The 144,179-nt window shown below is 44.5% G+C and overlaps 2 protein-coding genes across 2 annotated transcripts; both read right to left on the reverse strand.

Moving 5' to 3' along the window:
- Nucleotides 1-40,438: 40,438 nt before the first annotated feature.
- On the reverse strand, nucleotides 40,439-75,223 carry LOC140065770 (nicotinamide N-methyltransferase-like). The gene is made up of 3 exons (XM_072113343.1): nucleotides 75,059-75,223; nucleotides 51,764-51,971; nucleotides 40,439-43,587 (listed from the first exon to the last, which is right to left on the reverse strand). Exons 1-3 carry the CDS (start codon nucleotides 75,207-75,209, stop codon nucleotides 43,158-43,160), a joined length of 789 nt encoding a protein of 262 aa, XP_071969444.1. The 5' UTR covers nucleotides 75,210-75,223; the 3' UTR covers nucleotides 40,439-43,157.
- Nucleotides 75,224-84,928: 9,705 nt separating this feature from the next.
- LOC140065771 (nicotinamide N-methyltransferase-like) lies at nucleotides 84,929-110,754 on the reverse strand. The gene is made up of 3 exons (XM_072113344.1): nucleotides 110,604-110,754; nucleotides 98,148-98,355; nucleotides 84,929-85,827 (listed from the first exon to the last, which is right to left on the reverse strand). The coding sequence occupies exons 1-3, from the start codon at nucleotides 110,752-110,754 to the stop codon at nucleotides 85,398-85,400; spliced, it is 789 nt and encodes a 262-aa protein (XP_071969445.1). The 3' UTR covers nucleotides 84,929-85,397.
- Between the last annotated feature and the right edge of the window lie 33,425 nt (nucleotides 110,755-144,179).

Genomic DNA, 144,179 nt, shown 5'->3' on the forward strand with positions numbered 1-144,179 from the left:
TTGCGTTTTTGATGCTAAGGTTACATTGCATTTTAGCAAATGCAGTGGAAACGTGATGTAACCTTAGCATGTAATCAAGGCTGAAGCCAGTGGAATGCATCAAAAACGCAACACACAACACGACGCAATGCATCGTGTGAATGCGCCCTAAAGCCCCTTCCACACTTGCGTTGCAGATCAGAATCTGATCAGGGTGCGTTCAGAGTTTGGTCAGTGAAAAACTGAAATTTTTCATCAGAGCTCAATCAGTTTTCAGTCAGAGTTTGTTCAGTGTCTCAGTTTTTCAATCGTGGTTTCAATGCATTTTCTATGCATTTTCAATGCGGTTTTGACAAGCAGATAATACGTGTGAAAAGGACTCAGGACTGAGCTCTATCTTTTCTATGACAATTGCTGCGTGAAAAACGCATTGCACTTGCATGTTTCTTGCATGTTTCAGAGAGCAATGCATTTTTGATGCGTCTCCATAGACTTGTATGGTTTGTTTTTCACGCGCCTCACTTGCAAAAGTAGAGCAAGGTGAGATTTAAACGCGTGTTAAAACAATGCGTTTGTGTGCATGAAAAAAAATGCAAGTCTGGTGGATTCCTTGCGGTACATTTAAGTGTATGTGATTTGGAAATTCTAATTTTGGCCCATAGCCAAATGCCACTATACTGTTACCAAATAAAACTACCATAAAACCAATATTCCAACTACAATATTCAAATGATACCAATGAAATGAACAAAAGACCTTATATAAAGACCAGTTCTACCAATAACTTCCTATAATATTTACTGCCATATCGTTACTACACAAAAGCCACCATATGATACAATAGTACTTTATTGATCCCCTAGGAGAGAAATTGTTTTGTGTATAGCATCCCAGCAATTGTTACACACATTTACAGAAAGGCTTAACTTCACAGTTACATAAATACACTATGTGGTTGCTCAACTCCTGGGTTCCCCAACAAGTTTAGTGCCGGAAACAGGAAGCCTGGATAGTACATGTGCAGTGGCTGACAAGTACGCTCCAAACCAATTATAGAAAAAGGGGAAATGGTATAGAAGGAGACAGAAAAACAGGGAAAATGCTGGAGCTGCTGTAAATGCAGCCGCCTATCGAGGTGCCATCTTGACGGGATAAAAAGGACATTATCACTAAAGATACGTCTGTCCAAGGCCCAATTATTTACACTACATTTTGTCCATTATCTTTACATAATGACTAAATGAAACTGACCAGTATTTACCACCATTTAGTGACCATATAGTAGCAGATACCGGTCCCGCACAAACCCTGCAGTGTAATCCAATGAGTTAAAGATGATATTTATGTTGTCTCTTCACTTTGGTCTAATCTTCTAGCTAACTTTTTTCAGCCATGACACTTCTCCTATCTAATCCTTACACCTGACTACCACATGTATCATATACATCCCTCACACCACAACTGACCACAGGGCCCCCTTAATATTTTATTAAACAGGGCCCCCCTTAGCAGTTTATTAGGCAGAGTCTCCCCTTACTAAATTAATAGGCAGTGCCCCTCTTATTAATTGATTTTGCAGGGACCCCCCTTGGTAATATTTCTTTCCTATTGGCCCCAGGCTGCATACAAAACAAAAATTAGTTCTCACCTCCAGATCTGGTTCCCTACTCATTTTCGGCTTCAAATGGATGATGCAGGGGCGCAGTGACGTCACCATATTCCTGCCTCTGAAAGAGGCCACACAGCAAGTGCATGTATTATACTCCTGAAACAATTCAAATTGCGGGGCCCGGTGCTGTTTTTCCAATAGCCCCAATGATAATGTGGCCCTAAGTGCTTGTTGTCACATCATATACAATAAGAGAATGGTGAAAAACTGTTAAAAAGTACAATAAGAGTGCAATGAAAACCCAATTATGCTACACATCGCATAAAACAAATAAGCAAGACGAATAGACACCCAGGAGTTAATATTACTGTTGATATAAAATCTGTTGATGGTTTAAACCACTGACGGTTTAAGAACAAACAACCCATAGGCCTCCCTGGAGAGGAGTTTGGAGCAATAGCTGCTGACTGTCACAGGTGGATTAACCTTTAAATTATTTAAACCCTGCAGGAGGCAGGTGTCATTATTATGCTGTTGAGAAAAGTACAGAGATGCTGCAGAAATGTGTTTGAAGTTGCTACCTGTATAAGGATGTGCAACATCCCCCACCGGGGCCTAGCCTTTTCTCGGGGCCTGGAGTCAGCTGGGGCCCGCAGTACCTGAGTGGCTGGCGGTTGCGGCCTAGGCACGTTAGTGTCACGGTGCTTGGTATGGGGAACCGGAGGGCTGTCCTACAGCCTGGCAGGTCTCCAGCAGGGTGGTGTTGGCAAGAAATGATGAGGGAGAGGCTGCTATAGCGGATCTCCCTGGGGCAACCCTTTGGTGTCTAGAGGATGAGTCTCTGTGTAGTGGACAGGGTGCCTGTGGTGAGGGCAGCTGTAGTAGCAGGGACCAGACAGAGGCAGAGGTTGAACAGAAACAACTTACAGTTCTTTATTGGAACCGACAGGAACCGCAGCAACGTGCCTTTAACAGAATGGTGGATCGCTGAGTTGTACTTGGAGGTAGCCACAGGAGGTAGATCGCCAGCCTGGATGCAGAGGGCAGGCTGGGAGGTAGCTGTGTCCTAATAGGAAGCTTCAGCTTGTCCTGGAGTGGTTCAGGTATCACCCTTGAAGGTAGGATGATACCCCTTTCCTCTCTCTGTCTAACTCACTGCTTGGTCTCACTGAACTGACTGAACTGACTGTTGGAAATCTCCAACCATCACTTTTTCTCAGCTCTTGGTCATGTGGTGGTTACTCCTCCAATTACATCCCAGCTTACAATACATTAGGATAATACTTGTGATTGGATGACACATTTTACATCACATAAAGCAATTAACTCCTGCCTTACCAGGCAGGATCTACCACTGCAGAGTTCATCTGTGTTATCTAGTGTGATGTAGTGACATGCTGTGAGGCTAATCAGACCCTACACAGGCACCAAGCTACATGGTGGGACGTATTTGCAAACACAGCTTCTGCCTTGCATCGTAGACGGTGTTGCATACCCCCGGGGCAATTGAAAGAGCCGCCCTTGGCTCGACTACAGACTGATTGGGGCGCAGAGGTAGATAGGGGCACTTCTGTGAAGTGCAGGCTACATGATCTGTAGGGACAAACCGCCCATGGTCCTGGAGACAGGCACCTGGGTTGGTGTCGGACTAAGACAAGGACATGTGTGACAGTTGGTTGCTGACGCCATTAAACCAAACTGTACAGTAGGAAAGGTGTGGTGTCATGTACTGTAATCCACTCCTTGCACCGGGGCCTGTATATTTGTTATATAAACACTTCTTCCCTGGCGACAAATATATAGTGTGTATATGCATTACATCGGCATATGTGACACAATGAAACATTATACAAATGTATAAGTACCTGCCGACTGACATTCTTACCCTTGTATGAGTGGCATAAGATAGCGGTCAGGGTTTACATATTAGACGGTCCGACACAGCCACACTACAATCTGAAAAGCCTATAAAAGGTTAGTGCAAACTACTGACATATATTGACAGTGTGCAAACATGTTGTAAACTCACATTGGCTTAGGAGCCCAATGGGTACACATCTTATAACATTACCAACGTTACAGATAGTTAGGCTACTCAGGGTAGCAGCATAGAATGTCTCTTTACCTGAAAAGGAAAGGCATAAAAGTACATTTAGAATGTCCGTACCTAAAAGGAAGGCATTAAGTGCAATATAAAAATAAATAAAGTAGCAACTTTTCCTTGAGGTTGGCAAAAGTCTCTCAGAAGGTCTTTAATAGCAAAGTCCATCTTCTGGGTACAGCCCTTGAAGTGGGAAAAGTGCAATAAAGATGCAAAGGGTCTCCTCTATGTGTAGAGGGACAGAGTCCTTTGTAGGGGTGCTATCATAGCACATGACAGTGGGTAGTTCAAGGTATGTCTCTTGACTGAAATAAATTAATAGGGGTGAGAGTCCCAGGAAAGTCTCTGGCTCATGTGGAATAGCGGGCGCTCAGCCCAAATGGGATAGCAGTAATAATATTTACAATATGTACAATATACACAGTACCTGGTAAGGCTTTCAGCCTATCAGGGGTTACTCAGTATCTTCTTCGGTGGTAAGTACTTCGGTGTCAGAAAAGCGTACCTGCCTCCTCCGTCTGTGTGACACCAGTTGGTACTCCTGCAGGTACGCAGGAGCTTTACCTTTTGTCTCCCTTTGAGACCTCCGAAGTTCCGGCTGGGAGAAGATAACAACCTCCTCATCATCCTCCTCTGAGTCAGGCGCTGGAGTCGGAGTCTCAGCTGTCTCTGATGCTTCAGGGGTTGCAGACACTGGAGCCGGATCATCCTCCACAGGCAGCAGTATTGGAGACTGCGGTGGGGATGATGGTCTCTCTGGGGTACCTCTTACTGGAGTGGAAACAACAAAACAGAGTTGAGGCACAGTCACAAGTTCCAAGAAACTGGGGGTAGGTGAACACAAGGAGGTCTGTAAGTTGGGGGTCGAGGTGAGAGGTGTGGACATAGGGGCAAAAGGACGAAGACATCTCTTCAGCCGGTTCCTATGTACCCGGAGTAGTGGACAGTCTCCTCTTGAAATCTCGTAGACTTCAGGGGAGAGACTGTCCCTAACTAGGTATGGCTCACGCTCCCAACGCCCATCTAGCTTACTGGTGGGATGGTTGTTGCGCAGCCACACTCGATCTCCTGGGGCAAGAGGCTCAGCACAGGCATTACGATCGAAGTCCCTTTTTTGTTTCTCTCGGGCCTCTTCCAACCGCAGATCCACAACTTCTCTGGCATCCGCCAAGCGCCTCTGGTGTTCGTGAACCCAGTCAGTCTGGGGGAGTAAAGACTGGGAATCAGGGGACTCCATGTCCCAGGTCATATCCGCAGGGAGATGGCCGTGCCTCCCGAACATCAGATAATACGGGGTGTATCCTGTGGAGCAATGAGTGGTATTGTTGTACAGGTACACTAATTCGGGCAACAGTTTTGGCCAGTCAGCCCTTTTTGCAGGGGTCAGAGTCCTCAGCATATTGATTAGAGTCTGATTCATCTTTTCACGAAGCCCGTTGCCTTGGGGATGATAGGCTGTGGTCCTCAGCTTTTTGCAGCCATATAGAGTGCACAGCTCCTGGAAGACTTGGGACTCAAATGCTGTTCCTTGGTCCGTAAGGATCTGGTCCGGACAGCCATAGGGGAGGATGAAGCTCTTCCACAGGGCCGCTGCGGTGGTCCTTGCAGACAGATCTCTGACAGGTACTGCAACCACAAATTTGGTATAGTGGTCGATGATCGTGAGAGCATAACTGTGACCGGATCTGCTGGGCTCCAACTTCACATGATCCAATGCCAGGATCTCTAAGGGCTGTTGGCTCACAATGGGATGTAGAGGGGCCCTTTGATTGTGTCACTCTCCTCGAGCGATGGCGCAGGCTGGGCATTCCCGACACCAGGCTTCGATGTCGGGCTTCATGTTAACCCAGTAGAAGCGCTTTCGGAGGGTGGCTTCAGTCTTCTGAGCGCCAAAGTGTCCGGACTGGTCATGGTACATATCCAATACTATCTTGGCGTCCCTCCTGGGAATCACAATCTGGTACAGCCGGTCATAAGTGGTAGGGTCCAGAGTTCTTCTCTTTAGCAGACCCTGATGCATGTTCAGAGACTTTCTCTGACGCCACAATTGAGACAGTTCTCCATCAGCTCTTCTGTGGCGGATTCTTTCAGGCACTCGCCCACTAGAGAGATAATCCATTACTTCTCCTATGGCGTGGCTATCCGCCTGAAGACTTATCCAGAGGTCCTTCTCCGCAGGGGGCTCTGACTCTTCTTGGGGAGTAGCTGGCTCTGCCTCTGACGGTAAGGAGTAAACTCTCTGGGCATCTTGACGCACAAACCGGGCATAGAACGCTGGCATCTCCACATCTTCCCACTGAGCATCCGTGGAGGGTCCCTCCCACTGGTCTGGGAGACGGGACAGAGCGTCGACGTTGTCATTGGTCTTACCAGCCCGGTACTTGATGGTAAAGTTGAAGTTGGCAAGCCTGGAGGCCCACCGTTGTTCCAGTGCTCCAAGACGAGCGGTGTTCAGATGCGCCAAGGGATTATTGTCTGTGAAGACAGTGAAGAATGATGCAGCCAGGTATCATAGTATCATAGTATCATAGTATATAAGGCTGGAAGGAGACGCAAGTCCATCAAGTCCAACCTTCAAGAATTAAATAAATGTTTTATCCCCATAACCCGTGATATTTTTTCTCTCCAGAAAGTCATCCAGGCCTCTCTTGAACATGTACATAGAGTCGGCCATAACAACCTCCTGCGGCAGAGAGTTCCATAGTCTCACTGCTCTTACAGTAAAGAACCTTTGTCTATGGTGATGGTAGAATCGCCTCTCCTCTAGGCGTAGAGGATGCCCCCTTGTCCTGGTCACAGGCCTAGGTATAAAAAGATCTTTGGAGAGATCCTTGTACTGTCCGTTCAGGTATTTGTACATTGTAATGAGGTCTCCCCTCAGTCGTCTTTTTTCTAAACTGAATAATCCCAAATTTTGTAATCTGTCAGTGTACTCTAATCCCCCCATTCCCCTAATAATCCTGGTTGCTCTCCTCTGCACCCGTTCCAGCTCTATTATATCCTTTTTATACACTGGTGCCCAAACTGTACACAATATTCCATGTGTGGTCTGACCAGGGATTTGTATAAGGGCAAAACTATGTCTTTATCATGAGAATCTATTCCTCTCTTGATACATCGCATTACTTTATTTGCTTTAGCAGCAGCCGCCTGGCTCTGGTCACTAAAATTAAGTTTACCATCCACCAATACGCCCAAGTCCTTTTCAGCTTCAGTAATTGACCGTTTAGAACATAATTATACTTTTTGTTTCCATGGCCCAAGTGCATAACTTTACATTTATCTACATTAAACCTCATCAACCATTTCTCTGCCCATCCCTCAAGCTTCCACAAATCCCTCTGTAATGCTAAACTATCGACCTCAGTATTTATTACTTTACACAGCTTAGTATCATCTGCAAATATTGAAACTTGACTGTGTAAACCCACTACAAGGTCATTAATAAAAATATTAAAAAGAAGTGGCCCCAATACTGACCCCTGTGGCACTCCACTGGTAACATCAACCCAATCTGAGAATGTGCCATTAATGACCACCCTCTGTTTTCTATCACTAAGCCAATTACTTACCCAGATACACAGATTTTCTCCTATTCCCAGCAGTCTCATTTTATATACCAACCTTTTATGTGGCACGGTGTCAAATGCCTTTGAGAAGTCCAGATATACAACATCCACAGCGTCCCCCAGATCCAGTCTTGAACTTACCTCCTCGTAGAAACCAATCAGATTAGTCTGACAGGACCGATCTCTCATAAACCCATGCTGACGCTGGGTTATAAGGTTGTGCACAGTGAGATACTCCAGGATAGCATCTCTAATAAACCCCTCAAATATTTTCCCCACCACAGCAGTTAGACTTACGGGTCTGTAGTTTCCAGGATCGCTATTTGATCCTTTTTTGTATATTGGTACCACATTTGCTATGCGCCATTCCTGTGGAACATAACCAGTCCTCAGTGAATCTTCAAATATTAAAAATAACGGTCTGTCTATCACCGTACATAATTCATGCAGAACCCGGGGGTGTATGCCATCTGGCCCCGGTGATTTATCTATCTTAGTGGTTGCGAGGCGGCGCCGTACCTCTACCTGGGTTAAACTGTTGACATTCCAACGAGAATTTACATTATTCCTCATTGTGTCTTCCACCAGGGGATTTTCCTGGGTAAAGACAGTTGAGAAGGCGACATTCAGTAGATTGGCCCTTTCCTCATCTCCTTCCACCATGACCCCCATGTTATTTCTAAGGGGACCCACACTCTCTGTTTTTAGTTTCTTATCATTTATATACTTGAAAAATAATTTGGGATTATTTTTGCTCTCCCTGGCAATATTTCTCTCAGTCTCTATTTTTGCGGCCTTTATCTGCTTTTTACAGGATTTATTTTTCTCTCTATAATCCTGTAATGCCTCATCGCTACCTTCACGTTTTAGCACCCTAAACGCTTTATCTTTCTCGCTTATTGCTTTCCTTACAAGACTAGTTAGCCACATAGGGTTTTTCTTGTTCCTTTTATGCTTTTTCCCATAAGGTATGTGTTTCTCACAGGACTTTTTCAGAATATATGAGAAAAAGTCCCATTTTTGGGGGGGGCTTTTGTCCTTGAGAGCATTATCCCAGTCTATGCCTTTAAGGTCTTCCCTTAGTTGCTGAAAATTTGCCCTCCTGAAGTTTAGAGTGTTGGTTGCCCCTTCACTAACGCTCTTAGTAAAGCGTAATACAAAATCAATGATATTATGATCACTATTCCCCAGGTTCCCCCCAACCTGTAGTTTTGATATCCTATCAGGTCTGTTGGTAAGGATAAGGTCCAGCAGTGCCCCCCCTCTTGTTGGATCCAGGACTAGTTGCGACAGGTAATTGTCTTTTGTTGTTGACAAGAACCTGCTGCCTTTGAAGGACCTGCATGTTTCTGCCCCCCAGTCAATATCTGGGTAATTGAAGTCCCCCATGATAAGTACTTCACCATGCTTTGAAGCCGCATCCATTTCACTTATCAGCATTTCCTCTGCTGCCTCCATTATATTTGGAGCCTTATAACAAACCCCTAGTAATATTTTATTATTCTTTTTCCCTCCCCTTATCTCCACCCATAGGGACTCCACATTTGCGTTACTGATGTCATCTCGCAAGACGGGCTTGAGGCAAGAATTCACATATAAACAAACCCCTCCCCCTTTTTTATTTATACGATCCTTTCTAAAAAGACTATAACCATCTATAGTAACAGCCCAGTCGTAGCTACTGTCCAGCCATGTCTCGCTGATACTCACTATATCGTATTTCCGTTCCAACATCAAGAGTTCCAGTTCCTCCATTTTGTTTGTGAGGCTTCTGGCATTTGTGTACATACACTTTATATGGTTTTCCCTGTCCCTATTCCTTTTGTCCTTATTCCCCAATCTCATTCCAGCCCCCCTTCCTCCCCCATGGACTATGACTCTTCCCAGCTCTCTATGTACACCGTCTATTTGCCCTGCACAATTGTAATTGCCCTCCCCCCAGGTCTCTAGTTTAAACACTCCTCCAACCTTCTAGCCATTTTTTCCCCTAAAACAGCGGCCCCCTCCCCATTGAGGTGCAGCCCATCCCTACTGTAGAGCCTGTAACCCACAGAAAAGTCATCCCAGTTCTCCATGAACCCAAACCCCTCCTTCCTACACCAACTTTTGAGCCACTTATTTACCTCCTTGATCACCCGCTGCCTTTCTGGTGTGGCACGTGGTACAGGCTGTATTTCTGAGAAAATTACCTTTGAGGTCCTTGCCCTGAGCTTATGGCCTAAATCTCTGAAATCATTTTTAAGGACCTTCCACCTACCTGTTACTTTGTCATTAGTGCCAATGTGGACCATGACCGCTGGTTCCTCACCAGCCCCTCCCAGTAATCCGTCAACCCGATCCGCAACATGCCGAACCCGAGCACCCGGCAAACAACACACTGTTCGGTATGCACGGTCTTTGTGACAGATTGCCCTGTGTGTTCCCCTAATAATGGAATCTCCCACTACCAGCACCTGTCTGACCTTGCCTGTGCTCCCATTACCCTTCTTACTGGAGCAGACAGTCCCCTGGTTGCTAGCGGCCACGTCTTTCTGCAGCATTGCTACCCCAGAGCTGATATCCCCCTCATCCGCCAGCCTGGCAAACTAATTGGGGTGCACCAGATCAGGACTAGACTCTCTACAACTCTTCCCTCTACCCCGCCTTCTACATGTTACCCAACTAGCTGCCCCCTCATTCTGCACCTCCATACTTCCCTCCCCACAACCATCTTCCCCAGAGAGTTTGTGCTCCAGGAGCAGCAAACTTCGTTCCATATTATCAATTGCCCGCAGCCTTGAAACTTGCTCATTTAGATCCAGAATATGGGCTTCCAGATGAGCAATTTTCACACACCCCACACAGCAGTATTCCCCCTCGAACGGCTGTTCAAGGAAAGCATACATGGCACAGGATGTACACCGTGTAGCAATGCCACTTATGGAGTCCATTATTCTAATGGGGATTACAATATAAATATGCACAGAAAGAATTTACAGTCAAAGTAACACAAAACACAGAAGTTACCTACTAAAGCCCCTCAAACTTAAGTCCCTTAAACCTAAGTCACACTTAAGACACTGTACACACTTCGCATCAATGCACACTCGCCGCCAAGCTCATACACTCGCTTTGCTAATGCTTTTTTTTAAAGTTATCGGCCACAAAAATCTGCAGAGCTCACTGCACAAGATCTGGCTGCAAAACCCAAGGTAGTCCTTGAACTTTTCGGTCACAGCCCAGACTAACGCCAGAAACTCCAACTTGAAGGAACTGTAGTTCTGGTCGTTTTTTTCCGGTTCTCGGAGGGAACGGCTGGCGTAGGCTATGACCCTTTCAGTTCCGTTTTGGAGCTGGGATAGTACAGCCCCTAGGCCTTGCTTGCTGGCATCAGTGTATAGGGTGAAAGGCAGACTGTAGTCTGGATATCCCAACACCGGAGGCTCAGTCAACCGTTGCTTGAGCATCTGGAAGGCAGCTTCTCGTTCGGCCGTCCACTCAATGGATACTCGGGAACGTTGGCTCTCTTTTGGCAGGCCCCTTAGAAGCTCTTGCAGGGGAGCCGCCAGCTGGGCAAACTTCGGGATGAAACGCCTGTAATAACTGGCAAATCCCAGGAAGCTTTTGATGTCCCGTACGGTTGATGGGGTAGGCCAGTCGTGGACAGCTGCAATCTTCTCTGGATCTGGCTCAATTCCATGAGCGCTCACCACATGTCCCAGGTACTTGACGCTAGGTTGTAGCAGGTGGCACTTGGATGGCTTGACCTTCAACCCATGTTGGGTCAGGATTTGGAAGACTTCAGCCAGATGGTGGAGGTGGTCTTCATAAGTCTTGGAGTAGATGATGATGTCGTCCAAGTATAGTAGGACGGTCTCGAAGTATCGATGACCCAAACATCTCTCCATCAGCCGTTGAAATGTGCCCGGGGCGTTGCATAGCCCGAACGGCATGTTGTTGAACTCGAACAGGCCCATTGGGGTGGTGAAAGCCGTCTTCTCTCTGTCTTCCGGCGCCATGGCCACTTGCCAGTAGCCACTGGTCAGGTCCAGGGTAGAGAAGTAGGCAGCTGACCCTAGGGCTGCGAGGGATTCCTCGATTCGAGGCAGAGGATAGGCATCCTTGTGGGTGATATTGTTGATCTTCCTATAGTCAACACAGAATCGAAGGGTTCCATCCTTCTTTTTCACAAGGACCAGCGGGGCAGCCCATGGGCTGTGACTCTCCCGGATAACGTTGGCTGTCTTCATCTCTTGTACCAGCTTTTTCACCTCTTGGTAGCGGACTGGAGGTATGGGCCGGTATCGTTCCTTGAGGAGGATGAGAGCCAGTAGGGATGGTATGTTGGATCAGGGTAGTCTGCCCAAAATCCAGTGGGTGTTTGCTGAAGGCCTGGTGGTGCTTCATAACGACATCCAGGACACCTTGTACTTGGTCTGCAGGAGTAAAATCGTCGTCTCCAATATTGAGCTCAAGCCACCAGGATTGCTCGGCAGGCTCACCTTCAGCACTTTGCTTCAGTTCCAACTGTTGGGAGGCAGACAGAGAGGTTTCCACCAAGTCTTCAGGATGCACGCTGAAGAGAGTGGCTACGGCTTGGTACTTTCTCAGATCCACTGGGGAGTCTCCCACATTTAGTAGTCGAATGGGTACTTGTCCTCGGGACACAGTGACTAGGCTCCTGGCGGCTAGAATGGGCAGGTCTTCATCAGCTGGTAGAGGTTCTACTATCACCTGGTAGTCTTGACCTTGGACGCCCATGCAGGCTCGACACCATACTAACGTCTCAGTCCCAGGTTGAAGGCGGACAGGTTGGGGATCCTTGATCCGGGCTCTGCAGATTTCACCATTAGGGCCAGCAAACTTTTGTTGGGCCGCTAGAACCTGCATAGTCTCCTGAATTACCTTCCGGGAACCGTTGGGCACTGTTGGCAGGGAGTCGTGGAGAGCCTTCAGCACTTCAGGGTAGCAGTTGCGGAGGACATTGGTACCCAGTACCAGTGGGAAGTTACCGTTTTCAGGCACTCGTGTCACCACTACGCCCTGTCTGGTTAACTCAGTGTCTCCAATGGTTAGCGTGGGCTCCCAGTAGCCACGGATGGGTATGGGCTTTCCGTTCGTAGCAATAATGTTCAAGTAAGCCTTGGGAGGCTGGACTAAGGATGCTCTTCCTCGGCATTTCTCAAAGGCAGCACTCCGGAGGGTGGTCACTTGAGAGCCGGTATCAATTAAGGCCGGTTAGGTAACTCCGTTGATGGTTACATGAACCATGGGGCGAGTCCCCACGAACCTGGGCATCCAGTTGGCATCTCGGGGACTTACAGGTCCTTCCCTTGGAGGTCGTCCCTTAGCTCCAAGGGTTTGTCGTTTAACTGACGACATCCATCCTCTTCATGCCCATATTTATGGCAGTAGCTGCACCGCTGGCGGGGTTCCTTCTGACTCCAGGTGCTTAACGACTTCGCTTCTCTTGGGCGCTGTTTGGCCGGGGAGTCACGAGGGGTAGTTGACCGTACAGAGTTCTCTGAAGGTTTCTTCCTCATAGCGGAGACAGTCACTTCCAACTGGGTCAACCGATCGAGTATTTTATGCAGGGTGTCCGCCAGATTAGGGATCTGTCCTGTTAAGCCAGCAACTTCCGTAGCCGCAGGAGTAGGTGATGTCGACTGCAATGGATGGCAAGCTAGAGCAGAGTCCTCCATTTCCACGGATTCAGGCTCTTTCTGCGGTCCAGTAGGCGGTCGGTCCCCTAATATGTCAATGGCAATTTCCTTCAACTCAAGAAAGGAGGCCTGGGCATGTTGAGAAGAGATGATCTTTAGTTGACACCTTTGATTTCTATCAACAAGTCCATTATTGAATTGTTCCCTCAGGGTTTGATCAGAGGTTTTAGTGTCTTTGGGATCAAGATGGGTTATGGCCTTCCATGTCTCCTGTAGGGAGAGGGCAAAGTCTCGGGGGGACTCTTGGGGCTTCTGTCTTTTCCTGAAGAATTGCTGCTTCAACTCTGAGGCAGTACACTTGTCAAAGGTGTTGCGCAGCCTATCAAGAATTTGGCCCACATTCTGACACTGTTCTTGGGGCCAAGACTTGACTTCCCGGAGAGCGGGTCCTTTCAACTGCCCGGTTAGGATGCTCACTTTCTGTTCCTCTGTGAACGGGTACAGGGCGAAGGTGGCTAACAACTTGTCCCTGAATTCAGGGAGAGTGTGTGATTCTCCCTCGTAGTGGGGTAACCAGGGGGCCCCTGGATAGTATGGCATAGTCAGAGGCATCATGGTGGGGGTCCCAGGGACCCTGACTGTAGCAGGGGTGAAAGGACTCTCTGGAGGGCTTAACATACTCCGGTACCCTGAGGAGGGACCAGGGGACGGGACCTGCTCCAGTCCCGTATCTTCGTCCTGGGCGGACATGACTGGCCTAGCTGAGGGAAGTCTGTAAGGTTACACAATGTCCGTTGCTATGGGCGATGGCTAGAATGGGACGTGGGCACTTTAAGACACAGTCACTATTCCCTGGGAGGTGAGCCAATAACCTAGCGTCGGAAACAATCTCTACCCCCCTTTAACTTCCCCAGCGGTACTCACTCAGGATCAGCCGCGGTGACAGGACAGCTCCGGTGCATGAAGGACTCCATTCCCGATGTCCGGCAGGCAGCAGGGGCTCGGTGATGCTCAGCGGTGTTCTCCTCCAGTCGCAGGACACGTGCGCCGGAACTCCGGATGAGGCGCACGCTGCTGGCAGGCTTCACGGGCGGCCTGCGCCGAAATCCAAGATGGCCGATTAACCCTCTTCGTTGCCGGCCGCACACGCTCCAGCTCCTCCTCCACGGTGCTTCGCGCCACTCGCGCAGGGGGCGGAGCCTAGTGACGACTCTGGAGTTCCCGCCAATGAGGATTTGGAGGGCTGGAAAAACTTGCTGCGCCACAGCCTTGTGAGGTAAATGCTTCAACCGCTCTGCACCAACTGTAGTTGAGCTAACAGAGTCCGTTGGCAGGGATTAACCCCCTGATTGCTGGAGCGATGCTTGACAGCGCTTGGCAGCAGTAATAAAGTCAATGTGAAATATAGCACAAAATCACTTGGGCCTATACCCGAATGGTAGCAGGGTTAGGCAGCACAGTAGTTTTTCAATAAAGGATAGTCTCTAGTGCCAGAATAAGGCACAGAAGTAATGATCCTGTGTTCGTGACGCCACTTGCAACATCCCCCACCGGGGCCTAGCCTTTTCTCGGGGCCTGGAGTCAGCCGGGGCCCGCAGTACCTGAGTGGCTGGCGGTTGCGGCCTAGGCACGCTAGTGTCACGGTGCTTGGTATGGGGAACCGGAGGGCTGTCCTACAGCCTGGCAGGTCTCCAGCAGGGTGGTGTTGGCAAGAAATGATGAGGGACAGGCTGCTATAGCGGATCTCCCTGGGGCAACCCTTTGGTGTCTAGAGGATGAGTCTCTGTGTAGTGGACAGGGTGCCTATGGTGAGGGCAGCTGTAGTAGCAGGGACCAGACGGAGGCAGAGGTTGAACAGAAACAACTTACAGTTCTTTATTGGAACCGACAGGAACCGCAGCAACGTGCCTTTAACAGAATGGTGGATCGCTGAGTTGTACTTGGAGGTAGCCACAGGAGGTAGATCGCCAGCCTGGATGCAGAGGGCAGGCTGGGAGGTAGCTGTGTTCTAATAGGAAGCTTCAGCTTGTCCTGGAGTGGTTCAGGTATCACCCTTGAAGGTAGGATGATACCCCTTTCCTCTCTCTGTCTAACTCACTGCTTGGTCTCACTGAATTGACTGAACTGACTGTTGGAAATCTCCAACCATCACTTTTTCTCAGCTCTTGGTCATGTGGTGGTTACTCCTCCAATTACATCCCAGCTTACAATACATTAGGATAATACTTGTGATTGGATGACACATTTTACATCACATAAAGCAATTAACTCCTGCCTTACCAGGCAGGATCTACCACTGCAGAGTTCATCTGTGTTATCTAGTGTGATGTAGTGACATGCTGTGAGGCTAATCAGACCCTACACAGGCACCAAGCTACATGGTGGGACGTATTTGCAAACACAGCTTCTGCCTTGCATCGGAGACGGTGTTGCAGATGCATATTGTAATTTCCAGTTTAATTGTGGTACAAACATTTACATAAATGGTACTTCTATAACTAAAAACATAAATGTGCAGATCACAATTTTTGGTATCTATCTGGCACATAATATTAAAGGAAATCTATCACTTAAATTAACATCTAGAAAGCACCACCATTTATGGGTAGAGTCTATCATCCTTAATGCAGCCTAATCTTTATTATCCAGATTTATAGGCTTCTTTGTTTTAAAACTCAATTTTATATGCAGCACTTCTACCAAGCATCCTTCCTCCTCCAACACCTCTTACTGCTATCTGCAGCTTACTTTGTGCAGCCACGGAGAGTAATCGACTACAGTGAATTGTAGAGCATTGCATGTGCTCAATAAGATCAAAGACCTAGAAAGCTGGGGAAAAAATCATCATAGTGGCCCGTTTTCTAAACACTAGAGATGAGCAGGTTGGTTGAAATATGGGTTTGTCTGAATTTTGACACAAAATTTGGTTTAGGACCCCGACTTCACACTGAACTTTGAAGTCAATGGGGATGTGGATTTTAAAACCCAAATTGGCTGTGAGATTGGGCTAGTAAAGACCTAGAGGGCAGAAAAAGGGTGGGAATAACAGGGAAGTTGCCCTGCCCTTAATGGGCAAGGGTAAGTACTTGAAACGAAATGACCTAAAAAAATAAACAAAAAATATAATTAAAAAATTAAGTCACAGCTAGAGATGGGTGAATTTGCTAAAATTTGGCTTGTCCCGAGTCGCCGAATTTTTCAAAAAAATTCGACCTGAATCGAATCATGACTAATCACGTTAAAAAACAGAAATATCCTGGCTGCAGAGAGCCTGTAGGGTGGTGTAGAATGTTGTGCCATGCTTAAATATGCATAGGGAGAGTGGTTTGGTCTTCAAACAATGCTATGGGGCAGATTTACTTACCCGGTCCATTCACGATCCAGCGGCGCATTCTCTGCACTGGATTCGGGTCCGGCCGGGATTTAATAGGGTAGTTCCTCCGCCGTCCACTAGGTGGCGCTGCTGCGCTGAAAAGCATCTTAACGCGCCGGAATTCACCGAGGCCGTCTGAGTGAAGGTAAGCGCGTCCCGAGCGACACATTTGCGGTTTTTAAATGCGGCGGTTTTTCCGAATACGTCGGGTTTTCGTTCGGCCACGCCCCCCGATTTCTGTCGCGCGCATGCCGGCGCCGATGCGCCACAATCAGATCGCGTGCGCCAAAATCCCGGGGCAATTCAGGTACAATCGGCGCAAATTGGAAATATTCGGGTAACACGTCGGGAAAACGCGAATCGGGCCCTTAGTAAATGACCCCCTATGTTTTAGTATAACATGCACATGACAACCGCCGTTCTTAGAATCGCTTCACTCTTCAATTCCATGTGCACTTACAGAGGCCAACTTCACCAAATAAGCCTGCTCAAAAGGACTGAGCTAAGGGGCCAAGATCCCACTATAACATCAAAGAGTATACTCTTTTTACACTGACATCAGATGATTCCATAGATTATGACAGATCTGTTCTGTTCTGTTAAACCCGGATTCATGTAGAAACCCCCCAAAAGAGTGGAGAGGGTGTTGGCAGTAATTCGCAATTGATGTCACTGATCATTTTTCCCTTCATTTCGTCCGTTAGTGTCCGCTTTCAATAATGCGGCCAATAATCCATCATCAGTATTGCTAAAGCCATAAACAAACAGGAGTGGATCCAAAACAGAGGTGACCAGTAAATGGGATATTTGCATGTCCTCTGTGTTCTATATCCACTCCTGCTTTTGGCTATCAATCCTGAGGCTTTTAATTCCTTCTGATAGATGAAATGAAGAGGGAAACTAAACATAGTGGCAATGTCATAGAGCGATGGAGGGTGAAAACAGGATTATGAAAATCACAGGGTGTTCCAAGGTGACAGTGGTCAGTTGGTAGGAGCATGAGTAGGCCTCAGAGTGGCACAATGACAGAGCGTGGAGGTGGCGGCAGCATCAGCAGGATGCCACAAAGTGGTACAATGATAAGAGTATGGAGGAGTCGGCAGCAGCAGCAGGAGGCCACAAAGTGGCACAATGATAAGAGTGTGGAGGAAGTGGCAAAAACAGCAGCAGGAGGCCACAAAGTGGTAAATTATAAGAGTGTGGAGGTGGCATCAGCAGAAACAGCAGCAGGAGCCCACAGGTGGCAGCAACATGGTGGCAGCAACATGGAAAGCCACAGAGGGGCACAATGATAGAGCTTGCAGGTGGCGGCAGCAGCAGTAGGAGCCCACAGAGTGGCACAATGATATAGTGTGGAGGTGGCATCAGCAGCAGCAGGAGCCCACAGAGTGGCACAATGGTATAGTGTGGAGGTGGCATCAGCAGCAGCAGGAGCCCACAGAGTGCCACAATGACAGAGTGTGGAGTTGGAGTCAGCAGCAGCAGGAGCCCACAGAGTGGCACAATGATTTAGGGCAGAGGTGGTGTCAGCAGCAGCAGGAGCAGGAGCCCACAGAGTGGCACAATGATATGGAGGTGGAGGTGGCAGACAATTCCTGTCCCTGGTAAAGATGGTAGGAGGCAGATAGAGCAACTGGCATCAGATGTGTGGCATCAGGTGGGTGGCAGCATCAGAATAGTGGCTGAGGCAGGTAGTAAGAACCCAGACTCATTTCTCAACGTTTGGGGGAGGCGTCATGGCTTGTCTAATCTGATGCATAAGGCATTGGTGAGTTGAAATCCTGGCCGATCCAAGCCTGATTCATCTTGACAAAGGTCAGTCTCTCCACATTACAGGTGGAGAAGTGGGTTCTCCTTGGGTTAACGATGGCCCCCGCTGCACTGAACACCCACTCTGATGCCACAATACTGGCTGGGCAGGTCAGGCTCTCTATGGCGAACTCTGCAATATTGCGGCCACACATCAAGTTTGGCTGCCCAGTAGTCCATGGGATCCTTTACCTGAGGTGTTAAAGTGCTGTCTAAGTAGGTCACCACCTGCTGGTGCAGTGTCTGCTCCATGGCCTGATGCTGGTGGCAGCTACCCACCTCACTAGGTGGGTGAAGGAAGTTACTCAATAAGGATTCCAGACTTAAGCTGCTGCTGATGGAGCTGCTGCTGCTCCTATCTCCCCACCTCCCCGCAGCAGGCGTGGTAGTAGTACGTGAGTGATGACTGCCAGGAATCCCCCGTTCAGACCTGACAGAGGGTGGACAATGGCGCACATAGGCAGAGGCCAACTATGTGCACAGTATTTCTCTATAGTATGCCAGTTGTTCCTCCCTTTCAGCAGCTGGAAAATAGTTACCCATTTTTGACCGGTAGCGAGGGTCCAAGAGGGTGGAGAGCCAAAAGTCATATGCCTATGCCTGAGGTTGACTATTCGGCTGTCACTAGTTAGACAAAGCAGGATGCTGCGGGCCATCTGGGCAAGTGACTCTGAAGGACTCCCAGCCTCCATCTCCACTGTATACTTCCACGGTGCTTCTGGGTCATCTGCCTCATCTTCTACCTCGTCCTCTGGATGCTCCTGCTCTTCCATTCTTGTCACCTGAGTGGAAAAACCACTGATTTCCTCAGAATCTGCTTGTGCACCAACGTCCTCCTCCTTCTGCTCCAGTTCAGCCCCCACCGGACTCATGTGGCCATGAGATGTAGTCTCCACTTCTCCAGTGCCCTGACCAGACAGATTTTGCACCATGAGTTCCAGGACATGAAGCAGCGGTATTCATTCTGCAATCCTGGCGACTGACAAATAATGTGGCCTCTCCAAAGGGCCTGAGCAAATGGCAGGTGTCACACATGAGCTGCCAGTGGCTAACATCAAAGTTACACCGGGGAGTAATTTGTTCCGCATGTATCATCAAAAAATCATTAATGGCTTTTCTCTTTTCATACAGGCGGTCTAACATATGGAGGCTAGAATTCCAACGGGTGGAAACATCGCATATCAGACTATGTTGACGCTGCAACTCGAGGAGGGTGTGCTTGGCTTTGTAAGAATGGCTGAAGTGCATGTACAGTTTCCTGGCATTTTTTAGAATGTCTTGCAGATAGGTGGAAGACTTGAGGAATCTGTTGACAACCAGATTAAACAAGTGCACCATGCAGTGCGGACACCATGTTCCTCCCATTGTCAGTCACCATGGTTCCGATTTTTAGTTGTTGCGGAGAAAGCCACACATTGATTTCTTGTTGCATGACGCGGAGCAGTTCCTCCCCTGTGTGACTTTGTTCGCCCCTGAAAAACAAGTGTAGAACACCACTGTGTCCTGCACATGTGGTATGATGGAGCAGCACTTGTGGAGGCTGAGGTGGTGGTGGAGAAGGACGAGGAGGAGGCGAACACAGGCACAGTAGTAGCAGTTTAACAACGTGGAGGAGAAAGTGGCGTCTCTTGTGGATGTTGTTGGTGGGGCTGGGCGGGAAGCACATTCACTTAGTGGGCTGTAAAGGACATGTACTGGCCCTGACCGTAGTTACAGCTCCACACGTCCGCACTGCCGTGCACCTTGGAAGAAACTGATAAGCTCATGGAGTGGCCCACTTTCTGTTGTACATAATGGTAAAGGGCTGGCAGTGCCTCTTTGGAAAAAAAATATTGGCTTGGAACTCTCTAACCTCGGTTTGGCACAAACCATTAGTTCTCTGAAGGATGCAGAGTCGACGACTTGGAAAGGGAGAGACAAGAGCACAGTCAGCTTCTGCACCTTAGGATGGCTGGACGCATATAGTTTTCTCTTTGTAATCACCTCTCTCAACGACTGCTGGCGCCATGCGTAGCAAGGAGCAGGAGCATCTGGATCGGGAAATGATGTCAAAGACAAACAGCTCCCTTCGGCTTCCACTCTTCACTGAGCGAATACTAGCGCCGGTGCCTCGCTGAGCCCCTGTACCACTGCTTACTTGGACTTCCGACGCGGGGTTTGTACCCCATGGCCATTTGGCTTCCGTGCTCACACTGCTGCCACCCTGCTGATTTATGGCCACAGTAGCAACTTGCTGCCTGCTCCGCTGCCTGACCTGCAAGCTGACACTCTCTTCGCCCGGCGATGATGAATCCCTTGATACACCTGGCTACCAAGTGCGATTGGTTACATCATCGTCAATTTGCGTTTCACAACAAAAAAAGAACTGCTATTTGGGGTATACAGAAGCACAAGAACTGATACCCTGGGATTGAAGCAGAAATCAGTACAGATTACACAATGATTTCTTTCTATTCACTTCAGCAACAAAAAAGAACTGCTAATTGGGGTATACACAACAGTACAGTACAGTAGAAGCAGCTGGATGCTACTGGCAGCACATGCAGTGGGAAGTGCCGAGATTAGAAAATGGCTACCTCTTTTTTAGTCTGTGTGACATCACATAAGCCTGCCGGTTGCCGCACATCTGATCGAGGGTGTTCCCTCATTCCCGGAGTTCTCTGCCCCATGTAACACTTTGTACTCGTGCCCATTTAGGTAATAAAGGAGGGGAAAAAAACTTTTTCCCACAAATGACCGTAAACCTCGGCTTTATCCTGAAATTCTAACCGAAGTTAGAATTGTTAGAATCGATTTGATTCGCCCATCCTTAGTCACAGCAGTTAAAGGGGTTCTGAGTGTTAAGACCTATTATTCACACAGAAGATTAAAGAAGTAATTGAAAAAGGCACACACCCTTACTCTCACATGGAGTTAAAGGGGTTCTTTCAGAAAGAGTACCACACCTGACCATGGGTAGTATGTGGTATTACAACTAAGCTCTTTCATTTCTATACAGCTGAGCTGAAATACCTACAAAAAATATGATCAGGTGTGGTGCTGTTTTTGGAAACAAAACAGCCATGTTTTTCAACCATGGGAAAACCCTATTAACGGTGCACAAACAATGTGATCCACGTATTACTGTGCGCTATTCTCTAACAACACCAACATGTATTACTACGAGGTGTCCACTGAAAAAGAGCACTTTTATGATCCATGTATTACTGCACAATATTCACCGAGAAGAGCAAATTTATGATCCATGTAATACTGCACGCTATTCACTGACAGGAGCATGTTTATGAACCAGGAATTACTGTGCCTATACATGGAGAAGAACACTCATGTCTATAGATCAAGATCATGGCGAAAGCCAAATTGCCTAGATCGCTATTATGTTTTTATCAGATGTTTGGTCTTATATGAATTCTCATTAAAGCCTTAAACAATTCTGGAGAGGAATAGTGTGCTGGACATTTCTTTGGACATAAATACATTTATGATCCACCTATTGCTGCATGCCAACACTTTTATGACCCATGTATTACTGTGCACTATTCACCAACAACAACATCTTTATGATCTATTTTTTGCTACACGGTATTCACTGAGACTTCTATGATCCATGTATTACTGCAAGCACAGTTATGATCCACTACATTACTGCATTGTCTTCTCTAAGAAGAGAACTTTTATGATCCTTGTATTATGGGGCACTATTCACTAACAACAATACCTTTATGATTTATGTGTTAATATGAGTGAATCACTGAGAAGCACACTTTTATGAACCATGTATTACTTCACGCTATTCACTGACAGGAGTGCTTTTATGATTCACATATTACTGCCCTCTATTTAATGAGAAGAGCAGATTTATGATCCACCTATTACTGCAAATTATTTTTTGAAAGAGGCACTTTTATGATCCAAGTATTACTGTGCGCTGTTTACTGACAGGAGCATATTTATGATTTGTGTATTACTATGTGCAGAGATGAGCGAACATACTCGTCCGAGCTTGATGCTCGTTCGAGCATTAGCGTACTCGAAACAGCTCGTTGCTCGGACGAATACTTCGCCCGCTCGAGAAAATGGCATCTCCTGCCGTTTTGCTTTTTGGCGGCCAGAAACAGAGCCAATCACAAGCCAGGAGACTTTGCACTCCATCCAGCATGACGTGGTACCGTTACACGTCGATAGCAGTGGTTGGCTGGCCAGATCAGGTGACCCTGGAATAGACTAGCCCCTGCCCGCGCTGCTCGGATCATTCTGTGTCTGGATGCCGCTAGGGAGAGAGCTGCTGCTGGTCAGGGAAAGCGTTAGGCTGTTCTATTAGAATAGTGTTAGGCAGGAGTGATTCTACAAGAACCCAACAGCCCTTCTTAGGGCTACAATAACGTTATAAATGTTTTTTTTTTATTTGCTTGTGGCTGGGCTTGCTGGCACTAGTAGTGCAGCTAGTACCATACTGTGAGGAATTTGCAGGGGGACTTGCTAGGAGTCTGCTGATTTATATTTTTTTTAACTTTATTTCATTTTATAGCTCAAACTCATCTTGCAAAGCAGTGTGCTTTCATTGTAGGCTACAAAATAGCCATAGGAGAACCCCAACGGCTTACTTAGGCCTACAATAGCGTTATATTTTCCTTTTTTTTGTTTGCTTGTGGCTGGGCTTGCTGGCATTAGTAGTGCAGCTAGTAACATATTGTGAGGAATTTGCTGGGAGACCTGCGACCGTTGTGTTTAGCTCTTAGTGACACGCATATCCACCTCAAACACCAAAGTGGGACAATTTATTAGGGGTTTGATTAGAATTAGGCAGAGTCTGCTGATTTATTTTCTTTTTACCTTTATTTCATTTTATAGCTCAAACTCATCAGGCACAGCACAAAATCCAGTTGTGTGCTGTCAGTGTAGGTTAGAAACTAGCCATAGCAATAGAATAGCATCGTTTTGTTAAAAAAAATAAAAAAATAAAAAAAATAAACACAAAAAAAAAAAAATTAAAAGTTTACACTTTAATTTGGAAAATGTTTAACACGAGGGCTAGGGGTAGAGGACGAGGGCATGGACGTGGGCATCCAACTACTGCAGGGGTCAGAGGCCGTGGTCCTGGGCGGGGTGAGACACCACCTGCTGATGAGGGAGCAGGGGGACGCCGCAGAGCCACACTCCCTAGGTTCATCATGTCTCAAGTTACTGGGACTCGTGGTAGAGCACTGTTGAGGCCAGAACAGTGCGAAGAGGTGATGTCGTGGATTGCGGACAATGCTTCTAGCCATTTGTGCACCAGTCAGTCTTCCATGCAGTCCACCCATGTCACCGAAATCAGCACTCCTCCGGCTCCTCCACCTCAGCCTCCTTCCCCCCAGTCTGCCCCCTCCCAGCAAAATTTGGCATTTGAACTGGCATACTCTGAGGAAATGTTTTCTGGACCCTTCCCACAGTCACAAACCAATTGTGCGGTTGCTGCTGAGCAATTTTCCGATGCCCAGGTTTTCCACCAGTCGCAGTCTGTGGGTTATGATGACATTATTCACGTAGTGGAAGAAGTGTGTAAAGAGGTGTCAGACGATGAGGAGACACGGTTGTCAGACAGTGGTGAAGTTGTTGTCAGGGCAGGAAGTCCGAGGGGGGAGCAGACTGAGGGATCGGAGGATGATGAGGTGACAGACCCAAGCTGGGATGATAGGCCGGGTGAACACAGTGCTTCTGAGACGGAGGCGAGTCCTATAGCAGAACTGGTTGGAAGAGGCAGTGGTGGGGCCAGACGGAGAGGCAGGGACAGAGCTGGTGCAACAGCGCCAAATGTTGCCCGTAGTCAAGCTCCCGTGGCGAGGGCTAGATTTTAAGAAGTCTGGAGGTTCTTTAAAGAAACACCGGATGACCGACGGACTGTGGTGTGCAACCTTTGCCAAACCAGGATCAGCAGGGGTTCCACCACTACTAGCTTAACTACCACCAGTATGCGCAGGCATATGAATGCTAAACACCCTACTCAATGGCACCAAGCCCGTTCACCTCCGGCCGGGCACACCACTGCTCCTTCCCCTGTGTCATATGCTAGTCAGCCCCCTGCCCAGGACCACGGCCCAAACACCTCCCGTGCGAAAACCCCATCTTTGCCTCCACGATCCTCCACAGCATCCACCAGCGTTCAGCTCTCCATACCCCAGACGCCGGAGCGCAAAAGGAAGTATAGCGCAACCCACCCACACGCCCAAGCCCTCAACGTCCACATCTCCAAGTTGCTTAGCCTGGAGATGCTGCCCTATAGGTTGGTAGAGACTGAGGCCTTTAGAAACCTCATGGCGGCGGCCGCCCCTCGGTATTCGGTCCCCAGCCGCCACTACTTTTCCCGATGTGCCGTCCCAGCCCTGCACAAGCACGTGTCAGAGAACATCATCCGTGCCCTGACTAACGCCGTTTCTGACAAGGTCCACCTGACCACGGACACGTGGACGAGTGCTGCCGGGCAGGGCCACTATATATCGCTGACGGCACATTGGGTTAACTTGGTGGAGGCTGGGACCGAGTCTGACCCTGGGGCTGCTCATATACTGCCGACGCCGAGGATTGCGGGGCCTACCTCGGTCCAGGTCTCAAAGGCCTACTATGCCTTCTCCTCCTCCCACCCCTCCTCCACCTCCTCCTCCTCCGAATTACCATCCGTGGGCATGGCGCCATCAGTCGGTAGCTCTAGGCACAGCAGCAGTGCCATCGCTAAGCGACAGCAGGCGGTGCTCAAACTGCTGAGCCTAGGCGATAAAAGGCACAATGCCCAAGAGCTATTACAGGGCATCACGGCGCAGACTGATCTGTGGCTGGCACCGCTGAACCTGAAGCCAGGCAAGGTTGTGTGTGACAACGGCCGTAACCTGGTGGCGGCTCTGCAACTCGGCAGACTGACACATGTGCCATGCCTGGCCCATGTGTTAAATCTCATAGTTTAGCGTTTCCTCAAGACATACCCCAATCTGTCTGATTTGCTCACAAACGTGCACCGCATCTGCGTGCAATTCAGGAAGTCCAGCACAGATGCTGCCACTCTCAGGGCAGCGCAGCGCCGCCTCCAACTGCCCGCTCACCGACTGTTGTGCGACGTGCCCACGAGGTGGAATTCAACATTAACCATGTTATCCAGAGTTTACCAGCAGCGCAGAGCGATTGTAGACTGCCAGATGTCAACTTCCACCAGAACTGGTAGTCAGGTCAGTCAGCTTCCTCAAGTCTACAATGAGGAGTGGACGTGGATGTCTGATATCTGTCAGGTGCTGAGTAACTTTGAGGAGTCAACACAGATGGTGAGTGGCGATGCCGCCATCATCAGCCTCACCATCCCGCTGCTTGGCCTGTTGAAAAACTCTCTGGTCAGCATGAAGTCGGAAGCTTTGCGCTCCTCACAAGAGATGGGGGAAGAAGATTCTCTTGTTGATAGCCAAAGCACCCTTAGGTCTGTTTCTCAGCGCATATCGGAGGAGGTGGAGGTGGAGGAGGATGAGGAGGAAGAGGAGGAGAATGTTGGCGAGACACAAGAGGGGACCATTGTTGAGTCCTTCACTGTTGAGCGTGTATGGGCAGAAGAAGAGGAGTTGGAGGAGTTGGAGGAGGAGGAAATGGACAGTCAGGCCAGTGAGGGGAGTGAATTCTTGCGCGTTGGTACTCTGGCGCATATGGCAGATTTCATGCTAGGCTGCCTATCCCGTGACCCTCGCGTTCAAAGAATTTATTCCAGCACCGATTACTGGGTGTTCACTCTCCTCGACCCACGGTACAAGCAAAATCTTTCCACTCTCATCCCTGGAGAGGAAAGGAGTGTGAGAATGCATGAATACCAGCAGGCCCTGGTGCACAAGCTGAAACAGTATTTCCCTTCTGACAGCGCTAGCGGCAGAGTGCGTAGTTCTGCGGGACAAGTAGCGAGGGAGAGTAGGCGAGCAGGCAGCTTGTCCAGCACTGGCAAGGGTACGCTTTACAAGGCTTTTGCCAGCTTTATGTCACCCCAGCAAGACACTGTCACCTGTCCCCAGTCTCGGCAGAGTAGGGCTGATCTTTACAGAAAGATGGTGAGGGAGTACGTAGCTGACCATACCATCGTCCTAAATGATCACACAGCTCCCTACAACTACTGGGTTTCAAAGCTGGACATGTGGCACGAACTGGAAGTACGCCTTGGAGGTTCTTGCCTGCCCTGCCGCTAGCGTCTTGTCCGAGCGGGTTTTCAGTGCAGCTGGTGGCATCATCACCGATAAGCGTACACGCCTGTCGACTGACAGCGCTGACAGGCTGACGCTTATCAAAATGAATAAAGCCTGGATTTCTCCTAATTTCCAATCTCCACCAGGTGAAGGAAGCTCAACCTGAATAATTTATCCACTCCTCCTCCTCCTCATTTTCCTCCTTCTCCTCCTCTTTGTACAGTAAAGCAGAGGAAACTGGCTATTTTTTGACAGGGCCCACTGGCTCTAGCTATAGTACTTTATGCATTTAATTTTTCTGGAGGGCCACCGACCCGGTCCTCTGTTTTAAACAATTTTTGGGAGTGCCACATACAGGCACTCAATCTATTCAATTTTTCTGGAGGGCCACCTACCTGCTCCTCTGGTTTGAAAACTTTTTTGGACTGCCACATACAGGCACTCAATCTATTCAATTTTTCTGGAGGGCCACCTACCTGCTCCTCTGGTTTGAAAACTTTTTTGGACTGCCACATACAGGCACTCAATCTATTAAATTTTTCTGGAGGGCCACCTACCTGCTCCTCTGGTTTGAAAACTTTTTTGGACTGCCACATACAGGCACTCAATCTATTCCATTTTTCTGGAGGGCCACCTACCTGCTCCTCTGGTTTGAAAACTTTTTTGGACTGCCACATACAGGCACTCAATCTTTTCAATTTTTCTGGAGGGCCACCTACCTGCTCCTCTGGTTTCATAGTATCATAGTATCATAGTATATAAGGCTGGAAGGAGACGCAAGTCCATCAAGTCCAACCTTCAAGAATTAAATAAATGTTTTATCCCCATAACCCGTGATATTTTTTCTCTCCAGAAAGTCATCCAGGCCTCTCTTGAACATGTACATAGAGTCCGCCATAACAACCTCCTGCGGCAGAGAGTTCCATAGTCTCACTGCTCTTACAGTAAAGAACCTTTGTCTATGGTGATGGTAGAATCGCCTCTCCTCTAGGCGTAGAGGATGCCCCCTTGTCCTGGTCACAGGCCTAGGTATAAAAAGATCTTTGGAGAGATCCTTGTACTGTCCGTTCAGGTATTTGTACATTGTAATGAGGTCTCCCCTCAGTCGTCTTTTTTCTAAACTGAATAATCCCAAATTTTGTAATCTGTCATTGTATTCTAGTCCCCCCATTCCCCTAATAATCCTGGTTGCTCTCCTCTGCACCCGTTCCAGCTCTACTATATCCTTTTTATATACTGGTGCCCAAAACTGTACACAATATTCCATGTGTGGTCTGACCAGGGATTTGTATAAGGGCAGAACTATGTCTTTATCATGAGAATCTATTCCTCTCTTGATACATCCCATAATTTTATTTGCTTTAGCAGCAGCCGCCTGGCTCTGGTCACTAAAATTAAGTTTACCATCCACCAATACGCCCAAGTCCTTTTCAGCTTCAGTTTTACTAAGTAATTGACCGTTTAGAACATAATTATACTTTTTGTTTCCATGGCCCAAGTGCATAACTTTACATTTATCTACATTAAACCTCATCAACCATTTCTCTGCCCATCCCTCAAGCTTCCACAAATCCCTCTGTAATGCTAAACTATCGACCTCAGTATTTATTACTTTACACAGCTTAGTATCATCTGCAAATATTGAAACTTGACTGTGTAAACCCACTACAAGGTCATTAATAAAAATATTAAAAAGAAGTGGCCCCAATACTGACCCCTGTGGCACTCCACTGGTAACATCAACCCAATCTGAGAATGTGCCATTAATGACCACCCTCTGTTTTCTATCACTAAGCCAATTACTTACCCAGATACACAGATTTTCTCCTATTCCCAGCAGTCTCATTTTATATACCAACCTTTTATGTGGCACGGTGTCAAATGCCTTTGAAAAGTCCAGATATACAACATCCACAGCGTCCCCCAGATCCAGTCTTGAACTTACCTCCTCGTAGAAACCAATCAGATTAGTCTGACAGGACCGATCTCTCATAAGCCCATGCTGACGCTGGGTTATAAGGTTGTGCCCAGTGAGATACTCCAGGATAGCATCTCTAATAAACCCCTCAAATATTTTCCCCACCACAGCAGTTAGACTTACGGGTCTGTAGTTTCCAGGATCGCTATTTGATCCTTTTGGTTTGAAAACTTTTTTGGACTGCCACATACAGGCACTATCCAAATTGAATTGTCTCCATAGCAGCCTCCCCACGTTGTCTCCATTGCTACCTCCAAAAGTCGTCCATATAGCTGCCTCCATACATCGTCCCTTTATCAAACGAGGTGTGTCAGGCCGAAATTTGGGTTGTTTTCATGGATTCCACATCAAAGTTGTTAACTTTGTCGCCACCCTGCTGTGTTATCCACAAAATACACTGGCAAACTTTTACCATTTACGGATATTATTTCAGCGCTTCTTGCGCATCTGTTTACATTCTCCTCACCCGCCATATCCTAAACTTATAAGAACGCTACTACACTTAACTTGGTGCAGGCTGGGACCGAGTCTGACCCTGGGGCTGGTCATATACTGCCGACGCAGAGGATTGCGGGGCCTACCTCGGTCCAGGTGTTTCAGGCCTACTATGCCTCCTCCTCCCACCCCTCCTCCACCTCCTCCTCCTCCGAATTACCATCCGTGGGCATGGCGCCATCAGTCGGTAGCTCTAGGCACAGCAGCAGTGCCGTCGCTAAGCGACAGCAGGCGGTGCTCAAACTGGTGATAAAAGGCACACCGCCCAAGAGCTATTACAGGGCATTCCACATCAAACTTGTTAACTTTGTCGCCACCGTGCTGTGTAAGCCACAAAATATACTGGAAAACTTTTTTCATTTACGGATATTATTTCAGCGCTTCTTGCGCAGATGTTTACATTCCCCTCACCCGCCATATCCTAAACTTATAAGAATGCTACTACACTTGATCTTATACAAAAGGTTCTTAGAAGTGCTGTTTGGGGAGTAGCCTAGAGACAGGGGCCTGGATTGGCGAAAGCTCGCCTGGCTGCGGAGCGCCAGCTCCATCTCAAGATCCAACTAACATAGTTTTAACTGCAGCACCTTTAATCTACTACTAGATTAAAAATAGAACCACTATGCTATTCCATTATTCCTAGGTGAAATATTCAAACGACCCGGCCTGCTTTGAAAATTATAATTTTTTCAAAGTAAACGCTTGTGGCCCCCAGGCCCATTTTTGGTGGGGAGGAGCCGAGAGACAGGGGCTTGGACAGGCGAAATCTCGCCTGGCAGTGGACCGCCAGCTCCATCCCAAGATTAGGCAGCCTCAGAGGCATCCATGCATGCTGCCCCTGCTGTTTCCTGTCCATTTTGCCTCCACGATCCTCCACAGCGTCCACCAATGTCACCAATTTCAACTCTCTATACCCCAGACGCTGGAGCACGAGAGGATATGCAGCACATCATCCCCTTATCAAACGAGCTGTGTCAGGCAGAATTTTCAGGTGTTTCACCAGATACATAGTGGAACTCGGCCCATCTGTCGCCGCCATGCTGGAGACCTGAAGTTGCAATCATAGCAGCGCAATATGAATGCCCAATACTGTCGCTCTTAATCATGGAAGTCATCTCCATGGCTGCCACCACATGTCGTCCCCTTATCAAAAGAGCTGTGTCAGGCTCATTTTTCGGGTGTTTCACCAGATACGTTATGGAACTTGGTCACTATGTCGCCACCATGCTGTGTTATCGACTAAATATACTGTTAACCTTTTGTTCACATAGGAAATCATTTCACCTCATTTGGTGAAACCTGAGTCCATTTAGGGTATATCGCCATGAGACTCTCTAGCCTGCCACTGCTGCCGCTGCCTCTGCATGCCGTCCCCTATAGTGTCAGGGTCAATTATTGCATGTTTTAGATGCTATCTAGCCTCATTCGGTCACTCTGTCATGGCCATGCTGTTGCCCATCATTTTGGCATAATGGTGCGATTAAGCAGCCTCAGAGGCATCCATGCATGCTGCCCCTGCTGTTTCCTGTCCATTTCTGTGGTGTTTCCATCCTTTTCTGAGGTTCCCAGGTGTTTGGCCAAGCTTCCCTGTGCAGAGCCTTGGTCCCCTTGAAAAATGCTCGAGTCTCCCATTGACTTCAATGGGGCTCGTTATTCGAGACGAGCACTCGAGCATCGGGAAAAGTTCGTCTCGAATAACGAGTACCCGAGCATTTTAGTGCTCGCTCATCTCTAGTTGTGACCAATGCATTTCCCACCTTAGTCTTATAATCCAATCAATAGGTTTTTCCAATTTTTTGTGTTTAAATATTTAGGTGGGTCTATACATGAGTAAATATATGGTAATAAGTGTAGCTTCCAACCACTTTTTTGTATAAGGTAAACTTATACTTCAGGAAAGCAACCGACGTATACGCTTAGCGTATACATTGACAAATAGCTGCAGATGGAGGCATGCAATAAGGAAGAGGCATAAAGTGCATATAAATTTTATTCATTGAAAAGTTTTTTAACAAATACCATGCATCAAAAATATGTTTAAAAACAATTAAAAGGTATGAGAACACACATAAGGAAACAACAAGTGGACCAAAACAGTATAAGTTGATCCACATTCAGCCACAAATGTTCAAAAGGTACACAATCAATTCCCACAAATCAAAATAAACAATACATGAATGTCCTGGATGAAAAAGGGACTCCTGCAGTAGTCCCTATATTAGTCACCAAAAGGTCCTTAAGAATGGAAAACTAGCCAATAGTGGGATTAACCCATACATCTGGACAACATCCTGGATATACAAGTCAAAAAAGAGATCACAGAGTCAAAAGAAGTGGGAAGAGCTGGTCACAGTATTACTAGTGGCTGGAGCCACCCTAGTTATACTGTGACTGGCTCTTCGCACTTCTTTTGACTCTGTGATCTCCTTTTTGACTTGTAAACTCACCGGCCACTTTATAAGGTACACCATGCTAGTAACGGGTTGGACCCCCTTTTGCCTTAAGAACTGCCTCAATTCTTCGTGACATAGAATCAAGAAGGTGCTGGAAGCATTCCTCAGAGATTTTGGTCCATATTGACATGATGGCATCACACAATTGCCGCAGATTTGTCGGCTGCACATCCATGATGCGAATCTCCCATTCCACCACATCCCAAAGATGCTCTATTGGATTGAGATCTGGTGACTGTGGAGGCCATTTGAGTACAGTGAACTCATTGTCATGTTCAAGAAACCAGTCTGAGATGATTCCAGCTTTATGACATGGCGCATTATCCTGCTGAAAGTAGCCATCAGATGTTGGGTACATTGTGGTCATAAAGGGATGGACATGGTCAGCAACAATACTCAGGTAGGCTGTGGCGTTGCAACGATGCTCAATTGGTACCAAGGGCCCAAAGAGTGCCAAAAAAATATTCCCCACACCATGACACCACCACCACCAGCCTGAACCGTTGATACAAGGCAGGATGGATCCATGCTTTCATGTTGTTGACGCCAAATTCTGACCCTACCATCCGAATGTGGCAGCAGAAATCGAGACTCATCAGACCAGGCAACGTTTTTCCAATCTTCTACTGTCCAATTTCAATGAGCTTGTGCAAATTGTAGCCACAGTTTCCTGTTCTTAGCTGAAAGGAGTGGCACCCGATGTGGTCCTCTGCTGCTGTAGCCCATCTGCCTCAAAGTTCGACGTACTGTGCGTTCAGAGATGCTCTTCTGCCTACCTTGGTTGTAACGGGTGGCAATTTGAGTCACTGTTGCCTTTCTATCTGCTCAAACCAGTCTGCCCATTCTCCTCTGACCTTTGGCATCAACAAGGCATTTCCGCCCACAGAACTGCCGCTCACTGGATGTTTTCTCTTTTTCGGACCATTCTCTGTAAACCCTAGAGATGGTTGTGCGTGAAAATCCCAGTAGATCAGCAGTTTCTGAAATACTCAGACCAGCCCTTCTGGCACCAACAACCATGCCACGTTCAAAGGCACTCAAATCACCTTTCTTCCCCATACTGATGCTCGGTTTGAACTGCAGGAGATTGTCTTGACCATGTCTACATGCCTAAATGCACTGAGTTGCCGCCATGTGATTGGCTGATTAGAAATTAAGTGTTAACGAGCAGTTGGACAGGTGTACCTAATAAAGTCGCCGGTGAGTGTATACCCAGGATGTTGTCCAGATTTATGGGTTAATCGCACTATTGGCTAGTTTTCCATTCTTAAGGACCTTTTGGTGACTAATATAAGGACTACTGCAGGAGTCCCTTTTTCATCCAGGACATTCATGTATTGTTTATTTTGATTTGTGGGAATTGATTGTGTACCTTTTAAACATTTGTGGCTGAATGTGGACCAACTTATACTGTTTTGGTACACTTGTTGTTTCCTTATGTGTGTTCTCACACCTTTTAATTGTTTTTAAACATATTTTTGATGCATGGTATTTGTTAAAAAAACTTTTCAATGAATAAAATTTATATGCACTTTATGCAGATGCATACTAGCTCTTCTTCCTTATTGCATATTATATTTTGGTGTGCAGGCGATCTTGTGATTGTTTCGTTACTACACACGCGTCCACTTAGTGAGGGCAGATGGAGGCATGGTCATGCCTCTGCCTGACCACTATATGTTCCGTCCATTAAAAAATGAAGGATGGAAAGACATAGAAAGCTTCATATTTTGATCCTGTAGCCAGCGGATATGAAATGTAGGCACTAAGAGTAGGAATTGGTCGGGTATGTGGAGCAGATGCACTGAGGGGAAACCCGGTGATTTCCTCGTCCATATTTGCATATTGACCTCACTGGGAGAACACCCTAATTATAAGCAGCAGCCAATTGTCGGCTGCTTCCAATGTACACTCCTGTCCCCGCATTTAGGGGGGAGGTGGAGTCCCTTGACCTTGACTATTCTAATGTATAGGCACAGTAGGCACAACAAAGAATCTTCCTGATGTATCCTTACAACGTATGGCAGATAACATGGTGTGAACCCAACATTACACATATCGGTCTAGGTTCAATAAGTTTTTGCCTATTTTAGGTCCTATTACTACATCTTCATTGGGTTCAAGATCAGATTCAGGTTTTCCTCACTCAGCTGCCTCTAAATATCATTTATATTTGGTTGTTTAAATACATAAGGGGTGTTTCATCTGTTCCATGGGTAGCTGTTTCCCTGAGTAGGTGTGCAACATACATCCTTGCCAATGCAAGGTTCGTCATGCGAACCTACCTGCAGTCGGTGACTGAGCGCCAAGCAACACCCGGGCGGTTCCTGCTACCTCTCCTGGCTACCATGCTGGTACCGCGGGCCCACGTGGAGGAGGCACGTGGGGAGGCCCTGACTCCTATCAAGCCAACGCCTGGGCCTACTCCAACTGCCGAGCCAGCGTCTGGTCCTGCCACCGCTGCTGATCGTCCTATGGTTCCTACTGTGGTTCCCGATCATCTGGCTGCTCCCGCTCCAGTTCCAGCACCTGCCCAACCATCTGCAAGGACAGAGCCTGCCCCAGAGAGATCCATGGGCCGGGCATGATCCAAGGGAACACCCCTACCGCCCCTCCTGCAGAAAGCACCATGACGGAGGATGGTCTGGCTGATGAGCCTTATCCGGAAGTCCCAATGAAAGCATCACCTGCATCTGCCATCTACCAGTGGGGTGATGACCCGGCCCCAGAGGAGTCGGAGCTGTAGGGAGCTGCGGCGCTGCCGCAAGTTCCCATTTCTTTGTTTCTGGACCCTTCCATGGTCCCCGGCTCTGTTGAGCCACCGGCTGGAGCAGCCGACACCCCGGGGGGCAGTGCCCCTCCCCCTGAATGCCAGGAGGGCGTGTGGAGCCTGCAGTGCCTGAAACTGCCACCGGGTGTCCCCAGCCGGCTTCTGCTGATTCTTTTACACAGGATCCCGCTCTGATTCTGGATCCTTCTGATGATTCAGATACCGAATAACCCCTGATGGGCTGTAGCCCTCACAGGTAACTGTACTGTAAATATATTGTACATACGACTTTATCTGCTATTCCCAGTTGGGCTGAACGCCCATATACCTTATAGAGCCAGAGACTTTCCTGAGACTCTTTCCTCTATTTATTTATCTCAGTCAAGAGACTCTCCTTGAACTGTGCAACAGTATTATATGCTACATTAGCATCCACCTCTGCTGAAGCAGAGATAACTACCAAAGGATTCTGTGCCTTTACATCCTGAGGAGACCCTTTGTTTACTGCACTTTTCCCCACATCAAGGGCTGTGCCCAGAAGATGGACTTTTCCTAAAAGCCTTCTGAGAGACTTTTAGCCAACTACTACCAAAGGAAAAGTTGCCAGTGACTTTTGTGTTGCACTTTGTGTTGCACTCTTTATTTGCAGGAATTAGACATTCTGTTTGCATTTATGCCTTTTTCTCCACAGGAAAATGGACATTTTAGCACTTTGCTATTGCTACCCTCAGTAGCCATTCCCATGTTACGTTTGTAACGTTCAAGCAATATACCCATTGGGCTGCTAAAGCCAATGTGTGTTTTATAATGTTTGCACAACTGTCATCTACTGTCAGTAAGTTTGCATTTAACATTTTCATAGGCTTTGCAGATGAGTGTGACTGTGTTGGACCGTCTTATTATATGTAAATCCTGACCGCAAGCTTACGCCTAGAATTGGGGCTCAGTACAGTGTGGTAGTCTGTAAACCGCGGGTCTTTAGGGGACTGGGGGTGTTCAACTTAGTAACACCTAGATGCCATACACTCAGGGTAAGACCGTCAGAGGCCAGGTAAAATTGTACTGTATGTATAACATGTACTACTATTATTACTATTTGTCGCCAAGGAAGAAGAGTTTTCAAACAAATTGTCAGGCCTTGGTGCAAGCAGTGGATTACAGGACATGACACCATACCTTTCCCTACTACACAGTTGGTTTAAGGGTGTTAGCTACCAACTGTCACATATATTTGTATTTATGCACCTAGTCCAACACCAACCCAGGTGCCTGTCTCCAGGACCATGGGCGGTTTGTCCCCTACACTGCACATAGCCAGCACTTCCTCGAAAGTGCAACCTATTCCATGTTTACCCCTACCGGCTGCTACACACCTGGACCCTCCGGAGGCCAGCAGCTGCTGGACAGCGTTGGTTCTCTTTCTCCACATCTGGTCCAATAGTCAGGTAATTATGCAGCGGTAGATTCTGCCTGGATAGGCAAGGGTTATAGCAATGTTATGTTATCATTCAATGATGTTTCACTATTGTAACTGGAGTGTGATTGGAGAAGGAGACAACCTGACTAGGGAGGAACTAAACCCTTAGTCAGGGGAGGAGTTAGTGAGTCAGAGCTGAGAGACAGTTCAGTTCAGACGCAGCTCTCCACAGAGAGAGAGAGTTCCAGGAACTTCAGAGAGAGCAGATCTCTCAGGCCCAGCTCTCACCACAGGAGAAGCTACTAGGCCTTAGCTCAGCAACTTCACCTAGAGTGACAATGGATTGGACACAGCTACATCCCAGCCTGCCCCTGCATCCAGGCTGGTGAGACAACTCCTGAGGTTCCTCTCCAAAATCACTCCAGTACTGCATTTGTACCGAATCGTTTGGCGTGTTGTTACCGTTGGTTGAAAAAAGAACTGTAAGTTACTTTTATGCACAACATTGCCTACGTCTGGTCCCTGCTACAGCTGTATCACCACCAAGGGTGCCCCATCTATCTACCAGGGACACACACTACAGACTCTAAGGGCTGCCCCAGGGAGAACCAGTAGCACAGCCTCTCCCTCTACATCATTTCTTGCCAACACCACCTGCTGGAGACCTGCCAGGCTGTAGGACAGACCTCCGGTCCCCATACCAACCACTGTGAAACTAGAGTGCATAGGCCGCAACCGCCAGCCACTCCGGTATTCTGGGCCCCAGCTGTCTCCAGGCCCCAAGAAAAGGCTAGGCCCGGTGGGGGATGTTGCAGGTGCTATTCAGTCTGGATTCTGAACTGTACTCAATTGCTTAACTGCTGAAAATCTGCAGCCTTATTTCTGGACCACTAAGCGTTCAGTCTTGCAAAACTTCAGAGTTCTGTCTCCCTCTTATCTGGTTCTCTCTGATTTAAGGTCCTTGTCCGCCCCCTTTTTGCTGCTCAAATAGTTGTCTAATTCTGTGTTTTCTGCTCTCAGTCTGTGTTTCTTGAGATTCTTGCTTTCTATCGGTTATTTGGTTATGTTCCTTTCTATTCTTATTTCTTTCTTTTCTCATGTCTTTTTGATTATGTCATTTGCTTACTATATAGTTGTTAACCTTCCATTTGTATTGTATTACTCTAATTCTTTGTCCTGTTTTGTATCTGCACGAGACCTAAGAAGGGATTGTTTTCTAGTTGCACCGCATCATTATGGCATGCAGAGATGATAGGCAGTTGTCAGTTTTAGGGGCCCAATTTAGTGATCACATTCTTTGTCCATGTCCTGCCTTTACAAGGGGCCAATTACTTTAAATATTTGATAATATTGTTATGCTCCTTAAAAAACCTATTACGATCTTCAAATGTATTACAACTAGAGATGAGCGAACATACTCGTCCGAGCTTGATGCTCGATCGAGCATTAGCGTACTCGTAACTGCTCGTTGCTCGGACGAGTATTTCGCCCGCTCGAGAAAATGGCAGCTCCCGCCGTTTTGCTTTTTGGCGGCCAGAAACAGAGCCAATCACAAGCCAGGAGACTCTGCACTCCACCCAGCATGACGTGGTACCCTTACACGTAGATAGCAGTGGTTGGCTGGCCAGATCAGGTGACCCTGGGATAGACTAGCCGCTGCCCGCGCTGCTCGGATCATTCTCTGTCTGGATGCCGCTAGGGAGAGAGCTGCTGCTGGTCAGGGAAAGCGTTAGGGTGTTCTATTAGCTTACTGTTAGGCAGGAGTGATTCTAAAAGAACCCAACAGCCCTTCTTAGGGCTACAATAACGTTATAATTTTTTTTTTTTTTATTTGCAGCTAGTACCATATTGTGAGGAATTTGCAGGGGGACTTGCTACCGTTGTGTTTAGCTCTTAGTGACACACATATCCACCTCAAACACCAAAGTGGGAAAATTTATTAGGGGTTTGAGTAGAATTAGGCACAGTCTGCCAGTTTCTTTTTATTTTACGTTTATTGTTTTAATAACTCAGTGTCATCTCATCTTGCATAGTAGTGTGCTGTAATACTTGGCTAGAAAATAGCCATAGGAGAATACAAACGGCTTAATTACGCCTACAGTAGCGTTATATATATTTGATTTCTGGTTGATCTGCTGGTGGCTGTAGTTGTTGCAGTGCATCTACTAGTAAATTGTGAGCAATTTGGAGTCAGACTTGCGACCACTGTGTTTTAGTGACGCACATATCCATCGCAAAGACCGAAGTGGGAAAATTTATTAGGGCCCGGGGTTGTATTTCAATTAGGCACAGTCTGCCATTTCTTTTTTTATTTTACGTTTATTTTTTTCATAACTCAGCGTCATCTCATCTGGCATAGTAGTGTGCTGTAATACTTGGCTAGAAAATAGCCATAGGAGAATACAAACGGCTTAATTACGCCTACAGTAGCGTTATATATATTTGATTTCTGGTTGATCTGCTGGTGGCTGTAGTTGTTGCAGTGCATCTACTAGTAAATTGTGAGCAATTTGGAGTCAGACTTGCGACCACTGTGTTTTAGTGACGCACATATCCATCGCAAAGACCGAAGTGGGAAAATTTATTAGGGCCCGGGGTTGTATTTCAATTAGGCACAGTCTGCCATTTCCTTTTTTATTTTACGTTTATTTTTTTCATAACTCAGCGTCATCTCATCTGGCATAGTAGTGTGCTGTAATACTTGGCTAGAAAATAGCCATAGGAGAATACAAACGGCTTAATTACGCCTACAGTAGCGTTATATATATTTGATTTCTGGTTGATCTGCTGGTGGCTGTAGTTGTTGCAGTGCATCTACTAGTAAATTGTGAGCAATTTGGAGTCAGACTTGCGACCACTGTGTTTTAGTGACGCACATATCCATCGCAAAGACCGAAGTGGGAAAATTTATTAGGGCCCGGGGTTGTATTTCAATTAGGCACAGTCTGCCATTTCCTTTTTTATTTTACGTTTATTTTTTTCATAACTCAGCGTCATCTCATCTGGCATAGTAGTGTGCTGTAATACTTGGCTAGAAAATAGCCATAGGAGAATACAAACGGCTTAATTACGCCTACAGTAGCGTTATATATATTTGATTTCTGGTTGATCTGCTGGTGGCTGTAGTTGTTGCAGTGCATCTACTAGCAAATTGTGAGCAATTTGGAGTCAGACTTGCGACCACTGTGTTTTGCGCTTAGTGACGCACATATCCATCGCAAAGACCGAAGTGGGAAAATTTATTAGGGCCCGCGGTTGTATTTCAATTAGGCACAGTCTGCCATTTCCTTTTTTATTTTACGTTTATTTTTTTCATAACTCAGCGTCATCTCATCTGGCATAGCAGTGTGCTTTCATACTTGGCTATAAAATAGCCATAGCAATAGGATAGCATCGTTTGGTTTTAAAAACTAAAAAACACAAAAAAAAACCCAAAAAAAACAAAAAAAAGTTAAAAAAAAAATTCAAGTTATAACTCTCATTTTCAAAATGTTTAACCCGAGGGCTAGGGGTAGAGGACGAGGGCGGGGACGTGGGCGTCCAACTACTGCAGGGGTCAGAGGCCGTGGTCCTGGGCGGGGTGAGACACCACCTGCTTATGAGGGAGCAGGGGAACGCCGCAGAGCTACACTCCCTAGGTTCATGTCTGAAGTTACTGGGAATCGTGGTAGAGCACTGTTGAGGCCAGAACAGTGCGAACAGGTGATGTCGTGGATTGCCGACAATGCTTCGAGCAATTTGTCCACCAGTCAGTCTTCCACGCAGTCCACCCATGTCACCGAAATCGGCACTCCTCCAGCTCCTGCACCTCAGCCTCCTCCCCCCCAGTCTGCCCCCTCCCAGCAAAATTTGCCATTTGAACCGGCATACTCTGAGGAACTGTTTTCTGGACCATTCCCACAGTCACAAACCACTTGTCCGGTTGCTGATGAGCAATTTTCCGATGCCCAGGTTTTCCACCAGTCGCAGTCTGTGGGTGATGATGACCTTGTTGACCTTGTTGACGTACTGGAAGAAGTGTGTAAAGAGGTGTCCGACGATGAGGAGACACGGTTGTCAGACAGTGGGGAAGTTGTTGTCAGGGCAGGAAGTCCGAGGGGGGAGCAGACTGAGGGATCGGAGGATGATGAGGTGACAGACCCAAGCTGGGTTGAGAGGCCGGGTGAACACAGTGCTTCTGAGACGGAGGAGAGTCCTCGACCAGAACAGGTTGGAAGAGGCAGTGGTGGGGCCAGACGGAGAGGCAGGGCCAGAGCTGGTGCATCAGCTCCAAATGTGTCAACTAGTGAAGCTCCCGTGGCAAGGGCTCCTGCGGCGAGGGCTAGATTTTCAGAAGTCTGGAGGTTCTTTAAGGAAACACCGGATGACCGACGGACTGTGGTGTGCCACATTTGCCAAACCAGGATCAGCAGGGGTTCCACCACTAATAGCTTAACTACCACCAGTATGCGCAGGCATATGAATGCTAAACACCCCACTCAGTGGCAACAAGCGCGTTCACCTCCGGCCGTGCACACCTTCCCCTGTGTCAGCTGATAGTCAGCCCCCTGCCCAGGACCCTGCCACAAAAACCCCATCGTCGCCTCCACGATCCTCCACAGCATCCACCAGCGTTCAGCTCTCCATACCCCAGACGCTGGAGCGGAAACGCAAATATAGTGCAACCCACCCGCACGCCCAAGCCCTTAATTTGCACATCTCCAGATGGGAATCTATGGTGTTTTGTCATTTCCCAACTGAGGTAGGCAGAATGGGTGACCAAATTGGATATAAAAGACATGAAGGGCAAACATCTATTGTCCACCTTTTTGGGGGGAAGGGACAAAGGACAGACATATAAGGGCATGAGTGTGGAGGAAGGGAGAAGGAAGCTGCCCTCATCACCAGCTAGGAGGATCACCCCACAGACCATATCACCTTCCCAGATTTGACTGAGTACCTGTATCTCTTGTGGAGGATTTGGCCCAGTAAAGACCGTGGTAGCGGGGTGCTGTGATGCAGTTCAAGACAGTGACACCAAGGTTTAGTCCAAAACAGGTCTCGCCTGCGTTTATTGTAGCAGCAAAATAAAACAGCCTTCACATTCAGGCATTAAATAAACAAAAATCCTACCCGTCAGGGTGCTAACTATACAGGTGTTCACTAACTCACCACTATACAAAATCACTTGGCTGCTCCAGGCACAGAGGTCAGGGCTGTGTGCTCTCCAGCCTCCTTCCAGAGAGAGACAACACTCTCAGCTCTGCTGAGCGGTTTAAAAAAAAAACTGATTGGGCTGCTCCCATCACCTGTGTCCAAGGTGCTGGACACCCAACCTCAGCACTAAGGCCTTGCATAATAGCAAAACCTAGGGGAAACATACCGCCCATCCACAGTTAACCCCTTCAGTGTCTCACACTCTCTATCCCTGCTCCCCTGTTAACCTATCTATCTATTAACCTATCTCCGTACCCCTGCTCCCCTGTTAACCTATCTCTATACCCCTGTCCACGTATCTCTGTACCCCGGCTCCCCTGTTAACCTATCTCTGTACCCCGGCTGCTCTGTTAACCTATCTCTGTACCTCGGCTCCCCTCCTAACCTATCTCTGTACCCCGGCTCCCCTGTTATCCTGTCTCTATACCCCTGTCCACATATCTCTGTACCCCAGCTGCCCTGTTAACCTATCTCTGTACCCCGGCTCCCCTGCTAACCTATCTCTGTACCCCGGCTCCCCTGTTATCCTATCTCTGTACCCCGGGTCCCCTGTTAACCTATCTCTGTACCCTGGCTCCCCTGTTAACCTCCTCTGTTAATCTCCCTGTCCCCTTCATTCTCTCTAATAATAGGGATAGTTAGGTGTAAGGATTGTTATATGTGTGTGCATGTGTGTTTATATGCATTGTTGTGGGTTGGATTCTGTGGGTTTTGTGGATATTGTGATTAACATTGTATACTTTTAGTGTTAATAAATATTATTAGTATTAACCCTGAGTGTGGTAAATAATAGGGTACAATACAGAGACTAGAAACAGAATGTATAGAATATAGCAAACAGTATGACAAGGAAGGTAGTGATATTAATCGTTATATTGCATAACAATTTATAGAACTACAGCATCCCTATACACCTGGAGTGAAAGTGCTTTGCAGCTGCCCACCAAGATGTATTAATAGGCTAGAGCCTTCTGATAAATCCAACATGTGTCTGGAGTCAGGGATCCCATTATTCCTTGGTGTCCTAAGCTCCAGTGTATGATAAATGTGCCCCATTGAGTGGCTACAAATATATTTAAAACTGTCTAATCTAACTTTATATTTCCTATTTACTGGCTTAGTTTAAGCCAGGTACATTTTCAGCAACTTGGATGAATTGGCATCAACTTGATTCAACTTAAGACCATGCCCTTAACTTATACACTACCTACCACACATGCTTCGGTAGAGACAACTAATGTTAATGGAGACAGCTTGACAAAGGAGTCCACTGCAAAATATGCATTAGAGGCAGGCTGGACTTGGGTTCCCCCTGTCTTTCTTGGTCACCCCTTACTCATTGATACAGGTGCAGTATACCTTGCATATGTGGGCAAATGGTTGTGAATTGTTAATCTCACCTGTGTTTGCTAAGTTGGCTGAGAATGTATACACACTACTGTCATCCTTTCCTGCATATGTTTATTTATGTATTTCATTTGTCAAGCATACCCTATTATTGGTGCCTCCTCAGGCCGGTGGCACTGCTGCTTTAGACCGTTGTTTTGTGACTAAAAATACACCTCACATGTGGATGTAACCTGCTGTCAGGACACATGGCTGGGCCCAGAAGGGAAGTAGAAAATATTGTATTTCATTTAATTGATGAATAAACTTATCCTTATTATCTTTAACAGTTGTATGCTTGGCTTACATACATGCATACATTCATACATTATACAGCAATTGGATGGTAACTTTTAGTCTACACTACCATTTGGGAATACAAGTTAAATGGTCTCTTCAGCATATATTTTGTTTTTTAATGTTAGAGCAAAATTCAAGATCTGGATCTTATAAAAGGAAACATGGGCAACAGCTCGAACAGCTAATATAAGAAACATTGGGGTAGATTTTGAGGCACTAGTCGGAAAAGTGTCTAAAATCCTCAAAGGGTTGTACAGCAATTTTAATGGGTGGTTGGGGGGCTCTAAAAATATTAAAGAGCATATATTTACCTCTCTCCTGTACCTCTCACCAGCATTAGTCTCAGGCAGCAGGTGCTTGGCTATGGTTGGATGGGCATCACAACTCCTTGAATATATTTAGTATCTTTGAAAGTGTTTATACAAAAGTTTTTTTCTGGAATACATGATGAATGATTTGCAGTTATACTTCTATACTGTTACTATAAATGTTTTAGACTATAAGACATATATGGTAAAACATGTCTGGATCTTACAGTCTAAAATCAGTGGAATCTGACTGATACAGACCCCTGTGACTGATTCATCAATATCTATAGCAGTGCTCAATTCTTTACCAAAAGGTCCATTTTAACTTTATTTGTTTTGGTTAAACGGTGTCTACCACCACTGGAGAAAATAAAAAACTTAACTTGACTCTGTTCTAGAACAGGTCTTCACCCTCAAGCTAAATAGAAACTGAAAATTAGAGATGAAGCTGGTAGAGGAGAAAGCTGCTAATGAATACATGATGCAAGTTGTTTAATGGCCATAATTAGTGTTATTTGTGATGTGCATACACTTGACATCTTATTTTGAATAGTCATCTGAAAGTGTTAATACATTTGAAAAGTTCTCTTTAGACCTGTGTCGCCTTGTGAGCTACAATGAAAACGATCCCTTTATAGTCAGTGAGATCACTCACATTTGATCTCTTTTTAACCTCACAGAAATCAATTGTAAAACCTTCTCCAACTAGAACTTTCCTAGCAAAATCCTCATCATATCTGAAATTATAAAACTTGTGTTCCCCAACTATATAATATGTTGCGTCTATAAGACCAACGATTATGATGTATCCTCCAGGTTTAAGCAACTTTGAGAACTTCCTGAGATTCCTGACATAATCATCCTGGTCTTTGCTGATAGCTTCCAGGAGACAAGAACTGATGATACAATCGGCTGGTGGTAAATCTATTGGTTCTGTTATATTTTCTTTCTCAAGGTCACATTTCACAACATGTTGCATCGCGGATCTCACTTTTCCTTCTTTGTCTTCCAACTGCTCACTGAAAGAAATGGAAGAAACGAAACAAGTTATTATCCTGCAGTCAACATCAGTAGGACAGCATCGAAGTTAGTGGTAGGTTCTAGAATATTGGTTTTTCGTAGTGGTGGATATTGGTGAAATTAACCAGGTCTGTAAGTGGTGTTTTCACCCCTTAATGACCGCTGTATCGTGTTTTTACAGCGGCCATTAAGGGTACTTCTTCTGAAGCACCGCCTTTCTATGTCGGCACGTCAGAAGAAGATTGCGGGACTCAAGTGCCGGGACACTCCGATCTCCGTGTGTTTATCCCCTTACACGCATGACCACGTCATGTAAGTACATCCCCTGTAGGTTCCGTCTCCTGGTAGGACGCAGCTGTCACTAACTGAGCGTAGTCAGTCAGTTACATTATACACTGTAATACATGTGTATTTCAGTGTAAGGGCATGGACAAACGATCGGATGAACGCTTTTTAGAGGGACAATGAAATTAGGTGTGCAATGACCTGAAAGACACCACCTCTCTCCCACCTTGGTGATACCTCAGCTCCCCTCAATAGGCTGACCCTATGATAGCCCTGGGTGGAGTGGGAGCAATAAGCTAGCATTTTTGATTAGTTCAGGGCATCTACATCATGGACATTGCACATATGCCCTGATAAATATTCCCCTATAACTCTATAAGATCATCTTCATGGGACAGTGATACAGCCACTCAATTGCTTTCAGTGATCGGCTCCCCACAGGAGCCTTCTCGTTACAGCCGGACTGAAGTGACACCCTAAGCATCTGGCTGTTGTGTGCTGTTCTCTTTTTCTTCTCCCACAGATCAAAGATAAGCACTTCTTCCCCTGCCTGGTTTTGGGGATTACAGATCAGAGGTCATCTATACTCTGACATATTCTTTAGCAGAGGCCTCATATGGGATCACCGCATAGGCACCCAGTCAATGCCATTAAACAGAACTGCCTCTCAGCCCCTAGCCAGTACAAGTACCTTCCCAGTGTCACTATCCAGCACTAATATATATCCAGTACCACTAAACCGGCACAGGCACTCTTCTGGCGCCACTAACCAGTGCAGGCACCTATCCAGTGTCACCAGCCTATATAGGCACCTGAGGCATCCTGTCCCTCTCTGCTGAAACTGTGTTATTGTGGTCTCACATAAGTCTTCTCTGGAGAGGCACTTTCTTACCAACAGACGCGCCCTCCACATGATCTGTTTTCTTTGTTTATTTATAGGTTCTGAGGACTACCAGGGGTGGCCCACTGACAGTGGCCACATTGAAGCCTCACACCTTTCATGGTCTACCTGTGCAAGCCACACTGTCACAACGATACATTAATACGGGAACACACTTCCATGAGAGGACATACCACAGCTGAATTCTAAACCATATACTTCCCTGGAGTATAGGCAACCATAGCACATCCCTTGTGCTATAACTAGACTAGAATCGATTCGAACAAAGTGGAATTTGGTCCGAATTACATGGAAAATTAGATTTGTCACGAATCCGAAGTGATTTGTGGCAACAAAGTTTTTTTTTCCTCCTTCATTACCAAAAGGGGAATGAGCACAACGTGTTACATGGGGCAGAGAACTTTGGGAAGAAGAAAGGAACACCTGTAAACCTGTAAGCCAATCGGCGACCGGAAGTTTTATGTAATGTCACAGCCCTATAAAAACAGGCACCCATTTTCAATCTTGGCACTTCACACTGCATGTGCTGTCTGTAGCTTCCAGCTGCTTGTACTGTACTGTGCTGTAGTGATTTTTTCTCCAAGGGTGTCTGTTTTGGGGGATCTGTATAGCCCAAATTGCATTTTTTTTGTTGCTGAAGTGAATAGGAAGAAATCTTTGTAATATCCACATATTTTCTGTAGTAATTTCTGCTCCTATTACACTGTGCCAGTTCTTTTGCTTCTGTATACCCCAAATTTCAAGTTTTTTTTGTAAGATACAGTAGATCCATGTCAAATAAACACATTTGATTAACCATCTTTGATTAACCTCCAAGAGAGGTGGCAGGTGGAGCAGGCACAGGTTGCAGCACAGTAAGGGGACGTTGTGACAGGGGTGGCTCTGTGAGTCCAGAACAGCCATTGTCATCTAGCGCCAGTATGATGATAAACAACCCAAAGGTTGTCGATTGGTTGACTAGATCATCCACTTCCTCCCAAATGACATCTGACAACCCCAGCCAAGAGTCCGTGGGTTCGTCATATACAACCCTTAGTTGACAAGGCCTAGGAGCAGGTCAGCGGCGCTCACCTGTCCTCAACCAGCCTCTGTCCTGTTCATTTCCCTCAGCCAGAGATCTACTAGGTGGTCTGGGCTCAGTGAGGATAAATTGTTTGAGGACAGTCAGCAGCTGCTTGGCAGTGAAGAGGTGGAGCAGACATCTGCTGCTTTGTGCAGTAGGCGGAATAGCAGAGATGTGGACAGTGGTACTTGCACTTGCAAGTAGGGCTGTGCATACTGAGACCGTTGGGGAGAATATCAGTGACAGGGAAACACAAATTTATGATGATGGGAGCCGGGTGAAGACATGAATCATCATTGGGAGAAGATCCACTGCGAGGACAAGAGCCAAGCAACTGTGGAGTACAAACCCTGCTAACCATGTCCAAGTAAGCAGTGTAACAGGGGCTCAGCAAGGCAGTGGCATTAGTAGTCCTTCAGTGCAGAGCGTTGGCAGTAAAATCACCACCTCCGCGGTTTGGCAGTTTTTTGTTAAGGTACCAGAGGAGCTGAGTGTGTGTATATGTAGAATCTGTGGGCAGAAAGTGAAGTAACTAGTGGCACACATGCCATTTCAGCCAGTCAAGGCTCCAGCACCTCTGCCAAAGGAAGCTATTTGACATCATCTCCCGGTCCAGATGCTCCTGCTCCTCAATAGAAATTGTGCCAGCAGTCGTTAAAAGAGGCAATTACAACTGTATGCGTCCAGCCATCCTAAGGTGAAGAATCTGACTGTGCTCCTGTCCAAGTTGTTAGTACTACAGTCACTCCTTTTCCAAGTCATGGACTCTGCACCCTTCATAGAACTAATGGCTTGTGCCAAACTAAGGTGGAGAGTTCCAAGCTAAAATTTATTTTCCAAAAAGTCAGTGCCAGCCCTTCACAAATATGTAGAACAGAAGGTGGGACAATCCTTTAGCTTATCGGTTTCTTCCAAGGTGCATGGCAGCACGGATGTGTGGATCTGTAACTACGATCAGGGCCAGTACATGTCCTTTACAGCCCACTGGGTAAATGTGCTACCCACCCAGCCACACCAACAACTTGAACAAGAGACGCCGCTTTCTCCTCCACGTTGTCAAACTGCTGCTCCTGCGCCAGTGACTGCCTCTTCCTTCTCCACCACCACCTCATCCTCCACAAGTCTAGGTGCTGCTCCATCATACCACATGTGCAGGGCACAGCGGTGTCACACAGTTCTACACCTAGTTTGCCTGGGCGAACGTAGTCACACAGGGGAGAAACTGTTCCGCCTCATGCAAGAAGAAATCAATGTGTGGCTTCCTCTGAGACAACGACAAATCGGAACAATGGTGACAGACAATGGGAGGACCATGGTGTCCGCGCTGCATGGCGCATGTGTTCAATCTGGTTGTCAACAGGTTCCTCAAATCTTCGTTCCATCTGAAAGTCATTCTTTAATGGCCAGGAAACTGTGCATGAGCTTCAGCCATTCTTACAAAGCCAAGCACATCCTTCTCAAGTTTCAGCTGCAGAACGGCCTTCTACAACATAGTCTGATATGCAATGTTTCCACCAGTTAGAATTCCAGCCTCCATGTGTTAGGCCGCCTGTATTAACAGAGAAAAGACATTAATGATTTTTTGATGATGCAAGTGGACCATAGTACTCCCCTGTGTAACATTGATGTCAGCCACTGGCAGCTCATGCGTGACACCTGCCATTTGATCAGGCCTTTTGAAGAGGCCACGTTATTTGTCAGTCGCCAGGACTGCGGGATGAATAACATCATTCCACAGCTTCATGTCCTGGAACTAATGCTGCAAAATCCCTCTGGTCAGTGTACTAGAGAAGTGACGACTACATCTCACATGAGTGGGAGCTGAACTGAAGGAGGAGGAGCACATTGGTGCACAAGCAGAGTCTGATAGAATCAGTGGTTTTTCCACTCAGGTGACAGGAGAGGAGGAGCAGGAGGATCCTGAAGAGGTAGAAGACGAGGCAGATGACCCAGAAACACTGGCAGTATACAGTGGAGATGGAGTCCAGGAGTCCCTCAGAGTCACTTGCGCAGATGGCCCGCAGCAGGCTGCTTTGCCTAACTAGTGACAGCCGAATAGTCAACATCCGGCATAGGGATGAGTTTTGGCTCTCCACCCACTTGGACCCTCGCTACTGGTCAAAAATTGGTGACTTTTTTCAGCTGCCGAGAGGGAGCAACAATTGGCGTACTATAGAGAAATACTGTACAGACAGTTTCTGCCTATGTGCGCCATTGTCCATCCTCTGTCAGGTCTGACCGGAGGATTCCTGGCAGTCATCGCTCACGTACTACTACTCTGTGGCCTACCATGTTGCTGTCACCTCCACATTCTGACCTCATGCTGTTGCCGCCTTTGCAGTTCTTTTTTGGCAAAGAAATAATATTTTCAGGAAAATTGTAATGAAGGATGCATGTGGCATCTCTAATCTTCAAATTAAAATTTAAATTAAAAATTTCAACTTCAAATTTATTTCAAACTTTGTCATTGTGCCACAATGTGGCCTCCCATTTTGCTGCCAGCTAAAGAATTTATCATCATACCACTCTTTGACCTCATGCTGCTGCCGGTGCCACCTTTGCAGTTCTTTTTTGGCAAAGACAAATGAAAATTGTAATGAAGGATGTATGTGGCATCTTTAATCTTCAAATTCAAATTTAAATTGAAAATTTCAACTTTGTGGCCGCCACCTTCATTCTATAATTGTGCCATTTTGTGCGAGTTTCAAAAACCCGCAATACCCGAAAACCAATGATTAATAACCCCCATAATTTGAAAAAGGTCAAAATCATAACACAATCCCCACCCATATGGTATTACCACATCCATAACAACCCCTAGAATAAAAATAATTATTGAACCTGCACCATAAACGCCGTAAAAAAAATTGTTCAAAACCCACCAAAAATTATGATTTTTAACTTTATCATCCCAAAAAAATGCAATAGAAAGTGATAAAAATACAATTGTTATGCCACCTGGAAAACAGTGATGCAAAACCTATAGTTTTTTTCCCCATGTAAGTTTGTTTTGAGAAATTGGTTGTGCAGAAGGGAACAAGCAAAATTTAGCTTTTGGAGCTATGATTTCACAGGGTTTTTTTTTTTTTGGAGCGCCCTGTCGTGTTTGTAGAGTCCTTGAGTACCACTGCAATAGAAACCCACAAGAAGTGTTACCATTTTGGAAACTACATCCGATATGCTGGCAAAAACTTAATACAAAGTGAATGAAGCAGAGTAAATATTACATTTTTTTTTTCTCGCAGACCATGTTACTGCCAATTTATTTTGCGCAACTCATGCCACTTGGGATAGACACATCAAAAATCATTCTGGGGGTTATCCCATGTAATTAGCCCATATGTGGCAATAATCTACAGGATGGGAACACGGCAGAGCTCAGTTGGGAGCAAGCTAAATTTTAGTTTTTGGAGCTCTGATTTCACTAGACTGATGTTGGGATGCCCCTGATGTACCAGTACAATATAAAACCCCAGGGAAGTGACCCCATTTTAGGAAAGGGCGCCCCTCAAAGAATTTGCCTAGGGCTGTATGAGCATTTTAACCCGTAAGATGCTGGCTCAACTGTAATACAATGTGAATGGTTCAGAGCATAATTTGCATTGAAATTTATCAAATTGCACTCAGCCCAAATCAGGACAAACACCCCAAAAAGAATTATGCAGGTTGTCCCGGTTAGGGCCATACCCCATATGTGGCAATAAACTACAGGATAGGCATGCGGCAGGATTTATGAGAAAAGGAGTGAAATTTAGCTTTTGGAGTTTCCCTGAGGTACCAGTACAATAGAAACCCCCAAAAAGTTGAAAGGGCACACCTCAAAGAATGTATCTAGGATTGTATATGCATTTTAACCCCTGCTACGCTGGCCACAATAGGAATGTGCCAGCTTAAAATTGCATTGTTTTCTCAAATGTGCCATTTGAGATGACAAATGAAATCAGCCATTGGGGAGAAACACCCCAAAAATCATTCTGCGGCTTATTCCAGGTATTGCAGCATCCTATGTGTGGCAATAATCTACACGATGGAGACATAGTAGGGGAATAACTGGCATTTGGAGCACAGACATTTTACATATTTACACACTTTATGGCATCATGAAGCATTTGACCCTATTTTGGAAGCTACACCCCTCCATGTATTAATCTAGGGGTATAGTTTTTTAATTTTAACCCCACAGGTGGATCCCTAATAAAATGCATAATATATAGTGCATTGTAAAAAACATTGGGGCAGATTTACTTACCCATCCTGTAGCGATCCCGCGGCGGGTTCTCAGTGGAGGACTCGGGTCTTCCGGCGATTCACTAAGGTAGTGCGCCCGATGTCCACCAGGAGTGTCGCTGCTGCGCTGAATTCCGTCAGAGTTCACTGAAGTTCACCGTCCTACCCTTGGTGCAGGTAAGCGCGTGTCAAGTGACACTTTTTTTAAAAATACGGCAGTTTTTCCGAATCCATTTGGTTTTCTTATGGCCACGCCCCCCGATTTCCGTCGCGTGCATGCCAGCGCTGATGCACCACAATCCGATCGCGTGCGCCAAAATACTAGGGAATGCGCAGAACTCCGGCTTCTCGGACAAGGGCGCGCAGCTGCCAGGAGCTGCGCGCCGAAGATCACAGGGTAGGCGGGGAAAGCGGCTACTGGGGCGTAGAGTAGCCGCATCGTGTAGCCTCGTGTCCGGCTACTCCACGCCCCAGTAGCCGCTTAATTAAATTTACATATTAGGGCAATAAAGTTTATGCTACGCTAGCGGGGACGTGAGGATTAGCTCTAAAAAGGGCTATCCTCACGTCCCATACATCCACCTACCACCCGATCTACCTTTATAGGTAGATTCGTGGTGGTAGGTTCCCTTTAACCCCTTCCTGCTTGCAGCATACATGTACGGTGCAGAAGTGCAGGAGTTGTATGAAGAAGGCTCACAGGCTGAATCCTCTTCAAACAGAGGTGGGGTTTGTTGCATATTGCAGCAAACACCCTCCTCTAGTACCCGTGGTTGGCGCTGGCACTGATCCAAGGTATTTACCCTGCCAATGACGTCGGCATCTTTGTTCCTATCGTCGCTCCTCGGAAATGTCATTTTGAGCAGCAATCGATTGCCATGACAGCCTTGGATCTTCATCAGACCCGAGGCTAAAAATCACAAATTCTTTAGGTATTACCGCTTCTCAAAATGTTTTTTCCCAATGGGGAACCACATAACGGGAAATAGCGCCCAAATGTCTGAAATGCTAGTTTTACACCATTTTCAATCACATATAAAATGTAATAAAAAGTGATGAAAGTGTCCTCTATATGGTAGCAATGAAAACGGCTAATTTGCAAAAATTTACACCTCACCCAGCTTAGTACACCAAATTATGAAAAACTTATTATCATCAGAATATGGCAACATTTTTTTTTCCGTACGCATTCATTTTATTTTTAAAAATGTATTAAAACACAATAAAACTTATATAAATTTGGTACTACCATGGTCATACTAACTCAAAGAATAGAATATAGAAAGTCATATAAACCAAGCCCTCAAGAAATCACGCAAATGCGTTATTTTGCCAATTTCATCACATTTTTTCCCAGTACACGGCATGGAATAATGAATAACGCCACGGAGAAGTAACATTTGTGACACAGAAAATAAGTCGTCACAAAGCCCTGTACATGAAAAATGAAAAAGTTGAGGATTTTTGAAGGTGATGAGCGAGAAATGAGCGAAAGTCAGCAAAACTTTTGACTTTGCAGAAAGTCATAAAAAAGCCATAAAATATTTGCTAATCTGTGTAATTTGTGTAATCCTAATTGACCTAAAATAGGAAAGGTGCACACACATATATATATATATATATATATATATATATATATATATATATATATATATATATATATATATATATATATAAATTTTGAGACCAAATCCTTCACCTGTTTCCTTCTAAGTCTACATGAAGTTGTGCAGCATGACACCAGTCGAATGCTCCTGTACGTGTGTCCACCCATCTCTTCAGCTCCAGGATGCATCTGTCTTTGATCTTCAGCACTATCAGGTGTTTGAAAAAGGCACAGGTTGAATACAGATGATGAATCGGGGAACCTTTGCTGAGGTCTATCAAGATATCTCCTTTAATATGACCTGTAGAGAAATAGTATAAAAGGTAAATGTATGAAGTCCTTTGACTTTCCAGCACTGTGTTGAACTTGTTGTTCATATCTTTTACAAACTATTGTATGTAAAATACTGAAACCATGTTACTTGCATCTACTGTAAGAAAATTTTAGAATTTCATAATGAGAGACATTATACTTTGGATTCAATAAGATACAGTATGATGATATGGACAAAGAAAAATATTGAAATACCCTAAAATTTATTATCAATAAAAAGTTTGAAAGCACTAGACATCTGGGTAAATAGAGAGCTTAAAGGAAACCTGTCACTAGGAACCACATTTTGCAGAAGCCCATTACAGCTGAATTGCAAATATGCCTTTCTGCTTTCTCTACATTACAATATAATTGTATGTTATAACTTACCTTGCACCCTGACAGAATCCTCTGTGTAGTCCCAGGGGTTTGCTTTGGTTTGGGTGCATTTCAAAAAACAACACGGGACTTGTCTGTGCTGCTCACTCCTCATCTCTCAGCCCCCAGCTTTGTCCTCGTGTACAAGCTCCTCCATCCTGCTCCTTCACAGAGCTCACAGCCTGGTGAGCTGACATCAGTAGGGGAGGGAGGAGCTGTACAGGAGCACAAAGGTGGGGGCAGAGGAGTGAGCAGCACAGACAAGTCACTTGTTGTTTTTTGAAATGCTCGCAAACCAAAGCCTAACTCCCTGACTACGCTGAGGATTCTGTCAGGGTGCAAGTTAAGTTATAACACACAATTATATTGTAATGCAAATGCTTAGCGAAAGCAGACTATATTGGTATATTTGAAATGCAGGTCTAATGAGTTTCTGCAGCCTGTCTTTAGGGAAAATGAGATCCCTTTAACAACATAAAGTCCATAAAGAAAGATGGGATTATATATAATATATTATATGATAGAAGCTCAATGGTATCAGCCTAGTATGGAGGTTGCAAGGACCTTAATATGTACCATGTGGAAAAGTGCAAACTTGTTGGTTCCTGTGCCCTGTCAGGCTAGCATATAGGGTAAAAGGATATTCTAGATCACATTGAAAAGGCTGCCAAAAAAGGCAGCACAAAACACATATGGTGGCAATGTACGTATTGGATGGAGATTTTTAAATTAATCTCTTCTGTGATAGGCAAGGTAATTAATCGCTTTAAATTACATTCCTTACTTCATATAGGGTTAAACATAGGGTGAAATCACCCATTTTGATTGCAGCAAGATATTGAATTATGAGAAAATAGAAATCCTTGGATCTACCTAATGTAACAGAAGTTAAAAATAGGGTTATTGATCAAATGGGATAGCACTAGCTAAAGACCTGAAACTGCCGAAATATAGAAACAAGACTTGCTAAATGTGGGAGATAAGCTCTTGTTTTACCCCATTGGTAAATGAAATAGGGGAAAAGAAAGATTAAATAAAGGATGCAAAGATAATATATAATTCTAAGGTAAAGGAAAAAAAGAAGTACTTAAGCACTTTTAAAAATGATACTGTTTGTTGTTTTGTCTTTTAGAATTTACAAAGAAGAAAACATCTCTTACCAAAGGCTCTGTAACTTTTTAATACAGTATATTGATGTTACCTTGTGGTTAATAGTGCCTCACATAGGCATCTGTAGATTTAGAATCCCCAAAAGATAATAAAAGTCAAGTAATTGTTTTGTGTATTTTTGTATGCACCATCAATAAGCCAGATTACAGCCACCCATCTTTCGTGAGTGCAACTAGTTAAAAAATAAAATTACAAATGTTACTACCAGAGGCTGTTCATCCTGTTACAGTCACTGCTATCTAGCTCCTACTGCTTCCATCCTGCATCCAGGAGGTGCTCCGGTACCTAGGCTTAGGCCTCTTGAAGTATCCCGCAAGCTTTGTGTCCACTCAGCAAAACTATGCCAGGTCAAACCAAGTTTACAAGTTTTTTTAAATTATGCAAGCACATCTACCTGCTCCGCTAGCCACCACATCCCTCTAAATCCCTCTATGCCCACATGGTGTGGAGGTGTCGTAGTCTTTTTAGGGTTTGCAAATTCTTGCACTGCTTCTATTCCAGAAAACTGGTGTAACAGTTATAAATCTCACCCATAGCATTTATATATCTTCACACGTGGTTGCAGTGCCCCCACCTCACTGCCCCACCAGCTTACTCACTTGCTGCTGCTCCATACCACTGCCTACTGGTTGAACTGCTGCATAAATACTTCCTTCTCTCCCCTCCAGAAACACAGTGATATCCCTAACCATTGAATTTTAGAGGCAAATACGTCACTCACCGAAATCATGTTAAAAAGGCTTCTTTATTTTGGTAGAGGTAACAGGACAGAGTGAAGAGCTGTCTCGCCAAGGCGACGGGCCGTTTCGCGTGCACACACGCTTTTTCAAGGCTTGAAAATATTGTGCCGCATTTTCCTCTCTGTTTTTGCCTCATTTGTCTGCATACATTGAACGTGCACCCAGGACTGCTTTAATTTCCCTAATGCCCAGTCACCTGCCTTTGGTCTGCAAAAGGTGTTTGTTAATTTTGGTGTGAGCAGTGCCGGCTATTGGACTTTCTTTTCTCCTCTGCCTCCTGAATTAGAAAAATAATTTATTCGAGGAATAACTTAGAACTATATAGGGTAAGAACCAAAATCCTAAATATGGCTGCAAGAATAGCAATTTAGAATATATGTTAAATCCCAAACTGAGACAAACTGCATTGGCACAATAAATAGAGAACAGTTGCCCCTGTTACTCATAAATAAATAACAGTAATTACAAACACACCAACTACCTGCAGTGACCTATTAACATAAATAACCACAATAGTAGGCTACACAAAATAGATGAACACCAACTGACCTGCACTGTATGCTATCCACTATTGATGGACACTAGGTTCTGGATATTTCAAACAATTCCATAGGATAAGTGTAGGGAAGACGGAATTTTCAGTGCTTCCTTGTTGTAAGGATTTTTCTTGGTTTGTGGACAAGAAGGAGTCAAACATAGACTAAGTGCATTGTATTAAATCTTTGGGATATTATTTCAACCTGAATTCTCACGTCCATTTTGCCTTCACCAAATTATATAATTAAAAAAATATATTTTTCAATGTCATTATTTAAATTACTCAGTATCAAGGTATCTAAATCAAAAATCCACCGACTCTATGCTTGCAATATCTGTTTAGTAAAATTAGCCCCCCTTGAATTGGGTTTCACCTTTTCAATTCCATATATCTTTGTTCCTTTTATAATAACACTATGGTTTTGTTTAAAATGCCAAAACACGTATCACGGGTGCTTCTGTGACCCACGTCCTAAGTCGCTGGCGCCCCCATGCCTCTCTGTGGCCCCAGCTCCCTGCTCTGCTGTCTTACCTCTCCACATTCCTGCTCCGCTACCCGCAGCCTGGCGTGCGCATCCCTCCTATGTTTAAAGGGCCAGCACACCACTGATTGGTGCTGGCAATTTCCAGGAATTTCCAGGGATTCTGCCTCACATCTTGGTACCATACGTTGGCCACCACGGAGGACAAAGTCGCACCTGTGGAGTGACCTGTGGTACCCTGCCGCAACAAGTCCATCCTGCTTTAGGGCGGGCTCTGGGGAAACCAGGTGCCCTTTAGATTCTGCTCCCAGGTGTCAGCTTACGCCAACGATTGTGGTTGTACAGAGGATCCCCTACCTCAGATCCTGACAACAGGGGTAACCATCATATTGTTTTTCTATGTTGGTTAAATGTTCCTTAATTCTAGTGATCAGTTTTCTCTTAGGGCGAATTCATGCGACTGTGTACCGGAGAATTGTGGGTACACATCAGTGCACTGGAGAGGAGGAGGGGGTGAGTGCTGCTAGCCCCTCTCCAGAGAGATACACGGCGCACAGGGCCTTAATATGGAAAAAGAAAGGACATGTCCTATCTTTTAATTGAGTACGGAATGGTACGGTGCCGCACCTGTGCTTCACGTACCGCTCCATTTTCCCATTGCCGGCCTATGGGGGACGTATATACGACATATATACGTCCCCCAACGGTTGTGTGAATGCGGCTTTAGTGATATGTGCAATGTTTGCATTATATTACACCTTTGGTATTACAGATTATACAGTATATTGTTTAATGTTACCACCCAAGCATTTACACATTTTAGTGTCTACATTTGAAAAATCCCATTTTTTGTAAAAAAAAAGTTTTCCTTTCCCTTACATATTCTATTTTGTATAGTAGGGACAATAAAATTACCTACATGTTTTGCTTTCCAAAAACAAATTTAGGTTTTAGTGGCAAATAATGCCCTACTATCTTATCTTGCAATAGAATATTCCAATAATTCTCAACAATGCCCTTGAATGCTCCATGAGTCTTTGAATATTGAGTGATAATAAGTATTTTTAAATGTTCTTCTTTTGCCATGCAATTCTTCTTTTCTTTAATACTAGTTTCCATATTTTTCATAGGGCTTTATATATGAGTCCATTTCCTTTTTGAGTAAACTTAACCAAATATAACCTGCGGCTCCTACTTTTACTATAAAAAACAGAGAAAATGAATACTTGAGTATAAGCCTAGGGTGGGAAATGCATTGGTCACAGCCTCCCCACAGTATATAGCTTTTCAGCCCCTTGCCAGCCAGCATTCACCCATTAGATAGCCAGCCCCAGTATATAGCCTGCCTCTGTATATAGTCAGCTCCTGCATATAGCCATCCCCCTGCCCTGGTATATAGCCAGCCAGCATTCCCCATATAGCCAGCATCCCACCAGTAGCCAGCCCCATGCCGCAGTAGCCAACCATCATTTCCCTCTTATATAGCCAATACCCTGCCCCATTATATAGCCAGTCCCCTCCCCCATTATATAGCCAGCCAGCCTTTCACCAGCACCATCATAGGCTCTGACGCCGGCTGACACAGTCATAACTTTGTGTGTAACGGCTGCCATAGCAGCTTGTGCGCCGGACCATGACACGGACCTGCTGCCTCCGGACAGATCATGGAGGGCACTAGTAAGATGAATTTTAACTTTCTTTTTTTTGACTCGGGTATAAGCCAAGTTTGGGCTTTTCAGGACTTTAGTATATACAGTATTTTCTAGTATATCAACATCTTTGTCACATTCCACTCATTTGGTACAATTCCTGCAGTGTTGCAAAAATTTACTTTTGGTATATTTTTTAGCCATAAGCTAGACGATTTTGGACATATTCTTGTAGGTGACAATCCATATATATCTATAAATTTGCAGTTAAACAATCAATTCCATATATAATTTGGTGTCCCTGTTGTGAATTATCGGATGCTATTTTAGACATCATATTATTCATTGTTAGGTTAATTACCGAAAAGTGTGCCATATTGTTCCCTTTCCCAGATGAGGTGACAGCCCAGCTTCAAAATATACCAGTGGCAAGACATTCCATCATGCACTTAGGCATAAAAATTAGTCAGACACAAGAATCCATCTACAGACTCAACTATCCCCCCCTATTTACAAAAATTGCCTCTGAGATACAGAAATGGCACAATCTTCCCTTATCTTTGTTCGGACATAACCACTTGCTGAAAATGATGAGTGCATCTTAGCTGCTATATCCCTTACAAACACTCCTGATACTCTTAAGCCATATGGACATACTTAGGCCCAATAAGACTTTTGCAAACTTCTTGTGGCAAGGGAAAGGACTGCGCTTAAAGTGCACAAAATTAATGGCCAGCAAGGACAATGGGAGTATTAGCTATCCCAATATAAGATCATAAAATCCAGCGAGCCCTTGTCAATATATATGATTGGGCTCATGGATCAAGTGATTATTAAGATTGTGTAACAGAACAGGCCTTTTGTCAACCATAAGACCTGCTAGCGTTACTATTAGAGATGAGCGAACATGCTCGTCCGAGCTTGATGCTCGGTCGAGCATTAGGGTACTCGAAACTGCTCGTTACTCGGACGAATACTTCGCCCGCTCGAGAAAATGGCAGCTCCCGCCGTTTTGCTTTTTGGCGGCCAGAAACAGAGCCAATCACAAGCCAGGAGACTCTGCACTCCACCCAGCATGACGTGGTACCCTTACACGTCGATAGCAGTGGTTGGCTGGCCAGATCAGGTGACCCTGGGATAGACTAGCCGCTGGCCGCGCTGCTCGGATCATTCTGTCTCTGGATGCCGCTAGGGAGAGAGCTGCTGCTGCTCAGGGAAAGCGTTAGGGTGTTCTATTAGCTTACTGTTAGGCAGGAGTGATTCTCAAAGAACCCAACAGCCCTTCTTAGGGCTACAATAACGTTCTACTTTTTTTATTTTAATTTGCATCTTTTACCATTTTGTGAGGAATTAGCAGGGGGACTTGCTACCGTTGTGTTTAGCTCTTAGTGGCACACATATCCATAGCAAAGACCGAAGTGGGAAAATTCAGTAGGGGTTGGATTTCTATTAGGCAATAACTCAGTGTCATCTCATCTGGCATAGTAGTGTGCTTCCTTTGATACTTGGCTAGAAAATAGCCATAGGAGAATACAAACAGCTTCTTGAAGCCTACAGTAGCGTTCTATATATTTGATTTCTGGTTGATCTGCTGGTGGCTGTAGTTTCTGCAGTGCATGTACTTGCCAATTCTGAGCAATTTGTAGTGAGACTTGCGACCGCTGTGTTCTGCGCTTAGTGGCGCACATATCCATAGCAAAGGCTGAAGTGGCAAAATTCAGTAGGGGTTGGATTTCTATTAGGCAATAACTCAGTGTCATCTCATCTGGCATAGTACTGTGCTTCCTTTGATACTTGGCTAGAAAATAGCCATAGGAGAATACAAACAGCTTCTTGAAGCCTACAGTAGCGTTCTATATATTTGATTTCTGGTTGATCTGCTGGTGGCTGTAGTTTCTGCAGTGCATGTACTTGCCAATTCTGAGCAATTTGTAGTGAGACTTGCGACCGCTGTGTTCTGCGCTTAGTGGCGCACATATCCATAGCAAAGGCTGAAGTGGCAAAATTAAGTAGGGGTTGGATTTCTATTAGGCAATAACTCAGTGTCATCTCATCTGGCATAGTACTGTGCTGCCTTTGATACTTGGCTAGAAAATAGCCATAGGAGAATACAAACAGCTTCTTGAAGCCTACAGTAGCGTTCTATATATTTGATTTCTGGTTGATCTGCTGGTGGCTGTAGTTTCTGCAGTGCATGTACTTGCCAATTCTGAGCAATTTGTAGTGAGACTTGCGACCGCTGTGTTCTGCGCTTAGTGGCGCACATATCCATAGCAAAGGCTAAAGTGGCAAAATTCAGTAGGGGTTGGATTTCTATTAGGCAATAACTCAGTGTCATCTCATCTGGCATAGTACTGTGCTTCCTTTGATACTTGGCTAGAAAATAGCCATAGGAGAATACAAACAGCTTCTTGAAGCCTACAGTAGCGTTCTATATATTTGATTTCTGGTTGATCTGCTGGTGGCTGTAGTTTCTGCAGTGCATGTACTTGCCAATTCTGAGCAATTTGTAGTGAGACTTGCGACCGCTGTGTTCTGCGCTTAGTGGCGCACATATCCATAGCAAAGGCTGAAGTGGCAAAATTCAGTAGGGGTTGGATTTCTATTAGGCAATAACTCAGTGTCATCTCATCTGGCATAGTACTGTGCTTCCTTTGATACTTGGCTAGAAAATAGCCATAGGAGAATACAAACAGCTTCTTGAAGCCTACAGTAGCGTTCTATATATTTGATTTCTGGTTGATCTGCTGGTGGCTGTAGTTTCTGCAGTGCATGTACTTGCCAATTCTGAGCAATTTGTAGTGAGACTTGCGACCGCTGTGTTCTGCGCTTAGTGGCGCACATATCCATAGCAAAGGCCGAAGTGGCAAAATTCAGTAGGGGTTGGATTTCTATTAGGCAATAACTCAGTGTCATCTCATCTGGCATAGTACTGTGCTTCCTTTGATACTTGGCTAGAAAATAGCCATAGGAGAATACAAACAGCTTCTTGAAGCCTACAGTAGCGTTCTATATATTTGATTTCTGGTTGATCTGCTGGTGGCTGTAGTTTCTGCAGTGCATGTACTTGCCAATTCTGAGCAATTTGTAGTGGGACTTGCGACCGCTGTGTTCTGCGCTTAGTGGCGCACATATCCATAGCAAAGGCCGAAGTGGCAAAATTCAGTAGGGGTTGGATTTCTATTAGGCAATAACTCAGTGTCATCTCATCCGGCATAGTACTGTGCTTCCTTTGATACTTGGCTAGAAAATAGCCATAGGAGAATACAAACAGCTTCTTGATCTTGAAGCCTACAGTAGCGTTCTATATATTTGATTTCTGGTTGATCTGCTGGTGGCTGTAGTTTCTGCAGTGCATGTACTTGCCAATTCTGAGCAATTTGTAGTGGGACTTGCGACCGCTGTGTTCTGCGCTTAGTGGCGCACATATCCATAGCAAAGGCCGAAGTGGCAAAATTCAGTAGGGGTTGGATTTCTATTAGGCAATAACTCAGTGTCATCTCATCCGGCATAGTACTGTGCTTCCTTTGATACTTGGCTAGAAAATAGCCATAGGAGAATACAAACAGCTTCTTGATCTTGAAGCCTACAGTAGCGTTCTATATATTTGATTTCTGGTTGATCTGCTGGTGGCTGTAGTTTCTGCAGTGCATGTACTTGCCAATTCTGAGCAATTTGTAGTGGGACTTGCGACCGCTGTGTTCTGCGCTTAGTGGCGCACATATCCATAGCAAAGGCCGAAGTGGCAAAATTCAGTAGGGGTTGGATTTCTATTAGGCAATAACTCAGTGTCATCTCATCTGGCATAGTACTGTGCTTCCTTTGATACTTGGCTAGAAAATAGCCATAGCAATAGGATAGCATTGTTTGGTTTTAAAAACTCAAAAAAAAACAAAAAACACAAAAAAAAAAAAAAAACACAAAAAAAAAACAAAAAAAAGTAAAAAAAAAATAAAGTTATAACTCTCATTTTAAAAATGTTTAACCCGAGGGCTAGGGGTAGAGGACGAGGGCGGGGACGTGGGCGTCCAACTACTGCAGGGGTCAGAGGCCGTGGTCCTGGGCGGGGTGAGACACCACCTGCTGATGAGGGAGCAGGGGAACGCCGCAGAGCTACACTCCCTAGGTTCATGTCTGAAGTTACTGGGACTCGTGGTAGAGCACTGTTGAGGCCAGAACAGTGCGAACAGGTGATGTCGTGGATTGCTGACAATGCTTCGAGCAATTTGTCCACCACCAGTCAGTCTTCCACGCAGTCCACCCATGTCACCGAAATCGCCACTCCTCCAGCTCCTGCACCTCAGCCTCCTCCCCCCCAGTCTGCCCCCTCCCAGGAAAATTTGGCATTTGAACCGGCATACTCTGAGGAACTGTTTTCTGGACCCTTCCCACAGTCACAAACCACTTGTCCGGTTGCTGCTGAGCAATTTTCCGATGCCCAGGTTTTCCACCAGTCACAGTCTGTGGGTGATGATGACCTTCTTGACGTAGTGGAAGTGTGTAAAGAGGTGTCCGACGATGAGGAGACACGGTTGTCAGACAGTGGGGAAGTTGTTGTCAGGGCAGGAAGTCCGAGGGGGGAGCAGACTGAGGGATCGGAGGATGATGAGGTGACAGACCCAAGCTGGGTTGAGAGGCCGGGTGAACACAGTGCTTCTGAGACGGAGGAGAGTCCTCGACCTGAACAGGTTGGAAGAGGCAGTGGTGGGGCCAGACGGAGAGGCAGGGCCAGAGCTGGTGCATCAGCGCCACTGTCAACTAGTGAAGCTCCCGTGGTGAGGGCTCTTGCGGCGAGGGCTAGATCTTCAGAAGTGTGGAGGTTCTTTAAGGAAACACCGGATGACCGACGGACTGTGGTGTGCAACATTTGCCAAACCAGGCTCAGCAGGGGTTCCACCACTACTAGCTTAACTACCACCAGTATGCGCAGGCATATGAATGCTAAGCACCCCACTCAGTGGCAACAAGCCCGTTCACCTCCGGCCGTGCACACCACTGCTCCTTCCCCTGTGTCAGCTGCTAGTCAGCCCCCTGCCCAGGACCCTGCCACAAAAACCCCATCGTCGCCTCCACGATCCTCCACAGCATCCACCAGCGTTCAGCTCTCCATACCCCAGACGCTGGAGCGGAAACGCAAATATAGTGCAACCCACCCGCACGCCCAAGCCCTTAATGTGCACATCTCCAGATTGCTTAGCCTGGAGATGCTGCCCTATAGGCTAGTAGAGACCGAGGCCTTTCGCAACCTCATGGCGGCGGCCGCCCCTCGGTATTCGGTCCCCAGCCGCCACTACTTTTCCCGATGTGCCGTCCCAGCCCTGCACCAGCACGTGTCAGACAACATCATCCGTGCCCTGACCAACGCCGTTTCTGACAAGGTCCACCTGACCACGGACACGTGGACGAGTGCTGCCGGGCAGGGCCACTATATATCGCTGACGGCACATTGGGTTAACTTGGTGGAGGCTGGGACCGAGTCTGACCCTGGGGCTGCTCATATACTGCCGACGCCGAGGATTGCGGGGCCTACCTCGGTCCAGGTGTTTCAGGCCTACTATGCCTCCTCCTCCTCCCACCCCTCCTCCACCTCCTCCTCCGAACTACCATCCGTGGGCACGGCGCCATCAGTCGGTAGCTCTAGGCACAGCAGCAGTGCCGTCGCTAAGCGACAGCAGGCGGTGCTCAAACTGCTGAGCCTAGGCGACAAAAGGCACACCGGCCAAGAGCTATTACAGGGCATCACGGCGCAGACTGATCTGTGGCTGGCACCGCTGAACCTCAAGCCGGGAATGGTTGTGTGTGACAACGGCCGTAACCTGGTGGCGGCTCTGCAACTCGGCAGACTGACACATGTGCCATGCCTGGCCCATGTGTTAAATCTGATAGTGCAGCGTTTCCTCAAGACATACCCCAATCTGTCTGATTTGCTCACGAAGGTGCGCCGCATCTGTGCGCATTTCAGGAAGTCCAGCCCAGATGCTGCCACTCTCAGGGCAGCGCAGCGCCGCCTCCAACTGCCCGCTCACCGACTGTTGTGCGACGTGCCCACGAGGTGGAATTCAACACTGACCATGTTATCCAGAGTTTACCAGCAGCGCAGAGCGATTGTAGACTGCCAGATGTCAACTTCCACCAGAACTGGTAGTCAGGTCAGTCAGCTTCCTCAAGTCTACAATGAGGAGTGGACGTGGATGTCTGATATCTGTCAGGTGCTGAGTAACTTTGAGGAGTCAACACAGATGGTCAGTGGCGATGCCGCCATCATCAGCCTCACCATCCCGCTGCTTGGCCTGTTGAAAAACTCTCTGGTCAGCATGAAGTCGGAAGCTTTGCGCTCGTCACAAGAGACGTGGGAAGAATATTCCCTTGTTGATAGCCAAAGCACCCTGAGGTCTGTTTCTCAGCGCATATCGGAGGAGGTGGAGGTGGAGGAGGATGAGGAGGAAGAGGAGGAGAATGTTGGCGAGACACAAGAGGGGACCATTGTTGAGTCCTTCACTGTTCAGCGTGTATGGGCAGAAGAAGAGGAGTTGGAGGAGTTGGAGGAGGAGGAAATGGACAGTCAGGCCAGTGAGGGGAGTGAATTCTTACGCGTTGGTACTCTGGCGCATATGGCAGATTTCATGCTAGGCTGCCTATCCCGTGACCCTCGCGTTCAAAGAATTTATTCCAGCACCGATTACTGGGTGTTCACTCTCCTGGACCCACGGTACAAGCAAAATCTTCCCACTCTCATCCCTGGAGAGGAAAGGAGTGTGAGAATGCATGAATACCAGCAGGCCCTGGTGCACAAGCTGAAACAGTATTTCCCTTCTGACAGCGCTAGCGGCAGAGTGCGTAGTTCTGCGGGACAAGTAGCGAGGGAGAGTAGGCGAGCAGGCAGCTTGTCCAGCACTGGCAAGGGTACGCTTTACAAGGCTTTTGCCAGCTTTATGTCACCCCAGCAAGACACTGTCACCTGTCCCCAGTCTCGGCAGAGTAGGGCTGATCTTTACAGAAAGATGGTGAGGGAGTACGTAGCTGACCATACCATCGTCCTAAATGATCACACAGCTCCCTACAACTACTGGGTTTCAAAGCTGGACATGTGGCACGAACTGGCGCTGTACGCCTTGGAGGTTCTTGCCTGCCCTGCCGCTAGCGTCTTGTCCGAGCGGGTTTTCAGTGCAGCTGGTGGCATCATCACCGATAAGCGTACACGCCTGTCGACTGACAGCGCTGACAGGCTGACGCTTATTAAAATGAATAAAGGCTGGATTTCTCAGAATTTCCAATCTCCACCAGGTGAAGGAAGCTCAACCTGAATAATTGATCCACTCCTCCTCCTCCTCCTCATTTTCCTCCTTCTCCTCCTCTTTGTACAGTAAAGCAGAGGAAACTGGCTATTTTTTGACAGGGCCCACTGGCTCTTGCTATAGTACTTCATGCATTTAATTTTTCTGGAGGGCCACCTACCCGGTCCTCTGTTTGAAACAATTTTTGTGAGTGCCACATACAGGCACTCAATCTATTCCATTTTACTGCAGGGCCACCTACCTGCTCCTCTGGTTTGAACAATTTTTGGGACTGCCACATACAGGCACTCAATCTATTCCATTTTACTGGAGGGCCACCTACCTGCTCCTCTGGTTTGAACAATTTTTGGGACTGCCACATACAGGCACTCAATCTATTCCATTTTACTGGAGGGCCACCTACCTGCTCCTCTGGTTTGAAACATTTTTGGGACTGCCACATACAGGCACTCAATCTATTCCATTTTACTGCAGGGCCACCTACCTGCTCCTCTGGTTTGAACAATTTTTGGGACTGCCACATACAGGCACTCAATCTATTCCATTTTACTGCAGGGCCACCTACCTGCTCCTCTGGTTTGAACAATTTTTGGGACTGCCACATACAGGCACTCAATCTATTCCATTTTACTGCAGGGCCACCTACCTGCTCCTCTGGTTTGAAACATTTTTGGGACTGCCACATACAGGCACTCAATCTATTCCATTTTACTGCAGGGCCACCTACCTGCTCCTCTGGTTTGAAACATTTTTGGGACTGCCACATACAGGCACTCAATCTATCCCATTTTACTGGAGGGCCACCTACCTGCTCCTCTGGTTTGAAAAATGTTTGGGACTGCCACATACAGGCACTATCCAAATTAAATTGTCTCCATAGCAGCCTCCACACGTTGTCTCCATTGCTACCTCCAAAAGTCGTCCATATAGCTGCCTCCATACATCGTCCCTTTATCAAACGAGGTGTGTCAGGCAGAAATTTGGGTTGTTTTCATGGATTCCACATCAAAGTTGTTAACTTTGTCGCCACCCTGCTGTGTTATCCACAAAATATACTGGCAAACTTTTACCATTTAGGGATATTATTTCAGCGCTTCTTGCGCATCTGTTTACATTCCCCTCACCCGGCATATCCTAAACTTATAAGAACGCTACTACACTTGATCTTATACAAAAGGTTCTTAGAAGTGCTGTTTGGGGAGTAGCCTAGAGACAGGGGCTTGGATTGGCGAAAGCTCGCCTGGCAGCGGAACGCCAGCTCCATGCGCATCATGCGCTTCTTGCGCATCTGTTTACATTCCCCTCACCCGCCATATCCCAAACTTATGAGAACGCTACTACACTTAACTTGGTGCAGGCTGGGACCGAGTCTGACCCTGGGGCTGGTCATATACTGCCGACGCAGAGAATTGCGGGGCCTACCTCGGTCCAGGTCTCAAAGGCCTACTATACCTCCTCCCACCCCTCCTCCACCTCCTCCTCCTCCGAATTACCATCCGTGGGCATGGCGCCATCAGTCGGTAGCTCTAGGCACAGCAGCAGTGCCGTCGCTAAGCGACAGCAGGCGGTGCTGAAACTGCTGAGCCTAGGCGATAAAAGGCACACCGCCCAAGAGCTATTACAGGGCATTCCACATCAAAGTTGTTAACTTTGTCGCCACCCTGCTGTGTAATCCCCAAAATATACTTGCAAACTTTTACCATTTAGGGATATTATTTCAGCGCTTCTTGCGCATCTGTTTACATTCCCCTCACCCGGCATATCCTAAACTTATAAGAACGCTACTACACTTGATCTTATACAAAAGGTTCTTAGAAGTGCTGTTTGGGGAGTAGCCTAGAGACAGGGGCTTGGATTGGCGAAAGCTCGCCTGGCAGCGGAGCGCCAGCTCCATGCCAAGATCCAACTAACATAGTTTTAACTGCAGCACCTTTAATCTACTACTAGTTCACTGCCTCCATACATGGTCCCCTTATCAAACGAGCTGTGTCAGGCAGAATTTTGGGTTGTTTTCATGGCTTCCATGTTAACTTTGTCGCCACCCTGCTGTGTAATCCACAAAATATACTGGCAAACTTTTATCATGTACCGATATTATTTGAGCGCTTCTTGCTCACCTCCTTTGGTTCCTCTCTGCCACCCATTGGTTTGAAGCCTGAGTCCATTTAGGGTATGTCGCCATGACACTCTCTAGCCTGCTGCCGCTGCCTCTGCATGCCGTCCCCTATAGTGTCAGGGTCAATTATTGGATGTTTTAGATGCTATCTAGCTTCATTCTGTCACTCTGTCATGGCCATGCTGTTGCCCATAATTTTGGCATAATGGTGCGATTATGCAGCCTCAGAGGCATCCATGCATGCTGCCCCTGCTGTTTCCTGTCCATTTCCGTGGTGTTTCCATCCTTTTCTGAGGTTCCCAGGTGTTTGGCCAAGCTTCCCTGTGCAGAGCCTTGGTCCCCTTGAAAAATGCTCGAGTCTCCCATTGACTTCAATGGGGTTCGTTATTCGAGACGAGCACTCGAGCATCGGGAAAAGTTCGTCTCGAATAACGAGTACCCGAGCATTTTAGTGTTCGCTCATCTCTAGTTACTATAAACCCCCCTATCAGTGGTCCCAAAAAAAGTGAAGTTAGCAGTCATCTGTAAAGACACAATAGCGGCATGGCGCACACTTGGGACGATGTTCAAACTCCCATATGTGATATCTAAACACCTCCCACTATTGGCACACCCTCCTTCTCACAATGCACTTTGTCTAGTATCTTTCACAAATGGAGAGAGAAAGGCATATTCAAAGTGAGCCATCTCCTACATGACAGGGAACCCAACTGGATGAACCTCAAGGAAATAAGCGACAATATGAGCTAGATAATACACAGTGGGGCACATTTACTTACCCTGTCTGAGGTGTTCACAGAAAGTGCATGTTCTGACGATCATGCACTCTGTTGTGATTCATTAAGATTGTGCGCCCAATATCCTGCATGTGTCGCTTCCCCTGCTCAGGTCGGCCGGAGTTCACCTTCTTCTTCCTGGTGTATGTAAGTGCTTGATCTTGCGACACAAATTGAATCTCGTATTGTAACTTCCTGTCCTCCTTTATAATATGGCCTCCAGTCCTCCATTCTCCTTCAAATTGCATCATAGTATATAAGGCTGGAAAAAGACGCAAGTCCATCAAGTCCAACCTTTAAGATTTAAATAAATGTTTTATCCCCATAACCCGTGATATTTTTTCTCTCCAGAAAGGCATCCAGGCCTCTCTTGAACATGTACATAGAGTCCGCCATAACAACCTCCTGCGGCAGAGAGTTCCACAGTCTCACTGCTCTTACAGTAAAGAACCTTTGTCTATGTTGATGGTAAAATCGCCTCTCCTCTAGGCGCAGAGGATGCCCCCTTGTCCTGGTCACAGGCCTAGGTATAAAAAGATCTTTGGAGAGATCCTTGTACTGTCTCTTCAGGTATTTGTATATTCTAATGAGGTTTCCCCTCAGTCGTCTTTTTTCTAAACTGAATAATCCCAAATTTTGTAATCTGTCATTGTATTCTAGTCCCTGCATTCCCCTAATAATCTTGGTTGCTCTCCTCTGCACCCGTTCCAGCTCTACTATATCCTTTTTATACACTGGTGCCCAAAACTGTACACAATATTCCATGTGTGGTCTGACCAGGGATGTGTATAAGGGCAAAACTATGTCTTTATCATGAGAATCTATTCCTTTCTTGATACATACCATAATTTTATTTGCTTTAGCAGCAGCCGCCTGGCTCTGGTCACTAAAATTAAGTTTACCATCCACCAATACCTCCAAGTCCTTTTCAGCTCCAGTTTTACCAAGTAATTGACTGTTTAGAACATAATTATACTTTTTGTTTCCATGGCCAAGTGCATAACTTTACATTTATCTACATTAAACCTCATCAACCATGTCTCTGCCCACTCCTCAAGCTTCCACAAATCCCTCTGCAATGCTAAACTATCGGCCTCAGTATTTATTACTTTACACAGCTTGGTATCATCTGCAAATATTGAAACTTGACTGTGTCAACCCACTACAAGGTCATTAATAAAAATATTAAAAAGAAGTGGCCCCAATACTGACCCCTGTGGCACTCCACTGGTAACGTCAACCCAATCTGAGAATATGCCATCAATGACGACCCTCTATTTTCTATCACTAAGCCAATTACTTACCCAAATACACAGCTTTTCCCCTATTCCCAGAAGTCTCATTTTGTATACCAACCTTTTATGTGGCACGGTGTCAAATGCCTTTGAAAAGTCCAGATATACAACATACACAGCGTCCCCCAGATCCAGTCTTGAACTTACCTCCTCGTAGAAACCAATCAGATTGGTCTGACAGGACCGCTCTCTCATAAACCCGTGATGACGCTGGGTTATAAGGTTGTGCACAGTGAGATACTCCAGGATAGCATCTCTAACAAACCCCTCAAATATTTTCCCCACCACAGAAGTTAGACTCACAGGTCTGTAGTTTCCAGGATCGCTTTTTGATCCTTTTTTGTATATTGGTACCACATTTACTATGCGCCAGTCCTGTGGAACATAACCAGTCCTCAGTGAATCTTAAAATATTAAAAATAACGGTCTGTTTATCTCGGTACATAGTTCATGCAAAACCCGGGGGTGTATGCCATCTGGCCCTGGTGATTTATCTATCTTAGTGGTTGTGAGGCGGCGCCGTACCTCTTCCTGGGTTAAACTGTTTAAATTCCAAAGAGAATTTACATTATTCCTCATTGTGTCTTCAACCAGGGGATTTTCCTGGATAAAGACAATTGAGAAGGCGACATTCAGTAGATTGGCCCTTTCCTCATTTCCTTCCACCATGACCCCCATGTTATTCCTAAGGGGGACCATACTCTTTGTTGTTAGTTTCTTATCATTTATATTCTTGAAAAATAATTTGGGATTATTTTTGCTCTCCCTGGCAATATTTCTCTCAGTATCTATTTTTGCGGCCTTTATTTGCTTTTTACAGGATTTATTTTTCTCTCTATAATTCTGTAATGCCTCATCGCTACCTTCACGTTTTAGCACCTTAAACGCCTTATCTTTCTCGCTTATTGCTTTCTTTGCAAGACTAGTTAGCCACATTGGCTTTTTCTTGTTCCTCTTTTGCTTTTTCCCATAAGGTATGTGTTTCTCACAGGACTTTTTCAGAATATTTGAGAAAAGTCCCATTTTTTGGGGGGGTTCTTTGAGAACATTGTCCTAGTCTATGCCTTTAAGGTCTTCCCTTAGTTGCTGAAAATTTGCCCTCCTGAAGTTTAGAGTGTTGGTTGCCCCTTCCCTAACGCTCTTAGTAAAGCGTAACACAAAATCAATGATATTATGATCACTATTCCCCAGGTTCCCCCCAACCTCTAGTTTCAGGTCTGTTGGTAAGGATAAGGTCCAGCAGTGCCCCCCCCCCCCTCTTGTTGTGGCCTTTTGTCCTACATCTTTCCTCATAATGTGTGGCCTCCTCTCTTTTACCATTAAGTTAAAGTTTGACAATCCTTGTTATAGAATTCTGGATATATTAGCCACAAGGCCTAAGCAGATAAGTTGTGACAATTTGGGGCACATTTACTTACCCGTTCCGAGAAGTTCACTAAGATCATGCGCTGATATCCTGCATGTAACGCTTCTCTGCTAAGGTCTGCCAGAGTTCACCTTCTTCTTATTGGGGCATGTAATTGCTTGATCCTGGGACACAATGGGGCTCATTTACTTACCCGGTCCATTCGCGATCTCGCGGTGCGTTGTCAACAAGGATTCAGAGCTTGCCGGGATTCACTAAGGTCATGCGCCCAATACCCACTACGTTTCGCTGCTGCGCTGAGGTCCGCCGGAGTTCACCTTCTTCGTCTCGGTGTATCTGAGTACTATTTTTGCGACACATTTTTTTTTTTTAATTTCGCGTTTTTTCCAAATCCGTCGGCCACACCCCCAATTTCTGTTATGTAAAATCCAGTTGTGTGCGCCAAAATCCCAGGGCAATTTGGCACAAAACGGAAATATTCGAGAAACACAACGAAAATGCACGATTCGGACCCTTAGTAAATAAGCCGCATTGTGAAAGTTAAATCTCGCGATCAGTCCAAATCAGTCGGATCGTCCAATGGCACGACCACTGATTTCTGACGCATGCAAGCCTCCACAGCTGCACGAAACCTGAAAATTTCAGAAAATCTGATGAAAGTGAAATTTACGGACTGTTAGTAAATAAGCCCCAGTATGTACAATAGGCACAGGTATGAGACGTAGTAATGTCAAAACTAAGGGATTTCAGTAAAGAGGTACTCAACAACTTGTTTGATGGCTTGATATTGGGAGACACTATCTGTCCTAAAATCTCCTACCTTTATCGTAGACTAAAAAATCAGCACACAAAAAAAAGAGGTGTACTAAATGTTCAATGCATGGTTGTCAGACATACAAACACATGACCCAACCAAAACAATAGTGATGGGCTGGCAAATGCTCAGAAGGGCAGTTTTGAACGAAGTGTGGAGGTATACAAAAAAACGCATTATGTATAGGGCCATTTGTGCTTTAACTTGCCCCCCTCTTCACTTAAGCCAGACAGGCTTACGGACTGCCCTAAATGCAAAACAAACAGTATAGGTTGATATCATGGTTTATGGACATTCCCTGAGGTCCAGGGACTGTGGAAGGAAATACAAGACATGGGTCAGAAAGTTTGGGGCTTTGAATTCCCATCAGATCCTTTACTGTATTTATTCCATGGTATGGAAGAGGTAGAAGAAAATCAGGCACAACAATTTTTGTTTTGTTTCATGTAATAACCATGGTGACAAAATGGAGCACACTTAAATATTGGCTATTGCCTTATTGTTATTATAAATTGCAATAGTATTTGCTCATTTACCTTTATTAATTGAACTAATCTTTTCAATAATAAAGCCTACTGTTTGTTTAGAGAATTTGTGAAACATACCGTTTCATTCTTGTAAAATATTTGATTCCTCCATATCTACAGCTAGTGTTTTATATACTAAAATGCATTTGTATCTGCCTTCAAAGGCAGATACCTTTCTAAGGATGCAATTTTCCATTAGCTTCTCAGGGCTGTTAGTAGATGTTTTTTTAGATGTTTAACTGTAAAAATTCATCTTGTGCTGATGCATTATGTGAAACATTAAATAGATTAAAAAAGGATTTGATATTATTTATCTGTTCCTTTTTACTGTGCCACAACTCAAAGATTCAAACTTTATAGAAAACTGCCTGGATGCAAAATAGGGCTCAATCTTAATTATCACAAAAAGAAAAGGTTAAAGGAATTTAAAAAAAAGAATAAAATAATAGAATAAACTATGAGTAAAGTCCCTTAAATGCCCATTTATTTTAAAAATAAAAAAGTGAAAATCACCACTAAATCATCACATATATGGTATCATCCCATACAATAAAATAAAATCATTATTGGACCCATGTGGTGAATACCGTAAAAAAATACTAAAAGCATGCTGAAAATGTTGATTTTGGTGCATCTAACCAAACAAAAAAGCAATAAAAAGTGATCACCACAATGATGCTAAAAAAAAGTACACCTCTTTCCACAAAAAATAAGCCCTAATAAAGCTCAGTCAACAAATACACTTGAATGTTATGCCACTTAGAAGATGGCTTTGCAAAAGCAAGTGATTTTTCTCTTCAAATGAATTTTTATTCTGCAAAATTATTCAAACATAAAAATAGCTATATGAATGGGACATCACTGTAATTGTTCTGACCCGAAGAACATATCTATGCTACATATGTATACATATATATATATATATATATATATATATATATACACACACACTCACCGGCCACTGTATTAGGTACACCTGTCCAACTGCTCGTTAACACTTAATTTCTAATCAGCCAATCACATGGCGGCAACTCAGTGCATTTAGGCATGTAGACATGGTCAAGACAATCTCCTGCAGTTCAAACCAAGCATCAGTATGGGGAAGAAAGGTGATTTGAGTGCCTTTGAACGTGGCATGGTTGTTGGTGCCAGAAGGGCTGGTCTGAGTATTTCAGAAACTGCTGATCTACTGAGATTTTCACGCACAACCATCTCTAGGGTTTACAGAGAATGGTCCAAAAAAGAAAAAACATCCAGTGAGCGGCAGTTCTGTGGGCGGAAATGCCTTGTTGATGCCAGAGGTCAGAGGAGAATGGGCAGACTGGTTCGAGCTGATAGAAAGGCAACAGTGACTCAAATCACCACCCGTTACAACCAAGGTAGGCAGAAGAGCATCTCTGAACGCACAGTACGTCGAACTTTGAGGCAGATGGGCTACAGCAGCAGAAGACCACACCGGGTGCCACTCCTTTCAGCTAAGAACAGGAAACTGAGGCTACAATTTGCACAAGCTCATTGAAATTGGACAGTAGAAGATTGGAAAAACATTGCCTGGTCTGATGAGTCTCGATTTCTGCTGCCACATTCGGATGGTAGGGTCAGAATTTAGCGTCAACAACATGAAAGCATGGATCCATCCTGCTTTGTATCAACGGTTCAGGCTGGTGGTGGTGTCATGGTGTGGGGAATATTTTCTTGGCACTCTTTGGGCCCCTTGGTACCAATTGAGCATCGTTGCAATGCCCCAGCCTACCTGAGTATTGTTGCTGACCATGCCCATCCCTTTATGACCACAATGTACCCAACATCTGATGGCTACTTTCAGCAGGATAATGCGCCATGTCATAAAGCTGGAATCATCTCAGACTGGTTTCTTGAACATGACAATAAGTTCACTGTACTCAAATGGCCTCCACAGTCACCAGATCTCAATCCAATAGAGCATCTTTGGGATGTGGTGGAACGGGAGATTCGCATCATGGATGTGCAGCCGACAAATCTGCGGCAACTGTGTGATGCCATCATGTCAATATGGACCAAAATCTCTGAGGAATGCTTCCAGCACCTTGTTGAATCTATGCCACGAAGAATTGAGGCAGTTCTGAAGGCAAAAGGGGGTCCAACCCGTTACTAGCATGGTGTACCTAATAAAGTGGCCGGTGAGTGTATATATATATAAAACAATAAATACTGTGAAACTGAGCAGCCGCATGTGAGAACAGCTTGATGATTTGTAAAGCTGTTGGTGTAACATTTGTCAGCTATGGGGTATTTCCTTTGGTGCCTGGTTTATCATGTTTAGGTACTTTAACTGCCTCAGTAGGAATAGACCCTGTATCACAATACTAAATACCAATGGAATGTATACTAAAGTATACAATAACTAATAGTTTGTGTATGCCAGCTAAAAATTTAGAAATGTAAATTATTTAAGATATTAATTACTAACTTACAATTTTTCACAGATGTTAAAGCAATTAATGCCAAAATACAACACACAACCATTTATATACAACAGCTGAAAGAGGATATCAGATACCAACATATAATCCTTTCGGGGATCTTAGTCCGGTTAATGCCAAAACACAAGATACAAAATTTCAGACATACCGGTTACAGTAATTAAATCTGATTAAAATAAAGGGTTAGTTACACACAAATGGTGTTGTCCTCCCAACATGGTTATTCCAGTTGTTACCACCACATCCCATGTATTAGTTCATAAGCCATTTTAACAATGTTACTTGACAAGATTACTCAGCTTTAGTGAGCAAAGTTTAAATAGTGACAAACAAATATGTATTTGTCAGCAAAAAGTGTTATTCTTGAACACACAACAACACAACTATTAAAACGCATAGTAAGAGTAGAACAAGAGCTGAGATTTTAGTCAATACCAAGCAGTAATTAATTAATAAATGGAGCAGGTCAGTGGTTTATAAGAACAGGGTGACTATAATTCCACAATAGCTGTAAATGGGATTATTACCCAAATCTTGTAGTTGGCCCTAATGCTCAAGCTGAAATTATACAGGTTTAGACTGAGCATATTGTAAGCTGGACAGTAATACAGTCCAAAAAAAGCTCATATGGAAGAAGAAAAACTGCAGATTTAATGCATGGCAATGGCAATCCAGAATTCTATAACATGGAATGTCAAACATTAACTTAATGGTAAAAGCAACTATTACACTAGCCTCTGAGAAAAACAGACATAATTACTACTAACTGAAACATACAGCAGATGCTGTCAATATACCCCATATACAATAGCTATACAAGTCTGAATTTAGCCTCCAAATGTTCCAAGAGAAGCCTAGAAGAGTGTAATAGCAATGTCAACAAATGATGGGGCAATAGTACAGACCGGCTTACGCTCTTCTGTAGGTGGTGTGCTTAGGTTGGTTTGCGTGACTTGTGGTGTGAAAGAAATGTGGCTGTGCATCAATACTCTTGTGTGTCCTCTACATATGGACCTTTGTTTTACATTGATATAGCATTGGGTTACTGTGGGGGACCGGTGATATAATTGATTAAAGTTATGTTTAATGTCAGAATCCCGAGGGAGCCCAAGGTGTGTGTGCTTGGCTGTGTGAGAGATTTTGATGAGATGCAAGGGAAGTGATTGGCGATTGCAAAAGTTCTGCATCACATGAAAAATACCATAGCCAGACATTTATTGTAAAACAGCCCATCAGCAATACGAGAGGAAAAGAGGTTTATAAATAATACAAAACTGTTCTTTATGCAATTTATATATTTGTGTAATGAGACAAAATAATGTGTATGAATATGTTTGGGTTATTTTTGTGAAGTAATGGATAAAAAAGGTACCGAATTAAAAAAATGTAAGGACTTAAAATATCCTAAGAGATGAAAAGAAACAAAGAAGCATAAACAATGTAAAAAAATGAAACAGGAAAATACATACCCAATGACAGAGTTTCTGTAAGCTTTTTAACAGGAAATATCAAAGTATCTTCTCCAAAGACCATTTTGGCATTTTTTGAATAGTAATGCTCTAGATGTTGTCTGGAATCAAAACCAAGTACATTATAGAGCTTATAGGCACTGCAATCCATCTTCTGATCTTGTCTCAAACTGATTGATTTCTTCAATCAGTAGCTACACTACTGCTCAATATATTTATAGTTACTTGAATCTATTTGCATTGTGTTTTTATAAGAATCACCTGTCACATCATGATCTTCAGTCATGTGAACATGTAGTAAGACATTTTTACAATATATACAGTAGCTACACCACTGTATAGAAAAAATCTAATCAAACAGCAAAAGTGGGTCTAAGCTTCCATGGGGCTGAGCAATAGAAAAACAGCAGAATTCCATATAAAGTTTCGAGTGGGAAAAAATTAGGTCTTAATTCTATGCAAAATTTCAGCTTGTAACAGCCATTCTCAAAAATAATATGTGCGTATAAACAGATATATATCGGAACTGGTGTAGTCATGTGACATCCAAATGGACAAATGGAGAGAGTTCCTCCTGATATGGTTATGTGACATCTGGTGTGGTCATTATTTCCCCAAATTTTTAACTTTTTATAATTAAATTTAAAACATTTCAACCAAAATGTCCCACTAACATGAAGAACAGCATGTCCCAAACACAAAATATAAATAAAAGCTTAATTATCAACTTGTTTGTTATGTTTGTAGCCCTTTCCAGATGTATAAATAAATTATCTCAGAAAAACCCCTTTAAAGGGTGAAATGTTTAAAAGCAATAATCCACTTTAACATTAGAGTCAGGGAATTATACATAGTTTATTCATTCTATAGATAAACAAAACAAACCTGTAACCAGGAATGTCATTTTTAGATGGTGATAGGTTCCAATAGCCTATGCTGATTGGCTTTTAATCCTTTAACATCCTGGGATGTAAAAGTCCAGGTTGGCCGGTGATTCCTGTCCCTGGTAGGGCTTCTAGACGTATCACCCTCACGATCTTCCCCGCCAGGTTCTTGGGGTGTCGATCGTCTCTGTGGCAGCCCCGGGGTCCGCAAAAGGACCACAGGACTGCCTTCTACAGCAAAATGACAGATCCTGTAGCAGATTGTGCATGTCAAACTATGAATATGCATAGAATGACTGTGGTAATTTACCGCCATACATCAGTGTGACAGTGTTTCACTTTCAACCAGTGATCAGATGATCCCATGGTGGGACAGTAAAAACATTTATGAAAAAAGTTTAAAATATATTTACAAATAAAAAGAAAGTTAAAAAAAAGTCCCATAAATGCTCCTTATATGATCAAAAAACTATCTTTACATCCGTAACACCCCGTACAATAAAATCATTATCATGTTAAAAAACATGTCAAAAATTATGATTTTTGCACATCCAACCAAACAGAAAATGCAATAAAAAGTGATCAGAAAGTCATATTTACAGTACAATGATTCAAGTGATTTTTCTTTCCAGATGCATTTTTATAATGCTAAATTATTCAAATTTAAATCGATTCTAACAAAGTGGATTTCATTTAGAATTTCAGGAAAACTTCGCTTCTGCACAAATCCGAAGTTAACAGTGATTCGTAGGAACAAATTTTTTATTCTCCCCTTTATTAGCATAATGGGCGCAAGCACAAAGTGTTATGTTGGGCAGAAAACTCTGGGAAGAAGAAAGGAACACCCTCGATCACATGTGCAGACATGTAAGCCAATCAGTGACTGGCAGCCTTATGTGATGTCACAGCTCTATAAAAAAACAGACGCCCATTTGCAATCCTGTCATTTCACACTGCATGTGCTTTCTCTAGCATCTAGCTGCTTGCAGCTGATGAAGTGATTTTTGCTCAAAGTCCAGGGTGTCCATTTTGGGGATCTATATAACCCAAATTTCAATTCTTTTTTGTTGCTAAAGCTGATATCAAGAAATCCATGTCAAATAAACATAGTTGATTAACCAATATGTTAGACAGAGAGGTGGCAGGTGGAGCAGGCACAGGTCCCAGCACAATAAGGGGAAATCGCAGCAGGGGTGACTCTGTGAGGCCAGAACTGCCGGTGTCATCTAGCAGGAGTTTGTTAATGAACAACCCAAATGTTCTCGATTGGTTGACTAGGTCATCCACTTCCAACCAAATGACATCTGCCACACTGTGGCTAACCATGTTGTTGCCACCACCAGAATTTGTCACTGTGCTACTTTCTGACCTCCTGCAGCTGCTGCCACCCCTCCCCTTTTTTTTGTTCCACTCTGTGGCCTACCATGTTGCTGCCACCTCCATAATTTGCCATTATGCCACTCTGCGGCCTACTCATGCTGCTGCCACCTGACCGCTGTCTCCCTGGAACACCTGTGATTTCCATAATGCTGTATTCACACTCCACCACTCTATGACGTTGCCACTATGTTTGGTTTTTCCCTTAATTTCATCTGTCAGAAGTAATGAAAAGCTTCAGGATTGATAGCCAAAAGCGGGAGTGGATAAAGAACACAGAGGACATGCAAATATCCCATTTACTGGTCATCTCTGTTTTGCATCCACTCCTGTTTGTTTTTGGCTTCAGCAATACTGATGAAAGTGGTCACTGATGGATGAAAAGAAGGGCAAAAAGATCAGTGACGTCAATGCAAAATTACTGCCGACACCCTCTCCACTCTTTTGGGGTGTTTCTACATGTATCAGCGTTTAACAGAACAGGTTCTGTCATAATCTATGGAATCATCTGAAGTCAGTGTAAAAAGAGTGCACTCTTTGATGTTATAGTGGGATCTTGGCCCTCAGCTCAGTCCTTTCGAGATAATATAGACGTTACCTTGTTAGACTGCGTTCCTGCTTCACTTATTTGGTCAAGTTGGCCCCTGTAAGTGCCTATGCAATTGAAGGGTGAAGCGATTCTAAGAGATGCGGCTGTCATATGCATGTCATACTAACACAGCATTGTTTGAAGACCAAACCACGCTTCCTGTGCATATTTGAGCATGGCACAACGTTCTACAACACCCTACAAGCTCTTTGCAGCCAATAAATACCTGTATTTTAATGTGATTTGTCATGATTTGATTCGGGTTGAAACAAATTTGGAAGGGAAATTCAGAGAACTCGTCAAATCGAATTTTTGAAAAATTCGCCCAGCTCTAATTACAACCAAAAAGCTAATAGCTAGAAAAGCAGTGATATTTTATACTTAAATGCATGGTGCCTCCTTGATAGGAACCATGCTGCCTGTAGTAGGGAATGCCATCTCTTAGGATGTGGCCACTCAATAACCAGCACCTGGTGTCTTGCATCTAAACAATGGAAAACATTGGGTACTTGTATGGGTATGCATTAGACTGATAGAGCTTGGAGAGGCAGCTAACCATTCCCATGCAATAATGTGAGTGGGATGTAGGAGGGGGGAAAACTATTGTTTTATATAGATTTTCTCTATGGAGCAGTTTATATGTGTGTTCTCCTAGTAATGGACTCAAAATGTATTGCTATTGCATTTGTGCAACAAATGGAACAGACCTATGTTTCAACTATAACAGTAATATTGGTAACCCTGTATTTTCCTTTTTAATATGTTAATCTCAATTCTGTTTAGGAAAATTTCTATAGCAAATGTAATGGACACATGGGGGGTCATTTACTTTGCGATGATTTCCCCTGAATTGCCCTAGGATTTTGGGGCACGCAATCGGATTGTGGCACATTGGCGCCTGCATGCACGCGACGGAAATCAGGGGCATGGCCGTAAGAAAACCCAACGGATTCGGAAAAACCGCCGCATTTTTAAAAAAAAAGTGTCGCTTGACATGCGCTTACCTGCACCCAGCGTAGGATGGTGAACTTCAGTGCACTCCGACGAACTTCAGCGCAGTAGCGACATCGAGGGAACTACCTTAGTGAATCGCCGGAAGACCTGAATCCTCCGCAGAGAACGCGCTGCGGGATCGCGAATGGGCCGGGTAAGTAAATCTGCCCCATGGAGTTAAATGCAATGTCTTCATTTTATTATAGTACTAGCTGTAGATTCCAGTGCTGCCCAGGATAGGGAATAACTGCTCTTATGGGTTAACAAAAAAAAAATTATATGTTTCTATCTCTCTCTATGACTGTCTCTCTCTGACTCTCTCTGTGTTTCTCTGTCAGAGACCATCTCTGAGTGACTGTTTGACTATCTCTGTCTCTGACCTTCTCTGTTAGAGACCATCTTAGTGACTGTCTCTGACCGTCTTTTGAAGTGACTGTCACTCACAGTCTCTTTCAGTGATTGTCTCTGACTGTCACTTTAAGTCACTGTCTATGACCGTCTCTTTCAATGACTGTTTATGACCATATCTTTCAGTGACCGTCTCTGTCTCTGATCATCTCTTTCAGTAACTGTCACTGACCATCTCTGACTGTCTCTAACCATCTCTTTCAGTGACTGTCTCTGTCACTTTGTCTATGGGGGGATTTATCAGAAGTGTCTTATAACATAAGAACTGCTCTAGTTGCTCATGAAAACCAATCAGAGCTCAAGTTTCATTTTTGCACAGCTGTTTATAACATGACAGCTGATCTCTGATTGGCTTCCATGGGCAACTGGAACAGTTTTAACCCAGACATTTCTAATAAATCTCCTCCTATCTCTGTATCTCTTTCCATCTTTCCTCACATATAAGCTGTCTTATACTCATTTCCTATGGTAACCAATCACAGCTCAGAGCTCATATTAATGACCTGTGTACAGCAGCAGCAGACTATGGCTCCTGTACATCGTGGTTAATAAGTGGATTTTGGAAAGCGTGGGGTGAAAATTTTGGCTCAAAACTAAGTCAATGACATTCCCTGAGTCACAAAGAGCGACTGTGCAAAATTTGGTGTTTATAAATGTGACATATGCATGCATCCATAAATACACACACATACACTCAACTTTGTATATTAGATTTCAATAAAGCAAATTGAGAACACAGCAGCAACTAAAAATCAAGAAATTCCTATATGAAAGTTCCAATGATGTCCTAGATCCCACATCTTAGCACTATTACATTATAAGTAGAGAATGATGTCCCACATATTGGGGGCTGGAGGGGTTGATACCATGACATGTACTTGATGCAAGGTGGGGAATTATGACTACTCCTTCCTCAAGGCTAGTTGGCCAGGGAGGGGACCCTGCAGGCGAAGCAGGAAAACCCCATGCCTGCATCTCAGGTGAGGGCTAGGGAGCAATTCTATACCAGCTCAGACCTGGAGTGAAAGTGCATTGCAGCTGCCCACCGGTAAGTATTAATAGGCTGGAGCCTTATGATAAATCCAACATGTGTCTGGGGTCGGAGATCCCATTATACCATGGTGTCCTAAGCTCCAGTGTATGATAAATGTGCCCCATTGAGTGGCTACAAATATACTTTGACCTTTCTAATCCAACTTTTTATTTACTATCTATTGGCTTTATTTTGCGTAATTTTCAGAAACTTGGTTGAATTGGCATCAACTTGGTTCAACTTAAGACCATGCACTAAACCATTGACCTAGTTCAACTTAGACAATATGTACCACACATGCTTCAGTGGAGACAACTCATGTTAATGGAGACAGCTTGACAAAGGAGTCCACTGCAAAACATGCATTGGGGGCACTTGGGTTCCCCCTGTCTTTCTTGGTCACCCCTTACTGATTGACACAAGTGCAGTATACCTTGCATATTCAGTTGAATAATTGTGAATTGCTAAGTAAGCTTAGGATTTATACACACTACTGTGACACTTTCCTGCATATGTTTAATTATTTATTTCATTTGTCAAGCATACACTATTATTGGTGCCTCCTCAGTCCGGAGGAATACATGATGCATGATTTGCAGTTATACTTCCATACTGTTTAAATGTTTTAGACTATAAGACATGGTAAAACATGTCTGCGTCTTATAATCTAAAATCATTGGAATCTGACTGATACAGACTCCTGTGACTGATTCATCAATATCCATAGCAGTGCTCAATTCTTTACAAAGGGACCATTTTAACTTTATTTGTTAAATGTGTCCACCACCATTGGAGAAAACTTAACGTGACTCTGTTCTAGAACAGCCAATCCTTTCAAATAGAAGAATCTCCTGTATCCATTGTAGACATAAAAGTACTAGTGTTCACCCTCAAGCTAAATAGAAACTGAAAATTAGAGATGGAGCTGGTAGAGGAGAAAGCTGCTAATGAATACATGGTGCAAGTTGTTTAATGGCCATAATTAGTGTTATTTGTCATGTGCATACACTCGACATTATTTTGAATAGTCATCTGAAATTTCTCTTTAAACCTGTGTTGCTTTGTGAGCTACAATGAAAACGACCCCTTTATAGTCAATGAGATCACTCACATTTGATCTCTTTTTAACCTCACAGAAATCAATTATAAAACCTTCTCCAACTAGAACTTTCCTAGCAAAATCCTCATCACATCTGAAATTATGAAACTTGTGTTCCCCAACTGTATAATATGTTGCGTCTATAGGACCAATGATTATGATGTGCCCTCCAGGTTTTAGCAACTTGGAGAACTTCCTGAGATATCTGACAAATCACCTGTTTGTTTTTGGCTTCAGCAATACTGATGAAAGTGGTCACTGATGGATGAAAAGAAGGGCAAAAAGATCAGTGACGTCAATGCAAAATTACTGCCGACACCCTCTCCACTCTTTTGGGGTGTTTCTACATGTATCAGCGTTTAACAGAACAGGTTCTGTCATAATCTATGGAATCATCTGAAGTCAGTGTAAAAAGAGTGCACTCTTTGATGTTATAGTGGGATCTTGGCCCTCAGCTCAGTCCTTTCGAGATAATATAGACGTTACCTTGTTAGACTGCGTTCCTGCTTCACTTATTTGGTCAAGTTGGCCCCTGTAAGTGCCTATGCAATTGAAGGGTGAAGCGATTCTAAGAGATGCGGCTGTCATATGCATGTCATACTAACACAGCATTGTTTGAAGACCAAACCACGCTTCCTGTGCATATTTGAGCATGGCACAACGTTCTACAACACCCTACAAGCTCTTTGCAGCCAATAAATACCTGTATTTTAATGTGATTTGTCATGATTTGATTCGGGTTGAAACAAATTTGGAAGGGAAATTCAGAGAACTCGTCAAATCGAATTTTTGAAAAATTCGCCCAGCTCTAATTACAACCAAAAAGCTAATAGCTAGAAAAGCAGTGATATTTTATACTTAAATGCATGGTGCCTCCTTGATAGGAACCATGCTGCCTGTAGTAGGGAATGCCATCTCTTAGGATGTGGCCACTCAATAACCAGCACCTGGTGTCTTGCATCTAAACAATGGAAAACATTGGGTACTTGTATGGGTATGCATTAGACTGATAGAGCTTGGAGAGGCAGCTAACCATTCCCATGCAATAATGTGAGTGGGATGTAGGAGGGGGGAAAACTATTGTTTTATATAGATTTTCTCTATGGAGCAGTTTATATGTGTGTTCTCCTAGTAATGGACTCAAAATGTATTGCTATTGCATTTGTGCAACAAATGGAACAGACCTATGTTTCAACTATAACAGTAATATTGGTAACCCTGTATTTTCCTTTTTAATATGTTAATCTCAATTCTGTTTAGGAAAATTTCTATAGCAAATGTAATGGACACATGGGGGGTCATTTACTTTGCGATGATTTCCCCTGAATTGCCCTAGGATTTTGGGGCACGCAATCGGATTGTGGCACATTGGCGCCTGCATGCACGCGACGGAAATCAGGGGCATGGCCGTAAGAAAACCCAACGGATTCGGAAAAACCGCCGCATTTTTAAAAAAAAAGTGTCGCTTGACATGCGCTTACCTGCACCCAGCGTAGGATGGTGAACTTCAGTGCACTCCGACGAACTTCAGCGCAGTAGCGACATCGAGGGAACTACCTTAGTGAATCGCCGGAAGACCTGAATCCTCCGCAGAGAACGCGCTGCGGGATCGCGAATGGGCCGGGTAAGTAAATCTGCCCCATGGAGTTAAATGCAATGTCTTCATTTTATTATAGTACTAGCTGTAGATTCCAGTGCTGCCCAGGATAGGGAATAACTGCTCTTATGGGTTAACAAAAAAAAAATTATATGTTTCTATCTCTCTCTATGACTGTCTCTCTCTGACTCTCTCTGTGTTTCTCTGTCAGAGACCATCTCTGAGTGACTGTTTGACTATCTCTGTCTCTGACCTTCTCTGTTAGAGACCATCTTAGTGACTGTCTCTGACCGTCTTTTGAAGTGACTGTCACTCACAGTCTCTTTCAGTGATTGTCTCTGACTGTCACTTTAAGTCACTGTCTATGACCGTCTCTTTCAATGACTGTTTATGACCATATCTTTCAGTGACCGTCTCTGTCTCTGATCATCTCTTTCAGTAACTGTCACTGACCATCTCTGACTGTCTCTAACCATCTCTTTCAGTGACTGTCTCTGTCACTTTGTCTATGGGGGGATTTATCAGAAGTGTCTTATAACATAAGAACTGCTCTAGTTGCTCATGAAAACCAATCAGAGCTCAAGTTTCATTTTTGCACAGCTGTTTATAACATGACAGCTGATCTCTGATTGGCTTCCATGGGCAACTGGAACAGTTTTAACCCAGACATTTCTAATAAATCTCCTCCTATCTCTGTATCTCTTTCCATCTTTCCTCACATATAAGCTGTCTTATACTCATTTCCTATGGTAACCAATCACAGCTCAGAGCTCATATTAATGACCTGTGTACAGCAGCAGCAGACTATGGCTCCTGTACATCGTGGTTAATAAGTGGATTTTGGAAAGCGTGGGGTGAAAATTTTGGCTCAAAACTAAGTCAATGACATTCCCTGAGTCACAAAGAGCGACTGTGCAAAATTTGGTGTTTATAAATGTGACATATGCATGCATCCATAAATACACACACATACACTCAACTTTGTATATTAGATTTCAATAAAGCAAATTGAGAACACAGCAGCAACTAAAAATCAAGAAATTCCTATATGAAAGTTCCAATGATGTCCTAGATCCCACATCTTAGCACTATTACATTATAAGTAGAGAATGATGTCCCACATATTGGGGGCTGGAGGGGTTGATACCATGACATGTACTTGATGCAAGGTGGGGAATTATGACTACTCCTTCCTCAAGGCTAGTTGGCCAGGGAGGGGACCCTGCAGGCGAAGCAGGAAAACCCCATGCCTGCATCTCAGGTGAGGGCTAGGGAGCAATTCTATACCAGCTCAGACCTGGAGTGAAAGTGCATTGCAGCTGCCCACCGGTAAGTATTAATAGGCTGGAGCCTTATGATAAATCCAACATGTGTCTGGGGTCGGAGATCCCATTATACCATGGTGTCCTAAGCTCCAGTGTATGATAAATGTGCCCCATTGAGTGGCTACAAATATACTTTGACCTTTCTAATCCAACTTTTTATTTACTATCTATTGGCTTTATTTTGCGTAATTTTCAGAAACTTGGTTGAATTGGCATCAACTTGGTTCAACTTAAGACCATGCACTAAACCATTGACCTAGTTCAACTTAGACAATATGTACCACACATGCTTCAGTGGAGACAACTCATGTTAATGGAGACAGCTTGACAAAGGAGTCCACTGCAAAACATGCATTGGGGGCACTTGGGTTCCCCCTGTCTTTCTTGGTCACCCCTTACTGATTGACACAAGTGCAGTATACCTTGCATATTCAGTTGAATAATTGTGAATTGCTAAGTAAGCTTAGGATTTATACACACTACTGTGACACTTTCCTGCATATGTTTAATTATTTATTTCATTTGTCAAGCATACACTATTATTGGTGCCTCCTCAGTCCGGAGGAATACATGATGCATGATTTGCAGTTATACTTCCATACTGTTTAAATGTTTTAGACTATAAGACATGGTAAAACATGTCTGCGTCTTATAATCTAAAATCATTGGAATCTGACTGATACAGACTCCTGTGACTGATTCATCAATATCCATAGCAGTGCTCAATTCTTTACAAAGGGACCATTTTAACTTTATTTGTTAAATGTGTCCACCACCATTGGAGAAAACTTAACGTGACTCTGTTCTAGAACAGCCAATCCTTTCAAATAGAAGAATCTCCTGTATCCATTGTAGACATAAAAGTACTAGTCTTCACCCTCAAGCTAAATAGAAACTGAAAATTAGAGATGGAGCTGGTAGAGGAGAAAGCTGCTAATGAATACATGGTGCAAGTTGTTTAATGGCCATAATTAGTGTTATTTGTCATGTGCATACACTCGACATTATTTTGAATAGTCATCTGAAATTTCTCTTTAAACCTGTGTTGCTTTGTGAGCTACAATGAAAACGACCCCTTTATAGTCAATGAGATCACTCACATTTGATCTCTTTTTAACCTCACAGAAATCAATTATAAAACCTTCTCCAACTAGAACTTTCCTAGCAAAATCCTCATCACATCTGAAATTATGAAACTTGTGTTCCCCAACTGTATAATATGTTGCGTCTATAGGACCAATGATTATGATGTGCCCTCCAGGTTTTAGCAACTTGGAGAACTTCCTGAGATATCTGACATAATCATCTTGGTCTTTGCTGATAGCTTCCAGAAGACAAAAACTGATGATACAATCGGCTGGTGGTAAATCTATTGGTTCTGTCATATTTTCTTTCTCAAGGTCACATTTCACAACATGTTGCAGCGCGGATCTCACTTTTCCTTCTTTGTCTTCCAACTGCTCACTGAAAGAAATGGAAGAAATGAAACAAGATATTATCCTGACCGGTAGATCATGTTTTTAAGTGGCTATTAAGGATCGGACCCCCCTCCCCCCAGTGAGCTTACTGGGGGATCGAATCCTTTCTTCTGCAGCCCTGGGGTCTGGCAAGTGTCCAGCGGCTGCCGACTCCTCTTCACACCAGTTTCCACCTCATGGAAGGACCCGGCTGTAACTAACTAAGCATGCTCAGTTAGCTACATTATACACTGCAATACATTTGTATTACAGTGAAAGAGCATGGAGAAATGATCGGATGATTGCTTTATAGAGAGAGAAGGGAATCAGGCACTCAAAGACGTGAAATACACCACCTCTCTCCCCCCTTGGTGATACCCCAGCTCTCCTCCATAGACTGACACTGTGATATCCCTGGGTGGAGTGGGAGCAATAATCTAGTATATGGGATTATTTCAGGGCTTCTACACCACTGGCGTGTAACACTGCTGTGTCTGTTGTAGCACTAGGAGCTGCTTACTTAAGTGCAGTTTTTACAGCTGACAGGTCCTCTTTAAAGACCCTAAACAAGTTCGGGGTTGTCGTCTCCAAAACAGAGACTGAATTTGTACAACAATGTTCGTTTCTACCCAATAACATCTCTCTGAACCTATATCTCTCCATACCCCTCTCTGACTGGTTCTAGCAAACTGTTTACTATCTTTATGTTTTAACAGTATGGCTTACTGTTTATTATCTTTATGTTTTTTTTAACTGTTTTTCATTTTTGCCACCTCCCCCTAGTGGGATGGATGACCCTTACCACTGGAGTAATTTTTCCATGACTCCCACAGGTTGGGACAGGATGCCTGTACTCTCCCAAAAACCACCTGTGTACAATTTTCTCACCATCAGGTAAATGATGACTTCATCACAGTTACTGACACCACCCTTGCTTACTTCTTCATTCCATCTTAAAGGGGTTTTCCCATGAAAGAAAATTCTCAGGTTTTAATCCCCCAGTGATGTTAATACAATAAAGATCATTGTAACCCCTTACTTTACAATGTTACTCAGTGTTATTGCTGTTTTAGCTCCTATCACCCCTTAGGCTGCTCAGTGCAAAGTCCTGGGGACTCTCTCAGCAGACATCTTATAATCCATTAAGTTTTATGGGGTGACAATGTGGTTACATTATCAGGGTACAGGTGTATATACACTTTCACCTGGCTTCTAATACACTGACACATAGGAGAGAAATAAGACGGATCAGAGATGCATAAGATACCTATTACACAGAGGCTGACAGACAGAGGCTGATAGACTTTTACACAGTCAGCTCTGCTACATCTCACAGATATGTGCCTGCATCCCCCTTCGCCCAGATCACTTATCTCCTTGTAGTTTGTAGATTGCAGCTCCTGTCTGCTCATGATGTCCTGAAAGGAAGTGAGGGAGTGTCTGTGTATCAATGCAAGCTCCGTGTTGACTGCAGGAGGTGAGGCTACAGGCTTAGAGCAGAAAGACAGAAACTCAGCAAGCAATGTCACACAGAAATCCAAAATGGCATCTCGACCCTAAAGTCAGAAGTTCCAGGTCGTGTCTAGGGGCTACTGAAATTGTGTACACCAGGACTCATAGAGACAGGTTGAATTTATATCTTTGAAATGCTGTATTTTTATTAATAACAGTGAATTAGAGAATGTGTTATTTTGCTATCCTGAGTCCATAAAAGAAACTTGTCTTTGTGGGAATGCCCCTTTTATATTCTAACTTGGAACACTGCTGGGCTTAATTATCCTGTTAAGCAGAAAAGGGTTCTAGCACACCCTTTCTATGTGTCAAGATAGGGACACATAGGGGCTTATTTACTCAGGGTCCTGCGGCCACATTTCTGTCGGGTTTTCAGACATTTTCAGGTATCTTGCCGCTGGGACAGGTATTTAGTAGGTGATTGTGTCGAACGCAATCGGATTAAGTTGCATTCGCGCCTGCCTGTGACACAAATTGGGGGGACATGATCCGACGGATTAGGACATACCTAAAAATTGTGTCGCAAGCCATGCACTTACATACACCAGGAGGAACATGGTGAACTCCGGCAGACCTGCTCGGGGAAGCGACACATTCAGCAAATCGGGCACACAATCTTCTTGAATTGCATTATTGTCAGACAATGTACTTTTAGATCTAATAAAACACCATGGAGTCCTATCAGGTACTGAATTTGGACATATCAGAAGCCTTAATGCAAAGATGACCCCATGTGCCTTCCTGGGGTGCAAGTATACCTATTAAGTAGGCAAAGGCCAGTCTCACCTACCTGGGAGTTCAAATCTTCAAATTCCATTGAAATTGAAGGTCAGCATCACACATCACTACGTTAACAGACACATTACAACGTTGGCAAGGATGCACTTTAACTTACTCAAGCAGAGCTAACCTATTGAAAATGGTGCTTTTACTTAAACTACTCTACTTATTCCAGTCTTTACTCACTTATATTAAACCCAAAGATGAAAAAAGATGCACTATACTGAGCAAAAAAACTCAAGTCAAGTCAAGATTACTAATTTGCATGCTCACTCATAGTCTAATGGTGGCCTAAACGTTCCTGATGTGCGTCTGTATAATGTGGTTGCCCTGCTGTGCACCATCAGTGACTGGATAAGAGTTAGTTTTACCTTTACAAACATAGACCAAGACACATACTTTGCACAGCCTGTCTCTCTACTATAAATTCTACATTCAGAGTTCACTTCCTTGAAAGAGGAGGTTAGAACCAATCACTTACTGTTCACTACAATCAGAACCTGAAAGTACACCAGAAAACTGAAAGGACTACCTCCGCAGAAATCCTTCATACTCCCCTCTCACGGGAACCCAGGCTTTCAAAATGGTAGTCCGTACCCAGTATTCTCCCACTGGTATTCTATAGGTATAAGAGCATTGCAGAACATACTCACTCCTGACACTACAAGCACTCTTACCTTTTACTGAAACCAAACAAATATACAATTTTCATGCAGGGGACTTTTTTGGCTACTTACAGGCATCCAGCTACGCAAACTCTACCATATTACACCAGATGATCTCACAATCTACCTTTTCAACAGACCAACGGAGGTACAATTCAGGATATCTGTCACGGGTGCTCCCACGACCCATCTCCCGCTGCCCCGGTCCCTCGGCGAGTCACTTACCTGGCCACGATCACACGCCGACACCAGCAGCGCGGCCTGCGCGGGCCCGCATCCTAGGGCGTGCGCGCCACCTTCAGTGAATTTAAAGGGCCATTGCGCCGTTAATTGGCACTGGCCATTTTCTGAAAATTACTTAAGTCTGCCTCTTCCTACACCCCCGCCGGATCTTTGTGCCTTACAGCCTCAGAGAAAGCTCCACAGCGATTACCCTGCCCTCCTGTGTCTCCTGCGTTCCTGTGTTTCCTGCGTTCCTGTGCTTCTTGAGTCCCTCCGTGTTCCTGTGTCACCAGTGTTCCTCGGTGCTGCTGTGTCCTATGTGCCCTGTTCCCGTACCCATCTGCTTGGACCTCCTGTTGCTGACCCCGGATTGCGGCGGGCTCTGGTGAAAACCGGGTACCACTTGACTCCGGTCCCAGGTAGTGGCTTGTGTCATGTCATCAACTGCAGTGGTCCAGAGGGTCCACAACCCCTGAGCCTGACAATATAATTATTTTATTCCACTCTACATTCTCAATAGACTCCAGTGTACAGTGAAAAACAGACATAATGGGCTAGCTATGCCACTTCCCAGACCTAAAACTCTCAGATTTCATTGACCATACATGGAAGACTTACAAGTTACTCCACTCATCTATGTACATGGCACTGAAAATTATCCACAAAGCATATAACCCCCCCACCCTACAAAGCTATAGAATTTGTAACACCCTCCCATCAAAACCTCACCCAACTACCTCAGCATATTTTTTCATTATATTTCTACAGCTGCACAAAGGCGATCTAACAAGAGTGGATTAATCCCCTTGCTCCCTTTAAAGTTCTTTGTGTCCAAATATTAACATGCCTATTAAGTATGGATGGGATAGAAGAGACACTACACAAATAAAGAGAAGTTAAGAAATTATTTATCCTCACAAAATCCACCAAGTGCTATTATTGATGGCACTGAAGGTACTCAATACTCCAGGATTCAGTGGTCCACAGCCAGCTTCCTCCCCTACTCTATATTCACCACCTGACTTTCCTTCCTGCCCTCCCTTTGCTGAAATAGATATATGTTTGTATGCTCCATATGAAGGACTGCTTTGTTGATTCATACATTCACCTGACCCCCTCCCTTTTGGTATCCCCTCCCACTTCCTTCACCTTCCCTTCCCTTGGTTGGCCCTTTAATGTTACAGGGTAATTATAGGGTGTTTGTTCATTTAAATGAGAAAATTCGAATAAAAACATTGCTTAAAAAAGGATGACTTAGTTATAACAGTTGGGAGTTTTGGGTCCAAACTCCTACCAACTATTAGTTTGTGGAAGGATGTTTAAAACATTTGACCAAAGTCATACATGCAGAAAGTAATAAAAATTCCTTAAAATGTTCTCTCTCTTTTTAATCTGGCATTTGGCAAATATAAATAACCGTGGTACTTTCAATTGACCTAAAACAGATAAGGATTTCATGCCATCGCTTGGAGACAGAACCCATCTCCTTAATGAGTGGTATCATGGCTGGATATTCCTTTATTGTTTGTGTATAATAGTTTTAAAGATAAGCAAGGCACCTTGAAGTTTGTGGAAATTGCAACCAAGGATGAATTATGTGTACTTTCCCATGATGTTACGCAAAGAAGAAATGTGTTTCAGGATTGCCTTCAAATACATCTACAGGTGCATCTATAATTAACTTAGATGTTGCCAATAAACCAAAGATATAATTGATGTGCCTGATATATATTATCATAAAACATGGGGTGTCAACTACAACTAACAGGAGAGGGCTCTGATCGCAGGGGTTTAAACCATTAAATGTCTAGGTCAGCTCAAACGTGACATTTAAATTGCCTGCTAGGGGTCTCAACCGCGGCGATTGCCCCTCCCCCTGCACCTTTGGGGGGTGCCGCTTGCTGTAATGGCAGCCCTGAGGTCCAATCAAGACCCAAGGGCTGTCCGTAGGCAGTGCCTCTAAGATCCCATCTATGACAGGATCTTTAAGGCACAGGGGAACATTTGTTCTGTGCCTCTGGCGTGGCGCAGAGGCCCTTAGATTATTGCAAATGCGACGAAAGTGTGCGTGTGGACCTTTAGTAAATAAGCCCCAATGTGAATGGTTCAGAGAAAAAAATGCATTTAAATTTATCAAATGAAATTTGGAAACACACCCCATAAATCATTATGCTGGTTGTCCCGGTTAGGCAATAAACTACAGGATAGGCACACAGCAGGGTTTATGAGGAAAGGAGCAAAATTTAGCTTTTGGAGTGTACCTGAGGTAACAGTACAATAGAATCCCCCCAAGAAGTGACCACATTTTGGAAAGGGCACCTAATAACAAGTCCACAGGAAATGATGCAAATGCATTTTTTTGCCAGTTTCCCTACATTTGGAATTGTTTCCAGCTTCCCAGTACACGGCATAGAATAATAAATAAAGTCATTGAGAAGTAAAATTTGTTACGCAGAAAATAAGCCCTCACATAGCTCTGTACACAAAAAATGAAAAGGTTATGGATTTTTGTAGTTGGTAAATGGAAAATGAGTGAAAGTCAGCAAAACTTTTGACTATCTAAATAATTTTTGTAATCCTAATTGAACTAAAACAGGAAAGGTATTTATTAGAGATGAGCGAGCACTAAAATGCTCGGGTACTCGTTATTCGAGACGAACTTTTCCCGATGCTCGAGTGCTCGTCTCGAATAACGACCAAGGCTCTGCACAGGGAAGCTTGGCCAAACACCTTGGAACCTCAGAAAAGGATGGAAACACCACGGAAATGGACAGGAAACAGCAGGGGCAGCATGCATGGATGCCTCTGAGGCAGCTTAATCGCACCATTATGCCAAAATTATGGGCAACAGCATGGCCATGACAGAGTGACCGAATGAGGCTAGATAGCATCTAAAACATGCAATAATTGACCCTGACACTATAGGGGACGGCATGCAGAGGCAGCGGCAGCAGTGGCAGGCTAGAGAGTCTCATGGCGACATACCCTAAATGGACTCAGGTTTCACCAAAGGAGGTGAAATGACTTCCTATGTGAACAAAAGGTTGACGGTATATTTAGTCGATAACACAGCATGGTGGCGACATAGTGACCAAGTTCCATAACGTATCTGGTGAAACACCCGAAAAATGAGCCTGACACAGCTCTTTTGATAAGGGGACAACATGTGGAGGCAGCCATGGAGACGACTTCCATGATTAAGAGCGACAGTATGGGGCATTCATATTGCGCTGCTATGATTGCAACTTCAGGTCTCCAGCATGGCGGCGACAGATGGGCCGAGTTCCACTATGTATCTGGTGAAACACCTGAAAATTCTGCCTGACACAGCTCGTTTGATAAGGGGATGATGTGCTGCATATCCTCTCGTGCTCCAGCGTCTGGGGTATAGAGAGTTGAAATGAGACATTGGTGGACTCTGTGGAGGATCGTGGAGGCAAAATGGACAGGAAACAGCAGGGGCAGCATGCATGGATGCCTCTGAGGCTGCCTAATCTTGGGATGGAGCTGGCGGTCCACTGCCAGGCGAGATTTCGCCTGTCCAAGCCCCTGTCTCTCGGCTCCTCCCCACCCAAAATGGGCCTGGGGGCCAGAAGCGTTTACTTTGAAAAAATTATAATTTTCAAAGCAGGCCGGGTTGTTTGAATATTTCACCTAGGAATAATGGAATAGCATAGTGGTTCTATTTTTAATTGTTTTTACGGAAATGGTTCCATGATTAAGAGCGACAGGGGCATCCATATTGCGCTGCTATGATTGCAACTTCAGGTCTCCAGCATGGCGGCGACAGATGGGCCGAGTTCCACTATGTATCTGGTGAAACACCTGAAAATTCTGCCTGACACAGCTCGTTTGATAAGGGGACGATGTATGGAGGAAGTGAACTAGTAGTAGATTAAAGGTGCTGCAGTTAAAACTATGTTAGTTGGATATTGCGATGGAGCTGGCGCTCCGCTGCCAGGCAAGCTTTTGCCAATCCAAGCCCCTGTCTCTAGGCTACTCCCCAAACAGCACTTCTAAGAACCTTTTGTATAAGATCAAGTGTAGTAGCGTTCTTATAAGTTTAGGATATGGCGGGTGAGGGGAATGTAAACAGATGCGCAAGAAGCGCTGAAATAATATTGGTAAATGATAAAAGTTTGCCAGTATATTTTGTGGATTACACAGCAGGGTGGCGACAAAGTTAACAAGTTTGATGTGGAAGCCATGAAAACAACCCAAAATTCTGACTGACACAGTTCGTTTGATAAGAAGACAATGTACGGAGGCAGCTATATGGACGACTTTTGGAGGCAGCTGTGGCGATGACGTGTGGAGGTAGCAATGGAGACAACGTTTGGAGCCAGCTAAAAAGACGACATGTGGAGGCTGCTATGGAGACAATTTAATTTGGATAGTGCCTGTATGTGGCAGTCCAAAAAAGTTTTCAAACCAGAGGAGCAGGTAGGTGGTCCTCCAGAAAAATTAAATAAATTGAGTGCCTGTATGTGGCAGTCCAAAAAAGTTTTCAAACCAGAGGAGCAGGTAGGTGGTCCTCCAGAAAAATTAAATAGATTGAGTGCCTGTATAGAGTACTATAGCTAGAGCCAGTTGGCACTGGCAAAAAATAGCCAGTTTCCTATGCTTTAGTGTACAAAGAGGAGGAGAAGGAGGACAATGAGGAGGAGGAGTGCATACATTATTCAGGTTGAGCTTCTTTCACCTGGTGGAGAATAAAAATCGGGAGAAATCCAGGCTTTATTCATCTTGATAAGCGTCAGCCTGTCAGCGCTGTCAGTCGACAGGCGTGTACGCTTATCGGTGATGATGCCACCAGCTGCACTGAAAACCCGCTCGGACAACATGCTAGCGGCAGGGCAGACAAGAACCTCCAAGGCGTACAGCGCCAGTTCGTGCCACATGTCCAGCTTTGAAACCCAGTAGTTGTAGGGAGCTGTGTGATCATTTAGGACGATGGTATGGTCAGCTACGTACTCCCTCACCATCTTTCTGTAAAGATCAGCCCTACTCTGCTGAGACTGCGGACAGGTGACAGTGTCTTGCTGGGGTGACATAAAACTGGCAAAGGCCTTGTAAAGCGTACCCCTGCCAGTGCTGGAAAAGCTGCCTGCTCGCCTACTCTCCCTCGCTACTTGTCCCGCAGAAGTACGCCCTCTGCCGCTAGTGCTGTCAGAAGGGAAATACTGTTTCAGCTTGTGCACCAGGGCCTGCTGGTATTCATGCATTCTCACACTCCTTTCCTCTCCAGGGATGAGAGTGGAAAGATTTTGCTTGTACCGTGGGTCCAGGAGAGTGAATACCCAGTAATCGGTGCTGGAATAAATTCTTTGAACGTGAGGGTCACGGGATAGGCAGCCTAGCATGAAATCTGCCATATGCGCCAGAGTCCCAACGCGCAAGAATTCACTCCCCTCACTGGCCTGACTGCCCATTTCCTCCTCCTCCAACTCCTCCAACTCCTCTTCTTCTGCCCATACACGCTGAACAGTGAAGGACTGAACAATGGTCCCCTCTTCTGTCTCGCCAACATTCTCCTCCTCTTCCTCCTCATCCTCCTCCACCTCCTCCGATATGCGCTGAGAAACAGACCTAAGGGTGCTTTGGCTATCAACAAGGGAATCTTCTTCCCCCGTCTCTTGTGACGAGCGCAAAGCTTCCGACTTCATGCTGACCAGAGAGTTTTTCAACAGGCCAAGCAGCGGGATGGTGAGGCTGATGATGGCGGCATCGCCACTGACCATCTGTGTTGACTCCTCAAAGTTACTCAGCACCTGACAGATATCAGACATCCACGTCCACTCCTCATTGTAGACTTGAGGAAGCTGACTGACCTGACTACCAGTTCTGGTGGAAGTTGACATCTGGCAGTCTACAATCGCTCTGCGCTTCTGGTAAATTCTGGATAACATGGTTAATGTTGAATTCCACCTCGTGGGCACGTCGCACAACAGTCGGTGAGCGGGCAGTTGGAGGCGGCGCTGCGCTGCCCTGAGAGTGGCAGCATCTGTGCTGGACTTCCTGAAATGCGCACAGATGCGGCGCACCTTCGTGAGCAAATCAGACAGATTGGGGTATGTCTTGAGGAAACGCTGAACTATGAGATTTAACACATGGGCCAGGCATGGCACATGTGTCAGTCTGCCGAGTTGCAGAGCCGCCACCAGGTTACGGCCGTTGTCACACACAACCATGCCTGGCTTCAGGTTCAGCGGTGCCAGCCACAGATCAGTCTGCGCCGTGATGCCTGTAATAGCTCTTGGGCAGTGTGCCTTTTATCGCCTAGGCTCAGCAGTTTGAGCACCGCCTGCTGTCGCTTAGCGATGGCACTGCTGCTGTGCCTAGAGCTACCGACTGATGGCGCCATGCCCACGGATGGTAATTCAGAGGAGGAGGAGGTGGAGGAGGGGTGGGAGGAGGAGGAGGCATAGTAGGCCTTTGAGACCTGGACCGAGGTAGGCCCCGCAATCCTCGGCGTCAGCAGTATATGAGCAGCCCCAGGGTCAGACTCGGTCCCAGCCTCCACCAAGTTAACCAAATGTGCCGTCAGCGATGTATAGTGGCCCTGCCCGGCAGTACTCCTCCACGTGTCCATGGTCAGGTGGACCTTGTCAGAAACGGCGTTGGTCAGGGCACGGATGACGTTCTCTGACACGTGCTTGTGCAGGGCTGGGACGGCACATCGGGAAATGTAGTGGTGGCTGGGGACCAAATACCGAGGGGCGGCCGCCGCCATGAGGTTTCGAAAGGCCTAGGTCTCTACCAGCCTATAGGGCAGCATCTCCAGGCTAAGCAACTTGGAGATGTGGACGTTGAGGGCTTGGGCGTGTGGGTGGGTTGCGCTATACTTCCTTTTGCGCTCCAGCGTCTGGAGTATGGAGAGCTGAACGCTGGTGGATGCTGTGGAGGATCATGGAGGCGAAGATGGGGTTTTCGCACGGGAGGTGTTTGGGCCGTGGTCCTGGGCAGGGGGCTGACTAGCAGATGACACAGGGGAAGGAGCAGTGGTGTGCCCGGCCGGAGGTGAACGGGCTTGGTGCCATTGAGTGGAGTGTTTAGCATTCATATGCCTGCGCATACTGGTGGTAGTTAAGCTAGTAGTGGTGGAACCCCTGCTGATCCTGGTTTGGCAAAGGTTGCACACCACAGTCCGTCGGTCATCCGGTGTTTCTTTAAAGAACCTCCAGACTTCTGAAAATCTAGCCCTCGCCACGGGAGCTTGACTACGGGCAACATTTGACGCTGATGCACCAGCTCTGGCCCTGCCTCTCCGCCTGGCACCACCACTACCTCTTCCAACCTGTTCTGCTATCCTATTGCTATCCTATTGCTATGGCTAGTTTCTAACCTACACTGACAGCACACAACTGGATTTTGTGCTGTGCCTGATGACTTTGAGCTATAAAATGAAATAAAGGTATAAAAAAAAAATAAATCAGCAGACTCTGCCTAATTCTAATCAAACCCCTAATAAATTGTCCCACTTCGGTGTTTGAGGTGGATATGCGTGTCACTAAGAGCTAAACACAACGGTCGCAGGTCTCCCAGCAAATTCCTCACAATATGGTACTAGCTGCACTACAAGTGGCAGCAAGCCCAGCCACAAGCAAACCAAAGAAAGGAAAATATAACGCTATTGTAGGCCTAAGTAAGCCGTTCGGGTTCTCCTATGGCTATTTTCTAGCCTACTCTGAAAGCACACTGCTTTGCAAGATGAGTTTGAGCTATAAAATGAAATAAAGGTAAAAAAAAAATAAATCAGCAGACTCTGCCTAATTCTAATCAAACCCCTAATAAATTGTCCCACTTCGGTGTTTGAGGTGGATATGCGTGTCACTAAGAGCTAAACACAACGGTCGCAGGTCTCCCAGCAAATTCCTCACAATATGGTACTAGCTGCACTACTAATGCCAGCAAGCCCAGCCACAAGCAAACAAAAAAAAGGAAAATAGAACGCTATTGTAGGCCTAAGTAAGCCGTTGGGGTTCTCCTATGGCTATTTTGTAGCCTACAATGAAAGCACACTGCTTTGCAAGATGAGTTTGAGCTATAAAATGAAATAAAGGTAAAAAAAAAAAAAATCAGCAGACTCTGCCTAATTCTAATCAAACTCCTAATAAATTGTCCCCCTTCGGTGTTTGAGGTGGATATGCGTGTCACTAAGAGCTAAACACAACGGTCGCAGGTCTCCCAGCAAATTCCTCACAATATGGTACTAGCTGCACTACTGATGCCAGCAAGCCCAGCCACAAGCAAACAAAAAAAAGGAAAATATAACGCTATTGTAGGCCTAAGTAAGCCGTTGGGGTTCTCCTATGGCTATTTTGTAGCCTACAGTGAAAGCACACTGCTTTGCAAGATGAGTTTGAGCTATAAAATGAAATAAAGGTAAAAAAAAAAAAAAAAAATCAGCAGACTGTGCCTAATTCAAATCAAACCCCTAATAAATTGTCCCACTTCGGTGTTTGAGGTGGATATGTGTGTCACTAAGAGCTAAACACAACGGTAGCAAGTCCCCCTGCAAATTCCTCACAATATGGTACTAGCTGCACTACTAGTGCCAGCAAGCCCAGCCACAAGCAAATAAAAAAAAAAAAGTATAACGTTATTGTAGCCCTAAGAAGGGCTGTTGGGTTCTTGTAGAATCACTCCTGCCTAACAGTAAGCTAATAGAACACCCTAACGCTTTCCCTGACCAGCAGCAGCTCTCTCCCTAGCGGCATCCGGACACAGAATGATCCGAGCAGCGCGGGCAGCGGCTAGTCTATTCCAGGGTCACCTGATCTAGCCAGCCAACCACTGCTATCGACGTGTAAGGGTACCACGTCATGCTGGGTGGAGTGCAGAGTCTCCTGGCTTGTGATTGGCTCTGTTTCTGGCCGCCAAAAAGCAAAACAGCGGGAGATGCCATTTTATCGAGCGGGCGAAGTATTCGTCCGAGCAACGAGCAGTTTCGAGTACGCTAATGCTCGAACGAGCATCAAGCTCGGACGAGTATGTTCGCTCATCTCTAGTATTTATATATATTTCTCAAGGCTTGAGAAAGGCTCCTGATTCAGGGGCTGAAACATAGCACTCTTGTGATAAAGTAATTCATTTTTTTCACAAGTTATATACATATATTCTCTTTAATTTTAAACAAATCCTTCACCTGTTTCCTTCAACATCTACGTGAAGTTGTGCAGCATGACACCAGTCGAATGCTCCTGTACGAGTGTCCACCCATCTCTTGAGCTCCAGGATGCATCTGTCTCTGACCTTCAGCACTATCATGTGTTTGAAAAAGGCACAGGCTGAATACAGATGATGAATCAGGGAACCCTTGCTGAGGTCAATCAAGATATCTCCTTTAATATGACCTGTAGAGAAATAGTATAAAGAGTGAATGTCTGAAGTCCTTTGCCTTTCCAGCATTGTGTTGAATTTGAGCATGTCTTTTACACACTGTAGTATGTAACTGTAAAATACTGAAACCATGTTACATGTTGTGGATAAACAATGACTTGTATCTACTGTAAGAAAATTTTGGAATTTCATAATAAGAGACATTATACTTTAGATTCTATTAGATTCTATTGGATGCAGTATTATGATATGGACTGAAATGACACAGAAAAATATTGAAATAGCCTTATATTTAATATCAATAAAAGGTTTAAAAGCACTTATACCTAATGTGTACCTAGAGATCTGGGTAAATAGAGAGCTTAAAGGGAACCTGTCACTAGGGATTTCATTTTCACTAAAGACAGTTTGCAGAAGCCCATGCTATATGTATGTATTGTATGCTATAACTTAACTTGCACCCTGACAGAATCATCTGTGTATTCCCAGTGGTTTGTTTTGGTTTGGATGCCTTTCAAAAAACAACACCTGACTTGTCTGTGTTGCTCACTCCTCAGCCCCCTACCTTTGTCCTCCTCCACAAGCTCCTCCCTTCTGCTCCTTCACAGCTTGGTGAGCTGTCATCATTAGGAGACGGAGGAGCTGTACAGGAGCCTAAAGGTGGGGGCTGAGGAGAGAGCAGCACAGACAAGTGAAGTGTCTCTTAAACCAAAGCCCAACCCCTAGGGCTACAGTGAGGATTCTGTCAGGGTACAAGGTAAGTTAAAACACACAATCATATTGTAATTCAAATTCTTAGAGAAAGCAGAAATGTATTTTTGAAATGCATGTGTGATGGGTTTCTGCGACCTGTCTGTAGTGAAAATGAGATCCCCTTTAACTATATAAAGAAAGATTGGATTATAAAATTTGCAGAGTTGAAAAATAAATATAAAAGACTTTACTTCAATATTTTCAGATATGAAATATAATGAGGAATATAGTAGAGAGATACAATAGGAGAAAAAAGTGCAAACTCGGTACCTGCGCCTGATAGGCTCGCATATAGTGTAAAAGGATATTCCAACTTATATTAGAAAGGCTGCCTAAAAAAGGCACCACAAAACATGTTTGGTGGCAATGTACGAATCTTCAAACTTTATGGCAGTATAGATCACACATTTTCATTGCAGCAAAATATTGTATTACGAAAAAATAGAAATCCTTGGATCTACCTAAGGTAACAGAAGCTAAAAATAGGGTTATTGAAGAAATGAGATAGCTCTAGCTAAAAACCGGAAACAGACGAAATATCAAAAAGGTCAAATCAAGTTCACAGGTTTTTTTAAATTATACAAGCATGGGACATGAATGCTCCATGCTTACCTGCTCCGCTAGCCACCACACCCCTCTATATCCCTCTTCACCCACATGGTGTGGAGGTGGCTTAGGCTTTTTAGAATTCGCTAATTTTTGCACTGCTTCTATGCCAGAAAACTGGTGTAGAAATATAAGTTTCCCCCATAGCATCTATCTTACAATTCTTCCCTACAGGCCCTCTTCACACGTGGTTACAGTGCCTACACCTCACTGCCCCATTGGTCTCCTCACTTGCTGCTGATCCAGATCACTGCCTGCTGGTTGAACTGCTTCATATACACTTCCTTCCCTCCCTCCCGAACCTGTGAATATTAGAAAAATAATTTATTCAAGGAATAACACAGGGTTAAAAACACTTAAAATCCCAGAACTATATAGGGTAAAAACCAAATTTTCACAAACTCCTTAATTTGGCTGCAAAATAGCAATTTAGTTTATATGTTAAATCACAATCTGCGACAAAAGATTGATCCATTGGCACAATAAATAGAGAACAATTGCCCCTTTACTCATAAATAAATAACAGTAATTAAAAACACACCAACTACCTGCAGTGACCTATTAACCTAAATAAACACAATAGTAGGCTACACCATATAGTTGAACACAGATGAGCGAACACACTCGGACGAGTATTTCGCCAGCTCGAGAACATGGCATCTCCCGCCATTGTGATTTTTGGCGGCCAGAAACAGAGCCAATCACAAGCCAGGAGACTCTGCACTCCACCCAGCATGACGTGGTACCCTTACACGTCGATAGCAGTGGTTGGCTGGCCTGATGAGGTAACCCTGGAATAGACTAGCCCCTGCCCGCGCTGCTCGGATCATTCTCTGTCTGGATGCCGTTAGGGAGAGAGCTGCTGCTGGTCAGGGAAAGCGTTAGGGTGTTCTATTAGAATAGTGTTAGGCAGGAGTGATTCTACAAGAACCCAACAGCCCTTGTTAGGGCTACAATAACGTTATATATCTATTTTTTAATTTGCTTGTGGCTGGGCTTGCTGGCACTAGTAGTGCAGCTAGTATCATATTGTGAGGAATTTGCAGGGAGACTTGCGACCGTTATATTCAGCTCTTAGTGAAACACACATCTCAAACACCTAAGTGGGACAATTTATCAGGGGTTTGATTGAATTAGGCACAGTCTGACGATTTTTTTTTTTTTTCAAAACTTAAAGTGACTTAAAATCCAGTTCTTAGTGACACACATATCCACCTCAAACACTGAAGTGGGACAATTTATTAGGGGTTTGATTTGAATTAGGCACAGTCTGCTGATTTATTTATTTTTTTACGTTTATTTACTTTTATAACTCAAAGTAATCTGGCAAAGCAGTGTGCTTTCAGTGTAGGCTAGAAAATAGCCATAGGAGAACCCCAACGGCTTACTTAGGCCTACAATAGCGTTATATTTTACTTTTTTTTGGTTTGCTTGTGGCTGGGCTTGCTGGCACTAGTAGTGCAGCTAGTACCATATTGTGAGGAATTTGCAGGGAGACCTGCGACCGTTGTGTTTAGCTCTTAGTGACACACATATCCACCTCAAACACAGAAGTAGGACAATTTATTAGGGGTTTGATTTGAATTAGACACAGTCTGCCGATTTATTTTTTTTTTTATGTTTATTTACTTTTATAACTCAAAGTATTCTGGCAAAGCAGTGTGCTTTCAATGTAGACTAGAAAATAGCCATAGGAGAACCCCAACGGCTTACTTAGGCCTACAATTTTTTTTTATGTTTATTTAATTTTATAACTCAAAGTCATCAGGCACAGCACAAAATCCAGTTGTGTGCTGTCAGTGTAGGTTAGAAACTAGCCATAGCAATAGGATAGCATTGTTTTGTTTAAAAAAAAAAAAACACAAAAAAACTAAAAATATTTACAGTTAACACTTTAATTTTGAAAATGTTCAACCCGAGGGCTAGGGGTAGAGGACGAGGGCGTGGACGTGGGCGTCCAACTACTGCAGGGGTCAGAGGCCGTGGTCCTGGGCAGGATGAGGTTCATGTCTCAAGTTACTGGGACTCGTGGTAGAGCACTGTTGAGGCCAGAACTGTGCAAACAGGTGATGTCGTGGATTGCGGACAATGCTTCTAGCCATTTGTCCACCAGTCAGTCTTCCACGCATTCCACCCATGTCACCGAATTCAGCACTCCTCCACCTCAGCCTCCTACCCCCAGTCTGCCCCCTCCCAGCAAAAATTGGCATTTGAACCGGCATACTCTGAGGAACTGTTTTCTGGACCCTTCCCAGAGTCACAAACCACTTGTCCGGTTGCTGCTGAGCTATTTTCCGATGCCCAGGTTTTCCACCGGTCGCAGTCTGTGGGTGATGATGACATTATTGACGTAGTGGAAGAAGTGTGTCGAACGATGAGGAGACACGGTTGTCAGACAGAGGTGAAGTTGTTGTCAGGGCAGGAAGTCCGAGGGGGGAGCAGACTGAGGGATCGGAGGATGATGAGGTGACAGACCCAAGCTGAGTTGATAGGCCGGGTGAACACAGTGCTTCAGAGACAGAGGCGAATCCTATACCAGAACAGGTTGGAAGAGGCAGTGGTGGGGCCAGACGTAGTGGCAGGGCCAGAGCTAGTGCATCAGCGCCAAATGTTTCATGTAGTCAAGCTCCCGTGGCGAGGGCTAGATTTTTAGAAGTCTGGATTTTCTTTAAAGAAACACCGGATGACCGACGGACTGTGGTGTGCAACCTGTGCCAAACAAGGATCAGCAGGGGTTCCACCACTACTAGCTTAACTACCACCAGTATGCACAGGCATATGAATGCTAAACACCCCTCTCAATGGCACCAAGCCCGTTCACCTCCGGCCGGGCACACCACTGCTCCTTCCCCTTTGTCATCTGCTAGTCAGCCCCCTGCCCAAACACCTCCCGTGCTAAAACCCCATCTTCGCCTCCACGATCCTCCACAGCATCCACCAGCGTTCAGCTTTCCATACCCCAGACGCTGGAGCGCAAAATGAAGTATAGTGCAACCCACCCACACGCCCAAGCCCTCAACGTCCACATCTCCAAACTGCTTAGCCTGGAGATGCTGCCCTATAGTCTGGTAGAGACCAAGGCCTTTCGCAACCTCAGTCCCCAGCCGCCACTACTTTTCTCAATGTGCCGTCCCAGCCCTGCACAAGCACGTGTCAGACAACATCATCCGTGCCCTGACCAACGCTGTGCTGTCGGGCAGGGCCACTATATGTCACAGACAGCACATTGGGTTAACTTGGTGGAGGCTGGGACCGAGTCTGACCCTGGGGCTGCTCATATACTGCCGACGCCGAGGATTGCGGGGCCTACCTTGGTCCAGGTCTCAAAGGCCTACTATGCCTCCTCCTCCTCCCACCCCTCCTCCACCTCCTCCTCCGAATTACCATCCGTGGGCATGGCGCCATCAGTCGGTAGCTCTAGGCACAGCAGCAGTGCCATCGCTAAGCGACAGCAGGCGGTGCTCAAACTGCTGAGCCTAGGCGATAAAAGGCACACCGCCCAAGAGCTATTACAGGGCATCACGGCGCAGAATGATCTGTGGCTGGCACCGCTGAACCTGAAGCCAGGCATGGTTGTGTGTGACAACGGCCGTAACCTGGTGGCGGCTCTGCAACTCGGCAGACTGACACATGTGCCATGCCTAGCCCATGTGTTAAATCTCATAGTTTAGCGGTTCCTCAAGACATACCCCAATCTGTCTGATTTGCTCACGAAGGTGCGCCAAATCTGTGCGCATTTCAGGAAGTCCAGCACAGATGCTGCCACTCTCAGGGCAGCGCAGTGCCGCATCCAACTGCCCACTCACCGACTGTTGTGCGACGTGCCCACGAGGTGGAATTCAACATTAACCATGTTATCCAGAGTTTACCAGCAGCGCAGAGCGATTGTAGACTGTCAGATGTCAACTTCCACCAGAACTGGTAGTCAGGTCAGTCAGCTTTCTCAAGTCTACAATGAGGAGTGGACGTGGATGTCTGATATCTGTCAGGTGCTGACTAACTTTAGGAGTCAACACAGATGGTCAGTGGCGATGCCGCCATCATCAGCCTCACCATCCCGCTGCTTGGCCTGTTGAAAAACTCTCTGGTCAGCATGAAGTCGGAAGCTTCGCGCTCGTCACAAGAGACGGGAGAAGAAGATTCCCTTGTTGATAGCCAAAGCACCCTCAGGTCTGTTTCTCAGCGCATATCGGAGGAGGTGGAGGAGGATAAGAAGGAAGAGGAGGAGAATGTTGGAGAGACAGAAGAGGGGACCATTGCTCAGTCATTCACTGCTCAGCGTGTATGCGCAGAAGAAGAGGAGTTGGAGGAGGAGAAAATGGAGAGTCAGGCCAGTGAGGGGAGTGAATTCTTGCGCGTTGGTACTCTGGCGCATATGGCAGATTTCATGCTAGGCTGCCTAACCCCTTAACCCTTGCGTTCAAAGAATTTACTCCAGCACCGATTACTGGGTATTCACTCTCCTGGACCCACGGTACAAGCAAAATCTTTCCACTCTCTTCCCTGGAGAGGAAAGGAGTGTGAGAATGCATGAATACCAGCAGGCCCTGGTGCACAAGCTGAAACAGTATTTCCCTTCTGACAGCGCTAGCGGCAGAGGGCGTACTTGTGCGGGACAAGTAGAGAGGGAGAGTAGGCAAGCAGGCAGCTTGTCCAGCACTGGCAGGGGTACGCTTTACAAGGCCTTTGCCAGTTTTATGTCACCCCAGCAAGGCACTGTCACCGGTCCCCAGTCTCGGCAGAGTAGGGCTGATCTTTACAGAAAGATGGTGAGGGAGTACGTAGCTGACCATACCATCGTCCTAAATGATCACACAGCTCCCTACAACTACTGGGTTTCAAAGCTGGACATGTGGCACGAACTGGCGCTGTACGCCTTGGAGGTTCTTGCCTGCCATGCCGCTAGCGTGTTGTCCGAGCGGGTTTTCAGTGCAGCTGGTGGCATCATCACCGATAAGCGTACACGCCTGTCGACTGACAGCGCTGACAGGCTGACGCTTATCAAGATGAATAAAGCCTGGATTTCTCAGGATTTCCTTTCTCCACCAGGTGAAGGAAGCTCAACCTGAATAATGTATGCACTCCTCCTCCTCATTTTCCTCCTTCTCCTTCTCTTTGTACACTAAAGCAGAGGAAACTGGCTATTTTTTGCCAGGGCCAACTGGCTCTAGCTACAGTACTCTATGTATTTGATTTTTCTGGAGGGCCACATACCCGGTCCTCTGTTTTAAACAATTTTTGGGAGTGCCACATACAGGCACTCAATCTATTTAATTTTTCTGGAGGACCACCTACCTGCTCCTCTGGTTTGAAAACTTTTTTGGACTGCCACATAGAGGCACTATCCAAATTAAAATGTCTCCATAGCAGCCTCCACACGTCGTCTTTTTAGCTGCCTCCACACGTTGTCTCCATTGCTACCTCCACACGTCATCGCCATAGCTGCCTCCAAAAGTCGTCCATATGGCTGCCTCCATACATCGTCCCCTTAGCAAACGAGCTGTGTCAGGCAGAATTTTCGGTTGTTTTCATGGCTTCCACATCAAACTTGTTAACTTTGTCGCCACCCTGCTGTGTTATCCACAAAATATACTCGCAAACTTTTATCATTTACCGATATTATTTCAGCGCTTCTTGCGCATCTGTTTACATTCCCCTCACCCGCCATAACCCAGACTTATAAGAACACTACTACACTTGATCTTATACAAAAGGTTCTTAGAAGTGCTGTTTGGGGAGTAGCCGAGAGACAGGGGCTTGGATTGGCGAAAGCTCGCCTGGCAGCGGAGCGCCAGCTCCATCCCAAGATCCAACTAACATAGTTTTAACTGCAGCACCTTTAACCCCTTATCACCGACACTAGTTTTCAGCTCAATGACCAGACTTAATTTTTCAAATCTGACATGTCTCACGATAATTGGTTATAACTTCGGAACGCTTTAACATATCCGGGTGATTTTGAGAATATTTTCTCGTGATACATTGTACTTCATGTTAGTGATAAAATTTAAGTGATAAGTTTTGCGTTTCGTTCTGAAAAAAAGTGAAAATTTGGCAAAAGTTTGTAAAAATTCTTCATTTTCCAAGTTTGAAATGTTCTGGTTTCCAGGCAAGATGTAAAACTACCCAAAAAGTTTGATAATTAACATTTACAGAATATCTGCTTTATGTTGGGATGATATTTTATGCTTCCGGTCATTTTTCTAGGATGTTATGAGGCGCAGAACTTTAGGTGCGATTTTTCTTATTTTCATGAAAATTGGCAAAACTCACATTTTGAGGGACAACTCAGATTTCAAGTGACTTTGAGAGGCCTAAATAATAGTAAAACCCCATAACTTACCCCACTATAGAAAGCTCACCCCTCAACATATGTAAAACAACTTCTATTAAGTCTATTAACCCTTTAAGTGTTTCACATGGGTTAAAAAATATGGACCTGCGATTTAGAAACTATAGAATTTTTTTGGAAAATACATTCATTTAGGCCAAAACTGACATTTTCAGAATAAATTAAATGATGAAACGCACTGCAACACTTGATGCACAATTCCTCCCGAGTGTACGGATACCCCATATGTGGTGGTAAACTGCTGTACGGGCGCATGGCAGAGTATAGAATGAATGGAGGCGCCATTCACAGCAGATTTTTATTGTCACATTGTACGACCTATAAATTTTTTTTTTTTTTGGAAATGCGAACATATCAGGGCTTATTATGTACGGGATGAGATACAATGTATAGATAATTTATTTTGGGAGTTTAAAGCTTATTCATGAGCATTTTTTCCCCCCGCTCACTGTAACGTAAAAATAATATTTTATCTTTATTCTCTGGTTCACTACGATTGCGGTGATACCTCATTTATATAGTTTTTCTTATTTTTGCTCAATTTTCCTGAGCAAAACCAATATTGGAGAAAATCGCATTGTTTTTACTATTGACAACTTTTCAGGGCCATAACTTCTGTATTTTTCTGTTGTCAGATCTGTTTGAGGGCTTATTTTTTGCGAAAACAGTTGTTCTTTTCAGTCGTATCATATTAGGGAACGTAACTTTTTTTGATCACTTTTTAGAAAAATTTTTGTGACGGTGTTTGATGGAAAATTGTATATTATGGGAAGTTTTTCGAGTTTTTTCTTTACATAGTTCACCAAGCGGGTTCAATATTGATTTAGATTTATTGTACAGATTAATACGGACGTGGTGATACCAAATATGTACGTGTTTTTGTGTTTTATTTACTTTATTTGCATTTTATGTGTTACTGGGGAGATTATGGGACTTGTATTTTATTTATTTAATTATATTATAAAAAGATTTATTTATTTTTTTTAACTTTTTTTACACTTTCTACTTCTTGGCTTGAATAAGCGATCATCCGATCGCTTATTCAAGCCTTTACACTGCAATACACTTGTATTGCAGTGTATTGTGTAAGTAACTGAGCATGCTGAGCATGCTCAGTTACACACAGCCGGGTCCTGCCAGGAGGCGGAACCCGGCACAGAGAGGAGCCGACAGCCCCGGGTCACTAGTCAGAACCCGGGGCTGAGGCAGGAGGGATCGTATCCCGCGGTAAGCACACCGTGGGGGTCCGATCCACAGGGGACACACTTGCACGCCGCGGTCATGCTTGACCGCGGCGTGTAAGGGGTTAAACACCCGGGATCGGAGTTTTTCCGATCTCGGGTGTTAGTGCGGGTCTGGGCTGTGATATCACAGCCCGACACCGTCACCAGCGAGACCCGGTGGCCCGAAATCTTCTTCTGACGCGCCGCCGTAGAAAGGCGTACGCGTCAGAAGAAGTACCCTTAATGACCGCCGTAAAAAGCCGATAGGGCGGTCATTAAGGGGTTAATCTACTACTAGTTCACTGCCTCCATACATCGTCCCCTTATCAAACGAGCTGTGTCAGGCAGAATTTTGGGTTGTTTTCATGGCTTCCACATCAAACTTGTTAACTTTGTCGCCACCCTGCTGTGTAATCCACAAAATATACTGGCAAACTTTTATCATTTACCGATATTATTTCAGCACTTCTTGCGCATCTGTTTACATTCCCCTCACCCGCCATAACCCAAACTTATAAGAACACTACTACACTTGATCTTATACAAAAGGTTCTTAGAAGTGCTGTTTGGGGAGTAGCCGAGAGACAGGGCCTTGGATAGGCGAAAGCTCGCCTGGCAGCGGAGCGCCAGCTCCATCTCAAGATCCAACTAACATAGTTTTAACTGCAGCACCTTTAATCTACTACTACTTCACTGCCTCCATACATCGTCCCCTTATCAAACAAGCTGTGTCAGGCAGAATTTTCAGGTGTTTCACCAGATACATAGTGGAACTCGTCCCATCTGTCGCCGCCATGCTGGAGACCTGAAGTTGCAATCATAGCAGCGCAATATGGATGCCCCATACTGTCGCTCTTAATCATAGAAGTCGTCTCCATGGCTGCCTCCACATGTTGTCCCCTTATCAAAACAGCTGTGTCAGGCTCATTTTTCGGGTGTTTCACCAGATATGTTATGGAACTTGCTCACTATGTCGCCACCATGCTGTGTTATCGACTAAATATACCGTCAACCTTTTGTTCACATAGGAAGTCATTTCAGCGCTTCTTGCTCACCTCCTTTGGTGAAGCCTGAGTCCATTTAGTGTATGTCGCTATGACACTCTCTAGCCTGCCACTGCTGCCGCTGCCTCTGCATGCCATCCCCTATAGTGTCAGGGTCAATTATTGCATGTTTTAGATGCTATCTAGCCTCATTCGGTCACTCTGTCATGGCCATGCTGTTGCCCATCATTTTGGCATAATGGTACGATTAAGCAGCCTCAGAGGCATCCATGCATGCTGCCCCTGCTGTTTCCTGTCCATTTCCGTGGTGTTTCCATCATTTTCTGAGGTTCCCAGGTGTTTGGCCAAGCTTCCCTGTGCAGAGCCTTGGCCCCTTGAAAAATGCTCGAGTCTCCCATTGACTTCAATGGGGCTTGTTATTCGAGACGAGCACTTTGGCATCGGGAAAAGTTTGTCTCGAATAACGAGTACCCGAGCATTTTAGTGCTCGCTCATCTCTATTCATAAACCATTTTAACAGTGTTACTTGACAACTTTAAGCAAAGTTTAAATAGTGACATGCAAATATGTATTTGTCTGCAAAAAGGGTTATTCTTGAGCACACAACAACACAACTATTAAGAAGTATAGCAAGAGTATAACAAGAGTAGAGATTTTAGTCAATACCAAGCAGTAATTAATTATTAAAATGGAGTAAGTCAGTGGTTTATATGAGCACCCTGACTATAATTCCACAATCGCTGTAAACTGGATTATTACCCAAAATTTCTTGTTGGCCCAAATGCTCAAACTGAAATTATTCAGATTTAGACTGAGCATATTGTAAGGTGGACAGTTATACAGTCCAAAAAAACCCATATGGAAGAATGAAAACTGCAGATTTAATGAGCATGGATGAGCATAATATATCACAACTTATCTGCTTAGTCCTTGTGGCTAATATATGGCAATCCAGAATTCTATAACAAGGATTGTCAAACTTTAACTTAATGGTAAAAGAAGCTATTACACTAGCCTCTCAAAAAAACACACAATAATAATTACTACTGACTAAAACATACAGCACATGCTATTAAAGTCAATATACCCCATATATAATAATTATGCAAGTCTAAATTAACCTCCAAATGTTCCAAGAGAACATTTGCCCAAGATTTTGGGGCAATACTACAGGCAGGCTTACGCTCTTCTGTAGGTGGTGTACTGAGGATGGTTTGCGTGACTTGTGGTGTGAAACAATTGTGGCTGTGCGTCAATACTCTTGTATGTCCTCTACATGTGGATCTTTGTTTTACATTGATATGGCATTTGGTTCCTGTGGGGGACAGGTGATATAATTGATTCAAGTTATGTTTAATGTCAGGATCTTGATGGAGCCCAAGGTGTGTGTGCTTGGCTGTTTGAGAGGTCTTGATGTGATGAAAGGGAAGCGATTGGCAAATGCAAAAGTTCTGCATCACATGAAAAAAACAATAGCCAGACATTTATTGTAAAACAGTGCATCAGCCATAGGAGTGGTAAAGAGATTTATGAATAAAACAAAATGGAGGAAGTTGAAGATGAGACCAGAACGAGGTTTGGAGTTGTAGGGGATGGTGTATAAACTGTTCTTTACGCAATTTATAGATTTGTGTAATGAGACAAATTGATTTATATGCATAAGTTTGGGTTATTTTTGTGAAGTACTGCATAAAAAAAGTTACCTTATTAAAAAAAAAATGTAAGGGGTTAATATATCCTAAGAGATGAGGAAAGTCTGGATTGTTGGAGTAATGGAGACAGGGGAGCCTTTTGGCTCAAAAAGGCCTGTAAGGAGCACAGTGTCTTGAGTGTTTTCATCATATGGGAACATATCAAGGGTAGTTTATTGATTTTGTGATCAGAGTAGTGAAGGTGGTCGACCAGGGAAATCATACAGGGGTACAGGGGTAAGGTGTGATTCCAGTTCATGTGGTTGGAAAACTAATCCAAAATACAAGCTAACATGGACACCACAAAGTAACCCATAAAGTCTGGGAGTCCCAACCCCCCTTGAAGTTTCCAATGCATCAATGTACAATTTACAATTCTAGGGGTAGATGCAGCCCATAGAAAATAGATCAAAGACCCTGATGGCTTACTGTAAAGTATATAAAGATAAGAAAAAGGAGTGGGGGAGAATCGTCAGTTTAACACAATTAATCTCGACAATTCAGGATATATGTTCGGAAGACCAGTTAGTAAATTTTTTAATGAGATTAGGAAGCTACCCTATGTAAAGATGTGAATTAGTCTGTAATAAAATTATTAAAAAATGCAAAGAAATGTAACAGGAAAATACATACCCAACGAGAGAGCTTCTTTAAGCTTTTTAATAGGAAATATCAAGGAATCCTCTCCAAAGAGCATTTTTGCCTTTTCTGAATAGTAATTCTCTAGATGTTTTCTGGAATCAAAGCCACATACATTATAGAGCTTATAGGCACTGCAATCCATCTTCTGATCTTGTCTCAAACTGATTGATTTCTTCTACACTACTGCTCAATATATTTATAGTTACTTGAATCTATTTGCATTGGGTTTTTATAAGAATCACCTGTCACATCATGATCTTCAGTCATGTGAACATGTAGTTTGACATTTTTACAATATATACAGTAGTTACACCACTAAATAGAAAATAATCTATTCATACTGCTTCAATGAGGCTAAGCAACAGAAAAACAGCAGTATCCCATATAAAGGTTCAAGTGGAAAAAAGGTTGGAAGTGGCGTAGTCATGTGACATCCAAATGGACAGTTGCACCTGATTTGGTTACGTGACTGCTCGTGTCATGTCATGTGATATTCTGAAAATGGCTTTTTCCAAAATTTCCCACAATTTTAAACTTTTTATAAATAAATTTAAAACATATCAACCAAAATTCCCAACCCTGGACATGCATTTATGCCCTCAACTACAACTGTCAATGGCGACAGCAGTGTGGGAGCTCATAGCGCTCAATAGGGCTATAGCCATGATTCCGTTTACCTCTATAGGCCCACAGTCAAACATGGCAACATCGTCTTTAGGGCTTCTCCTCACAATCGTCCCCGCCGGGTTCTTAGGGTGCCGATAATCTCTGTGGCAGCCCCGGGGTTCGGACAAAGACCACAGGACTGCCTTCTCCAGCACATTGACATATCCTGTAGCAGACTGTGTGTGTCAAACTATGAATCTGCATAGGCTGACTGCTTTAATATACCACCTTACATCCATATGGCAGTGTTTCACTTTGAACAAGTGATCAAATGATCACTTATTCAAGTCCCAGAGTGGGATGGTAAAAAAAAATTAAGAAAAAAGTTTAAAATTAGAGATGAGCGAACACTAAAATGCTCGGGTACTCGTTATTCGAGACGAACTTTTCCCGATGCTCGAGTGCTCGTCTCGAATAACGAACCCCATTGAAGTCAATGGGAGACTCGAGCATTTTTCAAGGGGACCAAGGCTCTGCACAGGGAAGCTTGGCCAAACACCTGGGAACCTCAGAAAAGGATGGAAACACCACGGAAATGGACAGGAAACAGCAGGGGCAGCATGCATGGATGCCTCTGAGGCTGCTTAATCGCACCATTATGCCGAAATTATGGGCAACAGCATGGCCATGACAGAGTGACAGAATGAAGCTAGATAGCATGTAAAACATCCAATAATTGACCCTGACACTATAGGGGACGGCATGCAGAGGCAGAGGCAGCGGCAGCAGGCTAGAGAGTGGCATGGCGACATACCCTAATTGGACTCAGGCTTCAAACCAATGGGTGTCAGAGAGGAACCAAAGGAGGTGAGCAAGAAGCGCTCAAATAATATCGGTACATGATAAAAGTTTGCCAGTATATTTTGTGGATTACACAGCAGGGTGGCGACAAAGTTAACATGGAAGCCATGAAAACAACCCAAAATTCTGCCTGACACAGCTCGTTTGATAAGGGGACCATGTATGCTTACAGTTCATGCCAGTCGCTGCACTGGCTGCCAGTCTCCTTTCGAATACAGTTTAAAATAATAATAACCCTCATCCATAAAGCTCTGTATAATGCTGCACCCCCCTACCTCTCCTCTCTTATCTCAGTCTATCGCCCAACCCGTGCTCTTAGATCCGCCAGTGATCTTAGATTAACCTCTACCCTAGTGCGGACCTCCCACTCGCGTCTCCAAGACTTCTCTAGAGCTGCACCAATTCTATGGAATGCTCTGCCCTGGACTATCAGACTAATACCTAACCTCCAAAGTTTCAAACGTGCTCTTAAAACCCATTTCTTTAGGCAAGCCTATAACACTCATTAACTGCATGAAGTTTTAACTCTTCTACTAACCCGTCCTGTGTCGTCCTCCCATCTGTTATCCAGCAACCAACAGGCACCAGACTTCTCTGCAGTCCCATTCACCCTGGACCTGGTATATAAGATGACGGCTGAGTGGTTCAAGCGACAGCAATTCCATTTATTATATTTTTTTCTATTCCCTAAGAAGAATGGCTTGACCATTAAATATTCTTTTACCTCGTGTTACCCCATCATCTTCATAAACCGTAAGCTCTGGCGAGCAGGGACCTCACTCCTGTTGTTCCATACAAATGTTGTGCTCTGTTACATTACATTTGTATTTGTTTCCTATGATTTGTAAAGCGCTACAGAATATGATGACGCTATATAAATAAAGATTATTATTATTATTATTATGGAGGCAGTGAACTAGTAGTAGATTAAAGGTGCTGCAACTATGTTAGTTGGATCTTGGGATGGAGCTGGCGCTCTGCAGCCAGGCGAGCTTTTGCCAATCCAAGCCCCTGTCTCTAGGCTACTCCCCAAACAGCACTTCTAAGAACCTTTTGTATAAGATCAAGTGTAGTAGCGTTCTTATAAGTTTAGGATATGGCGGGTGAGGGGAATGTAAACAGATGCGCAAGAAGCGCTGAAATAATATCCCTAAATGGTAAAAGTTTGCAAGTATATTTTGTGGATTACACAGCAGGGTGGCGACAAAGTTAACAACTTTGATGTGGAATGCCCTGTAATAGCTCTTGGGCGGTGTGCCTTTTATCGCCTAGGCTCAGCAGTTTCAGCACCGCCTGCTGTCGCTTAGCGACGGCACTGCTGCTGTGCCTAGAGCTACCGACTGATGGCGCCATGCCCACGGATGGTAATTCGGAGGAGGAGGAGGTGGAGGAGGGGTGGGAGGAGGTATAGTAGGCCTTTGAGACCTGGACCGAGGTAGGCCCCGCAATTCTCTGCGTCGGCAGTATATGACCAGCCCCAGGGTCAGACTCGGTCCCAGCCTGCACCAAGTTAAGTGTAGTAGCGTTCTTATAAGTTTGGGATATGGCGGGTGAGGGGAATGTAAACAGATGCGCAAGAAGCGCATGATGCGCATGGAGCTGGCGCTCCGCTGCCAGGCGAGCTTTCGCCAATTCAAGCCCCTGTCTCTAGGCTGCTCCCCAAACAGCACTTCTAAGAACCTTTTGTATAAGATCAAGTGTAGTAGCGTTCTTATAAGTTTAGGATATGCCGGGTGAGGGGAATGTAAACAGATGCGCAAGAAGCGCATGATGCGCATGGAGCTGGCGCTCCGCTGCCAGGCGAGCTTTCGCCAATTCAAGCCCCTGTCTCTAGGCTACTCCCCAAACAGCACTTCTAAGAACCTTTTGTATAAGATCAAGTGTAGTAGCGTTCTTATAAGTTTAGGATATGCCGGGTGAGGGGAATGTAAACAGATGCGCAAGAAGCGCATGATGCGCATGGAGCTGGCGCTCCGCTGCCAGGCGAGCTTTCGCCAATTCAAGCCCCTGTCTCTAGGCTACTCCCCAAACAGCACTTCTAAGAACCTTTTGTATAAGATCAAGTGTAGTAGCGTTCTTATAAGTTTAGGATATGCCGGGTGAGGGGAATGTAAACAGATGCGCAAGAAGCGCTGAAATAATATCCCTAAATGGTAAAAGTTTGCCAGTATATTTTGTGGATAACACAGCAGGGTGGCGACAAAGTTAACAACTTTGATGTGGAATCCATGAAAACAACCCAAATTTCTGCCTGACACACCTCGTTTGATAAAGGGACGATGTATGGAGGCAGCTATATGGACGACTTTTGGAGGTAGCAATGGAGACAACGTGTGGAGGCTGCTATGGAGACAATTTAATTTGGATAGTGCCTGTATGTGGCAGTCCCAAACATTTTTCAAACCAGAGGAGCAGGTAGGTGGCCCTCCAGTAAAATGGAATAGATTGAGTGCCTGTATGTGGCAGTCCCAAAAATGTTTCAAACCAGAGGAGCAGGTAGGTGGCCCTGCAGTAAAATGGAATAGATTGAGTGCCTGTATGTGGCAGTCCCAAAAATTTTTCAAACCAGAGGAGCAGGTAGGTGGCCCTCCAGTAAAATGGAATAGATTGAGTGCCTGTATGTGGCAGTCCCAAAAATGTTTCAAACCAGAGGAGCAGGTAGGTGGCCCTGCAGTAAAATGGAATAGATTGAGTGCCTGTATGTGGCACTCACAAAAATTGTTTCAAACAGAGGACCGGGTAGGTGGCCCTCCAGAAAAATTAAATGCATGAAGTACTATAGCAAGAGCCAGTGGGCCCTGTCAAAAAATAGCCATTTTCCTCTGCTTTACTGTACAAAGAGGAGGAGAAGGAGGAAAATGAGGAGGAGGAGGAGTGGATCAATTATTCAGGTTGAGCTTCCTTCACCTGGTGGAGATTGGAAATTCTGAGAAATCCAGCCTTTATTCATTTTAATAAGCGTCAGCCTGTCAGCGCTGTCAGTCGACAGGCGTGTACGCTTATCGGTGATGATGCCACCAGCTGCACTGAAAACCCGCTCGGACAAGACGCTAGCGGCAGGGCAGGCAAGAACCTCCAAGGCGTACAGCGCCAGTTCGTGCCACATGTCCAGCTTTGAAACCCAGTAGTTGTAGGGAGCTGTGTGATCATTTAGGACGATGGTATGGTCAGCTACGTACTCCCTCACCATCTTTCTGTAAAGATCAGCCCTACTCTGCCGAGACTGGGGACAGGTGACAGTGTCTTGCTGGGGTGACATAAAGCTGGCAAAAGCCTTGTAAAGGGTACCCTTGCCAGTGCTGGACAAGCTGCCTGCTCGCCTACTCTCCCTCGCTACTTGTCCCGCAGAACTACGCACTCTGCCGCTAGCGCTGTCAGAAGGGAAATACTGTTTCAGCTTGTGCACCAGGGCCTGCTGGTATTCATGCATTCTCACACTCCTTTCCTCTGCAGGGATGAGAGTGGAAAGATTTTGCTTGTACCGTGGGTCCAGGAGAGTGAACACCCAGTAATCGGTGCTGGAATAAATTCTTTGAACGCGAGGGTCACGGGATAGGCAGCCTAGCATGAAATCTGCCATATGCGCCAGAGTACCAACGCGTAAGAATTCACTCCCCTCACTGGCCTGACTGTCCATTTCCTCCTCCTCCAACTCCTCCAACTCCTCTTCTTCTGCCCATACACGCTGAACAGTAAAGGACTCAACAATGGTCCCCTCTTGTGTCTCACCAACATTCTCCTCCTCTTCCTCCTCATCCTCCTCCACCTCCACCTCCTCCGATATGCGCTGAGAAACAGACCTGAGGGTGCTTTGGCTATCAACAAGGGAATATTCTTCCCCTGTCTCTTGTGACGAGCGCAAAGCTTCCGACTTCATGCTGACCAGAGAGTTTTTCAACAGGCCAAGCAGCGGGATGGTGAGGCTGATGATGGCGGCATCGCCACTGACCATCTGTGTTGACTCCTCAAAGTTACTCAGCACCTGACAGATATCAGACATCCACGTCCACTCCTCATTGTAGACTTGAGGAAGCTGACTGACCTGACTACCAGTTCTGGTGGAAGTTGACATCTGGCAGTCTACAATCGCTCTGCGCTGCTGGTAAACTCTGGATAACATGGTTAGTGTTGAATTCCACCTCGTGGGCACGTCGCACAACAGTCGGTGAGCGGGCAGTTGGAGGCGGCGCTGCGCTGCCCTGAGAGTGGCAGCATCTGGGCTGGACTTCCTGAAATGCGCACAGATGCGGCGCACCTTCGTGAGCAAATCAGACAGATTGGGGTATGTCTTGAGGAAACGCTGAACTATCAGATTTAACACATGGGCCAGGCATGGCACATGTGTCAGTCTGCCGAGTTGCAGAGCCGCCACCAGGTTACGGCCGTTGTCACACACAACCATTCCCGGCTTGAGGTTCAGCGGTGCCAGCCACAGATCAGTCTGCGCCGTGATGCCCTGTAATAGCTCTTGGGCGGTGTGCCTTTTGTCGCCTAGGCTCAGCAGTTTGAGCACCGCCTGCTGTCGCTTAGCGACGGCACTGCTGCTGTGCCTAGAGCTACCGACTGATGGCGCCGTGCCCACGGATGGTAGTTCGGAGGAGGAGGTGGAGGAGGGGTGGGAGGAGGAGGAGGCATAGTAGGCCTGAAACACCTGGACCGAGGTAGGCCCCGCAATCCTCGGCGTCGGCAGTATATGAGCAGCCCCAGTGTCAGACTCGGTCCCAGCCTCCACCAAGTTAACCCAATGTGCCGTCAGCGATATATAGTGGCCCTGCCCGGCAGCACTCGTCCACGTGTCCGTGGTCAGGTGGACCTTGTCAGAAACGGCGTTGGTCAGGGCACGGATGATGTTGTCTGACACGTGCTGGTGCAGGGCTGGGACGGCACATCGGGAAAAGTAGTGGCGGCTGGGGACCGAATACCGAGGGGCGGCCGCCGCCATGAGGTTGCGAAAGGCCTCGGTCTCTACGAGCCTATAGGGCAGCATCTCCAGGCTAAGCAATCTGGAGATGTGCACATTAAGGGCTTGGGCGTGCGGGTGGGTTGCACTATATTTGCGTTTCCGCTCCAGCGTCTGGGGTATGGAGAGCTGAACGCTGGTGGATGCTGTGGAGGATCGTGGAGGCGACGATGGGGTTTTTGTGGCAGGGTCCTGGGCAGGGGGCTGACTAGCAGCTGACACAGGGGAAGGAGCAGTGGTGTGCACGGCCGGAGGTGAACGGGCTTGTTGCCACTGAGTGGGGTGTTTAGCATTCATATGCCTGCGCATACTGGTGGTAGTTAAGCTAGTAGTGGTGGAACCCCTGCTGAGCCTGGTTTGGCAAATGTTGCACACCACAGTCCGTCGGTCATCCGGTGTTTCCTTAAAGAACCTCCAGACTTCTGAAGATCTAGCCCTCGCCGCAGGAGCCCTTGCCACGGGAGCTTCACTAGTTGACACATTTGGCGCTGATGCACCAGCTCTGGCCCTGCCTCTCCGTCTGGCCCCACCACTGCCTCTTCCAACCTGTTCTGGTCGAGGACTCTCCTCCGTCTCAGAAGCACTGTGTTCACCCGGCCTCTCAACCCAGCTTGGGTCTGTCACCTCATCATCCTCCGATCCCTCAGTCTGCTCCCCCCTCGGACTTCCTGCCCTGACAACAACTTCCCCACTGTCTGACAACCGTGTCTCCTCATCGTCGGACACCTCTTTACACACTTCCACTACGTCAAGAAGGTCATCATCACCCACAGACTGTGACTGTTGGAAAACCTGGGCATCGGAAAATTGCTCAGCAGCAACCGGACAAGTGGTTTGTGACTGTGGGAAGGGTCCAGAAAACAGTTCCTCAGAGTATGCCGGTTCAAATGCCAAATTTTCCTGGGAGGGGGCAGACTGGGGGGGAGGAGGCTGAGGTGCAGGAGCTGGAGGAGTGGCGATTTCGGTGACATGGGTGGACTGCGTGGAAGACTGACTGGTGGTGGACAAATTGCTCGAAGCATTGTCAGCAATCCACGACATCACCTGTTCGCACTGTTCTGGCCTCAACAGTGCTCTACCACGAGTCCCAGTAACTTCAGACATGAACCTAGGGAGTGTAGCTCTGCGGCGTTCCCCTGCTCCCTCATCAGCAGGTGGTGTCTCACCCCGCCCAGGACCACGGCCTCTGACCCCTGCAGTAGTTGGACGCCCACGTCCCCGCCCTCGTCCTCTACCCCTAGCCCTCGGGTTAAACATTTTTAAAATGAGAGTTATAACTTTATTTTTTTTTTTACTTTTTTTTGTTTTTTTTTGTGTTTTTTTTTTTTTTTTGTGTTTTTTGTTTTTTTTTGAGTTTTTAAAACCAAACAATGCTATCCTATTGCTATGGCTATTTTCTAGCCAAGTATCAAAGCACACTACTATGCCAGATGAGATGACACTGAGTTAGTGCCTAATTGAAATCCAACCCCTACTAAATTTTCCCACTTCGGTCTTTGCTATGGATATGTGCGTCACTAAGCGCAGAACACAGCGGTCGCAAGTCTCACTACAAATTGCTCAGAATTGGCTAGTACATGCACTGCAGAAAGTACAGCCACCAGCAGATCAACCAGAAATCAAATATATAGAACGCTACTGTATGCGTAAGTAAGCTCTTTGTATTCTCCTATGGCTATTTTCTAGCCAAGTATCAAAGCACACTACTATGCCAGATGAGATGACACTGAGTTAGTGCCTAATTGAAATCCAACCCCTACTAAATTTTCCCACTTCGGTCTTTGCTATGGATATGTGCGTCACTAAGCGCAGAACACAGCGGTCGCAAGTCTCACTACAAATTGCTCAGAATTGGCTAGTACATGCACTGCAGAAAGTACAGCCACCAGCAGATCAACCAGAAATCAAATATATAGAACGCTACTGTATGCGTAAGTAAGCTCTTTGTATTCTCCTATGGCTATTTTCTAGCCAAGTATCAAAGCACACTACTATGCCAGATGAGATGACACTGAGTTAGTGCCTAATTGAAATCCAACCCCTACTAAATTTTCCCACTTCGGTCTTTGCTATGGATATGTGCGTCACTAAGCGCAGAACACAGCGGTCGCAAGTCTCACTACAAATTGCTCAGAATTGGCTAGTACATGCACTGCAGAAAGTACAGCCACCAGCAGATCAACCAGAAATCAAATATATAGAACGCTACTGTATGCGTAAGTAAGCTCTTTGTATTCTCCTATGGCTATTTTCTAGCCAAGTATCAAAGCACACTACTATGCCAGATGAGATGACACTAAGTTAGTGCCTAATTGAAATCCAACCCCTACTAAATTTTCCCACTTCGGTCTTTGCTATGGATATGTGCGTCACTAAGCGCAGAACACAGCGGTCGCAAGTCTCACTACAAATTGCTCAGAATTGGCTAGTACATGCACTGCAGAAAGTACAGCCACCAGCAGATCAACCAGAAATCAAATATATAGAACGCTACTGTATGCGTAAGTAAGCTCTTTGTATTCTCCTATGGCTATTTTCTAGCCAAGTATCAAAGCACACTACTATGCCAGATGAGATGACACTGAGTTAGTGCCTAATTGAAATCCAACCCCTACTAAATTTTCCCACTTCGGTCTTTGCTATGGATATGTGCGTCACTAAGCGCAGAACACAGCGGTCGCAAGTCTCACTACAAATTGCTCAGAATTGGCTAGTACATGCACTGCAGAAAGTACAGCCACCAGCAGATCAACCAGAAATCAAATATATAGAACGCTACTGTATGCGTAAGTAAGCTCTTTGTATTCTCCTATGGCTATTTTCTAGCCAAGTATCAAAGCACACTACTATGCCAGATGAGATGACACTGAGTTAGTGCCTAATTGAAATCCAACCCCTACTAAATTTTCCCACTTCGGTCTTTGCTATGGATATGTGTGCCACTAAGAGCTAAACACAACGGTAGCAAGTCCCCCTGCTAATTCCTCACAAAATGGTACTAGATGCAAATTAAAATAAAAAAAGTAGAACGTTATTGTAGCCCTAAGAAGGGCTGTTGGGTTCTTTGAGAATCACTCCTGCCTAACAGTAAGCTAATAGAACACCCTAACGCTTTCCCTGACCAGCAGCAGCTCTCTCCCTAGCGGCATCCAGACACAGAATGATCCGAGCAGCGCGGGCAGCGGCTAGTCTATCCCAGGGTCACCTGATCTGGCCAGCCAACCACTGCTATCGACGTGTAAGGGTACCACGTCATGCTGGGTGGAGTGCAGAGTCTCCTGGCTTGTGATTGGCTCTGTTTCTGGCCGCCAAAAAGCAAAACGGCGGGAGCTGCCATTTTCTCGAGCGGGCGAAGTATTCGTCCGAGCAACGAGCAGTTTCGAGTACCCTAATGCTCGACCGAGCATCAAGCTCGGACGAGCATGTTCGCTCATCTCTATTTAAAATATATTTACAAATAAAAAAAAAGTAAGAGCCCTAAATGCTCCATAAATGATCAAAAAACTATCGCCACTTCTGTGAAAACCCATAAAATAATCAAAAGCAACAGAGAAACTCCAGCGCAGACTCCTTTGTCCTTAAAAACAAACTTCTTTATTCATCAAACAGCATAATCGTACATTTGGTAAAACACAGTAGGTTCTGATCCACGCCTTTCGGATGAAAAGCATTAGCCCTGATCTAACATGACTCTCACTCCATAGTCATTTAAATAAAAACACCTGCACATAATTTAGTCGGAGGAGAAAAACATGCAACTAAAAAACACATTAAAAAACAATACTGTTTCATGCTTTAGAACAGGGGTCCCCAAACTTTTTACGTAGAGGGCCGTTCACTGTCCCCCTCAGACCGTTGAAGGGCCGGACTAAAGTTTAAAAATAAATAGAGGTACATGTGACCGCATCCATAATACACTGGGGCCCCCCTCAATTAATTATTTAATATTTCGGTACTGCACCCCCTTGTGAACTATTTTATATATTGGCCCAATTAATTAATTAATATACTGGGACCTCTCTCCATTAATTATTGAATATGCTCCCCCCCCCCCCCCCCATTAATTACTAAACTGCCCCTCAAAATTAATTATTTCCTATACCCGCACCATTAATTATTTCCTATGCTGCCCCTCATAATTAATTATTCCTATACTGCCCCTCATAATTAATTATTTCCTATTCTACCCCTCATAATTAATTATTTCCTATTCTGCCCCTCATAATTAATTATTTCCTATGCTGCCCCCACCATTAATTATTTCCTATGCTGCCCCTCATAATTAATTATTTCCTATTCTACACCTAAATATTAATTATTTCCTATGCTGCCCCTCATAATTAATTATTTCCTATGCTGCCCCTCATAATTAATTATTTACTAAGCTGCCCCTTATAATTAATTAGTTTCCTATACTGCCCCTCATATTTAATTATTTCCTAAGCTGACCCTTATAATTAATTATTTCCTATTCTGCCCCTCATAACTAACTATTGGCCCCCAGTCGCCACAATCTTTTTACTGCCCTTTTTAATAAAAAAATAAAAACCCTGTACTCACCTAAGTCTTCTATCTTCTTGCCGCGTACGGGCAGCGCGTACGGTCATCGCGCGGCCGTGCAGCCTAGATCATGGAGCGATGTGCGCCGGGGTTGTATTCCGGCCACATCGCTCCAGTAATAGTGCTCGAGCGGCCGTTTCCGGCCGCACCGAGCACTATACAGTGACGGGCAGGAGCTTCCTGTCCGGACGGACGGAGGCTCGTGCCCGACTGTTGCAGGCCGCGAGGGCCCGGCGCTGGTGCGCTAAGTGTCGGGGGCCGGTTCGAAAAGGTCCGCGGGCCGCATGTGGCCCGCGGGCCATAGTTTGGGGAACCCTGCTTTAGAATGTAAACTAAAGCCTTATAGTATACAGATTTTTTAAGAAAGCCAATAAGCAAATATGGACATAGTGATGCAAATGTAAAGTTAAATAAATATTGTTAGGGAAAAGAAAAGAGAAAAGGAGACATATATGTAGGTATACACGTGGGAATGTACATATAGAGTTGGAAACACACTATTGATCACTGCGGTATTAAAATACAATAATGTCAAATAGGCACAATTTATTTTTTGTCCTTATATCTCAATAGCTAGTGATAAGATCATGACAGGAGTTCAATCCTTAAGGTTGTCTGGTGTCTAATACAAAAATCCAATAGGATTCTCTGTTCAATAACTTTTTATGAAGATCACCCCCTCTGATTGGTCTGCTGACTTTTTCTATGCTTACCCATCTGAAATCTGTGACCACCCCTTCATGAACCTCCCAAAATGATGGGTAAGGGACGAAACATTAACAGAGGAATTGGTGACATCTGAAATATGTCGTCTGATACAAGTTTTTACAGGGCAAGTTGTGCATCCTACATATTGGACCCGACTGCAAGCTGCTAAATATACTACATAGGATGTATTGCAGTTGATAAAGGTTTTAATATTAAAAGTACTTAGTGTGGTATAAGAATTAAATGTATTCCCATTGCATAAATGTTCACATGCTTTATATTTTCTGTGGCCACATTTGTGGCAACCTGGATGGTATAACCGAGTGCATCTATCTTGAATAGGTATGACACTAGAAAAAAGCCTAGGGGATAAAATGGTCCCCCAAAATGGTCCCCGTTTTGGCAAAAAATCTTACCCCTTGTGATACTACATTTTTTAGATCTCTGTCTTGTGAGAGTTTAGGTAAATATTTACCTAACATATCGATTTGTTTAACCCCTGCGCACACCAGGACGTTATAGTACGTCCCTGCGGGTAGATACTTCCCGCACCGGGACATGCTATAACGTCCTGGTTCTGGCACCAGCTCATGAACGGAGCTGGCACCAGAAGCAGCGGCTGTCAGCTGTCTATCACAGCTGACACCATGCGCTAACACCTGCGATTGGAGCCTGACAGTCAGACCCCTTCCAAGTCTGACTGTAAACTGTCTGTGCGTGCGTCTAAATGCTCAGACAGTTTACACTGCTCTACAATGAAGTAGTATTGTAGAGCAGTGTATTGGACCCCAGTCACAGATATGGCCCCACCCAAAAAATATAGACATGGCCCCCAGAAATACACATGGCCTCTAGTCACAGATATACACATTAAGCAGCCACTGGAAAATAATAAAATTATTATTCGCTCTTCTTCCTCTTTGGTGTCAGCATGCTGATACACAGGATGGCGGTGCAGTGACATCAGACACTGCGACACCAGCGCAAAGACGCAGACATCCTGTGTGCGTCCATAGTTCAATGGCACAGCATGGGAACTTATTGTTCTGCTATATGCTGAAGTGTACCTAGATTCTCTAAACCGGCTGTTCAGCAGAAGCCAGTTCAAAGACAAGCCAGACTGCTGGACCTGCCCGAATCGCCCACACTTGGTGAAGGCCTTTTTAAGGGCAAAGTATGGGGGCCCCTTGATGTCAGATCAGCTGAAACAAAACAGATAGAAAAACGCATGGAGAAAAATCTCAGTAAAAACTTAACATTAAATCGACGAATCCGCATGATTACATCATATACAATAAGAGAATAGTGATACAATTGAACTATGAAAAATAAAAAAGACAATAAAGAATGCAATAAAAACACAATTATTTGACACATTGCATGAAGCAAATCAGCAGGAGTTAATATTACTGTAAATGTTATTGACAGTTTTAACCACTGATGGTTAGGTTACATTAGATTAGATAAAACTTTATTAATCCCCAAGGGGAAATGCTTTATTCATTTGCGATAAAACATATAAAAACATAGACTTAAGACATACAATAAAAACAGCTCAACATCAAAAGCATATGAATCTCAAGATGGTATTTAACCCCGTAACGACCCAGTCCTTTTTTGTTTTTGCATCTCCATTTTTCACTTTCACGTTTCACATTTTTCAAAGAGCTCTGTGATAGCTTGTTTTCTGCCTAATAAATTGCACTTTGTAGTGATGGTATTTAATATTACATGCTGGGGAGAGGGAAAAAAATGCCAAATGCAGTGAAATTGGTGAAAAAATGCATTTGTGCCATTTTCTTGTGGGCTTGAATTTACGGCTTTCACTGTGCGCCCAAAATGACAAATCTCCTTTATTCTTTGGGTCGGTTCAATCACAGGGATACCAAATTTTTATAGGTTGTATGCAGTGGCGTAACTAGGAATGAGTGGGCCTCATAGCAAACTTTTGGCAGGCCCCCCCCCCCTCCCAACCACAGCACCTCCTCCCATCCCCTGCCAATGTTTAACATATACAATGATTTTTTAAATTGTTGTTTTAATTGTATTTATACAGCATTTAAAGTAATTACAATAAGGTTAGGAATGATGCACCAAACTCATAAAATGTCCGTCAGCCGCCTCCCCTCACTAATAACATGTCCATCAGCGGCCTCACTCCACTAATAACATGTCCGTCAGAGGCCTTCCTCCACTAATAACAGGTCCGTCAGCGGCCTCCCTCCACTAATAACAGGTCCGTCAGCGGCCTCCCTCCACTAATAACAGGTCCGTCAGCGGCCTCCCTCCAATAATAACAGGTCCGTCAGCGGCCTCCCTCCACTAATAATAGATCCATCAACGGCCTCCCTCCACTAATAACAGATCATGTCATTGCAATGGATCACCGCTTCCCAATGATTTCATGGGGATCGACTATCCGAGCCAAGATGGTGGCTGTTTAATGCCAACGGCAGCTTTGCCGGCGGTGATCAACGGGTTAACACCCGTGATCGGTGCTAGCAGCAAACACTTACTGGCTATGGAGAGGGCTCAGCCCCTGACCCCCTCTTAGTAAGTGGTTAAGTTGATAATAAACAGAAGAAGAGAAATGATTACTTGAGGAAGAAATCATCAAAATCAAACAGTTGATTGATGTTTTTAATAAAAATGAACAATTTATGAAATTAAATCCAGTGTTTGTAAATTAGAAAGAGAATTTTGAGTATTAAAAACACACAGTATAATGTACCCACTTCTAATATTTTCTCACCACTCAATAGGGATACTTTTTCAGGACAGAGTACACAAGTCAGAGATACAACACTAAAATATTCCCTCAAAAAAGAATTCAGAAAACATTCAAGACTTTAATGCCATTATCTGCGGACGAATTTCACCAAAACAAACACCACAATATACACCATTTGCTCCATTATCGAATTTCCCCTCAGACACAGATTTCACATCTCAACCACTACACCCAAGCACACCCCCACAACTATCCATCTCAACATCACCAAAACAAGTTAAACTTAAACTTAGACTTAAACATATCTCTAGAAACATCAGTACAATTTCAATTATTCACAAAACCCTTTGCAAGGGAACCCCAAAAAAGAGAGCTAGAAAAAAAGAAGAAATGCCCAATCTAAATATAAAAAAATAACAAAACTGACCCAGCCGATCAGCAATATTCAATTTAAGCAATTTTCCATTAAACCAACAACAGTATGCCACTACATAGTAATTAAACAAATTCCTAACACAGATTGGAGTGGAAAAATACTTTACAAATCTGAGACTAAAGAATATTTTTTGAAGAATCCTATTTTAACATCCAGTGTAGTGTCCAAGTTTTTACACACGGTATTGAAATTGAAATCAAATTTCCCTGACAAGAAGTCAGCCAGGAAATGAGTGGTTTTAAATTAGCAGTAGACTATGATATTAGGAAGATCTCAAAAAAATTTCACAGCTCTAGCCTCAACAAAGATGAGATTAAAGATTTAAGATTGATTTAAGCTAATGGACAGCGAGAAGTATACAGCAGAATGCCCAGTGAGCAATTGCAAAACATATTATAAACTTGAAGAACACCCCACTGAGAAATATACAAACTTAAAACTTTACTGGGGTCCTGTGTTCAAGTCCCATCCAGGTCAACATCTGCTATCCGTGTTTGTGTAGGTTTCCTCTGGGTCCTTTGGTTTCCTCCAACTCTGCAAAACATGACTGTGAGCCCTTTGGAACAGGAACTGATTTAGTAAGTTCAGTGTAGCGCTGCTTAACCTGTGTGCGCTATATAAATAAAGGAATTATTATTATTATTACTTGACTCATCTTTAGAAAAAAATATTCCAACTATAATAGAGTATAAATTTACCCATAGGAATCATCATAGAATGCCTTTTTTATATATAACTGTACACCAAAAACATTTAAAAAGTTTTAAAAAATTATATTTAAAAAAACCCTAAAAATTAAAATCACACTTTCACTAAATGTCATAAATACAAATAAGCAGTAAAATTATAAACACATTAGGTATCGCCAAGTCCTAAAATGCCCGATCTATCAAAATATAACGGTTTTTCACTGCATTTAACAACGTAACGGAAAATAGGTCGAACAGTTCTAAAAATGGTAGAATTGAAAATGTCATCAAAATTTGTTAAAAATGACACCACCCCTGGCTCCGTACACCGTATGAAAAAGTTATTAGCGCCAGAAGATGTAGAGGTTTTACTTTCTGTAAATGTATGAAAAAATTACAAAACCTAAACAAATTTGTTACCCCCGTGATTGCACCGAGCAAAAGAATAAAGTAGATGTGTCATTTGGGACACACAGCGAAAGTCGTAAAATCCAAGCCCACAAGAAAACGGCGCAAATGCGTTGTCTCACCAATTTCACAGCATTTGGAATTTTCTTTCTAGATTCCCAGTACACGGTATGGAATAATAAATACCATCAATATGAAGTGCAATTTGTTACACAGAAAACAAGCTGCCATAGGGCTCTTTACATGTAAAAGATTTTTGATGGCGGGGAGTGAAAAATGGAAATGAAAAAACAAAAATGTGCCAGTTTGTTAAGGGGTTAAATGGAATTCATTTTATTCTAACACACAATTATTTTTGGTTTAACAATTTTTTCTTTTGTCAACAAAAAATGTTTCTACCAAAGTTGATTTTACCTTTTAATGCTAAACATAAAAGAGTAGAGCAAATTATTCAAAAGCACTGGCATCTACTTCAAGAGGATATAATGACTGGGCCACTTTACTAAGCAGAACCCATTCACATATACCTAAGAGCCCAATTTAGGCAACAATATCCCCAATTATCAAAAGAAAGAAATTGGCATCACCTACTATTTGGAGGTTATAGAAAGGCTTTTACCCCTATGTTACATGCAATAATTGCAAAGCCACAACATTTAAAAAAACTTGTTAGGCTGTTATTTTATAGTTAGGCTATATTCATATGAACGTATGGGGGACTTATATACGGCCGATGTATATACGACGTATATATACGTCCCCCATACATGGCATGGGGCACATGGCACCGTACCGTTCCGCAGCCAGGAGAAAGATATGATATCTCCTATATTTCTCCCATAATACGGCGTCACGGCCATTTATAGCTATGGAGAGCGCTCATCCCCTCCTCCTCTCACCGGAGCCAATGTATGCCCGCGGTACAACGGTACAGCGGGCATACATCATGTGAGTGTAGCCATACTCAAATCCACAATGAATGGTTTTGAAATCCCTATTGATAAATTTCTTACTTGCTTAACAAAAGAAGTGAATTATATGGTTGAATGTATATGCAGACTTTAATACATTGGCCGTGCAATTAGATTTTTAAAAGATAGTGTTTGTGAACATAGTCAAAATATCAAAACTGGTTTCAAAAAGCATTCATTATCTCTTCATTTCAAGAAAGTTCATAATTTCTTTAATTTTGTGCCATCCATACCAGCAAGACTAAGATGGACATTTCATTTCAAAGATGTCCAGCGCAGAATCACATATGATTTTTGAATTAAAGACACTATCACCTAAAAGTCTCAATGCAGATATGGACGTTTTCAGTTTTCTGTAGGGTTTGTGCCACCTTTGATCTGTATTTGTAGCTGTTTACCCAGCATACAAATCGTGTACAAATTTCATACATTTTTTACTTTGTGATATGTTTCTGGTATATATGATTGACACTATAGACACCTATGGGTGTCCATGTACTATAGTACTAAAGTTTTATGTTGCATGTATGTTAAACATTTTATCTTATATGTTTTCACATTGTTTTTATTATTTAAGTACTTGTAAATATTGTAATTTGCCTAATATCATCCCAAACTTACATTTGAAAACGTTTTCAAATAGGCCAAGATATTCCAGTTGTTTGGTGCAACCCTAGAGTTAACATAAGAGGATCAAAAGAGGCTCAGCCATTCTCTTGCCACTGAGGAAAGAGGGAGCATTTGACTTCAAAGCTGCTATGTAGGATGGGCCATGCCGCTATTGTATAAAACTACAGTATGATTAGCAAACTATACGAGAGTATAACATTCAACATCTAAAAGCTTACTAAATATCCACTACTTGAACCCAAAAGTCTCACATACTGAACATCAACTGCTCCAATCAGCTGGATGTTTGTGCACTAGGTCTGAACAAACACGAAACCCGCTGTGCGACTGAAACATGTTGTACGCCAAGAAACTATACTGTGCAAAGGAACTCATCGAGAAGCTCCGGGACACCAGACAGTTTAACACGAGGTAACAAGCTCGGGGCTGACTCCATAAATATTTAAAATATTAATCTCCTGAGCTTAAGTGACATTCAATATGTAAATCCTAAATTTACACTGTCTGTACTTATATTACCTGAAGGCTGCCTTATATCTACTTGTATGGATTCAATTGAGTATACCAAATCAGATTGAGTCAGCACAGTGTATCCTTTTGTATTGTTTCAGTATCTACCTGCATTGATTCAACAGAAAGAATTCACAAGTAGTACCTTTGCTGTTTTTACCACATTTTACCTACACATTATCCATATGAATTGCTTAAAGAATACTATGGGAATTGTCTAAGGAATACTACCATAAGCCTTTAAGTCTGATTTTTTTTTACAATTACAGCCTTGGATGATCTTAAGCGTCATTTGACTCATCCTAAACACTGTTTGTCTCATAAGGACATCGGGGGAGATTCATCACTTCTTCTACACCACTTTTCTGTGAAAGAATTGCAAATTCTTGCACATTGCAAGAATTTTCGATTCTCACATGGACTTCCCCACTGCAACACCATATGGGTGTGAAGGAGACATAGAGGGGCGTTTTCTGCCCGTGCCTGCATAATTTTGAAAAACTGTCAAACTTTAGTTCTCAGGTATTTACACAAAACTACAACAGGTTGGACCTGGTGTAGTTTTGCCCAGTGGCTACTCCGCCCAATCAAGCCTCTTGATGTATCTGGCCGGATGCAGGGGAAGGGGCATGGCCACTATAATACGCTTGCCCAGGAGCATTAAAAAAACTCTAGATGAGTACAAGATGAGTATAAGCTCTTTTTTTAAGTTATTTACTAAAGCCATGTATAAAAATGTTTAATTCCTGGACAACCCCCTTATGGGGGTTAAAAGGTAAAAAGATAAATAGCAATGCCCCACTTTAATGTTTGCAGTCAGGGAACCACACATAGTTTATTCATTCTACAGTTTAATTGTATTTTCTGTAATAACAGAATTTTCAGTATTAAAGCACCACTATGTTCAGAGAAAGGTGAAAAATCTGCTTTAGTGGATAATGGACCTGGAGGAAAAATTGATTTGGTCAATTGCAGGACCTTAAGACCTCAATGATCAGAACTAAAAACACTTTTTTGTCATAGAGGTTTAGGGTTAGGGTTGCATTTTTCTACTTGTCGACCTACCAAAAAATCTTTGCACCATAATTTACATTTTTATTGGAGTTTTCTTTGTTTTCATTTTCAGTTTTATTTGGGGGTTATTTTTACAAAGTGTAATTTCTTTTAATTTATAAAACTATGTTGGCAGATTATCACCAAAATAATGTAAACATAGATTCCATGTTGAGTAATAGATACATTGGTATCTTTACCAATGGTTACTTTGTTAATGTTTTTGCAAACATGAAATCAAGAACTTCCTATATGTCCGTATCTGGTTGACCATTTCCACTTCAATACCGAAGTGTTTACCGCCCCATCCTTACCCCGTCATTTTTCTAGTTTTAACAATTGACCTATTTAACTACATCACTACTACTAAATCACCATACCTGTATTGTATATTTTTTCAGAACACATGAGATTATTGTTTCACGCAATTAGATGATGCACATCTTAATATATTTCTTAAATTGAAGAATAAAAGTTGGAAATTATGGGAAAAACTGGAAAATAGAATTTCCATTTCTATATACTATTTTTCAGTGGTAAAAAAAGATTCTGAGACAAAAATGTTTTGGAAACATTTTTATTTGCTAGTACAGCTCAGCACAAGATGTGAAATGACTGAAGTGTATTATGGATTGTAGAGGCATTTTTTTCTTGTACCACACTGCCTTTACCCATGTTGTAGGGCCCCAAATCATTAGAAACAACCGCAAAGTAACCTTCGAGAGATGTGAGGGACTCTCAAGAAAGGGTGTGGCTTGTGGGAAATCATCCATGCACCCAAAATTCTAATGCACAGTTTAGACCAACTGAAAGTAGCTCTAAAATAGTAACTGATAGTCTTATACTGCTCCAGAATTCATCATCACAGTGATAAATCTAGTTCAGCAAAGAATAGTGTTTTCCAGCAAGAAACTGGCGGTACCTGAGACACATTGATAAATCCCCCCCCCCCCCCTATTAGTTACAAGAGACACATATGTGGTGCGGACACTACTTAAATACATGTGCAAGCAGTTTACAGATAAAAGAATGTGGAAAGTCTGACAGAAAATTGGGACAGGGACTTTACTGAATGTGGCCCAATATAAGACATGTGCATATAGGTTGTGCATGTACATTTTTGCACAAGTATTTTTACACCAGTTACAATTTATATTTATTGATTACATTTTATTGAATTGATTATAGCTTTATAAAAAATATGTATATATAGTTATATATTTGTTAAATATAATGTGGCGATCTAAACATAAAAAATATATATATATAGTTATATATTTGTTAAATATAATGTGGGGATCTGAGAAGGACTGAGTGTAATTCTTATAAAGAGTTTTTAATTCAACTTGACACAATGCCAAAAATGGTTGCTGAGGTTGTTGTGGAGGCTGTAATGCTGAGATATGTCTACGAGGGCTTTTATTAGCCAAAAGGCTATACAGGCAGTCCCCGGGTTACATACAAGATAGGGACTGTAGGTTTGTTCTTAAGTTGAATTTGTATGTAAGTCGAAACTGTATATTTTATCATTGTAGTTCCCGACAATTTTTTTTTTTGCCCCAGTGACAATTGGAGTTTCAAATTTTTTTGCTGTAATAGGACCAAGAATTATCAATAAAGCTTCATTGCAGACAATTTTAAGCTGATTATTGCAGTCTGGGACTATTTTAAAGCATCCAGAGAGCTTCACCAGAGGTCACACTGGGCACAGGGGTCTGTCTGTAACTATGGGTTGTCTGTAAGTCGGGTGTCCTTAAGTAGGGGACCGCCTGTATTGTCAAAGTTCCAATGTCCAGAGGAATGTGACACTTGGATATTACTCATGGTAAATATGTAGGATCAATGCAAAAGGTATATGGATACAAGGAGTTTATTATATGATATATAGCTCCCTAACCAAAACTGCAGTTTTTAACTGACTTTGCAGTTAAAATGCCTAAAAGAAAATTTGAAGCTTTGTACAAGAGCAGATAGCATATGTCTTTCTGCTATAGCAACCCTAAAATCCTCTGGGTCGTAAATTCACATGTCAGTATCTCATATCTCATATCAGTGGCATAACGACACACGGCCGGGTCATAATTCACTGATGGTCCCTCCTTCTGTGTCCCTACTGTACTCCACTGCCAGTACAGGTCACTGTCTGCCCTCCCCCCTGCCTGATGTAATGGTCAGACGCATTACTCTTTCACCAGACGGCACAAAGAAAGCCTGCAACCCGTTTGGCGGATGGCCCTCCTCCCCGGCCAATGGAACATTGGACAGGACTCCTCCTGTAAAGCCACACAGGCCCCGAACTGCTTCCTGATGAACTCCAGACACTTGCCCATTCACTGTTACAGCAGACGCCTGAATCGTGCCGGGCCAGGCTGCCTGTAACACCTGTCAGCTGACCGTCCTCCCTTAACACCTGTCGACCTGCCCCCCCATAACAACTGTCTGCCAGTCCACCCTCCAGGAACACCTGTCATTTGGCCCACCCGCAACACCTGTCGGCTGGATGTGACACCTGTTGGCCGGCCCAAAGCCCGAACACCCGTCGGCTGGTCCAAAGCCGCCCGAACACTTAGCCGGCCTGCCGGCCCAAAGCTTGCACACTCAGCCCACCCGCCAGAACCAGCTGTGCGTATATATATATATATATATATATATATATACATATGTATATACTGTATAAATATACAAAAGAAGAACGGCAGGACTCCAGTTCCAGTTCAAGCATGCTGAGACGTTGCAGAGGATGGAATAAACACAATTTGTTTCACTTGAACTGGAGTGGTGCCATTTTTATTTTGATACTAGTGGACTCTTTTTGGTGAGAATGCAGGATAGCACCCGATATCCTTTTTCTTATACAAGGATTGTGCTTCTGTCTTTTTTTCTAATATATATATACAAACATTTGAAAAGTCCAGCAGCACCAAGATTGCCAAATAACTTTGTGGGTGCAAACCCCAATATCCTGGTCTTGACACACCAGATGAATATATCCAAGAAAAAAATGTGACTGCACTCCAAGGTAAATGTGAAAAAACGGATGGGAGCTTTATTAGCCCAAGTCTGAAACGGGTCTGAAACGTTGCACTTGGGCTAATAAAGCTCCCATCCGTTTTTTCACATTTACCTCGGAGTGCAGTCTCATTTTTTTCTTGGATATATACATATATATGTGTGTGTGTATGTAACTATATATGTGCATATATATGCACATTTATAAACACACACACACACATATATGTGTGCATGTATATAATATGCTGTATGTGTGTTTTTTATATGGTGTGTATGGTGTCTGCTATGGGGCCCAGCCTCTCCTAGTTGCACCCCTGATCTTGATGTAGAAAAGCCAGACTCTGGTGAAGAGGCCATGGACCATGAAGTCATGGACGGTACATTCGATGGGCCACCTCCTGGAACGCAACACAGGCCCCTGAACTGCTGCCCGATGAACTCTCAAAACTTGCCCATTCACTGTTACAGCACATGCCCGAACACCAGTCCTCTGTGTCTGGAGCATGCACTCAGCATTGTAGCTTGCACAAGCTCAGCGGTGTTTTGGAATCAGAGGAATATAGGACTTCATTGCTTTTATACATCTGGTACAGTCTGGCTTTTATACATCGAGGTACTGACTTGTGAATTTATGACCTACATGATTTTATGGTTGATGTAGCCTAAAGCTATATACTATTTGCTCTTTGGATTTTGTGGCAAGAGGACATGCCTGTGGTTGCTAAGGGGCTGCAATTTGGTTGACTGGATGCTCAGCAGTCAATCATAAACCCGAGCACAGACCCGGATCCAGCAGACCTATTTGATCTCCATGGGTGACGAAGCTGCCATATCCTTTGTAGTTTGGGTACACCCATTACCACTCTTGATGTATCCGGCTGGTTGGCTGTGCAGCATGTATTTCTACATCAGGTCCTAACTGTTGTAGAAACATGCCACAGCCTGTGAACGTTCATTCGAGAAACAAGCTTATGTGTTTCAGGCACATGTGGTGCCCTTTGTTACACTGTATACAATAAGACAACTGTGTTACATTCAAGCTGTGAAAAATAAAGAGTGCAAGAGTGCCACACATTGAATTATAAAACAAAACAGCAGGAGTTAATATTACTGTACATATGAGTCTTGATGGGTTAAACCACTGGCGGTTTAAGAACAAACAACCCATAGGCCTCCCTGGAGAGGAGTTTGGAGCGACAGGTGCTGACTGTCACAGGTGGATTAATCTTTTAATTATTTGGACCCTGCAGGAGGCAGCTGTCATTATTATGCTGTTTGGAAAGTACAGAGATTCTGTGACATGTGGTTGTGTGTTTGAATTCACGGTACAAATGGTAAGTTTAAGTAAATGAAAGTAATTATCTAAAATCTGTATATAAAGTCAACCAAAAACCAACAAACACCAGAGACAAACTAATGCCACACATAGAATCTATACCATTAATGGATCCTCCACAGACCTCCTAAAATATGTGGTGTCCAGTGCTTCATATAAGCATCCAAAGAACTGGAAAAGCGGATGTGTCCAAAGGGTATAGCTATCTGTACAGGGGGAAAAGGTAGAGTGCGGAATCAGATAGGAGACAAGTAGGAGGGACAAAACAATCAGATGAGGTATAGGAACACCAGTTAAAGGGAAATGTAATGATGGGCAGAAGCCCTATCTAACCCTAAAATGGTAAAAGGGTCCTATCAAGCCCTGAACGGCTGCTACCCCAACTGGAACCTGTCCCTATCACGGGCACACTATTCCTAAACTGTCCAATCAAGAGGACATATATAGCAGAATGCTTGTATCCTGTGAGTGATTGTATATGATATATTTGTCAAGGTACCCTACATGCCATGTTTTGCCTGAGAACAAAGGCTCATCAGGGGCTAATCATGGGCTTGTCAGGGGCTCATTGACCTATTGGACAAACAAACAAATAAGTATCCAAATGAACAATATACAGTAATGTTTACAACAAATATCTCCTTACCACTATGTCTCATGACAAAAATGTAGTGGAAGACAAAATCAGCAGATGTGCCTATGCGATCTAAACAACATAATAGTCGTCATCAGTAATCTCACATAAAGTAAAAAGACCTATAAGAAGCAGATAGGCTGAGGTGTGTTACCTGATCATTGCCATCAGCAAAAGCTTCAGTGCACCTGGGTTTAGTCACAAAAAGTAATCTTACATGCCATGATGATGGGTCATAAGGGGGATCAAAATTAGTATTACCAGCACATCCGCTGTATGTCTGAAGCCTCCGGGTCAGTGGACCGCATGTGCAAACGCTTGATTGGCTTTAAATGGGATTTTCCCATTTGAGCGAGTCACCTTCGTATAATGGCCACACCCCACGATTGATGTCACAGGATAGAAGGCCTGTAGAGCTTCAAGAAAATTGCATCATTGTGTGCATGCACAGATGCCGACACAGCCCTGGTCCGAGTTAGCAAAAAAACGGGATGCTCACAGAAGCGCCTCCGGGGGTAAGAGTAGGATATCCATGCAAAGCTATAGGCAAAAGGGATGTCCATACCCCTAGTAGAGGGGGAGCAAGCCCTTACATGTCTATGGGGCGGGTTCAAAAGTAGGAGGGAGGGGTGCATTTAAGGTTAGCTGGGGGACAACAATACCCCGAAAGTCTGTTGTATTCCTTGTTGAATAGACCGTCTGAACTTGACACTTGTCTAAAGACAAAATAAAGTATATACAAGAAATAAGGAAATTAATATACATACCTCCAACTGATATGAGTATGGCTAGTGCGTGCTAGCTATTGGGTTCAATAAAGCATGCAAAGCTAAGTTGCTTGTTGAGAACTGGGGAGCCACAATTTTGGGGCGATAGTTCCACTGGGCCTTTTTTTGTAGTAGAATATGGTCCCAATCGCCCCCTCGAATAGGGGGGGTCTATTAGATCGATGCCTATAAATTTTAGACCACTGGGATCCCCATTATGTTCTTCAGAGTTTTGTCTCGCCAGTGGTCTGTCACACGCTTTTCATTTGTAACCTAGGTGATCCCCCATGGAATACACAGTAGGTTTTTCCAACGTATTTCTTGCCACACACACACAAGATCACGCCTTTAGAGTGGCAGTTTATAAATCTACAGATAGTGCAGGTTGTCCCACTTACACTGCTAGTAAAAGCAGGGCCGGATCATAAGGGGGGCTCTTGAAGGGGCCCCCACCAAATTTGGGCGTTTCGGGTGGTCGCACGACCGCCTGAATCGCCAACAGTGTACTTGGCTCCGGCCGAATCGCGACAATGTTCCTGCCTTTCGTCTATGGCAGAGCAAAGGAACCATAAGTTTCCTGCTCTGCCATAGACGACCGCATATAAACATCTTTGTCTGCAGCCAATATCCACCGCGAGGGAAGCTGAGGACGGCACGCATGGGGGAACGCTGGAACATGAATATAATTTTATTACTTTACCTAGGACTAAGGACTGTATATATTTATTTTAGCGGGATTGTTTATATTTACTGTGGGGGGTGTATATAGTTGTTATAGGGGGATTGCATGCAGTTAGTTATTAGAGGATCGACTGTGTAAAGTTATAGGGGGACTGGACTGTGTATAGTTATAGGGGGACTGTATATAGTTATAGGGGACTGTATTTCGTTTTTATAAGGGGGTGTATATAGTTATCATAGGGGGGCTCTATGTAGTTATTATAGGGGGCCATATATAGTTTTATAGGGGGGTGTATATAGTTATTATAGGGAGGGTGTATATAGTTATAATAGGGAGGGTGTATATAGTTATTATAGGGAGGGTGTATATAGTTATTTTAGGGAGCTGTATATAGTGATTACTGTGGGAGCTGTATATAGTGATTGCTGGGGGAGCTGTATACAGTGATTACTGGGGAGCTGTATACAGTGGCTGCTGGGGGAGCTGTATACAGTGATTGCTGGGGGAGTTGTATACAGTGATTGCTGGTGGAGCTGTATATAGTGATTGCTGGTGGAGCTGTATATAGTGATTGCTGGGGAAGCTTTATATAGTGATTGCTGAGGGAGCTGTATACAGTGACTGCTGGGGAAGCTGTATATAGTGATTGCTGGGGGAGCTGTATACATTGATTGCTGGGTTAGCTGTATACAGTGGTTGCTGGGGGGAGCTGTATATAGTGATTGCTGGGAGAGCTGTATACTGTGATTGCTAGGGAGCTGTATAAAGTGATTGCTGGGGGAGCTGTAAATAGTGATTTCTGGGGGAGCTCTATACAGTGATTGCTGGTGGAGCTGTATATAGTGATTGCTGGTGGAGCTGTAAACAGTGATTGCTGGGGGAGCTGTATATAGTGATTTTTGGGGGAGCTGTATACAGTGGTTGCTGGGGGGAGCTGTATATAGTGATTACGGGTGGTGCTGTATATAGTGATTGCTGGGGGAGGGGACTATTGTGATTGCTGGGGGAGCTGTACACAGTGGTTGCTGGGGAAGCTGTATATAGTGATTGATGGGGGAGCTGTATATAGTGATTGCTGGAGGAGCTGTATATAGTGATTGCTGGGGGAGCTGTATATAGTGATTTTTGGGGGAGTTGTGTATAGTGATTGCTGGGGGAGCTGTATATAGTGATTGCTGGGGTAGCTATATACAGTGATTGCTGGGGGAGCTGTATATAGTGATTTTTGGGGGAGCTGTATACAGTGGTTGCTGGGGGGAGCTGTATATAGTGATTACTGGTGGAGCTGTATGTAGTGATTGCTGGGGGAGGGGACTATTGTGATTGCTGGGGGAGCTGTACACAGTGGTTGCTGGGGAAGCTGTATATAGTGATTGATGGGGGAGCTGTATATAGTGATTGCTGGAGGAGCTGTATATAGTGATTGCTGGGGGAGCTGTATATAGTGATTGCTGGGGGAGTTGTGTATAGTGATTGCTGGGGGAGGTGTATACAGTGATTGTTGGGGTAGCTGTATACAGTGATTGCTGGGGGAGCTGTATATATATACAGCTCCCCCTGTATAAATATGTTCTCTGTTAAGCCAAGTAGTAGGCGGAGAGGGTCTAGTAAAATGACTATGAACCGGTCTATCTCGTACTTTATTCTATTTGTCCCCGTCTATACATGATACTCATGATTTGATTATACAAACATAATCATTAAAACTACAAAACACTGATACCATACATTTATATTTAACCCCTTAAGGACGCAGCCTGTTTGTAGGTTAAGGCTCGGTCCTTTTTTCAGAAATTTGACCAGTGTCTCTTCCTGTGGTAATAACTTTTCAACGCTTTAAGATATCCTTGTGATTTTGAGATTGTTTTCTCGTGAGACATTGTAGTTTATGTTAGTAGTATCATTTCGGTGATCCGTTCCTTTTTGGGGGGGCAAAAATTCACAAATTTAGGAAAAATTTGAAAAAAATTACAATTTTCAAAGTTTCAAATGTTATACTTTTTAGACAAAATGTCACACCACAATTTTTTTGGGGTAGAAACCTTTTGCCATTGGTCTTCTTTTTATTTCCATTATTTGTTTTACGTTCCCATTTTTTTTACGGATGTGAGAAGGTTTCAAGTGTTAGTAGCAAATTCTCAGATTTTTTTAAAATTTGAAAAATGTAAAATTTTTGGTGACCAATGCAGTTTGGAAGTGCTCTATAAAGGCTTTTGTACTATATACCCCCACAAGTAACACCATTTTATGAACCTAACATCTCAACCTATTCAAATCAGCATTTAGGAAGTCTGTTAACCCTTTTATTATTTTTCCAGAAGCAAACAAAAATGGATTTGAAATTCTGAAATTTCAATTTTTGATTACGATATTTCTCATTTAGCCCTAAAATGGACACATTCATTAGAAATTTGAGGTAAATAAACATCCCAAAATTATTGCCCTGCTTCCTCCGAGTACGGCAATACCAGACATGTGGATGTCAAGTGCTCCTTTGTCGCACAGCGATGTCCAGAACAGAGTTCGTACTATTGCGTTTTTGGAAGGCCAATTTGGCTGCAAATGTTTTGTGGTGCCACAGTGTACTTGAAGAGCCCCTGAAGTAACAGTATAATAGAAAACCCCCAAAAATGTCACCATTTTGGAAACTAGACCCCTCAAAGAATTCATCTGGGGTTGTGGTGAGCATTTTAACTCCCAACACGCTGGTCAAAATCTAATGCAAAGTAAATGGTGCAGAGTAAAAAATGCGTTTTTATTGCAAAAATGTCAGTTTAGTGCCTAATATATTGCGCCCAACCCATGGCACTTTAGACAAACACCCCAAAAATCATTCTGCGGGTTGTCCCTAGTACAGCAATATCACACATGTGCCAATAATTGACAGGCTGGGCATACAGTAGGCCTGAGACGGAAAGGAGTGAAATTTAGCTTTTTCGCCTCCTTTTTCACACGTTTGGATTCGGAGTGCCATGTGATGTTTGCAGGGTCCGTGAGGTACCAGTGCAATAGAAACCCCCAATAATTTATACCATTTTGGAAACTAGACCCCTCAAAGAATTCATCTGGGGTTGTGGTGAGAATTTTAACCCCCAACAAGCAGGTCAAAATTGAATGCACAGTAAATGGTGCATAGTAAAAATTGCGTTTTTATTGCAAAAATGTCAGTTTAGTGCCTAATATATTCTGCCCAACCCATAGCAATTTAGACAAACACCCCAAAAATCATTCTGCGGGTTGTCCCGAGTACGGCAATATCACACATGTGCCAATAATTGACAGGCTGGGCATACAGTAGGCCTGAGAAGGAAAGGAGTGAAATTTTGATTTTTCGCCTCCTTTTTCACACGTTTGGATTCGGAGTGCCATGTGATGTTTGCAGGGTCCGTGAGGTACCAGTGCAATAGAAACCCCCAATAATTTATACCATTTTGGAAACTAGACCCCTCAAAGAATTCATCTGGGGTTGTGGTGAGAATTTTAACCCCCAACAAGCAGGTCAAAATTGAATGCACAGTAAATGGTGCATAGTAAAAATTGCGTTTTTATTGCAAAAATGTCAGTTTAGTGCCTAATATATTCTGCCCAACCCATAGCAATTTAGACAAACACCCCAAAAATCATTCTGCGGGTTGTCCCGAGTACGGCAATATCACACATGTGCCAATAATTGACAGACTGGGCATACAGTAGGCCTGAGAAGGAAAGGAGTGAAATTTTGATTTTTCGCCTCCTTTTTCACACGTTTGGATTCGGAGTGCCATGTGATGTTTGCAGGGTCCGTGAGGTACCAGTGCAATAGAAACCCCCAATAATTTATACCATTTTGGAAACTAGACCCCTCAAAGAATTCATCTGGGGTTGTGGTGAGAATTTTAACCCCCAACAAGCAGGTCAAAATTGAATGCACAGTAAATGGTGCATAGTAAAAATTGCGTTTTTATTGCAAAAATGTCAGTTTAGTGCCTAATATATTCTGCCCAACCCATAGCAATTTAGACAAACACCCCAAAAATCATTCTGCGGGTTGTCCCGAGTACGGCAATATCACACATGTGCCAATAATTGACAGGCTGGGCATACAGTAGGCCTGAGAAGGAAAGGAGTGAAATTTTGATTTTTCGCCTCCTTTTTCACACGTTTGGATTCGGAGTGCCATGTGATGTTTGCAGGGTCCGTGAGGTACCAGTGCAATAGAAACCCCCAATAATTTATACCATTTTGGAAACTAGACCCCTCAAAGAATTCATCTGGGGTTGTGGTGAGAATTTTAACCCCCAACAAGCAGGTCAAAATTGAATGCACAGTAAATGGTGCATAGTAAAAATTGCGTTTTTATTGCAAAAATGTCAGTTTAGTGCCTAATATATTCTGCCCAACCCATAGCAATTTAGACAAACACCCCAAAAATCATTCTGCGGGTTGTCCCGAGTACGGCAATATCACACATGTGCCAATAATTGACAGACTGGGCATACAGTAGGCCTGAGAAGGAAAGGAGTGAAATTTTGATTTTTCGCCTCCTTTTTCACACGTTTGGATTCGGAGTGCCATGTGATGTTTGCAGGGTCCGTGAGGTACCAGTGCAATAGAAACCCCCAATAATTTATACCATTTTGGAAACTAGACCCCTCAAAGAATTCATCTGGGGTTGTGGTGAGAATTTTAACCCCCAACAAGCAGGTCAAAATTGAATGCACAGTAAATGGTACATAGTAAAAAATTGCGTTTTTATTGCAAAATTGTCAGTTTAGTGCCTAATATATTGCGCCCAACCCATAGCAATTTAGACAAACACCCCAAAAATCATTCTGCGGGTTGTCCCGAGTACGGCAATATCACACATGTGCCAATAATTGACAGGTTGGGCACACGGTAGGCCTGAGACGGAAAGGAGTGAAATTTAGCTTTTCCAGCTCCTTTTTCACACGTTTGGATTTGGAGTGCCATGTCATGTTGGCAGGGCCCGTGAGGTACCAGTGCAATAGAAACCCCCGATAATTTATACCATTTTGGAAACTAGACCCCTCAAAGAATTCATCTGGGGTTAGGGTGAGAATTTTAACCCCCAACATGCAGGTCAAAATTGAATGCACAGTAAATGGTGCATAGTAAAAATTGCGTTTTTATTGCAAAAATGTCAGTTTAGTGCCTAATATATTGTGCCCAACCCATGGCAATTTAGACAAACACCCCAAAAATCATTCTGCGGGTTGTCCCGAGTACGGCAATATCACACATGTGCCAATAATTAGCAGGCTGGGCACACGGCAGGCCTGAGAAGGAATGGAATAAGATTTTGCTTTTGGAGCACCCTTTTCACTAGACTGATGTTGGGGTGCCCCTGAGGTACCAGTGCAATAGGAACCCCCGACTAGTGACCCCGTTTTTGGAAATGGCACACCTCAAAGAATTTATCTGGGGTTGTATGAGCATTTTAACCCCTGAAATGCTGGCCCAAATGTCATACAAAGTGAATGGGTCAATGTAGAAATAGCATTGTTTTCTCAAATGTGCCATTGTAGTGACAAATGAAAACAGCCCAACTCATGCCACTATGGATAAACACCCCAAAAATCTTTCTGCGGGTGATTACGAGTACGGCAATACCCCATGTGTGGCAATAGTCTACAGGCTGGGGACACGGCCGGGCTGAGAAGAGACCAGCAATATTTAGCTTTTGAAGCACCCTTTTCACTAGAATGTTATTGGGGTGCCCCTGAGGTACCAGTGCAATAGAATCCCCCGAGTATTGACCCCGTTTATGGAAAGGGCACACCTCAAAGAATTGATCTAGGGTTGTATGAGCATTTTAACCCCTGAGATGCTGGCCCAAATGTAACACAAAGTGAATGGTTCAGTGTAGAAATAGCATTGTTTTCTCAAATGTGCCATTGTAGTGACAAATGAAAACAGCCCAACTCATGCCACTATGGATAAACACCCCAAAAATCTTTCTGCGGGTGATTACGAGTACGGCAATACCCCATGTGTGGCAATAGTCTACAGGCTGGGGACACGGCCGGGCTGAGAAGAGACCAGCAATATTTAGCTTTTGAAGCACCCTTTTCACTAGAATGTTATTGGGGTGCCCCTGAGGTACCAGTGCAATAGAATCCCCCGAGTATTGACCCCGTTTATGGAAAGGGCACACCTCAAAGAATTGATCTAGGGTTGTATGAGCATTTTAACCCCTGAGATGCTGGCCCAAATGTAACACAAAGTGAATGGTTCAGTGTAGAAATAGCATTGTTTTCTCAAATGTGCCATTGTAGTGACAAATGAAAACAGCCCAACTCATGCCACTGTGGATAAACACCCCAAAAATCATTCTGCGGGTGATTACGGGTATGGCAATACCCCATGTATGGCAATAGGCTACAAGGTGGAGACACGGCAGAGCTCGGAATAGAATGGTATTTGGAGCACAGACATTTAATTTTTTTTTACATCAAAAAACATTTGTAGATGCCCTTAGGGATCAGTACAGTAGAAACCCCTAAAAGCTGACCCTATTTACAAACTACACCCCTCCATGAATAAATCTAGGGGTGTAGTGAGCATTTTAACCCCACAGGTGGACCCCAAGGATGATGCATAATGGATAGTGCATAGTACAAATTATCCATTATGTCATCTTGTGCCCAGCTCCTGCCACGGGAGACAAAAACCCCAAAAATCATCATGTGGGTTCTCCCGGGTACGGCAATACCCCATATGTGGCAATAATCTACAGGCTGGGCACACGGAAGAGCTCAGCAGGGAAGGTGCGGCATGCGGCATGATGTATAAGCTGTGTGAGCTGTGTGCATCAGGGTACAATTATACATCCAGGGACGTGTGATATATCCTAAAACACTCCTTCATGCATAACCCTGGTTTGTCGGGGCATGTGTCACACTGATATATGGTTTCCTTCCTTATGCCCCTTTTTGAGCACACCCTGCACCTTTTTTGATTCCTTCCCTTGCTGGCTGTTTGGGGAACTTCTCCTGGAAAGTGCTGCCCTGGTACAATCCGTGATGTGGCCTCGCTTCCAGACGTGCTAGCACTCTCCCCTTCCTGGTCTCTAAAAATCAGCTTCTTGACTACCACCTCTTGAAATTCCAGGAAAGTTCCCCTCTGGCCGGCATATCGATGCAGCACAAAAGCATTATACAATGCCATCTGCATGATGTGCACGGCCAGCTTCTTGTACCACACCCTCGACTTCCGCATGGCATTGTACGGCTGAAGTACCTGGTCCGACAAATCCACCCCTCCCATGTACTTATTATAATCCAAAATGCAGTCCGGCTTGGGGGCTTCTGCACTGGTACCCCGTACATGGGCAGGGGTGGTGGTGTGCCCATGTATTGTTGTTAGTACAAGGACATCCCTCTTGTCCTTGTACCTAACACACAATACTGAGTCGCTGCTTAGTGCTCGGCTCTCATGCCTTCTGAGCTTTTCCCCTAGCAGCGACTTAGGGAGACCTCTCTGATTTTTCCTAACAGTGCCACATGCCGCAGTTTGTCTGGAAGCGAGGCACTTGAACAGGGTAATACTCGTATAAAAATTATCCAGGTAGAGGTGGTAGCCCTGGTCCAATAGTGGGTGCACCAAATCCCACACTATCTTTCCAGCTATTCCCAGGAAGGGGGGGCATTCAGGGGGCACTATCCTAGAGTCCTTCCCTTCATATACCCTGAACCTAAAAGTGTACCCTGATGCACTCTCACACAGCTTATACATCTTCACGCCATACCGTGCCCTCTTACTGGGCAGGTACTGGCGGAACTGAAGTCTCCCTTTGAAATGTACCAGGGACTCGTCCACTGATATGTGCCTCTTTGGAGTATACACATCCATAAATTGGGCACTCAGGTAGTCTAATATGGGTCGGACCTTATATAGCCTATCATAACTGGGGTCATCTCTGGGTGGGCACTGAGAATTGTCAGCAAAATGCAGAAACCTATGGATGGCTTCAAAGCGCATCCTATTCATTGCCATGCGGAACATCGGGGTGTG

The sequence above is a fragment of the Engystomops pustulosus genome, chromosome 6, assembly GCF_040894005.1.
Source record: "Engystomops pustulosus chromosome 6, aEngPut4.maternal, whole genome shotgun sequence".
NCBI classification, from domain to species: domain Eukaryota; kingdom Metazoa; phylum Chordata; class Amphibia; order Anura; family Leptodactylidae; genus Engystomops; species Engystomops pustulosus.

Bases quoted from the DNA above. Each gene is read 5' to 3' on its own strand.
- LOC140065770 (XM_072113343.1), bottom strand. From the start codon at position 75,209: ATGGATTGCAGTGCCTATAAGCTCTATAATGTACTTGGTTTTGATTCC. The intron at 51,972-75,058 runs GTATGTATTTTC...ATTTCTCTACAG, and splicing joins TACAGAAACTCTGTCATTGG to GTCATATTAAAGGAGATATC. The intron at 43,588-51,763 runs GTGAAGGATTTG...CATTTCTTTCAG, and splicing joins GTAGACTTAGAAGGAAACAG to TGAGCAGTTGGAAGACAAAG.
- LOC140065771 (XM_072113344.1), bottom strand. From the start codon at position 110,754: ATGGATTGCAGTGCCTATAAGCTCTATAATGTATGTGGCTTTGATTCC. The intron at 98,356-110,603 runs GTATGTATTTTC...ATTTCTCTACAG, and splicing joins TAAAGAAGCTCTCTCGTTGG to GTCATATTAAAGGAGATATC. The intron at 85,828-98,147 runs GTGAAGGATTTG...CATTTCTTTCAG, and splicing joins GTAGATGTTGAAGGAAACAG to TGAGCAGTTGGAAGACAAAG.